Source organism: Phocoena phocoena, chromosome 1, assembly GCF_963924675.1.
Source record: "Phocoena phocoena chromosome 1, mPhoPho1.1, whole genome shotgun sequence".
In the NCBI taxonomy this organism is placed as follows: domain Eukaryota; kingdom Metazoa; phylum Chordata; class Mammalia; order Artiodactyla; family Phocoenidae; genus Phocoena; species Phocoena phocoena.
This window is the reverse complement of record NC_089219.1, coordinates 28,051,021-28,195,199: the sequence shown is the minus strand read 5'-3', so window position 1 is coordinate 28,195,199 and position 144,179 is coordinate 28,051,021. Positions and strand designations below refer to the sequence as shown.

The following is a 144,179-nucleotide window of genomic DNA, read 5'->3' as shown; positions in this document are numbered from 1 at the left end:
CTAACTCAAAAAGATTCATGCACCACAATGTTCACAGTGGCACTATATACAATAGCGAAGACATGGAAACAGCCTAAATGTCCATCAACAGATGAATGCGTAAGAAGATTTTATATATATATACACACACACATATACACACACAAAGGAATATTACTCAGCCATAAAAAAGAATGAAATAATGCCATTTGCAGCAACAGGGATGGAATTTATCATACTAAGTGAAGCAAGTTGGAAAAGAAAACAAATATATCACTTATAGGTGAAATCTTAAAAAATGATACAAATGAACTTATTTACAAAACAGAAATAGACTCACAGACATAGAAAACAAGCTTACAGTTACCAAAAGGCAAGAGGGAGGAGGGATAAATTAGGAATTTGGGAATAACAGATACACACTGCTCTGTATAAAATAAACAACAAGGACTTACTGTATGGCACAGGAGAACTACATTCAATATCTTATAATAACCTACAATGGAAAAGAATCTGAAAAAAATAGGTAAATATATGTATAACTGAATCCCTTTGCTGTACACCTGAAACTAACACAACACTGTAAAGCAACTATACTTCAATAAAAATTTACTTGTTTTGGAAAAAAATAGGAAAAACAAACACACCATGATATATTTTCTCCTGGGTCCTTTGATGTGATCTATGTGCTGATTCCCACAAAATTAAATTTGTGTCTGTGAGTATATTTATCAATCTCAATTTCTGCTCTTTGAAAAACACTTTAAAAAAAATGAAATTGAGCCATAGACTAGGAAAAAATATTTGCAAAACACATATCTAATACAAGATTTGTATCCAAAATACATAAATAACTCTCAAAATGCAATGTAAGGAAACATTATATGACCTAGCAGTCCCACACCTAATTATTTACCTAAAATGAAAACGTATGTGTATACAAAAACCTATAAGCAAAAAATTCAGTTGTTTTCTGTTAAAAAGGAAATGTTATTGTTCCTCATATCTCAGTGTCTCCTACTGAAGATTCACATCTGAAATTACTTTTAGAATCACTGCTAGAAAATACTGTTTTTTTTAAGTGGATCCAGTAATGTTTGCTCCGTTTAATAATGGCACACACTTACATAATCATATTCTCTGATCAATCACAACATTAGAATTATCTGTATTTTCCTACTGCAGTCCTTTTTAAAGTCTGTTTCTACTTTTTTTTTAATTAATTCTTATTGGAGTATAGTTGCTTTACAATGTTGTGTTAGTTTCTACTGTACAGAAAAATAAATCAGCTATACATATACACAGATCCCCTCGTTTTTGGATTTCCTCCTCATGTAGGTCACCACAGTGTATTACACAGAGTTCCCTGTGCTATACAGTATGTTCTCATTAGTTGTCTATTTTATACATAGTATCATTAATGTATATGTGTCAATCCTAACCTCCCAATTCCTCCCACCTCCCCTGTCCTTATTTCTTTTAATTTTTTTTCATATATATTTTTATGAACTGCCCCAAATTCACTGTGGAAAGGGTTAAGTTTGAACAAATATAAAGAAATTATACCCAGGGACTTCCCTGGCGGTCCAGTGGTTAAGACTCCGGGCTTCCACTGTAGAGGGCACAGGTTCAACGTCTGGTTGGGGAACTAAGATTCCACATGCTGCGCGCAGAGTGGCCAAAAAAAAAAACAAATTATACCCAACATAATAAACTTATGAAGAGGTTTTTTTTCCCGTTTGTATACTTTGCTTTAAAAATTTTGAAACAGCAAATTGTTAAAGGTATGTTCTTACTGTATTAAGTACATTCTTAATATAGTATTTTTTTAAAACCTATAGGCAAATATTATGACTTTATTCATAAATACCAAAAACTATAAATAATACAATTGTCTTTCAACTGGCAAGTGGATAAACAAATTGTGCTACATCCATAAAATAGAATGTTAGTCACCAATAAAAAGCAACTGCTGATGCATGCAACAATATGGATGAATCTCAAATACATTATGCTAAGTGAAAGAAGCAAAACTCATACGGCTGCATACTGTATTATGTCATTTATACAACTTTCTGAAAACACAAAATTACAGAAAAGAAAACAGATCGGGGCTAGAGGTAGGGGACAGGCTGGCTGTAAAGGGACATGAAGGAATTTGGGGGTTGATGCAACTGTTCTACATCTTGACTATGTTGGTAGTTACTGAAATATATGTATTTGTGAAAACTTACTGAATTGTACAATAAAAAGGGTAAATTTTACTCTATATAAATTTTACCTCAATAAACCTTAAATATATTTTTCACATGCCTTGAATCAGTAGTTTCACTTCTACAGTTACAGACAAAAATTACACATAATACTGTTTGCTTTAGCCTTTTTCAGTAACAACTTCAATGAGATATAATTCACATGCCATATAATTCACCCATTTAAAGTGCACAATTCAGGGCTTCCCTGGTGGCGCAGTGCTTGAGAGTCCGCCTGCCGATGAAGGGGACACGGGTTCATGCCCCAGTCCAGGAAGATCCCACATGCCGCGGAGCGGCTGGGCCCGTGAGCCATGGCCGCTGAGCCTCCGCGTCCGGAGCCTGTGCTCCTCAACGGGAAAGGCCACAGCAGTGAGAGGCCCGTGTACCACAAAAAAAAAAACAAAACACTAAAGTGCACAATTCAATCAGTGTTAGTATCTTCAGAGTTATACAACCACAACCACAATCAATTTTAGAATATTTTCATTACCCCAGAAAGAAATCTCAAACCCTTTGTCTATCACTCCCTTGTCCCAGCATTTTTCCCTAGTTTAGCCTCATTTTTAATAGGAAATAATTTTAAACAACCTAAGAACTGGAGAATATTCCTATATTATGGTTTATCTGTAGGAAAGAATATTACAATGTCATTAAAATTATGTTAAGTATATTTTTAATAACAGAAGCAGTGCTTAGGACAAAAATTTAGGTTAAAAAAATTCAGGAAACTAAATTATATAAGTAGTAGTTATGCCTGAATGAAATATTATGATTTTTAAAAAGGCACGAAGGTTAAGAAAAATGGCCTGTCAATCAATGTGGCTGTATTATCAGAATTTCTATTAGAGAATGGAATGAGAAGTAGTTGGAACAATTTGGACAGGTCTTTAGGATATATGGTAAAAACATCTAGAGAACTGGTACTCAACCAGGGGCAATTTTGCCCCTCAGGAGACAGCTCGCCGTGCCTGGAGATATTTTTAGTTCTCACAAATGGGGAATGAGGGCTACTGGCATGTAGTTGATAGAGAGCAGGTATGCTGCTAAACATCCACAATGCACAGAACAATTCGCCCTGCCCCAAACAATTACGTGGTCCAAAACATCAATGGTATTGAGACTGAGAAACTCTAACCTACACTTTATAATGAAGTTGTTATATAAAGAAATAATAGTTTCCTCCTTCGTCCCCATTACTATGTATATTCTTTTCCAGTTTTCCCACCTCAGTTTATGGTGCCACCAACTATCTAGTTTAACAAGGTGAAAACCTAGGGGTCAGCAGTCTTCTTTATTTTTCTACATTCATCCATCAACAAGTCCTATTGACTCCATCTCCAAAATGTATCACAACCAATTCTTACCATCTCCACCTACCCCAAACAATGGTTACCTTCACACAAGCATTACACCCAAAGAGCCTCCTAACTGACCCTGTTGCCCACCTTGCTCCCTGAAGTTCATCCTGCACACAGGAGTTAAAGGAATCTCTTTAAGAGCTCATATTTGAATACCACAAACTGCTTCTCAGAGAAATATCTAACATTGTTTCTTCCCACCCCAATCACTAACTATCATATTATCCTGTGCTCTCTGCTGTTCTTCACTACCTGAAATTACTTTATCAATTTCTTGTTTATTTTCTATCTTGCCCCCCCAGTAGCACAAACCTTGACTTTCTTTTTCTTCTGTTCATTATTATTTCTCTAGCACCTAAAACCATGTGTGAAATGTGTCTTAAATATTTGTTGAATGAACCAATCTCTCTTACACTAATGTTGATCTATTCGCTCCACTGGAGTCAAAGACTAATATGACACTACATCTCCGAAGAAAGGAGACTGAATCTCCTGAAGTGCACTGCCATTCTTAATGTTAGACAGCCAAAAAACAAGAAATTATAGTTCAGGATGTTAGCTCCTTAGAAGGAGGGGGGAATGAGTTCTTTCCCCCAGATGTCAAACTGCTTCCAAGTTCCAAAGAAAAGATATCCTCTGCTCACTAGACAAGCTGAAGGCTTAGTAGACAAATGTTGCCCATTTCTCCTAGATCAGCCATATGAGCCAGTTGTATTTGTTTTCTAATTCCCTCCTACTATGCTAAACTTTTAATAGCCTTGTGTAAAAGTCATAGCCTGATCTCAGCTGTGTTGGGTGGAATTAAGCAAAGATTCTGCGCCCAAGCAGAACCCCTACCAAAGCTAACATGACAGTAGCAGAGATAACCAAAAAGAAACTCTCCCATGAAGGAAAAGTAAACTAGGATGAGAGTAAGAGCTGTGAGGCAACCTGCCGCTTGCCACAGGGAGAGAATCCAAAGAGTACCTATCTTGGAGGATTAGAATAGTAGTGAGGGAGCCACTGTGTTACCTTATAGATGAACAGATTTTCATTTCTGAAGATAAATCAGTCTCCAACGTATAAAGTGAATGGGGTAGAGGGAACAGTAGAGGACAGAAAGGGAAAACGAGTCGTGAAGGCAAGGAAAGTAAAAAGACAAAGCACGTAAAACAAGTACCAGAAATAGGGTGGTGGCAGGAGAAATAAAGTTTTAAAAATCATGGGACTTGGGACTTCCAAGACTTTCAACCAAGATTGAAAACTTAGTATTTCTGGATCATTCACCTTATAAAAAAATGAGAGTTGGGACTTCCCTGGTGGCACAGTGGTTTAGAATCCACCTGCCAGTGCAGGGGACACGGGTTCGATGCCTGGTCCAGGAAGATCCCACATGCCACGGAGCAACTAAGCCCATGCACCACAACTACTGAAGCTGTGTGCCACAACTACTGAAGCCTGCGTGCCTAGAGCCCGTGCTCTGCAACAAGAGAAGCCACCACAGTGAGAAGCCTGCGCACCACAACAAAGAGTAGACCCCGCTCACCGCAACTAGAGAAAGCCCCCGCGCAGCAACAAAGACCCAACACAGCCAAAAAAATAAATAAATTTATTAAAAAAAAAAAAAATCATGGGACTTCTCTGGTGGTCCAGTGGTTAAGAATTCACCTTCCAATGCAGGGAACGCGGGTTTGATCCCTGCTCGGGGAACTAAGATCCCACATGCCGCAGGGCAACTAAGCCCGCACACCACAACAAAAGATCCCATGTCCCGCAACTAAGACCCGAAGCAACCAAAATAAATTTTAAAAAATAAATTTAATTTTTATTATTTAATTAATTTAATTAAAATCATATCAGATAATCTCAACAAGACTTATCAATTAAAACTGGATTAATGGACTCCCCGGTGGTGCAGTGATTAAGAATCCGCCTGCCCATGCAAGGGACACGGGTTTGAGCCCTGGTCCAGGAAGATCCCACATGCCGTGGAGCAACTAAGCCTGAGTGCCACAGCTACTGAGCCTGCACTCTAAAACCCGCGAGCCACAACTACTGAAGCCCACACGCCTAGAGCCGGTGCTCCGCAACTAGAGAAGCCACCACAATGAGATGCCCGCGCCCCGCAACCAAGAGTAGCCCCGCTCACTGCAACTAGAGAAAGCTCAAGCGCAGCAATGAAGATGCGACACAGCCATAAATAAATAAACAAAATCAAAAACAAAAACTGGATTAATAAGACAAAGGGAAGAAGCAAGATAACTCAGAGTTTCTAACTTGGGTGAGATAACACAGGAAGAAAAACAGGTTAAGAAGGAACAAAGCACTATTTGGGAGAGTAAATACTTGTCAAGGATATAGAGAGTTCTTCCATTTTAGGCATAATGACTTAGCAATATTTGTAAGACATCAAAATACAAGTCAAAGCTCACATTTGGAAACAATGATTTTGAGTTTTAGAGACAACAGGGAAGCAAAGAAGAAAAGAAATCACATAATGTATTTAATGGGTAGTGGTTAAAATCACTGTAGAAGGGATTACCCAAGAAAAATGCAGGCTGAGGGAACAAGTCCTACTGGGCAAACAAAGAGTCAAAATGACTGAAAAGAAGTAATTCAAGAGAAGAACCATGCGAATGCCTTCTTATAAATAAGGGAGAAGTTTCAAGGAACGAGTGGGCAATAGGGTCAGATGTCTAACAAAGATCAAAAAAAGGAGGGGCTTGCCTGGTGGCGCAGTGGTTAAGAATCCACCTGCCAATGCAGGAGACAAGGGTTCAAGCCCTAGTCCGGGAAGATCCCACATGCCGCAGAGCAACTAAGCCCATGCACCACAACTACTGAGCCCACCCACCACAACTACTGAAGCTTGCCTGCCTAGAGCCCATGCTCCAGAAGGAGAGAAGCCACTGAGATGAGAAGCCCACACACCGCAAGGAAGAGTAGCACCCGCTCACAAATAGAGAAAGCCCATGCGCAGCAACGAAGACCCAGCGCAACCAAAAATAAGATAAAAAAAATAATAAATTTTTTTTAAAAAAAGGAAAGTTCTGAAAAAGCATCAATTAGATTTGGTGATTATTAGATCATTTCAGTGATCTTAAAGAGAATTTCCGGGGGGTGGGATGAATTGGGAGATTGGAATTGGCATATATATACTATTGATACTATGTATAAAATGGATAACTAATGAGAATCTACTGTATAGCACAGGGAACTCTACTAAATGCTCTGCGATGACCTAAATGGGAAGGAAATCCAAAAAAGAGGGGATATATGTATACATACAGCTGATTCACTCTGCTGTACAGCAGAAACTAACACAACATTGTAAAGCAACTGTATACTCCAATAAAAATTTTTTTTAAATAAGAGAATTTCAGTGGTGAAACAGAAGGAAAAGCAGATGTGGTTGAGCAGTGAATGGGAAATATACAGCTGATACCATCTCAAAAAAACTCCAAAGTCAAAGGACTTGCCTGAGTTCAAAACTGTAGTCTATAACTACCATTTCCCACTGAAAGGAAGTTCTTGGAGTTAATTCCAAATCTGAAATGGTAATGTATAGGATGAGCCTAGAAACATCTTTTTGGCCAAAAAGGGAAGACTCTTTCAAGGACTACTGGAGTTAAGTCAAAAGGATACAGGCGCCTAAGTATTTTATTCTTCTTGATGCTAATATAAATGAAATCATTTTCTTGATTTCCTTTCAGGATTGTTCATTACTAGTGTATAGAAATACAACTGATTTTTTTGTGTTGATTTTTTTACCCTGAACTTTTTTGAATTTCCCACAGGGTTTGATTTTGGTGGGGGGTAGATTTTTAGAGGTTTCTACATACATGATCATGTCCTCTGTAAATACAGTTTTACTTCTTTCTTTCCAATTTGGATGTCTTTCATTTCTTTCTTGCCTAACTGCTCAGGCTAAAACTTCATATACATTGAGTAGAAATGCCAAAATAGGGTATCCTTGTCTTATTCCTATTCTGAGGGGAAAAATTTTCAGCCTTTCATCATCAAACATGATGTTAGCTACGATTTTTCATATATGGCCTTTATCATGTTGAGAAAGTTCCCTTCTATTCCTAGTTTCTTCAGCGCTTTTATAAAAGGTGTTGGTTTTTTTTTTTCAAAATTTTTTTTTCCTATATCAACAAATATGATCATGTGTTCCTTTCCTTCATTCTATCAATGTGGTGTATTACACTCACTGATACTTCGAAAAATTTAACCAAGGAGGTGTAAGACTTATACACTGCGAGACTTGTACAAAACATTGCTGAAAGAAATTAAAGAAGACCTAAATAAATTGGAAGACATCCCATTTATTGGGACATTTAATAGTGCTGGGATGAAAAATACTTCCCAAGAGACTGACAGATTCAATGCAATCGCTATCAAAATCCAAATGGCACTTTTCACAGAAACAGAAAAAAATCCTAAATTTCATACGGAATTTTAAAAGACCCCAAGTAGCCAAAACAATCTTAGAAAAAAAACAAAGTTGGAGGACTTACACTTTCCAATTTCAAACTTCCTACAACGCTACAGTAATCAAAAGAGTGTAAACAAGGGACTTCCCTGGCAGTCCAGTGGTTAAGACTCTGTGCTCTCGGGACTTCCCTGGTGGCGCAGTGGTTAAGAATCCACCTGCCAATGCAGGGGATATAGGGTCAATCCCTGGTCTGGGAGGATCCCACATGCTGTGGAGCAACTAAGCCCGTGCGCCACAACTACTGAGCCTGAACTCTAGAGCCCACAAGCCACAGCTACTAAACCCCATGCACCTAGAGTCCATGCTCTGCAACAAGAGAAGCCACCACAATGATAGCACGTGGACCGCAACAAAAAACAGCCCCCGCTCGTCGCAACTAGAGAAAACCCGCGCGCAGCAACCAAGACCCAACACAGCCAAAAATAAATAAATAAATAAAATTTATTTTTAAAAAAAGATTCTGCTCTCACTGCCAAGGGCCCAGCTTCAATCCCTGGTCGGAAAACTAAAACCCCCAAGCCGCTAGGGCAAAACAAACAAACAAACCACAATGAGGGATAAATTAGGAATTTGGGATTAACAGATACATACTACCATATATAAAATAGATAAACAACAAGGGCCTGCTGTAGAGCACAGGGAACTATATTCAATATCTTGTAATAACCTATAATGGAAAAGAATCTGAAAAAGATTATATACATGTATAACTGAATCACTCTACTGTACACCTGAATATTGTAAATCAACTATACTTGAAAAAAAATCAAAACCACAATGAATGTAACATACAACATGATAAATATAATACTGCTGTATGTTACACATGAAAGTTGTTAACAGAGTAAGTCCTAAGAGTTCTCATCACAAGAAAAAAATTTTTTTCTATTTCTTTAATTTTGTATCTATACGAGATAATGGATGCTCACTAAATTTATTGTAATGATCATTTCATGATGTATGTAAGTCAGATCATTATGCTGTACACCTTAAACTTATACAATCCTGTACGCCAATTACATCTCAATAAAACAGGGGAAAAAAACCCGCAATGAGATGCCACTTCACACCCACTAGGATAGCTATTACCAAAAGAAAAGAACAAGCTTTGGAGAGGATGCAGAGAAATCAGAACCCCCATGCATTGCTAGTAAGAATGGAAATCGGTGCAGCCTCTGTGGAAAGCAGTCTGGTGATTCCTCAAAAAGATAGACATAGAATTTCTATATGACCCAGCAAATCCATTTCTTGGTACATACTCAAAACAAATGAAAGCAGGAACTCAGATACTTGTATGGCAATGGTTACAGCAACGTAAAGGTAGAAACAACCCAAGCGTCAATCAACAGAGGAACAGATAAACAAAACGTGTTACATACATACAATGGACTATTATTAGGCCATTAAAAAAATGAAGTTCTGATACATGCTTCAACATGGATAAATCTTGAAAACATTATGCTAAGTGAACTAAGACACCAAAGGTCAAATATTTATGATTTCACTTATATGAAATACCTAGTATAGGCAATTTGATTAGAATAGGCAGAAAACACACCAAGGGCTGGAGGGAAAGGCAATGGAGAGTTATGCCTTAATGTACATACAAAGTTTCTGCTTGGGATGAAACAGTGATGATAGTTGCACAACACTGTTAATGTACTTAATGCCACTGAATTATAAACTTTAAATGATTAAAATGATAAATTTTATGTATATTTTAAGACATAAGAAAATTTTAAGGTAATTGTTTAAATATAAAATAATAACAATTTTTAAAAAGGATGCAGGCACTAATCTTAAAGACCCTGTTGTAGGCTGAATTGTGGCCCCTAAAATATATGTCCACCCAGAATCTAAGAATGTGATCTTTTTGAAATAAACTTCTTTGCAGATGTAATTAATATAAAGATCTTGAGATGAAATCACCCTGGATTAGGGTGGGCCCTAAATCCAATGAAAATCATCCTTAGAAAAGAAGAAACAGAGAGAGGAGGCCATGTGAAGGTGGAGGCAGAAACTGGAGTAATGCTGCCACAAAAATCAAAGAACACCTGGGTCCACCAGAGGTTGGAAGAGACAAAGGATTCTTCCCGAGTCTTCAGAGACAGCATGGTCCTGCTGACACCTTGATTTTGGACTTCTGGCCTCCAAAACCGTGCAAAATAAATTTCTGCTCTTTTAAGCCACCAAGTTTCTGGTGATTTGGTATACCAAATCTAGAAAAATAATACAGATTTTGGTATATAGAGGTGGCGTGCTGCTGTAATAAATACCTAAAAATGTGGAAGTAACTTTAGAATTGGGAAATGGGTAGAAGGTGGATGAATTTTGAGAAGCATGATAGAAAAAGTCTAGATTGCCTTGAAGAGATGGTTGGTACAAATATAGATATCTGTATTCACCAATTCTAATGAAGGTTCAGAAAGAAGTGAGGAGCAAAAAAGAGAAAGCTACTATCACTTTAGAGAATACATATACTATGAACAGGATGTTGGAAAAAAATGTTAAGGGTGCTTCTGGTGAGATCTCAGAGGGAAATGAAGAATATGTTACTGAGAACTAGATGGTGATCCTTGTTAGAAAGGAGCAGAAAACTCAGCTGAATTGTGTTCTACTGTTAGGTAGAAGGCAGAACTTGGATGCAATGAACTTGGAGATTTCTAAGCAAAGTGTTGAGGTGAGCCTGGATACTCCTTGCTGCTTATAGGAAAAAGGGAAAGGAAAGAGGTAAACTGAAGAAGGAACCATTAAGCAAAAAGGAAACAACTCTTAATGATTTGAGCCTATCCAGATTGCAAAGGATGCTAAAATTAGGAAATCCATTATAAGAAAAGTGTGCTCTAGGGAGAGGTGAAGGGTGTAGCTGGGCAACCACTTACTGAAGATACTGTGTGTGACTCATGGATCCAATTAATCATCTCAACTTAAGTAAGGAATAGAGATGGGGTTATCCAGGAAAGATCTATGAAGAACTATCTTTTCTGTGTGGATACCCTTAATATATAGAGGAGACTCACAGGTTTTTGAGCATTATTAAACCAGAAAAAACATGGCCAGACTGTTCTTAAAGGAAGAGAGACTAGACAAAGTGGGAAAAAAAAAAACCTGACTTCTGGAATTCTATGAGCAGGAAAGAGCTAATAAAATTACTCAGCTGCAAACAAGTGCTACTCTTCAAGAAAAAGAAAAATGACTCTAAAGACAGAGCCACAGACACAAAGGCAGAGGCCAGAGAAGCAGGCCCAAAACAGGGGTCTACAGTGCCTTCATGGATCCAGAGGGCAGAAGATCAAGTCACAGAGAATTATTCTCTTGACCTTGTGGGTTCTGAACTTGATTAGGACTAGTGATCCCTTTATTCCTTCCATTTTCTTCCTTTTAGAAAAGCAATGTCCATGTTATGCTTGTCCCACAATTGTATTTTGGAAGTAGAAAATTTGTTTTCTGGTTTCACAGGTCCACAAATAAAGAGAAATTTTATTCCAGATGGATCATACCCAGAGTCACACCTATACCTAATTTAGATGGTTGAGATACTGAGATTTGGGACTTTTTGAGCTGATGATATTAGATGAGTTGGGCTTAAAAATTCATCTTGTAATGAGTTGAGACTTTCGGGGTGTTGAGATGAGGTGAATGTACTTTGCATACAGAATGGACATGAAGTTTGGGGACAAAAGGGAGGACTGTAGGAGGTTGAATTGTGGCCCCTAAAAGACATGTCCACACAGAACCTCAGAATGTGTGCAGAATGGGTTTTGCAGATGTAATTAAGGTAAGGATCTTGAGATGAGAGCATCCTGAATTAGGATGGACCCTAAATCCAATGAAGAGTATCCTTAGAAGACACTGAAAGATATAGAGAGAAGGCGGCAGTGTGAAGATGGAGGCAGAAACTGGAGTTATACTGCCACAAATCAGGGAACACAAATCAATCCACAAGAAGCTGGAAGAGGCAAGGAAGGATTCTTTCCTAGAGCCTTCAGAGAGAACACTGCCTTGCCAACACCTTATTTTCAGACAGTCAGCCTCCAGAACTGTGAGATAACAAATTTCTGTTGTTTTAAGCCAAGTTGGTAGTAATTTGTTATGGCAGCCTTCGGAAACTAATACAGACACCCACTGATCAAAAATATGACAAATTTAAACATCAAAAAGAATACTAGGGCTTTCCTGGTGGCGCAGTGGTTGAGAGTCCACCTGCTGATGCAGGGGACACGGGTTCGTGCCCTGGTCTGTGAAGATCCCACATGCCGCGGAGTGGCGAGGCCCGTGAGCCATGGCCGCTGAGCCTGAGCATCCGGAGCCTGTGCTCCGCAACGGGAGAGGCCACAACAGTGAGAGGCCCGCGTACCGCAAAAAAAAAAAAAAAAGAATACTAACCACAATAAATTTAAATATATAAACTATATTAAAATTCATGAGTTCACAGTGGTATCCCTTCCCAAACCTCAACTTTGGGATTTGCTAAGGTATCAATTCATTCTTCTGAAAACTGGTATATAAAGGGGAAAAAATAAGGATTTATTCTGCTTCTCCTGTATAAATGATTTTACAGGGTAACCAAATAATTGATAAAGGAACTCTTTATGAAAGAATTCCAGTGAATAAATATAGGAGAAATGATAGAAAATCACTCTTCTAATGAAATAGTGGATCTAGGCAACAATCATCAATGGCTGATAAATCCATTAGGTGAAAAGTTAAGAACTATGTTGGATTCTGCTGACAGAACCTAAACTGATCAATTTTAGTATCACTAAGTGTGACACATATAAAACAAATGAAATGGTAAATCTCATTTGGATAGTGATTTAAACAAACCAATTGTAAAAAGACATTTAAAGAATCAGAGAAATCTGAACTGGATTAAGGAACTCTTAATTTTGTTAGGTATAACAGTATTGTGATTGTATTTTTCTTTAATTCTTATGTTAGAAATACATACAGAAGTACTTATAGATTAAATGATGTGATACCTGAGACTTCTTTGAAGTTATTTCATAGAAAGGAAGGAAAGAAGGGAGGGAGGGAGCAAGGAAAGAAAGAAAAGAAAGGAAAGAAAGAAAGAAAAAGAAAGGAAGGAAGAAGTTAGATGAGACAGGAATGGCAAAATATCGATAACTGTTTAGTTGCCTCCTAGAATGATGCAATTAAGAATTTGCAGCATCACCTAATAGAGTGACTATGCGTCCTAATTAGTACAGGACAGTCCCAGTTCATGGCTATTGTCCCACTGTAATTATTAAATAGCACACCCTTTCATTCTTAAAATTGTCTGATGGGAAATAAATTATACAATCACTCTATTTATGAATTTTTCTTTCCAAAGAAACTGAACCTAAATCTCATAAAGCTCTACCAATTCAAGTTCTCAACCTTGGCTGCAGACTGAAATCACTTGGGAAAATTTTTAAAATACTGATGCCTAGAATCCACCCTATGAATTCTGATTTAATTGACCTAGGAATCAGGATATTTAAGAGCTCGCCACGTAATTCTAATGTTTCAGCCAAAATAGAGAACCACTGCTCTATATCTAACTATTTTGTGGAAAATATGAAGGGTAATTGAACACGTTAAACACCACAAGAATTCGATCAGCCAAAACCAGAATGTGGTAAATTCTCCTGGACAAATAAGCTAGTTTTTTAAACAAATAAATAGCATGAGAAAAAGTGCAGGGGCTATAGGGGACAGGGGATGGGGGGGATGGTTAAAGTTAACAGAAACTTAAGAGACATATAAACCAAATGAAATGGTAAATCTCATTTGGATAGCGACTTAAACCGATTGTAAAAAGACATTTAAAGAATCAGAGAAATCTGAACTGGATTCAGAAACTCTTAATTTTGTTAGGTATGATAGTATTGTGGTTGTATTTCTTTTTAATTATGTTAGAAATACATACAGAAGTATTTACAGATTAAATGATGTGATACCTGAGATTTCTTTGAAACTATTTCATCAAAGAAAGAAAGGAAAAGAGAAATGAAGGAAGAAGTTGGATGAGACAGGAATGGCAAAATGTTGATAACTGTTTAGTTGTCAAAACTGGGTATTAAGGACATGGGATTTATTGTACCAATCTATATTTTATATTCTATATTGATATGGAGTTATGAAACAAAGTTTTTTAATTTTGCCTATAAATGTGTAGTATGCATGTGAGTGTATATATATAAATTTGTAAGACATTTTGGGAAATGTAAAGAAAGATGAACACATGTGATCTTTGACCTCAGAGATTAGTGGGTAGCCTATATGTTGGACAAAAAAGGTTTGTTCAGGTACTGTCTTTGGTCAAAGGCAGGAAGGCAGCTAACTCAAGATTCTGGGAGGCCAGAACGATAAGAATGAAATTAAAATAACATTATAAGTATTCCCTAAGCATAAGAAAGTTGAGTGTGGGTATATTATTGCTAAATACCAGAGGATGAACATAACCGGACTTTGAAAAGCCCATGCTCTTACTATTGGGTTGAGCCATATGAAAAGGCATTTCTGTACGTCAAATATTAGCAATTTTGTATAGTAGAGCCCAATACTATGTTAAAATACTTTCTTTTTCTTTCTTTTGCTAAAATAACTACATACTGTTAACTCATAGTAAAATAATCAGAATATTTAAGGGAAATGTCAGTCTTTTTTAAAAAGTAGTAGTCTCCTTTAAAAGTTGGTCTCCTAATACAGAACTCAAAAATATCTTCTAAATATCCAGAGAAATTGCCATTGTACATTTATCTATTTATATTCTCTTTAGTATATAATAAAATCATTCCATTTTCAAAGGAAGCATAAGCTTTATCTTTAAAATGAATCATAGTTTTAAAATATTTGGTATATATTTCTTAAAAATAAACATGTGAGCTGCATATGTTTTAAGGTTATCTCATATATTTCATAGGCAGAAAGTTAATTTGATGCTTCCTGAGAAGTAATTTACATCGATTGGATTTAAATATAATTCAATGTTTTTTGTTTTGTTTCTTCCTGGTTTCTTTGGGGGGAGGCCGCACCACACAGCACGCAGGATCTTAGTTCCCCAACCAGGGATCGAAGCCTGCGCCCTCTGCAGAGGAAGTGCGGAGTCTTAACCACTGGACCACCAGGGAAGTCCCTAATTCAGTATTAACAACCAAAAATTCCAAATAATGAATTCTGAACCTATACTATTATTTACACATATTACTATATATCATATATATTAATAACTAATGTATGTTTTTAATTACTGCATGTTATTATAATGAATTCTAACCTATACTGTTTATCAAACAGTACAGTTTTTCAAACGGTACTTGATCCTGGTTTAGCCTATTATATCATGACGTTGAGCTCTCTCTGTGCTGCAGTTTCTTCATTTATAAAATGGGACAATAAGAGTAACTACTATTTATGGAATTAATGAGGATTAAAAAACATACTACATATAAAATATTTAGAATGACTGGAAATTAAAATGTTTATAAATACCAGGTATTATCATTATTTACAGAAGCCTCTGCTAGTTACAAGAGGGGCACTGTGAAAACAATACAGGATCACTGTCAACACTAGAATGGTCTCTTCGAAATGCTCTCTATACGAAGAGCCAATGCATTCTTAAAGTAGATAACTTACACTATGTACACATGATCTGCAAATATTTTTAATGATATGTACCACCATGTTTTTAAGCAACACATTTAGCCAAAACACAAAAGATATAAAGTTCATTAAGGAATTAAGAGGGATAAATCTTTTGCAATTATTTTATTATAAAATATTAAAATAACAGAAATCCAAAACAAAACTTCTCCATAATTCCATCAGTATAAAGTCAATGTTTTCATTTGTTCATGTTATTTTCTATCCCTGTCTACATGCACGTTCAATTTTTACATACTTACAATAACAAAGTAGATAACATTTTCACTTAATATTATACCCCGAGTATTTTTCCATTTTGCAAAATTCTCCCCCTTAGTCTCACTTTCCTTTCTCATCTCCACCTGCTGAAGGTAATCAATGGTAACAGCCTGACATGTGTCCTCCACAAGTTTCTCCAAGCTCATACATATACAAATATAGACACAGATGTGAGGAAGAAAGATCACTTTGTTTTTACAAAAATGGAAGCATACTACTTATACATATGCTTTCTTTCTATCAAGCATGCCAACACATATACCTCAAATTTAACATACAGAAAAGTTTAAGTATGAAAATGGACACAACTTACTAGACCAGGTAATAACACATACATTTACAAAAGTTATTATTATTTTGTATGTAACCTTTGAAAAGATAAAGGGATTTCACAAAAAAACATGGCCACCAGATTTAGTTAGATCTCATGCTTCTAATAGTTTATTATAATAACCATGCATAAAATAACCCCTCTACTTACAAGCCTACGCAATGAATTTTAAAACTTATTTCAGAAAATAAAAATTTTACAGTCTTTAAAAAGCTCAATAATATCTCAAAAGTATCCTGACTTTAAAGTAAGAGAGTGTGAGTGTGTGTGTATAATACTGGCTTTCAGGGACTTCCCTGGCGGTCCAGTGGTTAAGACTTCGCCTTCCAATGCAGGGGGTGCGGGTTTGATCCCTGGTCAGGGAGCTAAGATCCCACATACCTCAGAGCCAAAAAACCAAAACAACATAAAACAGAAACAATATTGTAACAAAATTCAATAAAGACTTTAAAAATGGTCCACAACAACAAAAAAAAAACCTCAGTGTCTTAAAAAAAAAAAAGAAAATACCGGCCTTCATTTGAACTTGGTTCTTTCTAAGGCAGAGATGATAGATGGATGTAGTGCTCACCCACCCACATATTCAGCTTCCCCGTGTTCACAAACTGAGAGACTGGCATTCAGATATAGTCTGAATACAATCAAATCAATCTTACCTAATTAATACCTATTGTCCTAAGTGCCCACAAACATAAGACACCAGGCAGACCTACAAAGAGTTTAAGGTTGTTAACTCAATGGTTTTAAAACACACTCTCCCATCTAACCGTAATCCAGAACGATCACAAGATCCTTAAATCTGGATTCACAGAAGAGAATTTAGGGTGTAAAGGGTGATATGAAAGATAACTGAAGGTCCCAGAATTACAAACCAGATAACTTGGTACCCAAGCCATAGAGCCTCTAATGCAACAGGTAAACTTTTCTTACCAAAAATCCATTTTTGAGTTCCTATTATGTGAAGGTCATAGGTGTTGGAGATGCAAAAAGCATATAATGGCCCTACCCTTATGGAGTTCACAATATAGCAGAAGAGTCAGAATATATAATTCTAAATTATCATAAATACCATATACCACAGCACAATACCTAGCATATAGTTCATGAACTAGCACAGGTACTCAACAATTTTTTGTGACTTATGATTATAAAAGTCAAAGGCAGTAAGCATCATAAATACAATACCATGTCATCAATGAAATTTCAGATTAAATAATCTAAACTTATTATCTAGGCCTAACTACCTCAAGGCAAACTATTTTATAAGATACTGTACTTTTGTACACAGTCCCCACTAATCTGCTTGGAGTACACATATGGAATCCACGTGGAGTTTAAGCACAGGCACAGACGAAAAATGAAGGGAAAAAAGCACATGCACCATGTGTACCATTTAAGACAACTCTACTGAACATTCTAACCAAACTATCAAAACTAAAATGGATTATGGAGCCTAAAAGACACTGACTATAACCTTCCTCCACAATGAAACTGGTAAAATAATGGGGAAAACCTGTACGAGTGCTCTGTATATTACATACTGTTAAAAAATAATAGAAGTTTACGGCTTCCCTGATGGCACAGTGGTTGGGAGTCCGCCTGCCGATGCAGGGGACACGGGTTCGTGCCCCGGTCCGGGAAGATCCCACATGCCGTGGAGCGGCTGGGCCCGTGAGCCATGGCCGCTGAGCCTGCGCGTCCGGAGCCTGTGCTCTGCAACGGGAGAGGCCACGGCAGTGAAAGGCCCGCGTACCGCAAAAATAAAATAAAATAAAATAAAATAATAATAATAATAAAAGTTTAGACTGCTAGCAGTGTGGCACCTTTTAAGTATATTAGAAGAGAAAGAAGTATTTAATATCTAGTTGAATTTGTTACCAAAGCACACGGATGTTTTCTAAAACATTCTATTTTATACTGTGAATGACAACAGCACTAGTATTAACTGGATTCAGAGACCTCCTTGAATAAACATTACACATCTAAAATAATTTATTCTTTATATTTTAATTGGTGGACCACATGCCATACGTCTTCACTCAAGCATAATGAGGATCCAGTTTAAAACTGGCTCACAGCATGAAGAACAATTTAAAATTTCAAAACACGTGCATTCCATAACCAATATTTATACTAAGTGAACTATTTGGACATACTATCACACAGCTTAATTTGTCCTATGTATGAGGAAGATCTAATTATTGCATGAGGGAGATGTAAAATTTTATAAACCTAAGACTATCAACAATAAATTTTAATTGCTCAATACTACAGTGAAATGCATTAAAATAAGAACTGATGAATAAAGAGATAAATGTGGATAAATATGTGATAAAACAAGTATAGTAAAATGTTAATGGTAGAATCTAGATGGTGGATTCTATGGACACTCCCTGTAAATTTTTTCAGCTATGTAGTTGAAAATATTTTCCTAATCAATTGTGGAAAAAATACTGCTTGACACTTCCCTCGTTATTTACCATTTAAGCTTTTAAGGAGAGAAACACAGATTTTAAAAACTATGTGGCATGCAAAACAAGCACTGTAGTTGGGACAAACATGGATTCAAATCCCAGCTCAACCTCTTAACTATCTGATCTTAACTATTTAACCCCTCTACGCCTACATTTCTTCATCTGCAAAATGTGTTTTACATAGTAAATGTGAGGTTTAATTCTTCCTATAAATCACAGTGCCAGGCACATGGTAAGCACTCAAAATGTTAGTTGTATTATCTATATGAGATTGCTAACTTTATGATAAATCGAAAGGGCATTCTCAATAAAGATTACGCAGTAATTTTTTTAGGCAGTTAGCTTAACACTAACTTTATTTTGATACCATTCACAAAAAGGAAGATTCCTGGTAGTAAACTTACTGCTTAACACGCTAAGCGGGAGGGCAGCGGGGGGTAAAAGAAAAAATCTAAAAATACTGCTCAATCGACAGTACTGTATTATTCTCCATCTGAAAAAAAAATCACTCAGAATTAAATAAGAAAAGTTTCAAGATAAACTTTAAAAGGCACTCAACAACTATGTGGAATTGGCTTCGCCTCTGCAGGTTGTTTGGGTACATCCTTGATATGACAAAACTTGTCACACTCTTCCACGTTCTTAAATGTTGGTAAAGGGGCTAGACTAGAAAATGACATTCATAGTTGCCAAAATCTTTCTCATACATCAGGGCATGCCAACGACCCCACTTCTTCTCAGGTAAGAGCACCACCTCCACCTTGGTCTTGATAACGGTTGGGGGGGGGGGGAGTGGAAAGGAGGCAGGAAAATGAATTCGCGATGCTATCACCGAAGACCCCTCCACCACTCATTCCCGCCACTACCACCCCCACCTGACCTCTCTCCTGTTAAACTTCCAGACTCTGGTTCACCAAAGATGCACTTAAGTATCTGACACCTTCCCTCCCCTGACCCAAATAACCCACCCCCAGTGTTGGAAAAATAAAAAAACCCAAACAACAGCCCCCGCCCCTCCCCCTCCCAACCAGCAGCAAATCTTTGTCCCACCTGCCGAAGGACCACTCTAAGCGCGCTCCAGACCCAAGGTTGCCTCAGTCCTGCCCGCAACCTTTCCCCGACCGGGCCTCGGCGACCCCTCCACGAGCCTACGCATGGCCCATTCCCGGCCCCGGCCCCGGGACGCGGCCCCCGCCCCGCCCCCCGCCGCCCGCCGCCCGAGTTCTGCCTCACCTCACCTACCCTCTTTCGGGGGCTGGACTCCACCTCTCTCTCCGCCATGTTGAGCCCCGCTCGGAACCACTGCGGCTCCCAGCGCTGTGGCGGCGGAACCTCTCGGGCCCCCGGCCCCCGCCCACACTGCAGGCACGGCCGCCTCGCGGCAGCTTCCCCGGACCTGGCCGAGCCTGGCGCTTACAGTGGGGAGGGGGCGGATGCCGCGCGCCGGGTCGGAGATCTTGAGATCCCACGGGTGCGCGCGTAGGCGGTAGGGCCTGCCCGGGAAAGGGTGGGGGGGGCCGGGACTCGGGGGGTTAATGGCCTCCAAGGGGCCCCGTGAGTAGGATTATTTTCTCTCAGAGAAATTCCTCCGCCTGCGGTTTCTTAAAGGGATCACCAAACCAGCCCCTTGCGCGCGCCCTTGATGCGCAGGCGCACCCTAAGCCCCTCCTTCCTTTCCCACCAAGCCCCCGGTCCCGAGCGTGCGCGTTGAGTGGCCCAGGGTAGGCCAAATCCTGCAAGTCTTTTTGCAGCCAGCAGCTGCTCCCACTACTCAACTATGGCCGCTCCCTTAAAGGGACCATGACGCAGTGATGAAGGAGGAATGAAAGAAATTAGTAAAAGGGCTGTCTGGAGTATTGGGTGAAATGTCAGTGAGGGGTCCTGATCACCATCTTACACCTGACTGCAGAGATACCATTGTAAGGGGAAGATGGTGGTGAGCTGAAGTTCACAGTGGACCTCTGAATGTGAAGAATCCCAAGCAATGAGGGAACAAGCCAGTCATCTCAAGAAGATCCAGCTTGCCTGCCTTTAGACAGCCCAATCTGAAGCACAGGACATAGAATATTAAGGGCCAACTTTGATAGCCTAATGTCAAAGCCAAATCCTTTGGTGATTTTGAAGACTGAACAAACAACTGGAGATAATTTCCCCGGTAGTAATTTGTCCTTTGAATATCTAAATCTAGAAGGATCTCAGGAACCATCTACTGTGAAGTTCCCAATGGTAAAATTGCAGCCTGGTCAGGGGAAGTAATTTGCCCCAAAGCATGTAGAGGTTGGTGTGAAATTAGAATCAAGACTTGAGTAACAACCCTCCAGGGTTTTCAATGCACCAAGCTGTCTTCGAAACAAGAAATAAATTCATTTTAATCTAGAAGATTAAAAATGAAAGTTCATGATATTTCAAGAATACTGTAATTATCCTCTGAAGATGTGTGATGGTTTGCAAATATTGTGTGTCCTCATTCACCTCCACCGAAGGAACTTTAAGAATCTGACTCAAAGCATGAGCATCTTATTCTCTAAGCAGAAAATTGGGAAGGAGATTTGGGTCTATCTTGCCCTGAAACCAGAGCTGAAGATGGTTGAAGAAAATGAGGGCTTGATCCATTCCTCTTCATCCATTCCAGTGCCCCACCCTCAGATGGAGAAAAATTGCCCTCATGGAGTTATAATGATAGCTTCGGGGCAATCATATAAGAAAGAAATACAAAGAATTTGCTTCCTGAAAGGCATTCCCCATGATGAGAGATATTCAAATGCAAAGGAGCAACTCATAAAATTACAGGATAATGAGATAATAACTTATGTGTGTCACTTTAACTTTTATATGTTACTTGGTAGCTGTTTTGAAACTAAGAAGTTTCCTAATCCATCACATTTTGCTGAAAACTCTCTGTGAGATTGCTAGAAGTTTCCATGCTGGTCTTTGCTTACTCTTGTTCACCTTTAATTTCACCTTTGGGTAGGAAAGAGGAGAGAAAGCCATAAATAAATAAATAAATAAGTGTTATCTTAGTCAGAATTTAAAAGACGCGTCAGACCCTTCAGTTCCATGTTAAGAACAAGAAGGAATTCAAAAGAGAAGCCAAGAGGGCCTCCCTGGTGGCGCAGTGGTTTAGGGTCCGCCTGCCGATGCAGGGGACACGGGTTCGTGCCCCGGTCCGGGAAGATCCCACATGCCGGGAGTGGCTGGGCTCGTGAGCCATGGCCGCTGAGCCTGTGCGTCCGGAGCCTGTGCTCCACAACGGGAGAGGCCACAACAGTGAGAGGCCCGCGTACCGCAAAAAAAAAAAAAAAAAAAAAAAGAGAGAAGCCAAGAAAAGATAGTTCTAGGGAATTTGGGTACATAAAAGGTCTAGTCATTTCCTTCTAATAAAATCTGGCGGCTTAAAATGGAGTTGCTAAATTTGAAGTGGAAATGGAGAAGCCATACGCCTGTTCACCCAGCTTCCCCCTTGCACTCATTGTTCTCCTTCTTTCATGTCCCCACTGTTAGAGAAATGTTCAGTTTCTCAGAATACAGTTTAAAGCCATTGATTTCCTCCACATTTTAAAGACGGAGCCACTGAGGCCCAGAGATAAGATGTGACCTGCTTGAGATCACACAAAGGATTAAGAACAATATCAGGACTGGAACAGAGCCTAGGGCTGTCTCCTATATCAGACTGTTTCTAGAGGTATTGGGAGTGTGTTGGGTCTTGAACAGTAGGCAGGATTTAGGCATTCCAGATAATATACAAGCATACCATGAACGTTCAGAGCAATCATCCATGTGGGGGGAAGGAGAGAATAGAAAACCACCACTTAGTACTGCAAGGTTAAATGGTTTTTTTAAGTGACAGTCCAATATCATTCAGCAGAGAAGCCAAGTCAGAATTCAAAGCCTTTTTCTTTCTAGCTTATGCAAATATATCATAAACAGGAGGTTGCAGATTGGTGGTTTTGCAGACAAATTTTTCTCACAGTCATGTATTTGGTTTGCACCATGTACAGTTTAGTCAGGTTACTTGCTCTGTGTCTCAGTTTCCTCATCTGTAAAATAGGTTTTTGGGGTAATTAGTTAATACATCTAAGTCTCTTAGAACACTTTTGGTTCCTAACAGCAAAAGAGCATATTATTTTATATATTTTTATAATTTTTAAATTAAGATATTGATTATATGCCAACATTTAAAAAGGGATATTTCACATACTAATCCAATTTTCTGACTTCTCTTTAAAAAATGTAGAATATAATGGTGTAATATTTTGTGAATATCAAACTGATTGATTTTAATTTTCTTCTTTAAATTATGTCCCATTATAGACTATTGTCTGAAGTGTAGCTCTGAGCCTTATTTCCCTAATCAGGAGAGACTAGAATAGGCTTAGTGGAGAGAAAAAGAATTTGCTAAATTTCCTTAATTCTGTTTAACCTATGAAGTTCACATCATAAGAATCTCATATTCTCCCACATTCCAGAGGAGATACTCCTTCCATCTAGGACAGCTCTGCCATGAACCTGTGACATAGGGAAGTAAAAGAAAAGCCTGACTCTTAATTAAAAGGTAGAGGGAAGAAGGAAGAGAGCGATAAGAGAGGCAACGATTGAGAGACACATGCCTCTGTCTTCCCACAGAATTCCATATACAAAATTAGATACAGGGTTTGGGAAGGAGCTCTGCAAATGAGGGGCCCTTAGCTCCAGTGTGATATGGAATGTATCCAGAAGTTCCCAAACACCCTGTGGAGGAATAGGGAAGGTAGCCAAGAGAACTGGCTGGCAAGAATAGGGGGAGGCAGCTTTGAAGATCGGGCTGGGAACAAAAAGTAGTAATAGCCAGATCTCAGGAAGAACTGGTTTGCCCCCATGTTCTCAGCAAGCTTAGTGAGGCCAAGCTACAAGATATACTGCTTGCGATGAACAGGTTGTTGAGCATCCAGACAAGTCAGAGAATAGTACAAGGACACAAAATGGATCCAAGGTCTCAGGCTTCCTCAGCAATATAACGCTTCCTACACACCAACAACGCTATTTTAGGGACATGTGCAGAAGCAGAGAGAAGTTGTAGGAAATACTTGGTGTTTCTTCCCCAAAGAGGTTATTACCTAAAGGAATTTCATCCATCAGATTCAAATATGTCTTAAACAAAATTACACGCTTAGATATATTAGATAAATTCTGAGAATGTTAAGAAGAAAGTAAAACAGGATGCTGGGATAAAAAGTGACTAGAGTAGGACTACCTTAGTTATTTAGTTTCTGAACAACTTCTAAACCTTGGTTGTGGGAACATGAACAAGTACAACAGGAGGGGAGTTGGGCACCCTTCTTGTGGACTGCCACTTGTAGAGGGACACCTTCCTTCTTTCCCTACTACCTGGTGGGACAGTTTCAAGAATTCCATAGTTATAAGGCTTGTAGAAGATCTTAATTTTCCTCCTCTCTATCCCCTGCCCTCACTGGAATATGAGGAGGAACAGTAATGTCTTGCTGTCTGTCTCTGGCTGCTCCCTTGGGTTTCTTGATGCCATAGGAACCTGTCTTCCCAGATAGAAATGATCTACCCTGTATAGACTCTTATGTGCCCTTGCTGGGAACTGGGACATAGTCAATTGATTCAAGGCTCATAAGAGAACAGATTCTTACATTATACAAAATAGGGGTTCTCTGTCAGCCACTGAGTGACCTTGGGCCAGTCACTTTACCTTTATGGGCCTCAATGTTATAATGTAAGGTGATTAGATTAGTTCAGGTAGGGTCTCACTGGCAGCTCCAATTACTTGGTAATGACAGCTGGGGGCATTATGCAGAAAACATCTGTTGGGCCACATTTAGGTTCAGTAATTGATTAGTGATGTCTGCCACAGATGAGACGGGGTGGAGGGGAGCTACATTGCCCATCACATATCTCATCCCTAAGTTAAATGCTCTACTAATTATTCCTAATTCTAGATTTCTTTGATTCTATAAACTCATGTGACTGCTGTTGAGATAAAGCAATTAAATCTCACTGTTTTAAGTATTTGCGGTTGTGTCAGTGGGAATGGAGAGAAGGAATGGAAAAAAAGTTGATCCTCCAATTTGACACTGCCCTTTGCGTAATGAAGACTTAGAAATCTGGTCTATAGCTTTTCTTTGAAACAAAGCCTTTTAATTAGCTGAAGAAGAAAAACAAAACCTGGAGAAGGATACTTTTGTTAAAGGATAGCCCCTGTTTTTCTTGTCCTAAAGTGGAGAAAATACTGCTTATCTCCTTTTCACATACCAGGCCATTGTGCAGAAAATTCTGACTTAAAGAATGACCTTCAAATATTATTTTTTTAAAAATTAAATTAAAAAACAATTTAAAGATTCTCATTCTGAAATGAGGACAATGGAAAAACTACAATTAAGCAAGTAATAAAATATATTTCTGTTCCTTTTTGAAAGAATAAAAAATAATAGTAAAAAGGACCATGGAAACTTTTCAGCTTCAAGGACTTATGTGACTGAGGAGTGTGGTTCAGAGGACTGAATACATAAATATAATTAACATCTATCTAGCAAAAATATAAGGAAAAGGGGTGACTATTCAGTTTAACTGGTAGTTAATATGTATGTTGTGCATGAATTGATTTTCAAAACTTTAGAATATGAGAGTAAAATTCACATAAAAAACTATTCAGACTACAATTTAATCTTGCTTTGGTGGTTTGAAGACATTCCAAGATTTTGCAGTGCTGCTGGGTCATCAGGTCAAACATACTAGCTATCTAACAGAAGGTATGGGGGGCTGGGCTGACTCATTCCTGACTTACATCTTGACATACATTGGAGAAATAAGGGACATTTTGTTTGTCATTTTTCAAAAAAGTAGTATTCAGGAAATAGAGGAAAAATTGTTACTGATTTGAAGTTATTTGGATTCCTTATGACAAGTTTACTGTACCTTTTATTAACAGAATGTCCCCATTTTCAATTCAATTTTTTCAGAAGTGTCCTTTATACGAATCTCCTATCACAGGTATTTAGAAGGGTATAACGCCTAAACAATGAGAGCACATTGTATTGTCTTCATGTGAACAAGATATTTTCCCCATTTCCCTTCACAAAAAGTGACCCAGTAAGGCATGAATGTACTCCAGGTGTGTGAGAGAGGCTCAGAGGAGAGTCAGCTTTACAGGGCCTGGAAGATGGGAAATTTCCCTGGTGGAATTTCATCCACCACATAATTCATTGGCTGCCTCTATTGATATCTTCAGTCCAGACCTTTCTCTGAGCTCTAGAACCTCATATCCACTGCATGATGATTTAACATAATTTACTTATTTGTAAGCCTGGCACATGCCAGAAATTAGGCACGTTATTAGGCACATTATCTTATAAATAAGATAGTGACTGATATGGACATATAATTAGGCAATTAAACTGGGTGGTAAGAGAGAAGTGAGTCCAGTATGGTAGGGAGCACAGAGGAAGGGTACCCAAGCTTTGTAGGCTCCAGTTATTACAAGTATGTTTCAACTTGAGCTCATTAACTTTGTTCCCACCCAAACTTATACTTCAAGAAACTAAAAGCTGATGAAATGCAAACTATGGGGACCTGACATGACTTGTGAGAATCTAAAAATCCCTTCAAGGCAACACTATACTATATGGGGAATTGTGGGTCAAGAGAGTTCTTTTTAAGATGGGATTCATTAAAGCATATTAAAAATAGTAAAGCATCACCAAACATATTAGAAAGGTCAAATGGACCACACAACATCAAAACCTCTGCCTCCAAGATGGCACAAGCTATGGAGACAAGGCTGAAAGAGCGAATAAAGGCCAGGAAGTGGATAATGAGGTGGGTCAAAAAGAGGAAATCATGCATCATGGGGTCAAGCCATCTTTAGAAGCCAATGCTCCATCCAACATTTAATCTTTGGGAAATGCATTCTGTAGAGTTGTCATAGTTACTGGCTTCTTTCAGTGAAAGAAGGTAAATATCACTGTACTGCTGCTGGTATAAACCTTGTTCTTCAGGTCATAGCAGAGGGGGTAAAATTAAAGACTAACAAGGATATATTAAAGGTGAGCATATTTAACGCTGATGAGTTAGGTATTTTGAAGTTTCAGAAAGAAAAGATCAATGGCATAGCCTGGCAAGTGGCAATAACTGTTGTAGGCTAGCTGAATAATTATGAGATATTTTTATTTTCTACCATAACAATAATGATAATAACATTGCTTTCAATAATATGAAAATTATTTTTCAAAAGGAAAGTTCCAAAGGCTTATATTTTATTTTATTTATTTATTTGCGGTACGCGGGCTTCTCACTGCTGTGGCCTCTCCCGTCATGGAGCACAGGCTCCGGACGCACAGGCCCAGCGGCCATGGCTCACGGGCCCAGCTGCTCCGCGGCATGTGGGATCCTCCTGGACTGGGGCATGAACCCGTGTCCCCTGCATTGGCAGGAGAACTCTCAACCACTGCGCCACCAGGGAAGCCCAAAGGCTTATATTTTAAAAATATTTTTTTTTATTTATTTGGCTGCACCGGGTCTTAGTTGTGGCACGTGGAATCTTTATTGCGGCATGCAGGATCTTGAATTGCAGCACGTGGGATCTTTTAGTTGAGGCATGTGGGCTCATAGTTGTGGCATGTGGACTCTTTGTTGCGGCACGCAGACTTCTTAGTTGCGGCACACAGACTCTTAATTGCGGCATGCAGCCTCTTATCTGTGGCTTGCATGCAGGATCTGGTTCCCCAACCAGGGATCGAACCCTGGCCCCCTGCATTAGGAGTGTGGAGTTTTACCCACTGGACCACTAGGGAAGTCCAACTCAATGGGATTTTGTTTTGTTTTGTTTTGTTTTTTTAAAATATGGAACGCTTCACAAATTTGCATGTCATCCTTGCACAGGGGCCATGCTAATCTTCTCTGTATCGTTCCAATTTTAGTATATGTGCCGCCGAAGCGAGCACTCAATGGGTTTTATAAATTGTGATAAAACACACATAATATAAAATTTACCACTTTACCATTTTAAGTGTACAAATGGTATTAAGTACATTCGCATTGTTCTGCAACCATCACAACTGTCCAATTCAGGAATTCTTTTCATCTTGCAAAACTGAAATTCTGTACCTAGTAAACAATAATGCCCAATTGCTTGATGAATTTTTAAAACATCAAACCAGCTCTCAGGTCAATAAATAAAATACTACCAGCCTCCTTAAAGCCCTTCTAACTCTCTCCTTTTAGTAACTAAACTCACAAACAAGGGGGTGATTTTTAGCTGGGTTGCTTCTAACTATGACAATTAGATAAAATAATGGTATCTTACTGTTAACTTAATTCCTTTGAATTAGTTAAGGAGGCTGAACTCTTTAAAATATGACTTTAACCATTTGCATTTCTTCTTTAGAAATTGGTATTACATTATCTTATTTAATCCTCACAAAACATAGTGAGAGAAAAATAAATGAAGCCAAGACTTGTTTCTTTGAAAAGATCAACAAAAGTGACAAAACGTTAGCTAGATTGACTAAGAAAAAAGAGAGACAATTCAAATAACTAAAATGAGAAATGATCGTGGGGACCTTACTACTGACACCACAGAAATAAAAAGTATCATAATGGAGTACAATGAGCAATTATATGCCAACAAATTGGATAACCAGATGAAATGGATAAATTCCCAAACACACATAACCTACCAGGACAAAATAATGAAGAAAAACTGTGAACCAGTTAGGAGATTGAATCAGTAATAATAAGAAAACCCGCAACAAAGAAAAGCCCAGGACCATATGTCACCACTGATGAATTCCACCAAACATTTACAGAATTAACAACAATCCTGCTCAATCTCTTCCAAAAAGTTGAAGAGGAGAGAATACTTCCTAATGCATTCTATTAGGTCAGCATTACCCTAATGACTAAGCCAGACAAAGAGACTATGAGAAAACAAAACTATAGACCAATATCCCTTATGAAAACTAAAGCAAAAATCTTCAACAAAATACTAGCAAACTAAATTCAACGGCATACTAAAAGGATTATACACATGACCGTATAGGATTTAGTCCTAGAATGCAAGGATGGTTCAATGTATGAACATCAATCAATGAACATCAATCAATCAGCACCACATTAACAGAATAAAGAAAATAAACCATGTGATCATCTCAAGCGATGCTGAAAAAGCATTTGACTAAATATAACAAACTTTTATGATAAAAAACATTCAACAAACAAGGAATAGAAGGACAGTATCTCAATATAATAAAGACCACATATGAAAACCCACAACAAACAGCATACTCAATGGTGAAAGACTAAAAGCTTTTTCTCTAAGATCAGAAACAAGACAAGGATGCCCCTTTACCACTTATATACAATAGAGTAGTGGAAATCCTAGTTGGAGCAATTAGATAAGAAAAAGAAATGAAAGGCATCCAAATTGGAAAGGAGTAAGTAAAATTTTCATAGATGATTTTACAGACACATAATCTTAAATGTGGAAAACTCTATAGATTACAAACACACATACATACACACAAACTGTTAGACCTAATAAATGAATTCAGCAAAGTAACAGGATACAAAGTTAACACAAAAATCAGTTACATTTCTGTACACTAACAATGAATAATCTGAAAAGGAAATTACAAAAACAATTCCATTCACAATAGCATTAAAAAGAATACAACACCTAGAAATTAATTTAACCAAAGAAGTAAAAGACTCGTACAATGAAAACTACAAAACATTTCCAAAAGAAATTAAAGAAAACATGAATAAATGAAATCATATCCCACGTTCATGGACTACAAGACTTATTAATTTCAAAATGTCACTACTATCCAAAGAGGTCTACAGATTCAATGCAATCCCTATCAAAATCCCAATGACCTTTATGCAGAACTAAAATAACTCACCCTAAAATTCGTCTCAAATCTCAGGGAAACTGGAATAGCAAAAACAGTCCTGAAAGAGAAGAACAAAGCTGAAGGACTCAGACTTCCTGATTTTATTATTTTTTTATAAATTTCATGTTATTTATTTATTTATTTATTTATTTTTGGCTTCATTGCTGCACGCGGGCTTTCTCTAGTTGGGGTGACGGGGCTAATCTTCATTGCAGTGCGTGGCCTTCTCATTGCAGTGGCTTCTGGCTGTTGTGGAGCATGGGCTCTAGGTGCGCAGGCTTCAGTAGTTCTGGCACATGGGCTTAGTTGCTCCGCGGCACATGGGATCTTCCTGGACCAGGCTCAAACCCGCATTGGCAGGTGGATTCCTAACCACTGCGCCACCAGGGAAGTCCCATACTTCCTGATTTTAAAATTACAAAGCTACAGTGGTGACCTAAATGGGAAGGAAATCCAAAAAAGAGGGGATATATGTATATGTACAGCTGATTCATTTTGCTGAACAGTAGAAACTAACACAACGTTGTAGAGCAACTATACTCCAGTAAAAATTAATTAAAAATAAATAAATAAAATTACAAAGCTACAGTAATTAAAATACTGTGGTACTGACATAAAGACAGACATATAGACCATTGCAGTAGAATAGGGAGCTCAGAAAAAAACTCTCCTATAAATGGGCAAATGATTTTGACATGAGTGGGCCAAGACCATTCAACAGGAAAAGGATAGTCTTTTCAAGAGATGGTATTGGGAAAACTTGATATCCACATGCAAAAGAAAGAAGTTTAAACCCCTACCTTACACTGTATTAAAAATTAACTCAAAGTGGCTCACAGACCTAAACATAAGAGCTAAAACTATAAAACCCTTAGAAGAAAACATAAGGGAAAAACTTCATGACATTGCACTTGGCAACCATTTTTTGGACATGACACCAAAAGCACAGGCAACAAAAGAAAAAATACTAGATAAGTTGGGCTTCATCAAAGTTCAAAACATTTTTTTTTTTTTGCGATACGCAGGCCTCTCACTGTTGTGGCCTCTCCCGTTGCGGAGCACAGGCTCCGGACGCACAGGCTCAGTGGCCACGGCCCACGGGCCCAGCTGCTCCGCAGCATGTGGGATCTTCCCGGACCTGGGCACGAACCCGTGTCCCCTGCATCGGCAGGCAGACTCTCAACCACCGTGCCACCAGGGAAGCCCCCAAAGTTCAAAACTTTTATGCATCAAAGGATACTATCAACAGAGTGAAAAGGCAACCCACACAATGAGATAAAATATTTGCATATCATTTGATATCCAGAATACATAAAGAACTCCTGGGCTTCCCTGACGGTACAGTGGTTAAGAATCCGCCTGCCAATGCGGGGGACACGGGTTTGAGCCCTGGCCCGGGAAGATCCCATATGCCGCGGATCAACTAAGCCCAAGCGCCACAACTACTGAGCCTGCACTCTAGAGCCCGTGAGCCACAACTGTTGAAGCCCACGTGCCTAGAGCCCATGCTCTATTGCCCATGCAGCAAGAGAAGTCACCGCAGTGAGAAGCCCGCGCACCGCAACGAAGAGTATCCCCCACTCGCCGCAACTAGAGAAAGCCTGTGCGCAAAAACAAAGACCCAATGCAGCCAAAAATAAATAAATAAAAATAAAAAAAAAAAACTCCTACAGTTCAACAACAACAACACAAAACAATTTTAAATAATTAGTAAAGGTGGGAGTTCCCTGGTGGCCTAGTGATTAGGATTCCAGGCTTTCACTGCTGAGGCCCAGGTTCAATCCCTGGTCAGGGAACTGAGATCCAGCAAGCCGTGTGGTGTGGCAAAAAAAAAAAAAAAAAAAGGTAAAGGATTTGAATTTCTCCAGAGAAGATATACAAATGGCCAATAAGCATAAGGAAAGGTGCTCAACCATATATACACTACTATGTATAAAATAGATAACTAATGAGAACCTACTGTATAGCACAGGGAACTCTACTCAGTGCTCTGTGGTGACCTAAATGGGAAGGAAATCTAAAAACGAAGGGATATATGTATATGTATAACTGATTCACTTTGCTGTACTGCAGAAACTAACACAACCTTGTAAAGCAACTATACTCCAATAAAAATTAATTAAAAAAAAAGAAAAGGATTGGAAAATGCAAATCAAAACCACAATAAGATACCACTGCATACACATTAGGATGACTATTATAAAAAAAAAAAACAGAAAATAACATGTGCTGATGAGGATGTAGAGAAATTGGAACCCATGTACATTGCTGGTAGGAATGTAAATAGTGCAGCCACTGTGGAAAAGGGTACTGCAGTTCCTCAAAAAATTAAACATAGAATTATTAAATGATCCAACATATCTACTTCTGGATAAATACCCCAAAGAAATGAAAGCAGGGATTTGAACAGATATTTGCATACCCATGTCCATTGCTGCATTATTCATAATAACCAAAAGGTAGAAGCAACCCAAGTGTCTATCAACAGATGAATGGGTAAACAAAATGTGGTATATCCATATAATAGAATATTATTCAGCCTTTAAAAGGACAGAAGGGCTTCCCTGGTGGCACAGTGGTTAAGAATCCGCCTGCCAATGCAGGGGACGTGGGTTTGAGCCCTGGTCCGGGAAGATCCCACATGCCATGGAGCAACTAAGCCTGTGCACCACAACTACTGAGCCGGTGCTCTAGAGCCCGCAAGCCACAGTTACTGAGCCTGCACACCACAACTTCTGAAGCCTGCGTGCCTAGAGCCCATGTTCTGCAACAAGAGAAGCCCCTGCTCACCACAACTAGAGAAAGCCCGCACGTAGCAACGAAGACCCAACACAACCAAAAATAAATAAATAAAATAAATGAATTATTTTTTTAAAAATGGACAGAAATTTTGACATACAGTACATGGATGAACCTTGAAGAATTATGATATATGAAAAAAGCCATTCACAAAAGGACAAATATTGTACAATTCCACTTGTATGAAGTATCTAGCGTAGCCCAAATCATAGAAACAGAAAGTAGAAAGGGGACTGACAGGGGTTGGGGGAAGAGGAGAATGCAGATTTAGTGTTTAATGGGTACAAAGTTTCAGCTGGGGAAGATGAGAATGTTCTGGAGATGGATGATGGTAATGGTTGCACAGTGATATAAGTATACTTAATGCTATAAAACTGTACACTTTAAAATGGTTAAAATGGGGATTTCCCTGGTGATCCAGTGGGTAAGACTCCACGCTCCCCATGCAGGGGGCCTGGGTTCGATTCCTGGTCAGGGAACCAGATCCCACATGCATGCCACAACAAAGATCCTGTGTGCCATGACTAAGACCCGGAGCAGCCAAAATAAATAAATAAATATTTTAAAAACAAAGAAGAAGAAATTGGGACTGGGATATGGTTATTAAAAAAGTGGTTAACATGGTAAATTTATGTTATATACACTTGACCACAATAAAAAAAATGAAGTAAACAAATTTCCTATTTTATAGATTAAAAAAATAAAGTCTATCAAGATTAAGTGACTTTACACAGCTAGGAATTGGAAATGGTATTCAAATACAAGGCTTTTTAACACCAAAGCTTATGTTCTTACTATTATATTACTACATCAGTGTTTGTTTAAGGTAAAATTTTGATACAGTGAAATGCATAGATCTAAAGTGTACAATTTAATGAATTTTGATAAATTAATATACCCTTCTAACCAGCGCCCCAATCAAGATAAAGCACATTTCCATGAACCCAGAGAATGCCCTTATGCCCCCTTCCACTCAAACTCCATTCTCTATGTCTGCATCTTCATTCCTGTCCTGCAGCTAGGTTCATCGGTACCATTTTTTTTTAGATTCCATATATATGTGTTAGCATATGGTATTTGTGTTTCTCTTTCTGACTTACTTCACTCTGTATGACAGACTCTAGGTCCATAGGTCTATCCACCTCAGTACAAATAACTCAATTCTGTTTCTTTTTATGGCTGAGTAATATTCCATTGTATATATGTGCCACATCTTCTTTATCCATTCATCTGTTGATGGACACTTAGGTTGCTTCCATGTCCTGGCTATTGGAAATAGAGCTGCAATGAACATTGTGGTACATGTCTCGTTTTGAATTATTTTCTCAGGGTATATGCCCAGTAGTGGGATTGCTGGGTCATATGGTAGGTCTATATTTAGTTTTATAAGGAACCTCAATACTATTCTCCATAGCAGCTGTATCGATTTACTTTCCCACCAACAGAGCAGGAGGGTTCCCTTTTCACTACCCCCTCTCCAGTATTTTTTTTTAATCTTAAAGCAAGACAATCCTTTTATTTCTCCAGCATTTATTGTTTCTAGATTTTTTTGATGATGGCCATTCTGACTGGTGTTTGGTGATAACTCATTGCAGTTTTTTTTGTTTTGTTTTGTTTTTGCGTTACGCGGGCCTCTCACTGTTGTGGCCTCTCCCGTTGCGGAGCACAGGCTCCGGAAGCGCAGGCTCAGCGGCCATGGCCCGTGGGCCCAGCCGCTCCGCGGCATGTGGGATCTTCCCGGATCGGGGCACAAACCCGTGTCCCCTGCATCAGCAGGCGGCCTCCCAACCACTACGCCACCAGGGAAGCCCCTCATTGTAGTTTTGATTTGCATTTCTCTAATAATTAGTGATGTTGAGCATCTTTTCATGTGCCTCTTGGCCATCTGTATGTCTTCTTTGGTGAAATTTCTGTTTAGGTCTTCCACCCATTTTTTAATTAGGTTGTTTGTTATTCTTTCTCTTACTGATGGACATTTGGATTGTTTCCTGTTGTTGGCTCTTATGAATAAATCTACTCTAAACATTTTTTCACAACTCTTTGTATGGATATATTTTCATTTCTTTTCTCATGTGACTTGCTTTCATTACAGGGGCAATAGCAAACTTGATACAAACAACTGAAAATTTGCTTTTGTAATTTTAATTCTTCTCTAACCTTGTTACTACCATGGGAACAAACACAGGCTAGCCTGCTGAAAGATGAGAGACCATGTGGAGTGAAGCCAAGTCATCCCACCTGAGGCCTCTCTAGACTAGCCAACCCCCAGGCAATTTGACAGGTGTTATGGATTCATGAACAACTCCAACTGAGATTGGCTTAGCCCAGCCCTGGTCAGAAGAGCTGCCCGGGTGACCCCTAGAGTCATGACAAATAATAGATGGTAGTTCCTTTAAGCTGCTGAGTTTTGGGATGATTTGTTATACAGAATTATTGTGGCAATAGATAATTTATACACATCTGTACCAGTTTTCTAGCACTGCATAACAAATTATCAGAAACTTGGTGGATTAAAATAATACATTCATTATCTCAGTTTCTATGGGTCAGAAATCTGGGCATGGGTAAGCTAGGTCCTCTGCTCTGTTCTTATCAAGCTGAAATCAATATGTCAGCCAGGACTTTGATGTCATCTGAGGCTAAGGGTCCTCTTCCAAGCTTGCTGCTTGTTGGCTGAATTCAATTTCTTCTAGTCATAGGATTGAGGCCCTCAGCTCTTAGAGGCCAACCACCATGTCCTGCTACACAGACCTCTCTATAGCATAGCAACTTGCCTCTTTAAAGCGAACAGATGAGCATCTCTGGTGCTTCAAATCTTTCTGACTTCTCTTTCTGAGCTCTAGGCCCCTTTTCAAAGAGCCCAGCTGATTAGGTCAGGCCCACCCAGGATAATCTCCCTTTTGATTACCTTAAAGTCAACTGATTGGAAACCTTATTACATCTCCAAAATCCCTTCACTTTTGCTATATAAAATAACCTAATGACAAAATTATATCCCATCATATTTACAGGTCCCACCCATCCTTAAGGGTAGGGATTTTATAGAATGTGTACACAAAGGGATGGAAATTTGGGGAGCCAATTTGGAACCCAAGATATGCAAACGATTTTTAAAGATAAAGAAATATATCAGTTAAGCAATGAAAATAGGTTTATATAATATTATATACTGTAGGACTTCCCTGGTGGCACAGTGGTTAAGAATCCACCTGCCAATGCAGGGGATACATGTTCAAGCCCTGGTCCGGGAAGATCCCACATGCCGCAAAGCAACTAAGCCTGTGGGCCACAACCACTAAGCCTGAGTGCCACAACTACTGAAGCCCCCTTGCCTAGAGCCAGTGCTCCACAAGAGAAGCCACTGCAATGAGAAGCCCGTGCACTGCAATGAAGAGTAGCTCCTGCTCACCGCAACTAGAGAGAAAGCCCATGTGCAGCAACGAAGACCCAACTCAGCCAATAAATAAATAAATAAATATATGCTATAATGGTGTATATTATAATATATAATAACATATATTAATTATATCACATATAAATTATATATATATTATATTGTATAATCTATTATGCAATAGATTATACAATATACATACAATTATATAATGGTATATATATTATAATTATAATATGATTTATAGCATATATAATTATTTTCACTTAAAAATCATAGTTATATGTTATACCATATTATATATATAATGGTACACAATTGTAATATAATATATAATTGTAAATATATACCATTATATGGTATATTACATGATATACATTACATACTATAATATATAACATATAATTACAATATAATATATACCATTGCCTAATATAATATGAAGTGTACCATGTAATATACCATATTAATCTTCAAATAAACAGCTATTTGCAAGTTAGTATCTTTTGTACATAAAATATAATTCAATTAATTTTTAAACTTATCAAAGGAAGAAGAGAAGACTTGACTGTGAGAGGTGGTTGGTGGAGGAGTGGTACAAGGAAGTTATTCTTTAGAAGATGTACTCTTTTTTTGCCCATTTTCACCAATTTTTCAATCTTTTAGGAGCTCATGGTTTTTTTGTTTTTTGTTTTATTTGGCTGTGTTGGGTCTTTCTTGCTGCACGCGGGCTTTCTCTAGTTGCAGCCAGCGGGGGCTACTCTTCGTTGCCGTGCGTGGGCTTCTCATTGCGGCGGCTTTTCTTGCTGTGCAGCACGGGCTGTAGGCGCGCGGGCTTCAGTAGTTGCAGCACATGGGCTCAGTAGTTGTGGCTTGTGGGCTCTAGAGCACAGACTCAGTAGTTGTGGTGCATGGCATGTGGGATCTTCCCAGACCAGGGCTCAAACCCGTGTCCCCTGCACTGGCAGGCAGATTCTTAACCACTGTGCCACCAGGGAAGTCCCTAGGAGCTCATGGTTTTCTTGCACTTAAACTGCATTTAAAAATAAATTTATAACAAGAAAAACTACCTCTAGAACAAAATAAAGGCTAAATCCAAAAGCGCTTTGAAAAATGGAAATGACATAAACACATCTGACTGATCATAGGAGATGCTTCATTTTTCTCACTTGGCGTACATATGCAAAACAAAACAAAACATTTGTGTTCATCTAAATCTAGAGCACAATTCAAATTTGTTCATATGATATTCTCTAAATCTGTTGTGCCAAATAAAGTGGTGAGTATATCTTTACCTAAAACCATAGCATTGAAATATTATATGATAAAAAGAGAGGATACTGCTTTTTAAGTGAAAAAAATTGTAGCACCGGGGAAAATGAGTCATTGACTGAAAAATGGAATAATTTTTTAAGAGCCATTGTGGCAAAAACTCGTTATCTGAACGATCTTTATGTGAAGTAAATCTATATTCCTCCCTCCTTAACTCCAGATGTAAAGTTCTTACTGTCAATTTACTGAACTGATAGCTCCCATATCTAATCAATACGACAGTTGAGCTGCCATATACTAATTTAAATCTCATTACTAGATACTGAGGATGAAAGTGAGGTTTAGAAAGTTGAAGTAACTTGTTCAAGGTCATACAGGTTGTAATTAGCAGAGTTGGGTTTTGAATCCAAGTCTGTTCAAGTCCACAGCCTTTTCTCTTAGCCTCTTCTGCCAGTCTAAAGCTTGGCATTTGGTATATGGGAAAACATTTCTGGAATATAAGAACAGCTTACATTCAAGGCCACCTCTCCCAGTTAATAGATGTTCAGCCTTAGGCAAGTTTCTTAACATTGAAGAGGCTATTTTGTCCCTATCAAACAGGGAGAGTAATTCCTACCTTGTACAGTTATTTTATTTGTTGGTTTGAATTCAAGAGACGATGTTTGTGAAAAACATATTTAGTAAATTATAGGTGCATCCTCCTTAAATGATAGAAGCATCTGAGCCTGAAACTCATGATTTCTCATCCCCTCTCTACCACCCCCATAAACCTGCTCCTTATTTTTTGTTTCTTTCAAGGTTATGGCAACCATCAGTCACTCTGTCTGGAAAACTAAATCATCTTTAATGCCTCTTTGTCTTTGCTTTCAGCCCCATCACCACCCATACCTTCAAAGTCAAACCAGTTATCAGAACCAATCAATTCCACTTTTACCATGTCTGTCCTGTCTCCACCTCTCCATTTCATTGCATCAATCATAGATAAGACCCTCACCAACTGTCACTGAAACTATCTTCTCTTTCTTAATTATTTAAGTAAAATTTTGAATAATAATACAGATATATCTGATGGGAAATGTTTTAAGATATAAAAGGTTATATAGTGAAAAGTAAATCTCCCTTCCACTATTGTCTCCCAGCCATCTATCTCCACGTCAGAGGCAGCCACTCTTACAAGTTTCTTGTATACCTTTCCAGAAGCTACAAATCTGCCACACACACACATATTTTTCACACGTGATAGCACACTATGCCCATTGCTCTCAACCTTTTTTTTTTTACTAACAATATATTTTGGAGATAGCTCTATATTTGTACCCATAAAACTGATTCATTCTTTTCAATGGCTTCATACTTTGCCATTGTATGGATAGCTTAACTTATTTAACCATTCTCTACAGACGTTTAGAGTCTTTCCATACATAAGTATGCAATGTGTGTGTGTGTGATTTTGAATAAATGTGCATATATTTGTAGTATAAATTCTTTTTTTAAAGAAAAGAGTTGCTGCAAGCAGGGGCTACTCTCTAGTTGCTGCGAGCAGGGGCTACTCTTAGTTGTGGTGCGCGGGCTTCTCATTGCGGTGGCTTCTCTTGTTGCAGAGCGTGGGCTCTAGGTGCTAGGGCTTTAGTAGTTGTGGCACGAGGGCTCAGTAGTTGTGGCTCACAGGCTTATTTGCTCTGCGGCATGTGGGATCTTTCCGGACCAGGGCTCAAACCCGTGTCCCCTGCATTGGCAGGCGGATTCTTTTTTTTTTTTTTTTTTTTGCGGTACGCGGGCCTCTCACTGTTGTGGCCTCTCCCGTTGCGGAGCACAGGCTCCGGACGCGCAGGCTCAGCGGCCATGGCTCACGGGCCCAGCCGCTCCGCGGCATGTGGGATCTTCTCGGACCGGGGCAGGAACCCGTGTCCCCTGTATCGGCAGGAGGACTCTCAACCGCTACGCCACCAGGGAGGTCCTGGCAGGCGGATTCTTAACCACTGTGCCACCAGGGAAGCCCCATAAATTCTTATCAATTTCTGGGTCAACATGCAGGGATACTTTAAATATTGATAGATACTAATGTTTTGTGAAGATCTGTCCATCCACCAGCTGTGTATAAAAGTGACTGTTTCTCTGTACCTTCACCTACTCAGTCTATCACCAGACTTCTTGAGCACTGCCAATCAGTTAGATGAAAAAATGGCATCTTCCTGTAGTTTTGAGTATTCTTAAAGTTTCTACTGGGTTGAAACCTTTTCCATGTACTTTTTGTTACTTTGCATTCGGATTGTAGGATGTTCATCACAACTATTTTAACAGCTTCCTCACTGACCTCCCTCTCTTCAATTTTTAACCTTTTCAGACTTTCCAGATAATATCTTGAGAATTACACTCTTAATAACAGTCCTAATCATGTTGCACTCAGCCCCTAAATCACCAGTTCTGAAGTTCTTTGTTTCAGGACCCCTTTACACTCTTAAAAATTACTGGGCTTTTGTTTATGTATATTTACCATATTTGAAATTAAAACTGAGAAAGTTTTAAAATATATTTTAGTTTCCTTAAAATGATAGCAATAAACCAACTGTGTGTTAATATAAGTGACATATTTTATGAAAAATAACTATATTTTCCAAAATAAAAAAACTAGAGAGAAAAGTGAAATGCTTTACATTTTTGCAAACCTCGTTCAAGTCTGGCTTAATAGAAACAGTTGGATACTCATATCTTCTGCATTCAATCTATTGCAATATGCTATTTTGGTTGAAGTCTATGAAGAAAGTCTGGCCTCACACAGATATATTATTGGAAAAGGGAAAGTATTTTAAAAGCCTTTGGGGATGTGGGTATTCTTCTTTGGTATTACATACACATAGTAGTTTATGAAAGGTTAGTTTCAGTGTGGAATCTGAAGCCATATCAATGAATTCTGTATTCTGTTACATTAAAATTTATTGGTCTTTCTTATACCTTGAATAGATGCTCCACCCAAGAATAATTTTATAACACCATGCATTGGTCATATGGAAAATATTGATTCATTATGTTATGCTAATCTTCCAAATGCTGACACATTTCATTATGAAATATCAAAAATCTCATTCATTAATGTCACCATAAATCTTATCATAAAAGTCTTCAAGTATTGCAAACCTGTCAAGGTCATGATAGTAGATACAAGTTTTCCAAAATTATAATTTCACATGAAAACTTGAAACAAATACTGTCAGTTGTTTTCCTTGAGGTAATAGTCTCATTTCGTTCCATTTTGAGGACATGTCTGCCAATTATGCAAGTCTGTATAACCATCATTTGTCAATCATTCTTTCAAGTAAAAATGGTGTTACGTGAAAAAAGCCAGATCTGCTCCCAACTCAAACAATCTCACAAGAGCTTTTCCTTGAAATAAACCTCATACTTTGATACGCAGCTCAATTGCTTTATGCCTTCATCACATTTTGCCACAAAGAATATTAAAAAGATATGTCCTCGAGAGTCGAAATTTAATAAAATTAAAATTAATCATTTTTACTGCTTCATAAAGAACACTTGTTTTACTGGGATTATGTGACAGTAAAGAATATGGATTCAGGGACTTCCCTGGTGGTGCAGTGGCTAAGACTTCGTGCTCCCAATGCAGGGGGCCCAGGTTGGATCCCTGGTGAGGGAACTAGATCCCACATGCCACAACTAAAAGATCCCGCACGTCGCAACTAAAAGATCCCGCACGCAGCAACTAAAAGATCCCGCACGCAGCAACTAAGACCTGGCCAGCCAAATAAATAAACAATTAAAAAAAGAATACAGATTCAAAAAATAAATAAATAAATAATACAGATTCAGTTTGGGGCCACTGTGTTATGCTGACCCACTTTTTTTGTTGTTGTTGTTTTTTTATGAATACATAAAAGAGTTGGTTCTTTTTGTGTGTGTGTGAGATAAGTGGTTTTTGTTTGTTTGTTTTGCATCTTTATTGGAGTATAATTGCTTGACAATGGTGTGTTAGTTTCTGCTTTATAACAAAGTGAATCAGTTATACATATACATATATCCCCATATCTCTTCCCTCTTGTGTCTCCCTCCCTCCCACCCTCCCTATCCCACCCCTCTAGGTGGTCACAAAGCACCGAGCTGACCTCCCTGTGCTATATGGCTGCTTCCCACTAGCTATCTATTTTATGTTTGGTAGTGTGTATATGTCCATGCCACTCTCTCACTTTGTCCCAGCTTACCCTTCCCCCTCCTCATATCCTCAAGTCCATTCTCTAGTAGGTCTGTGTCTTTATTCCTGTCTTACCCCTAGGTTCTTCATGACATTTTTTTTTTCTTAAATTCCATATATAAGTGTTAGCATACGGTATTTGTCTTTCTCTTTCTGACTTACTTCACTCTGTATGACAGACTCTAGGACAATCCACCTCATCACAAATAGCTCAATTTCATTTCTTTTTATGGCTGAGTAACATTCCATTGTATATATGTGCCACATCTTCTTTATCCATTCATCCGATGATGGACACTTAGGTTGTTTCCACTTCCTGGCTATTGTAAATAGAGCTGCAATGAACATTTTGGTACATGACTCTTTTTGAATTATGGTTTTCTCAGGGTATATGCCCAGTAGGGGGATTGCTGGGTCATATGGTAGTTCTATTTGTAGTTTTTTAAGGAACCTCCATACTGTTCTCCATAGTGGCTGTACCAATTCACATTCCCACCAGGAGTGCAAGAGTGTTCCCTTTTCTCCACACCCTCTCCAGCATTTATTGTTTCTAGATTTTTTGATGATGGCCATTCTGACTGGTATGAGATGATATCTCATTGTAGTTTTGATTTGCATTTCTCCAATGATTAATTTTGTTGAGCATTCTTTCATGTGTTTGTTGGCAGTCTGTATATCTTCTTTGGAGAAATGTCTATTTAGGTCTTCTGCCCATTTTTGGATTGGGTTGTTTGTTTTTTTTGTTATTGAGCTGCATGAGCTGCTTGTAAATTTTGGAGATTAATCCTTTGTCAGTTGCTTCATTTGCAAATATTTTCTCCCATTCTGAGAGTTGTCTTTTTTTTTTTTTTTTTTTTTTGGCGGTATGCGGGCCTCTCACTGTTGTGGCCTCTCCGGTTGTTGAGCACAGGCTCTGGACACGCAGGCTCAGCAGCCATGGTTCATGGGCCCAGCCGCTCTGCGGCACATGGGATCCTCCCGGACCAGGGCACGAACCCGCGTCCCCCGCATGGGCAGGCGGACTCTCCACCACTGCGCCACCAGGGAAGCTCTAGTGTGCTTTTTACCACCATTTTTTTTTTTTTTTTGGCTGCACCATGTGGCACGCAGGATCTTACTTCCCAACTAGGGATCGAACCTGTGTCCCCTGCAGTGGAAGCACAGGGTCTTAACCACTACCACCATTTTTAAAGGCAAAATATTTATTATTATTAAAATAGTTTTAACCTCATGGACACTCTGAAAAGGTCTCAGGGACTCTCATGGACCACATCTTAAGAACTGTTGCTATAAATCGTCTGTGGGCTCCCGATTACCTTCAGAATGAAGTCCACACTCCACAACATGGCCTTCAGGACAATTCGTGATCTGGCCTCATTTCCTTTCTCTGCATCTACTTCTCTGTGCTTCAACCACACAGACAGTTGCTATTCCCCAAACACAAAATGCACTTTCACACTTCTCTGGCTTTGCTCAAGCAACATTCTAGGGACTACCTTTTTTTTTTTTTTTAATTTAATTAATTTTGTGGGGAGGCTGCGTTGGATCTTCGTTGCTGTGCGCGGGCTTTCTCTAGTCACAACGAGTAGGGGCTACTCTTTGCTGCGGTGCGTGGGCTTCTCATTGCGGTGGCTTCTCTTGCTTCGGAGTGCGGGCTCTAGCTTCAGTAGTTGTGGCACGCGGGCTCAGTAGTTGTGGTGCACAGGCTTAGTTGCTCCACGGCATGTGGGGTCTTCCCGGACCAGGGCTTGAACCCGTGTCCCCTACATTGGCAGGCAGATTCTTAACCACTGAGCCACCAGGGAAGCCCCCTACCTTGTTATTTTATTAAAAATCCTACTCATGCTTTAGAGTCCAGCCCGAATACCTGTCCCCACCAAGTCAGGAAAAATTGCCCTTCCTGTGTGCTCTCTGGATATTTTGCTTGTATCTTTACCTTCTCATTTATTTCCTTTGTTTTATATTATAGTCTTTTGTATATCTGTCTTGCCAGTAGATTGTAGAACTTCCAGAGTAAGAGCCTGTTTCCCTCACAGCATATTCAGCAAAGCGCCTTCTTGGGTGAACTTGGGCAAATTAGCTACCATCCTAACTTCGGTTTCCTCATTTGTAAAGAGGGAATAATGACACCCATCTTGCAAGTTCCTGGGAAAATTCAATAAGGTCATGTCTACGGATACCTAGCCTAGTGCCAGGTACATTGTAGGCCCTCAATAAACGAGAAGGCCTTTGCTTCCCTCAGTATGTGTTGAATGAACAGATGAATCAACAGATTTGATAGGAAGCATTGTAAAATTCACAACAAGGGGATTTAGAGAAATGTTTGTGATCTTGGTATTGGTTATTAATAAATAATACTAGGATTATGAAGGCCTAACATTTGCTGTTAGAACACTTGGAGAAAATTTCTTTGTTTCAAGGGAAATCTAGTCTTCTCTCCATGGTCCCCTGACTTTCCTCATGCAGATTTGGTTTCATGATTCTTTTTAGGCTTCCCTGGAGAACCCTGGGCACTCAAAATTCGGTAGAATGATGTTTTCAGCTGTTGCTGCAAGTCTCACAAAATCTATGAGATATTCAAAATTAAATGAGATATTTTAAATATTCAAAATGAATAATTGTCTCATTCTAGGAATATGTGAGAATGCAAGATTCTAAGATTCCTTCAAGTTCCAAAGTATTTAAAACTCAAAAATTTAAGTGGAAGACAACATATCCTTGGATCCCCTCAAATTCAGTAGTTTTAAGAATTAGGAAGAAATGACGTATACATATTCAAGAACCAAAGAAATGCAAAATTCAATCAATTAATTAATATGAGTAGAAGGTGAGAAGAAGGAAAAATTAGGAAATGTGTATATTTAACATGGGCTTGTTATCATACTCCACTTGAAGTTAATGAGTATTGATTTAACAATTTTAAGGAAGGTTCAGTATTTCTGTGGTCATTCATAACTTCAGTAAATGTCTCCCTTTCTGGTCTGCATTGTTTCTATTTTTTTTTTTTTTTTTGGCCGTGCAGCATGAGGGATCCTATTACCCTGACCAGGGACTGAAACTGCGTCCCCTGAAGTAGAAGCACGGAGTCTTAACCATTGGATCACCAGGGAAGTCCCCTGCATCTTCTAAGACTGGGAAGTGTTAGAATTTAATACAGAAAAGTGTAAGAGAATCAAACTATGTGTGTGTTAAGAAAGCATATATACACAATTGATATTTTATATACCTTTATGTTAAGAGAAATTGCCTTTAGATTGAAAGAGCCTACCAAATGAACGAAAAGAGGCTCACTTTAAGGCACACATTCTTGAAATCTCAGGTTACAGGGACTTCCCTGACGATCCAGTGGTTAAGACTCCATGCTCCCAATGCAGGGGGCATGGGTTCGATCCCTGGTTGGGGAACTAAGATCCCACATGACGCATGGAGCAGCCTTAAAAAAAAGAAAAAAAAAATAGTTGTATGAGCATATGATTAAGAGACATGAAAGTAGATACCAGAAAAAAATATAGGTAACACGGTTGAGAGTATGGGAAGTGGAATTAGTGGGTGGGGACTGGTATGCAAAAGATGACTAGGTTTCATAAGCCAGCTCACACTGATATTTTAATTACATGTACATTAAAACCTTTATATTAATTTTTTAAAATTATAAATGATGCTGCAATATATATATATATCTTTATACTCACTTCTGATTATGCCCTTACCATCAATTCTAAGAAATAAAATTTCAAAGTTGGGGGCATGCATATGTTCAAGGTTTTTTGTTTTCTGGGTTTTGTTTTTTTTTTTATTTTTTGGCTGCATTGGGTCTTCCTTGCTGTGCGTGGCCTTTCTCTAGTTGTGGCAAGCAGGGCCTATTCTTCGTTGCAGTGTGCGGGCTTCTCACTGTGGTGGCTTCTTTTGTTGTGGAGCATGGGCTCTAGCCACTCGGGCTTCAGTAGTTGTGGCGCTTGGACTTAGTTGCTCCACGGCATGTGGGATCTTCCTGGACCAGGGATCAAACCCACGTCCCCTGCATTAGCAGGCGGATTCTTTTTCTTTGTAATCAATTTTTAAAAATTAGTTAATTGGGGCTTCCCTGGTGACGCAGTGGTTGAGAGTCCGCCTGCCGATGCAGGGGACACGGGTTCGTGTCCCGGTCCGGCAAGATCCCACATGCCACGGAGCGGCTGGGCCCGTGAGCCATGGCCGCTGGGCCTGCGCGTCCGGAGCCTTTGCTCCGCAGCGGGAGGGGCCGCAACAGTGAGAGGCCCGCATACCGCAAAAAAAAAAAAATTGTTAATTAATGTATTTATTTTTGGCTGTGTGGGTCTTCATTGCTGCACGCAGGCTTTCTCTAGTTGCGGTGAGCGAGGGTTAGTCTTCCTTGCAGTGTGTGGACTTCTCATTGCGTTGGCTTCTCTTGTTGCAGAGCAAGGGTTCTAGGCGTGCAGGCTTCAGTAGTGGCGCACGGGGGTTTGTTGCTCTGCGGCATGTGGGATCTTCCCAGACCAGGGATAGAACCCGTGTCCTCTGCATTGACAGGTGGATTCTTAACTACTGTCAGGCAGATTCTTAACCACTGCGCCACCCAGGAAATTCCTGTTCAAGGTTTTTGATGCTAGCTGCCAAATAACTCTCTAGCAGGGCTAGGCTGATTTGCCTTCCCATAAACAGAGGGCTAGCCTGGCCCATCACCTCCACACCAGGTTGTCAGCAGCTCCAAATCCAATTTAACAGGTTATTCTTATTTGCCTCCAGGGTCATTCCTGTGCCTTCTATTAGAAGCCAAGATTTTGAGCTGGGAAGTTTATTTGGTGAAAGAGAAGCCTGGACCAGCAATTCTGTTCTGGCTCTGCTACTGCCTGACTACATGGTTTTGAAAACATTTCTTCCTTTCTCTGACCTCAGTTTTAGCATCTGTAAAATGAGGTGCTTGGACCAGTACTCCTCAAAATTTTTCCACTAAGGCCCTTACTTTGAACATCATGTTTTTATCTACAGAACAAATTGCATTTACTAAGAAATTATTTATTCTCATTCCTGGTGTGTATTACTCAGAGAAGGGGTGACAGTCAATGAGAATTTCTGAATAGCAGGGTAGAGATACCTCTTGCAGCCTAAGTTAATTAGTAAATTCAAGCCAAAAGAATTTTATTACCCAGCTTGCACAGCCTAGCTGAAGCAAATATATAAACTATGTTGGAATCCTCACAGACCCCCTTTGCCATTTTCAGATTCCTCAGGGTGGGCTAACTCTCTGACATCCAATAATTCATTTTTCCCTCCCTATACCCCCACCATCATCAGACGTTACTCAGTGAAGATTGCTCCCCCAGCTAAATCAGTTTAACAACTGGCCTTGTGCATATTTGCTGGAGCTAGCCCACAAGCAAAGGCCACTGGAGCAAAAATTAGCACTTTGCCCTATAAGGAAAGAAGGAAGGAAATAAGATTTATTGTAAAGTTAATGAAGCTTAAGTTTCAGGACCCCTCACTTGCAGGGGACCCCATGAGAGGTGGGAGTCGCTGGGAGTTGTAGTCTGGGAGTTGAGGAGAGGAATTAGTTTGCAATCAAGAAGCATTTCTGGAAAATTGCCTAAAGATCTCAGAAAAGAGTATCTGAAACTTAGTCTTCAATAATTTGATCTCTTTTCTTATTCTAAAGAAATATTCACGTTCATACTTAATATTGTACTCATAATTTTGTATTCTTTTTCTTGGAGAGGGCCTTCAGAACTGTAGAAGCTCAGGTCCTACAAAACCCGGATCCACTGCATATATAAAAACACATCCCTCCCAAGCTAGATATTAGCTAGTGATCTGGCTTCTTCACGGGAAGCAGAAGAGAAATGGTTCTCTTGTTTCCTTATCTTTGACCAGCAAATCCAGGCAGGTAAGGTCCAATACCATAACATGGAGCACACGGGTAAACAGAGACGCCTATATAGTCCCAGATTATTCCAGCTACCTCACTGGGGACACTGAGAGTCTGTGTGAGTGACTGACCATTCAAATAACTTTTCAATTTCTTCTTGACCTTTGCTTTCAAATCTTCCTCCCCCCTGTTGTTTTTCCTTCCCTTCTAATACATTTCAGAAGCAATGTGTTGGCTTTCCTATGCGTGGCACATTTGAAGGCATGCAATAAATAATTGTTAAATGAATAATTTAGGAGAACAAATCCTAGCCTTTCTGGTTCTCAGTCTCTGACAAGAGTGCAAACAAACTATAAAATTACAAAAATATGAGCAGGCGTAGGAAAGAGGAGTGTTTATTCACTGAACCAGTGATTTGCAAACTGAGTTTGCTTTTGAGAGTCTTATTGAAATGCAGATTCCAGGGCTGTGTCCCTGGAGGTTGGAATCAGTAGTTTGGGAAGGGATTCAGGAGGCCACATTTTGATTAATGGCCCCTGGTGATTCTGATGTAGGCCACTTCTCTTTTTTTTTTAATGTTTAAAACAGTGCCTGCAGTTTTATTTATTCATTTATTTATTTATTTGGCTGCGTCGGGTCTTAGCTGTGGCATGTGCATGGGCTCCATAGTTTGCAGCACGGGGGCTTAGTTGCCCCACTGGCATGTGGGATCTTAGTTCCCCCACCAGGGAAAGAACCTGTGTCCCCTGCATTGGAAGGTAGATTCTTAACCACTGGACCACCAGGGAAGTCCCTGGGCCACTTCTTGAGAAATACCATGAAAGGGACTGGGCCTGGCTGGGTAAAGAATTTAGTTATCTCTTGCAACCACTCCCTATGTTGCCAATTCTGCTCCAAGATCTATCTGGAGGTAGTTCCAGGGAAGATTTGGTCCCTTGGGATTGTGGTAATCCTTAATTTCTTTTCTTCAGGCAAATATTCACAGCTTCTATAGTGATAACAATGCAGATTTGGAAACTCAGACAGATCTGGCTTCCAGTTGTGACATCTCTCTGAGCCTCAATTTATCCATAAAATAGGGATACTATTGCTACTCATAATTAATGTGAGGATTAAATACACTGACTTATGTGAAAGTGTTGTACGCAATGCCTAGTATGGACTAGTTTTTCAGTAAAAGTTTGTTTTTACCTCATTTTTTTTACCTGAATACCATCAAGGATCAAGTTTCTCCTGAGAGCTGAGATACCTGAAATTCTCCCATTTAGATATTTACCTCTTCAGCCTTTAGTCCCTGTTGAAATGTAAATGACCCTGAAATTAGTAACTAGATGCCCCACTGTTATTTATGACTTAGTCAAAAGCGGTTCATGAATTGTTTTGAGAAAGCAGAGGCAGGAGAACTGCTTGGGAGTGCCATAAAGGAAAAAGAAGGAGGGGAGAGGATGAGGGACAGGGGACAAGTACAGGAAAAAACTGAAGGTACATGGGGCCAGGGAGCCTGCAAAGGACAATAGTTTTCAGCTAATACTCCTGGTTGTCATGTGAAGAAATGTTCAAGGAGTGCTAGACACTAGGGAATTTTACCTCATCTGTTGATGAAAAGGATGTTCTTAGTGTAAAGGTGCAAAATTTTTAACAGCTTTGCTAAGGGAAAGTTTTTCTTTGAGAAAATATCTTGATAATCCTCTTAAAGTAGAAGGTGAAACCCTAGGGGAATGACTGTGGCTGGATAAACCACTTCAAGCAAATTGGGGACTTTGGGTTTGCCCCTGAGAGGGAGAGGAAAGAAGAACGGGATGGGACAGAGAAATGTGGAAAGGGCATGAGGGTGGAGACTATGTAGAGTGAAAATGGCTGGTATGAATTCCTTAACAGTGGGGTAGCCAAATAACATTAGAAAAAGGAATGCCTGGTGTTCACACTGCAGTTTTTGGTGGTAAAGTAATGAAGGCAATGATGAATAGCTACTAAAGTGTTGGATTTTCCCATATCCATCTTTTTAAAAAAATATTTATTTATTTTTGGCTGCGTTGGGTCTTCGTTGCTGCACGCAGGTTCTCTCTCTAGCTGCAGTGAGTGGCAGCTACTCTTCGTTGCGGTGCGCGGGGTTCTCATTGTGGTGGCTTCTCTTGTTGAAGAGCACGGGCTCTAGGCGCACAGGCTTCAGTAGTTGTGGCACGTGGGCTCAGTAGCTGTGGCTCGCGGGCTCTAGAGCGCAGGCTAAGTAGTTGTAGCTCGCGGGCTGTAGAGCGCAGGCTCAGTAGTTGTGGTGCACGGGCTTAGTTGCTCCGTGGCATGTGGGATCTCCCCGGACCAGGGCTCGAACCCGTGTCCCCTGCACTGGCAGGCGGATTCTTAACCACTGCGCCACCAGGGAAGCCCGGCAACTAATTTTTTTTTTTTTTTTATAAATTTACTTATTTATTTTTGGCTGCGTTGGGTCTTCGTTGCTGCGCGTGGGCTTTCTCTAGTTGCAGCAAGCAGGGGCTACTCTTCATTGTGCTGTGTGGGCTTATCATTGCGGTGGCTTCTCTTGTTGCAGAGCCTGAGCTCTAGGTGCCCGGGTTTCAGTAGTTGCAGCACATGGGCTCAGTAGTTGTGGCTCATGGGCTCTAGAGCGCAGGCTCAGGAGTTGTGGTGTGTGGACTTAGTTGCTCCGTGGCACGTGGGATCTTCCTGGAGCAGGGCTTGAACCTGTGTCCCCTGTATTGGCAGGTGGATTCTTAACCACTGCACCACCAGGGAAGCCCTCCCATATCACCCTTAGGATGCTTGCACTCCAACTTTGGCAGAGACTGCTGATGATCTCCCCAAAATCCAGCCTCCCCTTCTTTAATCTTTATAGAAGCTTTAGCTGAGCATAGAGCTGCTATGAGACTATAGTTCCCAGCTTCCATTGCAGCTAGGTATGGCCATGTGACTAGGTTCATGGCCAATGGAATATGAGCAGAATGAATGAAATGTGCAACTTCCAGGTGTGTCTTTAAAAACAAAGAGTATATTGTCCCTTTTCTACTGAATGTGGATGCAATGGCAGGCTCTACAGCACCAACCTTAGCCATGCAACAACCAAAACTTCCATTGTAGCCACAGCAGCTACTTGTTAAACAGAGCTATTAGATACAAGAAACCTGGGTCTTTTATCAACCTTGTGAAGCAAATTGCCTTATCAGCTCTGGCCTGTGCTGTCTATACCTTTTTGATAGAAAGAAATTAATTTCTATCATGTTTTAATATTTTCTTTTTGTTATAGCAACCAAACTTACCTCCTTAACTAATACACAAAAATGCATTATGTTTGTTCTTAGGCAGAACTTTTTAAAGCGCATTTATTTTTTCATTATAAAAATAACATACCGGGCTTCCCTGGTGGCATAGTGGTTGAGAGTCCGCCTGCCAATGCAGGGGATACGGGTTCATGCCCCGGTCCGGGAGGATCCCACGTCCCGCGGAGCTGCTAGGCCCGTGAGCCGTGGCCGCTGAGCCTGCGCGTCCGGAGCCTGTGCTCCGCAACGGGAGAGGCCACAACAGTGAGACGCCCACGTACCGCAAAAAAAAAAAAAAAAAAAATTACATACCAACAAGTGAAATAATTACGCTTGATATGATGAGAATGGTACTCTATTTCCGTGGTCTTCTTCCCCTAAACCTATAACTCCAGTCCAATTGGCAGAAAAACATCATACAAATCTTACAAAACAACTGACTATCCCCCGAACTATCAAGGTCATCAAAAACAAGGAAAGGCTGAGAAACTGTCACAACCAAGAGGAGCCTGAGGAGACATAATGACTAAAACTGTTGTCAGCCCTCCACATCCATGGGTTCCACATCCACAGATTCAACCAACTGTGGATCAAATATATTTTTGAAAAATTCCAGAAGGTTCCGTAAAGCAAAACTTGAATTTGCTGTGCACTGGCAACTGTTTACATAACATTTACATTGTATTAGGTATTATGAGTAATCTAGAGATGATTTAAAGTATACAGGAGGATGTGTGTAGGTTACACACAAATACTATGCTATTTTATATAAAGGACTTCAGCATTTTCGGATTTTGGTATCTGTGGGAGTCCTGGAAACAAGGGACAACTGTATGTGGTATCCTGGATAGGATCCTGGAACAGGAAAACGACATTAGGTAAAAACTAATGTCCTGGGCTTCCCTGGTGGCACAGTGGTTGGGAGTCCGCCTGCTGATGCAGGGGACACGGGTTCGTGCCCCGGTCTGGGAAGATCCCACATGCCGCGGAGCGGCTGGGCCCGTGAGCCATGGCCGCTGAGCCTGCGCATCCGGAGCCTGTGCGCCGCAATGGAAAAGGCCACAGCAGTGAGAGGCCCGCGTACCGCAAAAAAAAAAAAAAAAAAAAAAAAAAAAAAAAAAACTAATGTCCTTTTAGTACGGAGTTAAAGAATAAATGATCCTTTAAGTAAAGCATGAATAACACTTCACTTAAAGAATGTATGGACTTTAATTCATAATAATGATCAATATTGGTTCATTAATTGTGACAAAATATGTTAATAATGGGGCAAATTGAGGGTGGCGTATAAGAGAACTCTCTCTTCTATGTTTGCAACTTCTCTGTAATCTAAGTCTACTCTAAAATAAAAAGTTTATTGAAAAAGTAATTAAAAAATAACATGCATCAAAATGCAGTTTTACGACGGGAGAGGGAGAGGCCACAGCAGTGAGAGGCCCGCGTACCGCAAAAAAAAAATAAAATAAAATAACATGCAGCGTTTCAGAAAATTTGGAGTACAAATTGAAATTTTAAAAATCTTCCCAAATCCCTTGGTAGCCCAGTGGTTAGGACTCCGTGCTGTCACTGCGGAGGGCCTGGGTTCAATCCTTGGTCAGGGAACTAAAATCCCACAAGCACGCACGCATGACGCGGCCAAAAAAAAAAGCAAAAACATCATTCCAAACAACAACAAGGTCCTACTGTATAGCACAGGGAACTCTATTCAGTATCCTCTGAGGAACCAAAATGGAAAAGAATATAAAAAAGAATGTATATATATGTATAACTGAATCACTTTGCTGTACTGCAGAAATTAACACAAAATTGTAAATCAACTATACTTTAAACAAAAACTTACCCCCCAAATTTTGCTCTATCTGTCTGTGTGTTTTGAATGAAAACTACCATACCGTGTACACAATTTTCTGTCTCGATTATTTTACTTAATATTTATCATTGAGCATTTTTTTTTGAATGGTTTAGCCAACTGTGGTACATTTATTTATTTTTTAAGTTATTTATTTATTTATTTATGGCTGCGTTGGGTCTTCGTTGCTGGGCGTGGGCTTTCTCTAGTTGCAGTGGGTGGGGGCTACTCTTCGTTGTGCTCGGGCTTCTCACTGTGGTGGCTTCTCTTGTTGCGGAGCACGGACTCTAGGCACCCGGGCTTCAGTAGTTGTGGCTCGGGGCTCTAGAGAACAGGCTCAGTAGTTGTGATGCATAGGCTTGGTTGCTCCGCGGCATGTGGGATCTTCCTGGACCAGGGCTTGAATCCGTGTCGCCTGCATTGGCAGGAGGATTTTTAACCACTGAGCCCCAGGGAAGGCCCCATTAAGCATTTTTTTTTAAGTATTTATTTGGGCTGCACCAGGTCTTAGTTGCAGTACATGGGATCTTTTAGTTGCGGCATGTGGGATCTAATTCCCTGACCAGGGATCGAACCCAGGTCCCCTGCATTGAGAGCGCAGTCTTAGCCGCTGAACCACCAGGGAAGTCCCATCATTAAGCATTTTTATGCACATTCATTTTCTAGCCCTTCAAGAGGACTAGAAGCAATGACCCTACAATAACATTGAATACCCTTGGAACAAGGAACACTTAGATAAATGACTGATTACAGGACTGGGACAGAATGAGCCTGCAAATATTTTGTTGTGCCAGAAAGTAAGTAGTGCTCAAAGAATGATGGGACATGTCAAAAGTACACATGGGCCAGCTTGAAGAGGCTACCACTGGTCAAATCTAGAACAATTTGAAAGTCAACACTCATTGATTAGTCAGTCATTAGTGACAGTAATGACAAATAACCCAGTGAATAAAGTAAGAAAGCAGTTTTAACAGTTTACTCTGTTTCCCCATACCCTTGACAATACTGGATATTAGCACTATTTTACGTTTTGCCAATCAAAGGATAAAAAGTAGTAGCTCACTATTATTATAGGTTTTGAAATCACTGCTTACTAATGAGGAATATTTACTGACCATATGTGTTTATTTCTTCAGGGAATTTTTGATTCATATTCTTTGCCAATATTTCAACTGGATTATCTATGTTTTTCTTTTTGAGTTTTAGAAACTCTTATATGTTATGAATATTAAGCCTTTGTCTGCTACATATGTTGCAAAATTTTTCTCCCAGTCTTTTGCCTAATTTTAAAATTTTGCCGTAGTATTTTTCAAGGGTAACTGTAACATAATAGTTGAGAGCATGGACCCTGGATCTAGGCTGCGTGAGTTCTAGTCCGGAGCTCCACAGTATTAGCTGGTCTTGGGCAAAGTATTTAATCTTGTTGTGCCTCCGTTTCCTTATAGTAAAAGGGAAATAATAATAGTGCCTGTATGATAAGATTATGAGGATGCTTAAATGAGTTAAGAGATGTAAAGTGCTTAGAACAGAAACTGTCACATATAAAGTGACAAATAATTGCTGGTTATTATACTTCAGGTGGAAAGATTTTTGTGTGCGTGTGTGTGTAGTCAGTCATGACTTCTCGATTTTCCCTCTTGTGCAGGAAGGTTTTATGTACCCCAAGAATTTAAAATTAATGTCTTCCAATATTTCCTCGTAGTATTTTAATAGCTTGTTTTCTATGTCAAAATCTATAACAATATGCCAGGCATTGTGTTGGTTGCTAGGGATACAAGGATAAGCAAGACTGAAGGTCTGTTCCTTGCCCTCCTGGATCTTACAGTGTAGTGGAGTAATGGACAAAAACCAAGAAACCAATTAATAAAAAGATAAATTAGATAAGCATCATGAAACAAAAACATGATTAACTTTTCTACATACTTATAATCTCTTACCTCCTCCCCAGAAAGGTCTCTTCTCCTTGTAATGTAGTTTATACTTAGCATGAATAAAGCAAATAGATAAACAACAAGGACCTACTGTATAACACAGGGAACTCTATTCAGTATCCGGCGGTAAACCATAATAGAAAAGACTATGAAAAAAAAAAAAATATATATATATATATAAAACCGATTCACTTTGCTTTACAGCAGAAATTAACACAACATTGTATACTTCAATAAAATTTTAAAGAAAGAGCAAGTAGAAAGAAAAGGGGGGAAAAGGAAATAAGTCTAAACCAGCAGCTTTTGGTAGAGTTCATCCCTTTTCCTCCATCTTTTCTGTCCTATATATCATCTCCACTGTTCTACGTTGTAGTGGAGTTTCCTTGTAACCTTTAAAAAATTTTTTTTCATCAAGATGTAATTGACATATAACATTATATTAATTTCATGTGTACATAATGATTTGATTTTTGTATATATTGTAAAATGATCACCACAATAAGTCTAGTTAATATGCATCACCACACTTAGTTAGAATTTTTTTTCTGGTGACAACTTTTACTTTGTAAACTTTCTTCTTTTTTTCTTTTGGCCACACAGTGCGGCTAGCCACCGCAGTGAAAGTGCTGAGTCCTAATCACTGGACTGCCAGGGAACGAACTCCCCCTACCTTGTAACCTTTCAACAGTGCCTTTGCCACTGTCCCCTGAACAAGCTCTTAGGAGCTTGAAGGCTTTGGTGCAGAGCCAAGAAGAAATTACAAATATTGAAGGATAAGGGCTAAAGAAAGGTGTGGACTGGCTCAAAAAGGACATCAGTGACCTTTCAAAGCACAAGAAGCTGAATTTCAAGGCATTGAAATCCATCATTTGTTTCTATGATTATGGATTCTGCTCACCCTTCTAACTCACAGATCAGTCCTTGGTCTCTGGTTTGAGGGCTGCTCTCCCTTCATTCAACTTTGCAAACAATCTCATTTCCATGAATTGAAATCTCTTCATACCTAGAAATTGAGCCACTACAGTTTCATCAAAGCAGAAATTCTGACCAGATGGGTTCATTCCTCTTCTTTCAAGGATGGGAGGTACTTTATTCTTTTAAGAACAAGCATTCAGGTGGCCAAGTAGGAGAATGGTATAAGGTTTGAATGAATGGGAATGGTGGTTTGTCACAATGTATCAGGGTGGCTGAGCTATTAAAGATCTAGGCTGGGCTTCCCTGGTGGCGCAGTGGTTAAGAATCCGCCTGCCAATGCAGGGAACATGGGTTCAAGCCCTGGTCCGGGAAAATCCCACATGCTGCGGGGCAACTAAGCCCGTGCACCACAACTACTGAGCTTGCGCTCTGGAGCCCACGAGCCACAACTACTGAGCCTGCGTGCCACAACTACTGAAGCCTGCGCGCCTAGAGCCCGTGCTCCGCAACAAGAGAAGCCACTGCAATGAGAAGCCTGCACACTGCAATGAAGAGTAGCCCGGCTTGCCGCAATTAGAGAAAGCCCGCGTGCAACAATGAAGACCCAACGCAGCCAAAAATAAGTTAATTAATAAAAAAAAAAAAAGATCTAGGCTATAAGTTCCAGTTGTCATCTATATAATGGAGTTCAAATCTACATTCTAGTAAAATCATAGAATACGTCTTTACAGCAGGTCTCATGTGCTGTTCTGTGTGTTTTAAATACTCACTTAATTCTCCTAATTCTAAAAGTAAGTACTATTATTATCATCCCCATATTACAAGTAAGGAAACATTCCTTAAGGCCCAGAGAGGTTAAGAGACTTGACAAAGCCATATAACTAGAAAACTGGCAGACCCAGTATTCAAACAGACAGTCTGGTTCTAGAATTCTATATACTGCTTAAAAGCTATGCTTACCTCCCAGGAGTGAGTTTTTTCTGTCCTGAAACATTTTTGGTTTTGTCGTTGTTTTTCTTTTATTAAAAAGGAACTGTTTTCCTTTAAATGACATATAAAAAAAGACATCTAGGGTACACCATTCTTTGAGAATTTTGAGAGGATGAGAAACAAGGGATAGATCGATTTTCTTATGGAGTTGGATAAAGCATCCCAAGAAAAGGTGCTAATGTTTCAGAATTAAGAGTTTTGATCTTTTTCAAAATCATGTTTTCAGACTTGTGAGGCTGAGGTAATTTTCTGAAAATTTTTTTAACCCGGTAAAGGCAATGGGGTTGAAGAGGCCATTCTCCCCTGAGTGGGCCACAGTGGGAAAGAGAAAGGAGGCAGTGGACAGTGGTGGATGAGTGCCAAAATAACTCACAGGGGTTGGGGGCGGGTGACAGATTTAATCCAGTTTTGTGAATACGCTGTTCAGAATTTTAGCCCATTGCCTCCTGGTGTCATCTCTTGCGTGACTGCCTCGTTTCCTCCCAAATAATTGGAGCCAACTGTAGAAAAGAGAAGAAGCAGGCTGTTTGTGCGGTGGATCACCTGGCTGCTTCGGAAGCATCAGATTCTCACCCCCCGGGAGGGCTCTGAAGAGGCAGCCGGCACGGCACGTGGTTCAGGGTCTAAATTCAGCAGCAGTGAAAAGGCAGTGGGGGAGGGGTGGCAGGTGGGTAATGCAGGACTTGGGGAGGAGCTACTGAGCAACCCCGGGATCTGGCTTCCATCGGCATTCCTAGGAAAATCTCTCCATTTGCCCCTTTGGTTTACCTCTTTTCCCCTCAGCTTTTATCCGCTGTCCAATCGGATTTGTGTTTATCTAAAGCCAACCCCCGCTGTCAGACTCGGCCCCTGTTGTCAGCCATCCACCAGGCCAGATGAATCCTGAGTCGTATTTCCAGCCTTGGTCTGGTTGGGGTGGTTCACAAAGAAGCCCCAGGGGAGGAGGAGGATGCACTTAGCAGGGTCTATTACTGTCTGTGAAGAGGGCTGAGAAGAAACGCTGCAGCCTGAAGCGCGGGGTGGAGCTTCTGCCCCAGGCTTTCCCTCTTGTGAGTAGTGTTCCTTGAATTAACCCCAAGGAGAGCGTCTTTTCATCCATTATGGTAGAATATCAGAGAAGACTTAATTAAGCTCAGTAAATAACACCTTCAGCTAACACAGCCATTGTTTAGCCAAAGACATCATGTACTTAACCTTTATCTCATATCTTCTTACTCCAAGAGAATTTTGCAAATGAAGGAGACTCAGTCCAGGAGATTTGCATTTTCATTTCTTTCATTTATTGGTGTAAGTTCCTACAGGGGGAAGGAAACTCATTTACTGAGCACCTAAAATTGGCTAGATCTGGGGGCTATATTCTTTCTTACACTATTCTATTTAATCTATTTAACCCTTACAACAATGTTAGGAGGGAGTTATATAGGTCTCCCATGTTTTGGGGTGAGCAAACGGAAACACTGAGTGAAGTAACTTGCTAGGGATACACAGCTTTAATGCCGAGGTTGGGATTCAAATCCAGATCTATAAAAATTCCACAATGCATACTTTTCTCAACATACTTTGCTTTATTTAACAGTCATGAAACATTCATTAAGCATCTAAGATATGATTTCACAGGTTGAATTCACAGATGAAAGATGCAGTCCCTGACTTCAAAGAACTCACAGCCTTGTGGAGGAAATCTGCAAGTCAGCAGACAATAGAACTGCAATGTAGCGTGATTAAGTACAATGACAGACTAAGAACAAAGTGTTTAGGAACAAAAAATGAGCAAGTGACAGGTCCTGCCTGAGGAAGTCCAGGGAAGATGACCTTTAATTAACCAATGTCCATTGCATTCCAGGTCATGTGGAGCATGGGGGTGCACAGGAATAAGCCAAAATTTTGTGGTGGGCACTGCACTAAATATGCATCATCTATTTCATTTAATCCTTACAGCCTTGATCCTGAGTTGAACTTTGAAAGATGGCAAAAGGAAATGGAGGCACACAGTCTCTTCCAGCCCTCCTCTGCCCATGGTACTACCTCTAGGCTGTTAGGAGAAGATAATGAAAGCCTTGAATAGTGAGACTTAACCTGGAGCAAAGGCCTCATTCTGGGCCTGAGGGCAGGCAGATGAGACAAAGGCTCTTTTGCTACTCATGCTGCAGTCCTAGCGACTAGCAAGGGAGGGCCAGTGTCCAAAGTGGCTTTCACTATAGTGTCAAAAGTCCAGGAAGCCTATCCCCTTTGTGGTCTGAAGGATATTAAAATTCACTCCAGCTTGCCCCAGATACACCCCTGCCGTGCCTAGCCTGCCTGCCAAAAACCAACCAGCCTTGATGATCTTGCCTGCTTTGCCCTACCCTTCTAGATTGTTCCCTTGTGTTCTCTCGGGAAATGTCACCTCAAGCTGTGCTTCCATTGTGTCCTTTACTCAATGAAGTACTCAAAGCAGGGAGGTTATTTTCAAAACTGTCCCCGTCCAACCAGAGTCACCACATAAGAGCCCTAGTTGGGTTCCCAGAACTTGGATGTCACATTGATAATAATAACTAAATTCAATTGAGAACTTACCAGAAGCCAGACTCTATGTCAGGAGTATGACCCACTTCACTTAATCCTTAAGCCAACACCAGGTGGCATTATTACCCTTAGCATTTTACAAATGAAGAAATTGAAGCTCAGAGAGGTTCAGAAACTTGCCCAAGGACAAATGACCTGAGATGGAGATGGAATGGGAACCTGGAATCTGTTTCATTCCATAGCTGACCTATGCTGTTTTCAGTGTCTGAGATGAAACTAGGAAATGTCAACACATAATGCATGAGGCATCTACAGCCAACCTTCAACATGGTCTGTAAATCTATAGTCGAGGAGACGTAGGAACACTCAAGCCCATGAAAGAAATTTAATTGATTAATACCAACATAGTATTATTCAGACAGGTAAGGTGATACTTCAGTATACCGGAGTCCCTTTTAAGGAGATACTTTAAAATTTGGGGGCTTCCCTGGGGGTGCAGTGGTTAAGAATCCGCCTGCCAGGGCTTCCCTGGTGGCGCAGTAGTTGAGAGTCCGCCTGCTGATGCAGGGGACACGGGTTCGTGCCCCGGTCCGGGAAGATCCCACGTGCTGTGGAGCGGCCGGGCCCGTGAGCCATGGCCGCTGAGCCTGCGCGTCCGGACCCTGTGCTCCGCAACGGGACAGGCCACAGCAGTGAGAGGCCCGCGTACCGCTAAAAAAAAAGAATCCGCCTGCCAATGCAGGGGACACAGGTTCAGGCCCTGGTCCGGGAAGATCCCACATGCTGGGGAGCCACTAAGCCTGTGCGCTGTAACTACTGAGCCTGCACTCTAGAGCCCGTGAGCCACAACTACTGAGCCTGCGTGCTGCAACTACTGAAGCCTGAATGCCTAGAGCCTGTGCTCCAAAACAAACAAGAGAAGACAGCACAATGAGAAGCCCGCACACCACAACGAGGAGTAGCCCCCACTTGCTGCAACTAGGGAAAACCTGCATGCAGCACATAGCCAAAAATAAAATAAAAATTAAATTAATCATGTAAGAAAAATATTATTTGTCCACCAACACTTTTTTTTTTTTTTTTTTTTGGCTGAGAGGCATGCGGGATCTTAGTTCCCCGACTATGGATCGAGCCCATGTCCCCTGCAGTGGAAGCACAGAGTCCTAACCAATGGACTGCCAGGGAAGTCCCTCCACCAACACATTTACAACATTTAAAATGTTATTAACGGTAAATACACACGGTTAAATGTATTTTAACCGTGTGTATTTAAGGTGTGTTGAAATTTAAATGGAAATATAATCGTATGTCAAAAAGGACACCTGTAACTTGATGCTTGGGATTCTTAACAGTTTACTTGTTTATGAATTTTTGCATCTTATATTTCTAAGAAAATCAACTATTTATATTGTGTTTCTAATTAGTCATCTTAAGAGAAAATATTACGTTTCTAAGAGACAAAGAGTGACCTTTTTGGGCTATTATTTGTAAGCACCTTTCAAATAACATTTATGAATATAGGTAGTCTTTTTTAATTTATTTTTTGTTGTTGTTGCTGTACGCGGGCCTCTCACTGTTGTGGCCTCTTCCGTTGCAAATCACAGGCTCTGGACACGCAGGCTCAGCGGCCACGGCTCATGGGCCCAGCCGCTCCGCAGCATGTGGGGTCTTCCCGGACCAGGGCACGAACCGGTGTCCCCTGCATCGGCAAGCGGACTCTCAACCACTGCGCCACCAGGGAAGCCCAATATAGGTAGTCTTTATTCCCCCATAAATGAATAACAAGCCCAATTGGATATAGTTGTCCCTAGGGGCAGGATACCATAGTGTTTAAGGGTATGGAGATAGACTGCCTAGGTATAAATCTTGGTTCCACCACTTAATAAATGTGTGACTCTAAATAAGTAATCTCTCAGTACTTCAATTTCCTCATCTTTAAAAAAGCAGTGAAATAAGAAAAAAAATTACAGGCATACCTGGGAGATACTGTGGGCTTGGTTCCAGACCACTGCAATAAACCCAATACTGCAATAAAGCGAGTCACATGACTTTTTGGTTTCCCAGTGCATATAAAAGTTATATTCACACTAGTCTGTAGTCTATTAAGTGTGCAATAGCATTATGTCTAAAAAAATGTACATACCTTAATTTAAAAATGCTGAAAACGCTAACCATCATCTGACAAGGCAGGGTTGCCACAAACCTTCAATTTGTAAAAAGCATAATAAAGAGAAGCACAATAAAACGAGGTATGCCTTATAAGGTTGTGAAAATGAAATGAGTTAATGCATGTAAAGCCCATATGCATATAAAGTCCATTTTAGAAAATCCAGAAATTATAGAAAAATAGAGACAAAACCAGAAATCACCCAATCTCAGTAACTTGATGGGCAGTGGCTAATCCTAGTGGTGCTTCTGTACAAATTAGAAAAGTTGGCCCTTCCTCAAGATACTTGACTGCCATTAGCCAGGCAGTTATCTAAATGGGGGCACTGTTTAATAATTACACTGGGACATCAGGCATAAACCAAGTGTCCTGAGCAAAACAGGACATTTGGTTACCGTGTCTGTGGATGAAAATGTAGGATGTTTTCAATTTGAGGCTATTACGGGTTGTGTTGAGATGAACAAATTTGTACATAAAGTTTTTTCTGTATTTAGAATTTAGGCTAGATTCCAGCACCTAGCAGGCACACAAAGGGTATTTGTTGAATAAAAATGAATGAATGAAAGGGGGGAAAGGACTGGAGGGATAGGCAGACTGAGATGGAAGGAACAGAAAGGAGAGGATGAATTTGCTAAATAGTATGCTACATTATTTTCCAAAAGGGTTATATCAGTAGTGGCTGTTTCAATTTGTGTTAACATATTTTTTTTTATTTTAAAATTTTATTTATTTATTTATTTAATTTTGGCTGCACTGCGCAGCTTGTGGGATCTTAGTTCCCTGACTAGGATTGAACCCAGGCCCCTGGCAGTGAAAGCACAGAGTCCTAACCACTGGACCACCAGGGAAGTCCCCAATTTGTGTTAACTTAGATGAAAGATGGCATCTCATTATTATTTGCATTTCTGTAATTATCAGTGAAGATGAATATTTTCCATATGCTTATTCATTTATTTTGGCTGTTTTTTATTGCGATTTTATGAAATTATGTAAATTCTTTATAAAGATATTAACCACTTATAATTTTTCTTTGCAATTATTTTTTCAGTTTAACTTTTAATTTTTGTCTTTTTTTTTCACATGGTGATTTCCAACCTTCATGCAGGAAAAGTTATTGATATTTTGTTTTGTAATTTATTTTTATCATATTAAATCTTAGAAATTTCTCTTCCTGACAAAGATCTGATATTCACTTCTATTTTTTTCTCATTATTTCTTTCAGGATTTGATTTTAAAATATATTTACCTCTTTAATGCATCTACCTGGAATTAGTTTGGTAACTTTCTTTTTGTAAGCTAGTTATTTTAATATCATTTGCTGACTATTCGTTTCTCATTGATTTCTGATGTCCCCTTATGGTAAAAATTCATATATATGGGATCTGTCTCTGTGCTATCTTCCTCCATTTGGTAATTCTTTAAATTCTAACTTTTTTTTCATGTTTAAAATCAATCCAGGAAAAGAATATGAAAAAGAATATATGTATATATATAACTGAATCACTTTGCTGTACACCATAAAGTAACACAACATTGTAAATCGACTATACTTCAATTAAAAAAGGAATCAATCCAAGTGGTCAATTTAGCTTCAGTCAGAGTGATAACTGCCTTCAAAACTATAGTACCTGTGTGGAGAAAGCCTGGAAGGACACTTAGTTGATGGTGGGGGTGAGAGGTGATCAAGATCAGGTAGAACATCATAATCACTTGAAGCCAAGACTCCCCACCCTCCCCCCATAAACAGATAGAGAAATAAATAAATAAATGTTCTACAAAACACAGCATGTTTTCCCTTAACAAAGGAAAGCCATAACAGAGTGAGACACTTCAGTTAATCCAATATTTGTTATTGAGAGAGGTGATCTAGATTCTGATTAGATCTGCTGGAAGATTTACCCAGGTATTGAGACCAAGCCTTCCGATAGGTTATTTGCTTGGGGGCTCAATAACAATAGAGTGACGGAGTGTGCACAGCTAGCTGCTTTCCAAGGAGATGGAGGAAGGGGCATGGCCACTGAGACACCTAGTGGTGAGGATCTTTACTGCATCGTTAGAGTTTGCCAGCTGGGCCCATCTAGGAACCCCTTATTACCCGGGAGGGTGGGTTTGGGGAGCTTAGGTGCCCTCTTTTCTGCTCCAAAATAACTTGAGACCTCTATTGTTTACGTGAAGCTACAGAGATAAGTGCTGATAGATCCGGAAACTGAATGGCCTCTGCAAAGTTGGATCTGTGAAGCTAAATTAACAGAAATTAAGCTGACCAACATGGTAACTCAGGTCCTGGGATAGAGTTGAAGACATAAATTTAGCCAATTCAATTAATATTCATTAGGGAGCAGCAATGTGTTTCATCAAGCATATTATCTCCATCCCCTACCTTCTACGCCTCATGAAAAGTCAAACCAGAGGATAATTATACTTTCTATTTATTGAAATTATAGTTTTTTTTTTTTTTTTTTTTTTTTTTTTTTGCGTTACGCGGGCCTCCCACTGTTGTGGCCTCTCCCGTTGCGGAGCACAGGCTCCGGACGCGCAGGCTCAGCGGCCATGGCTCACAGTCCTAGCCGCTCCGCGGCATGTGGGATCTTCCCGGACCGGGGCACGAACCCGTGTCCCCTGCATCGGCAGGCGGACTCTCAACCACTGCGCCACCAGGGAAGCCCCTGAAATTATAGTTTGAATTGTAAGTTCACCCATATTCAGAATATTACAGGCTGAAGACTGTTCTACATGCGATTCAGCATAATTTTCCACACATTTGAACTAGGGAGTTATGTTTAATATCTAAAATTAGTCATTTATGACTAGGGGCATTCTTCAGTGGTTCAGAAAAGGGAGATTAATGGATTTGTTAATTCACTCATTCATTCATTCATTCAAAAATATATTGAGTATCCACCACCAGGTTGCAGGGATTTGGTGGTTAAGAGAATCTCAGTCATTGCCCTCATGAGCTTACAGACTAGAGGGTACAATTTAGAAACTCTATACAATACAGTGGGATGAGTGTTATGAGAGTACAAGTACAGGGTGCCAATCAAATGAAGCAACTTTGTCTTTCTTTGGGGTCACAGATGGCCTTCAGAGAAGGGTAGGTATAAGTCAAGTCCTAAAAGATGGATAGGAGCTAACCAAAAAGTGGTAAGAAGGTAGCTAGGGAAAGATTATTTCAGGTGAGAGCAAGTTAAAAGAACTAAAAGGCAGCCTGTGTGACTGCGACAAAGAATGCAAGAGGGAGAGATGACTGGAGAGAAATGTGATGGCCGGGAAATGGAGGTTCACCTTAGGAACTTAAGAGTTTGTATTTTTCTCCTATGCGCAATACAAAGACAACAAGGAGTTTTAAAGAGAAGAGTAGGAAGCATCAGATTTGCTTTTTTAAAAGATAATTTTGATTGCTGCCTGGAAAATAGAAAGAGGGCAATTGTGACACCGTTTTTTTTTTGTTTTTTTTTTGCGGTACGCGGGCCTCTTACTGTTGTGGCCTCTCCCGTTGCGGAGCACAGGCTACGGACGCGCAGGCTCAGCGGGCATGGCTCACGGGTCCAGCCACTGCGCGGCATGTGGGATCTTCCCGGACCAGGGCACGAACCCGTGTCCCCTGCATCGGCAGGCGGACTCTCAACCACTGCGCCACCAGGGAAGCCCTGTGACACCATTTTTAGGAAGCTTTTGCAAAGGTCTAGGTGTGAAATCATGTTACCATGATAGCTTGGATTACAGTGGTGGTGGTTTTTCAATCTGTAAAATGGGTAAAACAATACTACCAATCTCAGCATTGTAATGAGGATTCAATATAAAGTACTTGCTACAGTATCTAGCATATAGTAAATGATCAATTAATTTTGGTTATTGTGGGACTTCCCTGGTGGTCCAATGGGTAAGACTCCACGCTTCCAATGCAAGGGGTCCATGTTCAATCCCTGGTCGGCGAACTAGATCCCGCATGCATGCTGCAACTAAGAGTTCGCATGCCACCACTAAGAAGCCCACATGCCACAACTAAGACCTGGTGCAGCCAAAATAAATAAATAAATATTTAAAAAATTTTTGGCTATTGTTATAATGTTGGCTATTATTTGAGGCAGATATTTCTTATCATACTAAAGAATTTTCCGGGCTTCCCTGGTGGCGCAGTGGTTGGGAGTCCGCCTGCCGATGCAGGGGACACGGGTTCGTGCCCCGTTCCGGGAGGATCCCACGTGCTGCGGAGCGGCTGGGCCCGTGGGCCGTGGCCGCCGGGCCTGTGTGTCCGGAGCCTGTGCTCCGCAGCGGGAGAGGCTGCAGCAGTGAGAGGCCCGCGTACCGCAAAAAAAAAAAAAACCCAAAAAAAAAAAAAAAAGAATTTTCCTTCTGGTACACACACTAAACTTTTTTTTTTTTCCACACACTAAACTTTTAACAATAGGGTGTGAGTGAGTGAATGAGGATTGGATTTTACACTAGAAACATATTCATTACTTGAATCCTTTATAGTTAATGTGTGTAATGTACTACTCATGTAATTTTTAAAAATTAATAACTAAGCATGTAATTGAACCTAAGAGTCAATATCCAGAATGAAAGAGGAAAAGGTATAGCAGAATGGCTAAGAGCCTGAAATTTAGTCAGAGAGATCTAGATTTAAATCCCAGCTCTATCATTAGCTGTGTAACTCTGGGAAAGTTACTTAGCTCTGTAAACCCCAGTTTTCTCACCTGTAAAGTGGGAATAATTATAGTATCTAGATCATAGCATTGTTTTGAAGATTGAGATAATGGAGTGCCTGGTGCAAAGTAAATGGTCACTAAGTGGCAGCTATTCCATTATGTGAAATGGAGGAAATAAGCACATTTCCACTTCCAGAGGTGACTGGTATAATCTGAACACTTCTTCACCCAATAAAATAATAAAGATTTTTTTATAAGAATTATCCTCCTGTTCCAAATTTAAAAAAAATTAAAAAGTCAGTGAGTGTTGAATTTTATCAAATGCCTTTTTCTCATCCAAATGCTTTTTCTTATTTGATTTATTGATGGGATGTATTAGCTTAATACTTTTCCTCTAATATCTTAATCACTTTCCTCATATTAAGACATTCCAGGACTTCCCTGGTGGTGCAGTGGTTAAGAATCTGCCTGCCAATGCAGGGGACGCGGGTTCAAGCCCTGGTCCAGGAAGATCCCACGTGCCACGGAGAAACTAAGCCTGTGCACCACAGCTACTGAGCCTGCGCTCTAGAGCCTGCGTGCCACAACTACTGAGCCCAAGTGCCTAGAGACCGTGCTCTGCAAGAACAGAAGCCACCGCAACAAGAAACCCGTGCAACACAACGAAGAGTAGCCCCTGCTCCCTGCAACTAGAGAAAGCCCATACACAGCAATGAAGACCCAACACAGCCAAAAATAAATAAGTAAAATTTTTAAAAAAGAATAAAATACAGTACAAATCAACATATCTATGAAACAAAAACAGACTCACAGATATAGGGAACAGACTTGTGGTTGCCAAGGCGGGGTGGGTAGGGGAGGGAAGGAATGGGAGTTTGGGATTAGCAGAGGCAAAGTATTATATATAGGATGGATAAACAACAAGGTCCTGCTGTGTAGCACGGGGAACTATATTCAGTATACTGTGACAAACCACAAAAGAATATGAAAAATAATATATATACATGTATATAACTGAGTCACTTTGTTGTACACCAGAAATTAATACAACATTGTAAATCGACTATACTTCAATAAGCTTTATATATAAAAAAAATAAAAGTCATTACAAACCTTGCCTCTTCGAGAAGAATACACTATCCAGACTTTTTTTTTTTTTTCTGGCGGTACGCGGGCCTCTCACTGTTGTGGCTTCTCCCGTTGCGGAGCACAGGCTCCGGACGCGCAGGCTCAGCGGCCATGGCTCACGGGCCCAGCCGCTCCGTAGCACGTGGGATCTTCCCGGACTGGGGCACGAACCCGTGTCCCCTGCATCGGCAGGCGGACTCTCAACCACTGCACCACCAGGGAAGCCCTATCCAGACTTTCATTACTGAACTCAATTTGTCTTCTGGGCTATAACATTCAAGAGCCTCTGATTTTTTTCATAACAATAGCTAGTATTTATTGAGCACTTAGCAAGTATACTAAACACTTCACATAATCCTCACAACTTCCCTAAAACACTTCACATAATCCTCACAACTTCTCTAAGGAGTGTGGGAGAAAAGTGAAGGACCTTGGGACAAGGCCCTGGAGATGAAATCAGAGCCTGAAAACTGTTACGTTTTCTTTCATTCATTCAGCATATTTATTAAGCATCACTGTCCTCATGTCTGTTAGGTACCAAAGGTACAGCCTTAAAGAACTCTGACAGAGGGACTTCCCTGGTGTCGCAGTGGTTAAGATTCCGAGCTCCCAATGTAAGGGGCCAGGATTCAATCCCTGGTCAGGGAACTAGATCCCACATGCATGCCGCAATTAAGAGTTTGCATGCCACAACTAAGGAGGCCTCCTGCCGCAACTAAGACCCAGTGCAACCAAATACATAAATTAAAAAAAAAAAGTTGACAGAATCCCAGCCTAACAGAGAAGACAGACAATAAACAAGTGAAGAAATAAACAAGATAAATACTACAAATTGTGAAGAGAGCTCTCATATACATCACATATAGGATGGTGTAACAGAGGCAGGGAGGGCTTTTCTGTGTGACATTCAAGCTGAAATAGAAGAATGAAGAAGCCATAACTCTGCAGAAAGTTGGGGGAAGAGCACTTTGGGCTGAGCAAACAGCAAGACCAAATAGCTTGAGGCAAAAAGCATGCAGACAAAGTAACTTGATAAATCCTAAGAAAAGATTAGGGCTCCCTGTGGATGGGGTCTGAGAACTAGAGAGATAAGACTGGGAAAGCAGGGACTTCCCTGGTGGCACAGTGGTTAAGAATCCATCTGCCAATGCAGGGGACACGGGTTCGATCCGTGGTCTAGGAAGATTCCACATGCCACAGAGCAACTAAGCCCGTGTGCCACAACTACTGAGCCCACGTACCGCAAAGACTGAAGCCCACACGCTCTAGGGCCCGTGTGTCACAACTACCGAGCCCGCGTGCTGCAACTACGGAAGCCCATGCACCTAGAGCCTGTGGTCTGCAACAAGAGAAGGCACTGCAATGAGAATCCCGTGCAATGCAATGAAGACCCAACACAGCCAAAAAACAGAAAGATATACTTTGGAGGTAGAACTGATTTTTTGATTTCGTGCAGAGGATAAATCCTTGTTGCTGTTAACTATATGATGCTATTTATCATGCTGGGGAACACTGGAAGGAACAGGGTAGGTTGATAAAATCATGAGCATGAGCTGATATGCCAGCTAGACCTACAAATGTAGGTGTCTAATAAGTAGTTGGATAAGTTGGGAGCTCAGAGGAGAGCTCTATCCTACCATGGTAATAAAATGTAAAAATTATTAACATTTAGGGCTTTCCCTGGTGGCCCAGTGGCTAAGACTTCGTGCTCCCAATGCAGGGGCTCGATCCCTGGTCGGGGAACTAGACCCCAAATGCTGCAACTAAGACCTGGTGCAGCCACATATATAAATAAATAAATATTTTAAAAAAAAGATTATTAACATTTAGATGGTGTTTGAAGTCTTGAAGGGACTAGATAAGAGAACCTAGTTGTTAAAGTGGGCCCAGAATTGAGCTCTGAAATATCTCATCATTTAGGGGTCATAAGATGGAGAAGTCAGCAAAGGAGACAGGACACTTAGGCAAGAGGAAAATCACAAGGGCGTGGTGTCACAGAGGCCAGTAAGAAAAGTGTTTCATGAAAGACAGAGTACCACCTATGTCGAATGCTGCTAACAGGTAAAAAGAGATAGTATAGAGAACTGTTTATTGGATTTGGCAACATGTGGCTTATTGGTATCCTTGAGTTGGGTTGAAGAGGAAACAGGTGAGGATATGGAGACCTCTAGTGTGGGCAATTTGTTTTAGTATTGTTAGTATTGTTGCAAAGAGGAGTGAAGAAATGAGATGACTGGGTAAAAGGGAGGGTTTGTTTATTTTTAAGACGGAAGTGATTCAGTAGAAGTAACTGATGCTACAGCAAGGAAAAATCCTTGAGAAGGTATGGGGGTGGTGGTGTGGGATCCACAGCACTGGGGGTGGGGGTTTGCCCTTTGGTAGGGGCAGAGACACATCTTTCATGGTACCAGGAAGTCAGAGATGATGGGTGCAGTTGCAAGTAGGCTTGTAGCTCCTAGTTGGATGAGAATGTTCCTGATTTTTGTTTTCTCAAAGAACTATGAGAAGTCATTATTTATGGTAGAGTGAGAGAAGAGGGTGTAGGAGTTTGAACAGAGAAAGCATGAAATACATGAAATACACTATCTCTGGAAGTGGGAAAGTGAACTTACTAGAGAAATTCAGTAAGATTGCCAGGGAAAGTCTAATGCCCTTTTCTGGTCCGTGGTCAAAATTTAAAGTGAAAGCCTCAGCCCTTGTTAAAGAAGGTGAATTCTTTGGTCCAACCAGAATTGGGGTTTTACCAGGTGAGTATATGGGGAAAGAGAAAAACAAGAGTTGTGGCAATCGTAACATCTAAACTGGGTTAACACAAGTTATGAATATAAAAATGTGAGAGAGAGTGAAAAAGTCATACATTTAATGGTTTGGCGTTTTGTTTGTTGTTTTTTGTTTTTGGCCACGCAGCCTGTGGGATCTTAATTCCTCGACCAGGGATCTAACCCATGCCCCCTAAAGTGGGAGCATGGAGTCTTAACCACTGGACCTCTAGGTGAGTCCCCGTTTGGAGGTTTTGACGAAGCCAAAGAATCAAAGTTACTATGTTAGTTGGGATGCCTGAAATAGAGATTTTTTAGGGATGTTATTCCTGGCAATAACAAACAGGAATAACTATATATGATGTGGGTGGGGTGGCTGACATAGGATGGAGGAAAAGATTGTTGGAGGTGAGCAGGTAAAGGATTAACAGAGTATTGGGTGGTCATCCACACAGATGTTAAATGATGTACAGAAGTAGAAAGACAGACAATGAGCCATGAGCTAGTATTAACTGAGGGAGGAATGATCCACCCAAAGGTCCATAGATGACACTAACTAGGAGAGGTATTAAGGGAAATGGCTCATGCACTTCAAAGTAGTTGGAGATTTTGAAGTAAGAAGGATGCTGTCCATTTGTTGATTCCATATATATATATATTTAAAATAAATTTATTAATTATATTTATTTTTGGCTGCGTTGGGTCTTCGGTGCTGCACGCAGGCTTTCTCTAGTTGTGGTGAGTGGGGTCTACTCTTTGTTGTGGTGTGCGGGCTTCTCACTGCGGTGGCTTCTCTTGTTGTGGAGCACAGGCGCTAGGCGGGCAGGCTTCAGTAGTCGCACGCGGGCTCAGTAGTTGTGGCACAGAGGCTTAGCTGCCCCGCGGCATGTGGGATCTTCCCGGACCAGGGCTCGAACCTGTGTCCCCTGCATTGGCAGGCGGATTCTTAACCACTACGCCACCAGGGAAGCCCCATATATATATATTTTTGAATTTTATTATTTTTTTTATTCAGCAGGTTCTTATTAGTTATCCATTTTATACATATTAGTGTATATATGTCAATCCCAATCTCCCAATTCTAGATATTTTAATATTGTAGTTTTAAAGTATCTTAATCTGTTCATAAAGTGTTTTGAGGTAGCAGAATTAAGAAAAATGTTAAATTCTTTCTGATTCGTGTTTGTAAATTACTAGTCTATATACACACACACAAAATCAAGGCCTTTCTCTTTTAACAAAGAGGGCACTGAAGCTTATTGAGACATTTATACTGCTAGACCAAACCAGTACTCCAATGAGGTTCCAAAATGAAATCAGTAAGATGGTGTGTGTGAAATCGGTTAAGATTTTATTTCTCTAATTTTATTGGCCCAGCACGAGGCGGAAGAGATAGCAGGCACTTACTTCATTTATGCTTTTGAACCAGAGACTGCTGTTCTTTCTGGGGAAGGATACCAGCAGGCTGCTCCTAAGAGCAATCAAGAAAGAAAGGAGCCTTCTAACATCTCTCCCTAGGAGCTGCTGATAGGGCCCTGGCTATTTGCTTTCACGGGAAAATTGCTCTGGCGAACCCATTCAAATATCTCCCAGCAAATCACTGTGGCCTACAGCCAACTCCTTTTCGGCTCATTGGCCGACTGGAAACTTCAACCACTCCACGCCTCCCGCCTCTCATCGGGAGCCAATAGGAAAGATTAGTTTTTCGTAACTCAGCGTCATCAAGTACAGTACTTGCAACTGGCTTTTGGAGCTACAGATCGAGAAGTAGGCGGGGCCGTGCCAGCCGGCCTATATAAGAAGAGGACAAAGGCGGCGCGCCGCCTGTGTCATCCGCCATCTTGTGCGAAGCAAGGTGGCCTCCACGTTCCCTGAACGTCTTCTTCGCTTCTGCCTCGACCGCCCCTTGATCACAGACATGTCTCGGGACCGGTTCCGAAGTCGGGGCGGTGGCGGTGGCGGTTTCCACCGACGCGGAGGGGGAGGCGGCCGCGGCGGCCTCCACGATTTCCGCTCCCCGCCACCCGGCATGGGCCTCAATCAGAACCGCGGACCTTTGGGGCCCGGCCCGGGCCAGGGTGGCCCCAAGCCTCCGATCCCGCCACCGCCTCCACACCAGCAACAGCAGCAGCCACCTCCGCAGCAGCCGCCACCACAGCAGCCGCCGCCGCTTCAGCCGCCGCCGCACCAGCCGCCGCATCCGCAGCCGCCGCATCAGCCGCCGCCGCCGCCACAGGACTCATCTAAGCCTGCCGTCCCTCAGGGACCCGGCCCGGCTCCCGGAGTAGGCAGCGCTCCCCCGGCCCCCGGCCCGGCGCCGCCCGCCACACCCCCGACTTCGGGGGCCCCCACGGGGCCAGGCCCCACCCCGACCCCGCCGCCCGCTGTCACCTCGGCGCCCCCCGGGGCTCCCCCGCCCGCGCCGCCGAGCAGCGGGGTCCCCACCACCCCCCCTCAGGCTGGCGGCCCGCCGCCTCCACCCGCGGGGGGCCCGGGCCCCGGGCCTAAGCAGGGCCCAGGAGTCGGCGGCCCCAAAGGCGGCAAAATGCCAGGCGGGCCGAAGCCCGGCGGCGGCCCGGGCCTAAGCACTCCTGGCGGCCACCCCAAGCCGCCGCACCGAGGCGGCGGGGAGCCCCGCGGGGGCCGGCAACACCACCCGCCCTACCACCAGCAGCACCACCAAGGGCCGCCGCCCGGCGGGCCCGGGGGCCGCAGCGAGGAGAAGATCTCTGACTCCGAGGTGAGTGTCTCCCTGCGTTACGGGTCGGTTTCCCTAAGATGGCGGCGGCCCCCCCTTCCGCCCTCCATTTTGTTGGAGACCGGAAAAGGCGCCTGCGCGCGGGGGTGGGGGGGGTGGGGCCGGCTGCTGGAGTGAGGGGCGGACGGCTCGGGTTTGCCAACTGCCCCCGCCCCCCGGGTTAGGCCTCCCGGCTGGCGGAGAACTGACGGAAGGAGGCGCTGAGAAGCTATGATGGGTCTTGTTAAAGCTAGTGGATCCTGGGAGCCAGAATAGGGTGGAGTACAGCGTGAAATGTAGGATTGGAGAGATCGAGGTAGTCCTGGTCTTACACGCGCAGGCCCAGGGCTTGTCGACAACGGAATTTTGGTCGTTTTCTTTGTTTAATATCCCACCACCATTTTACCTTTGCCTACTATGATTTTGATTTTGACACTAAACCGCTGACGAGGTTCCTGATATAGAGTCTACTCTATAGAGAGGTTTGTGGCTGTTCTCGAGAGTGTTCTGGATGGTTTAGGCTCTTTGATGTTCGGACTAATTACATTGGAAATCCCGTAAATGTAGTAGCATCTTTGACTTTAAATGGAACAGGAGAGCAACTTGACTGTAACATACCCAGTTTGGGAAAAACGAAAATTATTATTGGGTCTTCCTATTTGCAGAGGTAACTGGTATCTGAAAATTCCTTTCCTTTTTCACTAGGGGTTTAAAGCCAACTTGTCTCTCTTGAGGAGGCCTGGAGAGAAAACTTACACGCAGCGTTGTCGGTTGTTTGTTGGTAATCTACCTGCTGATATCACGGAGGATGAATTCAAAAGATTATTTGCTAAATATGGAGAACCAGGAGAAGTTTTTATCAACAAAGGCAAAGGATTTGGATTTATTAAGCTTGTGAGTTCTTTTGTTTTTGTTTGTTTTTGGTGGAATTAAAAGGGTCTTTTTTTCCTACAACAAACATAGTGTTTTTTAAAACAACAAGAATAAATTAGTTTTTAAATTTTTCATCACTCACACAAAAGTTGCAGCTGCTGTACAGTGCATAATTGTTGGTATCTAAGAAAGGAAGTGAGTGGGTGAGTAAGGTATTTACATCCCTCCCCTGAATGGTGTCAGGGTGGGCTGCCTGGAGATAGTTGAGCTGAGAGCTGTCAGAAGAATAGGATCAGGAGTTAGGCTTATGGCAATTTTAGGGTGGGCAGTAGCCAGTTTTGAGGTCATTAACGTGACTGTATGTCTTGATGATTTCAGGAATCTAGAGCATTAGCTGAAATTGCTAAAGCTGAACTTGATGATACACCCATGAGAGGTAGACAGCTTCGGGTTCGATTTGCCACACATGCTGCTGCCCTTTCTGTTCGAAATCTTTCACCTTATGTTTCCAATGAACTGTTGGAAGAAGCCTTTAGTCAGTTTGGTCCTATTGAAAGGGCTGTTGTAATTGTGGATGATCGTGGAAGATCTACAGGGAAAGGCATTGTTGAATTTGCTTCTAAACCAGCAGCAAGAAAAGCATTTGAAAGATGCAGTGAAGGTGTTTTCTTACTAACAACGTAAGTTTTTATGTTTATTCGAATAACTTTTATTTATTAACTTGTATGAAGAAAATGCAATGAAACTGGAACAAAATTAAGATGGAACCATTTTTGTTGTTAGAACTCCTCGTCCAGTCATTGTGGAACCCCTTGAACAGTTAGATGATGAAGATGGTCTTCCTGAAAAACTTGCACAGAAGAATCCAATGTATCAAAAGTAAGATCTGTTGAACTTTTGGGCAGTTCTTAATTTAAGTGTAAACGAGAACTTGCTAGAGTAATTTTTCAGTTTTGCTTAAAATATGCAAAGTTCTTTGAAATGGATGGGGATAATGAAAACCTCAGGCTCAGAAAGCTAGAGGTTTTGAAGCAGTTACTCAAATACCTAGTGTTGTTTCTGAGGTAGGTATATTTCACATGCATTCTTGTTTTGTTCTTAATGGTTGTTAGGATGTGTTGTAGGGATCCCCCCTTTTTTTTTTAATTAATTTATTTTTGTCTGCGTTGGGTCTTCGTTGCTGCATGCAGGTTTTCTCCAGTTGCGGCAAGTGGGGGCTGCTCTTTGTTGCGGTGCGTGGGCTTCACATTGTGGTGGCTTCTCTTGTTGTGGAGCAGAGGCTCTAGGTGCACAGGCTTCAGTAGTTGTGGCACACGGGTGCTAGAGCGCAGGCTCAGTAGTTGAGGTGCATGGGCTTAGTTGCTCCGCGGCATGTGGGATCTTCCCGGACCAGGACTTGAACCTGTTTCCCCTGCGTTAGCAGGTAGGTTCTTAACCAGTGTGCCACCAGGGAAGCCCGGTATCCTCATTTTTAAGGGTTGAAAAAATATTCCTTGAATCAGAATTTGGCTAGGGAAATGAGTTAGAAAGTGAGGAAGGTAGGATTTATCTTCAGTGCCCATGTTACTGTTGACTGTGTCGTTCTGGAACATGTATTGTTTTTGCTGTAAAAATGCCTTATTAAGAATCAAGGTGATCTGTACCTTTCAGTATTTCTTAGCAGTAACAGGCCAGTGAAGTGACCAGTGTTTTTAGGGGAAATCAGATATATTTCTTGTGTGCATCTGTAAATTGGTTCATATTTAAATATTGTCAGGGAGAGAGAAACCCCTCCTCGTTTTGCCCAGCATGGCACATTTGAGTATGAGTATTCTCAGAGGTGGAAGTCCCTGGATGAAATGGAAAAACAGCAGCGGGAACAAGTTGAAAAAAACATGAAAGATGCAAAGGACAAATTGGAAAGTGAAATGGAAGATGCCTATCATGAGCATCAGGCAAATCTTTTGCGTCAAGGTAAAGGACTCTCTGTGAAATATTACCGTTAGGGTCGTTTGCCTTTTGAACTTACTAGAATTTCATTAATGTGAATGTATGACAAAATTTTCCAATGTTCAGATCTGATGAGACGCCAGGAAGAATTAAGACGCATGGAAGAACTTCACAATCAAGAAATGCAGAAACGTAAAGAGATGCAATTAAGGTAAAATCTTGTTAAATTAAGTCTTTGCTTCTGCATTAAATGTACCTAAATTTTGCAGGTGAATCAGATGAAATACAGAGGTGTTAAATACTATGGCAGCTTTGGTTTAATGCTTAAATTGAAATAGAGTGTAAGATTTTTGTTATAAGGCTCACTTAACTTTGCTGAAATACCTTTAGGGCTCTTCTTAGTCACTGTCCCAGCCTTTGTGTGTATTTGCTCTAACCTAGACTTTGTAATGCTCTTAAGTAAACTACTAGTTTTTTTCAAATTGAATTTTTAAAATGTGGATAAAACTTTAGTTTTTATGTTTGATGAATGTTTCTAGGCAAGAGGAGGAACGACGTAGGAGGGAAGAAGAGATGATGATTCGTCAACGTGAGATGGAAGAACAAATGAGACGCCAAAGAGAGGAAAGTTATAGCCGGATGGGCTACATGGATCCGGTAAGTAAACTTCTTTTGCAGTATAATTGGAGTTTTCTACAAAGTTTGTAGACATCTAGGATGAAATTTTATTCAGTTAAATATAACCTTTCATATTATAGCTATTCTGCCATTTTTTTCTTTTTAACCCAGGTGGTGTATTATGATTGATATGCCTTTTCCTTTGAGTTTTATCTTTTCGTTGGGTGGGCCAAAAGATTTCATTCGTTGGGAAGAAGCTTGCTTTATAGGTCTTTTGATGATGGAGTCTCACCTGGTTTCAGAATACTGATTTTTAAAATTACCTTATTGTTGTTTTCCCTTAAGTTGAAAAACAATTTTTTTTTTAAGCTTTGGAAATTCTTTTGTATTCAAGAATGCTTGGTATGGGTTTAGTACAGGTGTATGAATGGGTTTTTTTTCTTTCAGAGAGAAAGAGACATGAGAATGGGTGGTGGAGGAGCAATGAACATGGGAGGTAAGAATGAAAATTAAATTAGTAATACCACTGAAGAGCAGTATTCTGGTTGAGTTGTAACCAGCATTTTTGTTTCCTAGATCCCTATGGTTCAGGAGGCCAGAAATTTCCACCTCTAGGTGGTGGTGGTGGCATAGGTTATGAAGCTAATCCTGGAGTTCCACCGGCAACAATGAGTGGTTCCATGATGGGAAGCGACATGGTAATGTATCCCGTGGGACATAGTTCAAAAGGAAATTCTCGTTTTCACAACTTACGTGTGTGTGTTTTTTTGTTTTTGTTTTTGTTTTTAAGTAGGTGACTGGACCTCTTTTAGTTCCCCTATCATGTAAATCGTAGTATTAAGGAATACTTTGGCAACATAGAAGAACTCAATGTGGTAACCTAAACAGATAAGGTTGCCAGCAAAAAATCAATGCATTTAGTAGTATGTTGGAATTATCTTTGGCAATAAGTAGACTTAGGTGCTTTCCATTATATTGCTTGTGTACTTTTGCACTATAGCTCATGGCAAATCCAAATTCTAAATGTTAGATAATGTAACATTATTCTACATCCACGTGAGAGTAATCAAATGGCAAGCTGTCATTCGTTAAGCTGGTATTTGCCAAAAGTGTGAATCAGACTTGTTTGTAGCTTTAGGCATGTTTTAGCAATGTGTAGGACTTTGACCTATATTTGGTGTGACTTCTACCCATGAAAAAGGAATTGTTTAGTCTTCGGACTCGTCGTTTCCCACCTGTTGGGCCTGTCTATAGGTGTACCTTCTGAAATAAACTGACATCTCTGTTTCGCTACAGGGTAGCAAAAGTCAATGATAATTTTAAGCATACTAGTTGTGTGCATTTGATCTGAACCTTCTTGATGCTGTCATATTTTAGCTGTACAGGTAGTCTGTCAGGATACTTTAGAACAACCAAGTGAGTTGGTCTGAGTGGCTGTATTAGGACTTTACAATCCTTAGAAGAACTGAGTATTGGCTGTAGAGGTGGGTTTGGAGAAAAGTACATTGTCACAACTGAATTGAATCTGATTAGTTCACCTACAGGCTTTTGGCAAAGGAGGGAAGCTGCAGCATATAGCTCACTAGATTCATTTTACAAATAAGAACATAAGGATTTAGAATGGGGCCTCATCTATTTAAACTCTACTTAAGGCTTTTGAGAATTAGAATCATAAGTAGCCGGTTGGGTTAAACGTAGTGCTGTTAGCTTTCTTCAAATTGAATTTTAAAAATAATGTGGGTAACATTTTGGTTTATATCCTTCTTAATAGGCAGGTGTAGGTATGTATCAAATTTGTAACTGTAATTTGACATGATGTTCCCACAGTTCAGATTCTGTAGTCCATGTGACATGTAGCTCCTGGGTTCTAGGATACTGTAATAACATAATTGTAAAACCCCCAAATTTCCTCTTTACCTTTTTGAGATAAAACATACAATACAACGCGCTGAAAACCTAAGAATTTTAGGATTTTGAAATAGTTTGAAGGATTAGGATTTAGTATTTTTATAGTAACTTTAGTATTTTGTAGGAAGCATGTTGAAATCATTTATAGGAACAGTTAAACCCTGATGCCGTTTTAGTTTCTGGGGGGTTTTTGTTCTGGTTTTCGGGTTTTGTTTTGTTTTTTTCCTAGCAATACTCAGAATAACTGGTCTGTTTTAAATAGAATTTGAAAGATAGTTCAGGCTGCTGTGCTTTTGCATATCTGTAGGGTTTTTCTGTTTGGGAACATAGGTTTCTAGGACTAGAAGTACCTAAAACTAGATGGAATAATGAAGTCCTGCTTTATTGCAGTCACTTAAGCTTGGTGTTAAAGCTGTTTGGGAGACACCCAAAACAGGGAATCATAACTGTCAGTGGACTTTTTACAGACCTAAGGGGAAAGTTGGGCTGTTATGAGGGTGGGCTGTATATTCAGTCAATTTGCAACTGTAGAGAACAGTACTGTGAACATAATTGTCTCTGGTTATACAGTGATGGCTCTGAAGGTGGTATACCTGTGAGAATATGGCAACACACTTTTAAATCAAGTTACTGTGCCGGTTAAGTGACTAAATCTGTTAGTCTTTTATTCTTTTTCTTTTTGTAGTCTGGTAGCATTTTATTAAAACTTTGAACCTTTTAAGATTTCTGCAACTTAGCAGATGTGTCTTAAGATCTTGAAAAGCACAAGGTTTCTTATGCAGCACATACCACTAACTGGTGAGTAGGTCTTTGTCACTTCATTGAGTGAATTGAATCTGTCTGGTTGGGCTTGTTAGGCTTACTTGGAAATTAAATTTCCTGTTCAGACCTTGAAAGTGAGAAGTGTGTAAGCTTTTCAGTGGGTTAATCTGATGTGAAATTTCTTAAAACTCATTTTGGAATGGGTTTTCACATCTGCACTAATTCTTAAATTTTTTAGCACTACAGGGAAGATCTATTCTTTGAAACAGGTGTATGAGAATGGCTCAAGTGGGAACATACCACAAGGCATGTATTATCGTAAACTAATTTTCAAATTACCCTTTTTTCCTTTCTATGTTCCCGGTACCTGTGGATCGACTCATTGGTGATTGTATCGACGAACGTTGACTACGGAACCTTCTAAAATATTTACTTAACACACATGGACATCAACTACATATAATGAACTGTTACTTAACTGTTCCAATAGCGTACTGAGCGCTTTGGGCAGGGAGGTGCGGGACCTGTGGGTGGACAGGGTCCTAGAGGAATGGGGCCTGGAACTCCGGCAGGATATGGTAGAGGGAGAGAAGAGTATGAAGGCCCAAACAAAAAACCCCGATTTTAGATGTGATATCTAGGCTTTCATTCCAGTTTGTTTTTGTCTTTTCTTGTTTAGATAGCAATCTTTTAAATTCTTGCATTTTAGTAAGAAAGCTACCTTTTTATGGATGTTAGCAGTTTATTGACCTAATATTTGTAAATGGTCTGTTTGGGCAGGTAAAATTATGTAATGCAGTGTTTGAAACAGGGGAATTTTTTTTTCCTTTTTTTCCTTTTTTTTTTTTAACTGTATAATGTCCCTCAATTTATGGCAGTGTACCTTGTGCCACTGATTTCCAAAGTGTACCAATTTTTTTTTTTTTTTTTACTGTGCTTCAAATAAATAGAAAAAATAGTTAAGATTTTGATCTTCAACTTTGCCATTCATGCTTCTATGCACATTAGGCTAGGTGTTCCACTTGGAAAGCATAAGAGTGTCTAGGCCTTTGAATGGCATATGCCATTTCTGGGAAATGTATTTGTAGGCTAAGTATTGCTTTCTACATTTAAGTACCCCCTTGTTTTAAAAAGAAGAAATGCATATTGAATAGTTTCATGATTTGATTTGTTTGGCATTATAGGAAGCAAGCCGGTGCTAAGTATTTTCAAATGGCTATGTAAGCAAAGCTGAACTGTAAATCTTCATTCAGGAATGTGTATTAAGATTATGGAATGGGTGTAAGACTATTGGTAGGGGGAGAAAGTGGGTATGACTTAAATGGATCTTTTATGGCCCTATGATCTATCCTTTCCTTGAAAGTTTCTGAAGAACAAGTGGAAAGATCATTTTGTTGCATTCCTCCATTCTTGTTTTTTAAAGAACGAGTCCCAAGCCCTATGAACGGCTTGTATTGAACATTCACATCTGAATTAAAGATTGTTAAACATGAAGTCTTTTCATGTATTACTTCAAGTGATTTATAAAGATGGGGTTTAGTCTGAATAATTAAACTCGAAAGTAAGGTATAGTCATCATAAAGTAGGTTTGGCTATGTATACATTTGTACTCTAACTTTTACATCTCCTTGTGGTGCTTCTGTTGGGCAAAAATCTGTAGGACTATAAAAAAAACTCATTTTCTTTTCTAAGAGCTGGTAGTGACTTAATAACAAATAGGGTTGCAGAGAACTATACTTACTGTGAAATATTTTTAACCTGTTTTTCCATAGTTTCCTTTTGATGTAGCACTAAATCTGGAGAGTTGCTTGTGCTACACAGTACAAATATCCCTTCCTCCCACCATAAAGCTTTGGAGCTTTTCGATGGTGTTGTCAGTTTATTGTCAACTTCATTGAATCTCCTTTCATTAGAGACATTTTGACTTATTAATAAAATAGATTGTTACTGTTGTCTGTTAGTACAATGGGAACCTGCTTTCCCATGTTTATATTGTTAGCAGAGGAATAACTTCCTAAAAGTAGTAGGTAGGTAACTGAATGGTTTGGCTTTGTTCTTAGTTATGTTTCCATTCAAATTTGTACATTATAGAACTCTTACTATGGAATGTGTCTTCCTCCTTTTCACCTCTGTTGGTGTTAATTGGCAAAAGTAAAATTCTAAACCAAATCTTTGTTTAAATACTGAAGGCTTAGTATTGTGCCTGAGTACAAAGGGAAACCTGTTGTTGAAACAATTGAGCACTCGTGCATAGGAAACCTGTTAGAACTAAAAGTAAAACACTAGTGGAGTATAAAGGCATGCCACCGAATTCTGGTTGTGTGACTGACAGGTACCTGGTGTGCTAATTAAGGGAGAGAATCTCATTAGAAAATGTTCATTATTTCTGTTCATCAAGACACTTGGAAATGAGTAGTTCTACCAGAATTATATCAATGAGGAAGTTTTGTCCCAAGTCAAGTTATTAATTGGTGATAATGTATGAGATTTTCTGTACCGGAAACAAGGGTCTTGATTTGAAAGGAGTCTATTACAATTTGATTGAATTGTATGGTAGGGACTCCACTAATGATAAGAAAATAAGGGGTGTTCATGGGACACCCACAAGAGGGTGAACTTGAATGTGTGGGCGGGGGCTGGTGGGGAAATGGAAAAATCTGCCTATAAAATTAATGTTTCAGTTTATTTTTCAGATTACATGCCTTTCTTTATAAGGGATGCTGGCACAGACCCCTAAAATAAGCTTTTGGTAGTACTGTACCTTTGAAGAGTGGTGAAGGATGCTAATGGATAATCTCCTGAAAGTTGTGGTTTTGATAGCCTTATTGTGTAGAATTGCTAAACGTTGTTTAGCAAGTAATGTTGCTTAGTTTCAACTAAGTTTTGACTTTAATCACTGAAACAGCAGCGTACCAAGGGTCGTAAGCTACTCAAATAGACTTTCAACAAGTCTTGGAATGTATATGATAGTTTTTAGCCTAATGGGAATTTGAATCATCTTTAAAAGTAGATTCCTAAAAGCTGATTTATGAAACTTGGGGTGGGAAAGGGAAAGTAGTACTTTTGAAGTATTTTAGCCATTTTTCTCATTTAAAGAAACCACCTGCCCCCGTTTCCTCTTCTCCACTTTCTCTCATAATTTTGTTTTAAGAGGAACACTGATTGTTTTTAAACTTATTACTCCTCTTATAATTCCTAATCTTTAAAACCTGCATTCTCTAAGAGATCCCAGTGTATTTAATAGGTGTTTTAGAACCTTAACCCATTGGCTCAACGTTTAGTGAAACCATAATCCTCTTTGCTTAGATAAACTTCTAAGAAATACTATAAGCCCCACCACTCTTTATTAGATGTATTATACCACTAATATGAACATAATCATTTGGGAAATTGTAATGTTACGCCTGTGCATATTATAAGTGGCATATTATGGCAGATAAAAATTTAGATACTTGGCTTTTCTTGGGCAAGCCACCAAGTTGTGGCGGAATATTTTCTGGTGTTCTTGGACTGCAATTATGCACTATTAAAGTAGTCGCCTGCTACATAACTGCATTTAGCCAGCATTTCTGCAGTGCGTAACTGTGAGGAACGTAGTACCGCAAATGGCAATGGACATTAGGACCCGGATGTAGTATTCCTGCTTGCTCCGAGATTCTCATTGCCGACTGCATACAGGTAGGTAACAAGCAATATAATCTAACTTGGTGACTTGCTATGTACTTTTATTCCGTGGGCATTCTGACATCATACTTCTGACGATGAAATTACGGTGCAGCACCTAACACCTGTATGATAAAGCTAGCTTATATCAAAACTGCCTGGGCTTGGGTTTAGAGCTGTAATTCGTCAGGCAGAATTCAGTGCTGTTGCAGTTCTCAGATAAAAAGTGCAAACTTGATTATTTGGTATATCTGATTCAGTTGTGTGGTTTTTAGTTGCATTGTAACTGAAGATAACATGAAACACATCAGTGGTGTGGGGGAGGGGACCATACCATACTTCGGAAGTAAGAGTGCTTTTTAAGCATCTTGACACAGACTGCATAGCATGTGATAATTAGTTTCTGTTGTAGCAAACTGACCTGCTCATAGGTCAGCAATATCAGTTTGAGTGTAATCTTGGTAATTACTCTGCAGGTGGAGTGAATTAAGACTAAAAGTACAGTTTTTTTTTGTAATGTGATTTAAACATTTTTTAAAATGGGCTCCATCGGAACACCTCTGTTACTAACTTGGGGCATAGATGGGAATCTAACATGAATAGTTCAAGTTCTGTGATTTGTCTAAATATGTTTATACTCTAAACCTGGGGGAAAGTGGTGTGGCATGTTGACTTGCCTATTGAATACAAGTTGGGAATCATTTCCCAATCATAAGACTTCGTCGTATTCTGTAGGATAACTGCAAATGTTCAGAGTAGCTTTTTGAATTTGGTTCCCTTAGCCTTAGGGATGTGATGTTACAATCCAAACTGTTCGACTACCAAAACAGTAAGTCTTCAAAAGCACCTTCCTTTGTTGCTTAGGATTTAAGCTTTGCATCGACTGTTGTTCCAGACCTCAATTCAACTGAACTTTGGTCTATGAACTGGTTTTTAGCTAGCATGCATGAGAAACAGCTTTCGTGTATAATGTTTTCTGCTCTGTAACTGGAAAGTTTGGTTTATTTTGCATAAATGTTGGTAAAACTCTTCATGACTACGAGAATTTTCTTTCATTGTATCAAGACAAATGGCTTGTTCTTTGGCAAGCGATTCACAAGGTGGGGACAAATTTGTACTTTAATACGTAGTCCATTCAACCAAATGACTTGACTCTCCTGCTAGATGAAAGAGCAAATGGTGACTAGTTTAGCTCTCTATATTAGTAACACAGTGCACATTAAACGTCATGCTCAGTATTAGTGACAAGAGTGTCACTAAATTGGCACGCATCCCTGATGGGGTTTTCCTGTGGCATAATCCATTAAGTCGGTGGCCAGCACTTGCTACCGTGGTTCAGTGATTGTTTAGAAATAAAAGCGCAGGTTTGTTTCTTAACAGTCAATAACAATTTTGAGAGAATGTACTTGTTACAATATATGGACATCATTGGGGTGGGGTGGGGTAATTTTGCTTCATTCTGCTTACCTCGATGAATAGGCTTTTGCACTTTCGATGAGAAACCTGTGACTTTAGTCAATTCTTACTAGTTTTGATTTGTATGTAGCTGTAATTCGTGAATCTTAGTGCAGAGGGTCTTAAAAAAAATCACTCAGTCAAAAAGCTGGGGATAAATGGGTTTCAGTAATAACTCTATATACCGAGGTGCTCGCATTGTATTTCATAGTCTTTTCTTGCAACAAACCAAAATTATTTTTAATGAGAATGGTCGGAAGTTCAGAGGTGTGATGCCAGAATGCATTTTCGTACTGTTAGGCCCTTGGAACAGGTACCGGTGCTTTATGAAAGATGAAAGAAATGCAATGGGTGCTCTTCACATAAGGTTGCAAAACCTACAAAGAATGCATAATAGTTTCACTTTTCCCCAATAAAGAGATGCGTGTGACTAGTTTTGGACTTTTAACCTTAATGGGGGTTGCATGTTTCCTATTGTTAATCATTGTCAGCTGCAGTGACATGATACACAGTCCTGCATTTACTGCCTTTCCCTTAATGATTTTGGACAGGTTTTAGAGAGCCAGGATGTTTGTTCTGGGCCTTTATTTGGTTTTGGCTTTAGCTGATAATGTTTCAGTGCTCTGTCAGCTAGTGCAGTTCTCAAATGGCTGCCTATTAGGGAAAGAATTCAGAGGATTTGGCTGCTCCCAATCATCTGTCATTGCTGCTAGATAATGATTGGCAATTTTTAAGACTCAACTGTGGAAAGCTCACAGTTGGTAAACCATCAAACATAAAAATGTTGCTTTTGAACACCAGTGCTGAAAAGATTTATTTGGAGGGTGAAAAAGGGGCTGGATGCAGCATAGGATAATCTGGAGAATGGAGGAAGAATGCAAAACGATATAGTATCCCTTATGGATGGTACATGTGCAACAGGGAACTATTTCATATACCCTTGGCAGTCGCTGATAATCAGGGAGGAAGAAAAACCTGGAATTTGAATTAAGGCTGATCTTTCTGGTTTTTGTGCACTGTGGCCCTGCCAGGCATATATAGTGAAGGTGAATGTCTTCTCCCTCAGAAAAACTCAGGTTCCTTGCTGTCCCGATAAGGCATAGCTTCCCTGCCCTAACTTAAAACTCAGTGAGGACTTAAGAGGGAAAGAATGAGGCAAATATATAGGATTGCAGGATAACAACTGCATTGTTGTGTACTGTGGAAGGGGGGGAGGGCTCTCTTGGTGGACTCCTGCTGAAGGTGGTCAGTCCACCTGAGAATGGAAGACATGCTTGGTGGGGAGCAGGGTACGTGCTTTTATATGAAAAGAGCCGATGTTAAAACTCATTTGGTAAGGTAAACGTTGTCACATACCTTCACATAAGGGATAGTATATTTTGGATTGCAGTCAAACTTCATTGTGGTCAGACTGGTGAAAATGCAGTTAGGCTTTTGTATTTTAAAGAGGATACAGTTCTCATTCGAATTCAGGTGTCTACTGCTACCTTACGTCAGAATGATTTTAGATTTTTTCCCCCCATGAAGTCTCTTCCTATTTTTTATGCTGTAACTTGCCCCCAATCTTTGTCTCTGGAATTTACTCTTTAAATTTTGAAATTAACTAGCATTTTCAAATCTTTATGCCCTTGTCTTTTATATTAACTTTTTCTTATTATTCTTTAGGTAAGAATGATTGATGTTGGCTGATATTGGAGTGTTCATTCCGTTGAAGTAAGTTTCCTTGGAAGTTTTAACCTGTAGAGGATTTTGGGTTTGACTTCTATTTAATGGTTAAATAATTTGATTTAGCTATGTGGGGTGAAAACTGTTTGACTTTTTTTTAAGGTGTTCACCTCTCCTAAGATAATACCCTTATTATTTTTCTTTAATGTGTGTGCATGCGTGTGGGTGAATGTGAGTTGGAAAGAGAAAAGACTGGGATTATTTATTACAAAGATGTCAAACACTAGAAGAAAAAGATGAAAGATTTAGATCAGAAAAGAAGGCTTGAATTAGTAGAGACATGTATTTTCAGTACTCTTAAAATGAACTTTGGACCAATTCAAAATCCCATTCCTTTTTACATAATAAATTGTGAGGAACAGTTGTCTAGTCATTGGTAGGAGGGAAAACCTGTTTTCAACAGGTTCATTCAACCTGTTGATGTCAGAATAAAATGTACATGTTAAAAATTAGTAAAAATGTAATATATGCTGAATGTTATTTTAACACAGTTAATATTTTAATGATAGGTGGATAAGATATTTGTTCTCAAGACATCACACAGCATGAGCTGATCAAGGAGGAAAGCTACAACTTGTTAGACTGATGAAATATCTAGGTGAGTTGAGTGCTTCTTACTCTGTAAACTGCCTTCAGGAGGACTCTCGGGTGGTATAAAAATAACTACTCGTGTGGATATCTCAGTTTATTCTACGTTAAAACTTTCTTACAGGAAAGATGTTTTTATAGCACACACTTAAATATTTAAACATTTTTACAGCCTTCTGAGGTGTGGTAGACCTTGTCTGTTTGGCTAAAGCCTCACAAAAACAGGACTTAAGTTTTAAATAAAAATATATATCTGTATTCACCTCTGGGTCCATAAGACCATGTAGAAGAAGGTTCAGAAGATTTGAAGTTCCCTGTTTTTCATCAGATAGTTAAATGGTGGGATTACCTATAGTTGAGAATAGATGGAAGATAAAATAAATATAGATGATGATCTAGAAGGGTTGGCAACTCAACTCTGCTGTTCTAGCTGGAAAGCAGTCGTAGACAGACGGACATGACTGTGTTCCAATAAAACTTTTTTACAAAAAGGTGACTTGTAGATGGTACCTTACTGTCCCTTCATCTTACAGAAATTGCATTCGTTCAAGGTATCACTTAGGTATAAAGGGCTGTCATAATCAGTTTGAAATTAACAAAAATGGAAGAATTGAGGCTATATCTTATAGCTAGAAAGAGGGTGCCAATTAATGGAGTGTCTTGAATGGTAGAGATCTGCCTTGTAAGAAAGTTCTTGTAGAAAATGGAAGTAAAATTTAATAAACTCATTGGGTGAGTCTGATATTAAAATCATTTCTGCTTCTTTAATCCTTAGTTATCTAAAGATCATTAAATACTATTACTACCACATTCCTTGATTAATGTTACTTTGCTGTTAGGAAGTTTACTTGGTTGATGCTGATAAATATTTGAGACCTTGATACGTGATTCTTAGGTCTTTTGGAGTAATTGTTTCCTTTAATTGACAGGATCAGGTGAACTATGTCCCGAAAACCAGTGAGGAAGAGAGCAAAGAGAAATAAACAACCTGTTGTTTAATAAAGACATTTTAAAATCAGATTGTCCTTCCATTTGTTTTGGTTTTGTTTTTAAGTAGAGGACTCTTCCGTTTTCCAGAATTTTCTGTATATGTCAGCAACTTGTTTCTAGGTGACATTAAAAAAGTCATTCCATGTTGTAAGTATAAAACTACATAAAAAAAAAAACTACATAATTTAGGACTCTACTTCTTGAGGCCTTTTTGGCAGAGCTGCTTCAGCCTCTTAATTACTAATCAACCTGATGGCCCTACACTATCGAACTCACCTGATTTAGCCATCAGTATTTTAAAATTGCCTTCAGTCTTAGTAAGTTTTATTCCTGAGATTACCATGTGATTAGCAGTTAAAAAGCATTTTGTATATTACAAAAGGATTATCAGATTATGGTTATGGGTAGTCAGACATTACTTCACTAATGAGTAGAGACTGAATTGCGTCTTGCCAAATAACCATATTTTGGTTACCCTGAGTAGCAATTTCTTTAAAGTGGAGTTGAATTTTATACACAGTGTAAAATTCTGGAATTTGCTATTAAAATCTGCTTGCCCCCTCCATTCTTGAAGCTCTCATTAAAACTTGACAAACTGTTAAAGGGATCTTTCACACCAAATTCATATGAGGTGCGTATTAAAAGTAATTCGGGGTTTGCTTTTTGGTGTTTTTTTTTGGTTTTGTGTTTTTGGGAGCCGTGCCACATGGCCTGCAGGATCTTAGTTTCCCTGACCAGGGATCATACCTGTGCCCCCTGCAGTGGAAGCACAGAGTCCTAATCACTGGATCACTGGGGAATTCCCTTGTAACTGCAAAGGGAGAGAGTTGAAAGCCACAGCAGTCACTGGTCCCATGGAATTTGCTTTGAAAAGCTGTGTGTAGTCAGTACCAGGGACAAGACCCAAGATCCTGCTCTAAGTGTTCATAATCATTCTGATCATCTGTGATTGGCATATCTTCAGAGAGGCAAATAAGAGATCCCAAATCAAGAATCATCTGAGTCCATGTCTTGGTTCAACTGTTACTCCTTTCTGATTGCCAGCTTGCTTAGCATCTTTATGGGTCTCAAGGCAAAAATCTACAGTGTAATATATTGGTTAGGAGTTACGGGGTCTTGCTACTGGAGTTCAAGTATTCTGAAATGTGCCCAGTTGCGTTATCTGGCAAGTTGCCTGAATTGCAGTTTGCTCATCAGTAGGATGAACATACTACTTTTTCTTCATTGGGGTAAAAGGTGGGTGTACATAAATGAAGTTGCACGGAGACAAAAACAAAAGGAGCATGTGGCATTTTCAAATAAATTTACTAGTCATCAGGGTTCACAGGCAACAGGTCCAGGATTTTTATATTTTATAGAGAATAGGAAATTGTTAATTTTGGTAAGCTTTTAGACCGTGGAGTCCACAAGGGGAAATTAGTAATAGATCCTTAGGACTGAGGATTGGGATTCGTGGGAGAGACCATTTAACTTGGACAAGTTGTATATTGGTTTGGCCAAAAAGTTTGAGTTTTTCCATAACCTCTTAACATGATGTTATAATAGGATTAAGAATCCCTGCCTAGGGGCTTACCTGGTGGTCCAGTGGCTAAGACTCCGCACCCTAAATGCAGGGGGCCCAGCTTCCATCCCTGTTCGGGGAACTAGATCCCACGTGCCACAACCAAGAGCTTGCATGCCATAACTAAGACCCAGTGCAGCCAAAAAAAAAAAAAAAAAATTCCCTGCCTAGCAGGGTTGTATGTTGATTAGTTGGTGTTTTAGGGGCTCTCAACCACTGCGCCACCAGGGAAGCCCCAGTCCTCAAGATTTTTAACAAGTGGTTTATCAGGCATGTAATGTTTTGCATCTAAAGTGGGTTGGGTTCTAAACGTGCTTGAGGTTAAGAGGGAATGAGGGGAAAAAGACAAAGATCCAAATAGAAATACATTCCGTGTTCATTGACATAGCATTCCCCAAAATAATTTACTCATTTACCATGTTCCAGCTGACTTCTTGAAATTGATAACGCTGATTCTAAGTTTCATATGGACCCTTACTTCACACCTATACAAAAGTTAACTAAAAAAGAGTGAAATGCCTAAATGTAAGAATGAAATTATAAAACTTAGATTATTAAATGACACCAAAAACATGAACAACAAAAAAGGCAAATTGGATTTACCAAATTAATCACTGCTTCAAAGGACATCATCAAGAAAGTGAAAACTCATGGAATGGAAGAAAATATTTGTAAATCATAACTGGTTAGGGACTTGTATCCAGAATATGTAAAAAACCCAATTGAGAAATAGGCAAAGGATTTAAATAGAAATTTCTGCAAGGAAGGTATACAAAAATGCCAATTAAGTACATGAAACGTTGCTTGGCATCATTAGTCAATAAGAAAGTGCAGGGAATTCCCTGGTGGTCCAGTGGTTAGGACTCTGAGCTTCCACTGCAGGGGTCCTGGGTTTGATTCCTGGTCGTGGAACTAAGATCCCAAAAGCTGCTCGGTCTGGCCAAAAACAAACAAAGCAAATCGAAACCCTGAAATACCACTTCAAACTTTCAGCTATAAGATGAATGTCTGAGGATCTCATGTATAACATGGTGACTCTAGTTACCCACACTGCTTTATAGAATTGCTTCGGTCACTTGATAATCAAAATTGCCTTCACTAGTTCAGCTGTCTTCATCATATACTAGATTTCTTTATATATCTGGCCCAGTGAACTATCCATTCCTACATAGATGTCATATTTTAAATTTCATTGCTTTATATGAGTTCCAGTCGTTTTTTTTTTTTTTTCTAAAGAGATTTTCTTTGGTTTTCTATGGACTCATTTTATTTAGTGGAATAAGTATATACATCTTAGGGTTCTTCAGAGAAACAGAAGCAATAGGTTATACACACACATATATATATTTTGGGGGGCATTTAATTAAAAAGCAAAATATACCTTCCACATATTTGGAGGAAAACCAACTAACATTATAACTAGCATTAAGGAAGAACTGAGCAGATACTAATAAAGGTAATAAAACAAGATGGGTGTAAAAGCAAATGTCTCTGGGGCGTCAAAGTGGGTAGTCCATGGAACTGGTATAGACTTCTACCAAGAGACATACTGGTGGACACTCAGGTGGAGTCAAACGAGAAAAAGAAGAGAGGGCTTTTGGTTTTGTATGCATATATAAATTTAAACATGCGTGTTGGAGAACTTTCAGGATATTGGAGCTGTGCTGCTTCTCCTGAGGACTCAAGTAATGTCATTGTAATTAATAAAGCACATAATTGTATACCCACCTTGTTTTGACTGTTTGCTATTTTGTAAGTATCACTGCATGAAGAAAACCTTGAACTAAAGGAAAGGGGCAAGGAGGCTCACAGGGAGGCTCACTACCACTGTCCCATGTGAGCTGGCCTGGGATTGTAGTAATCTAGAAACATTTTTCAGCGTGCTTATTGCCCTTGCCATCCCCCTAGAAGATTTTGCCTGCCTAAAGAGGGAGCAGAATGAAGAGTTAACACCATTTCCTAGATATAAGAATGGATTGAGATAAGAAGTTTACTTTCAATACTTTGCTACTTTTTAATGTTCCTAGTAGATGGTAAGCACTCGGGAAGCTGGTAGATACTTAATACTGATAAGTTTAATTTGGCATTGCATACATTCTAACTCCTCTGCCTTCCTTCTGCTTAACTGAACTCATCTGGCAAAAATCAAAGTCATGATAAAATCCAATTCTCTGTCTAATCCATATACATTGACTGTCTTTAAAGTCTGCTTACTGATCTCTAGGGATCCCTTTTTGCTGCCCAGCAATCACACGATTTTCATCTTTATTAAATTCTATTTCATGCCATATCCTCTTTCTTCAAAGCTCCAATGCCTCTTCTTTCATCTTCATTTTCAGAAGATGACCTTTTCTGTTTCACTGAGAAAATAGAAACACTTAGAACTTTCACAAGCTTCTACAGTCATATCTCCCCACCTACCTACATCTGTACCTACATATTCCTTTAAAAAAAAAAATTTACTTATTCATTTTGGCTGTGCCGGGTCCCAGTTGCATCATGTGGGATCTTCGTTGTGGCATGCAGGATCTTTAGTTGTGGCATCTGGGCTCATAGTTGCAGCATGCAGACTCTTAGTCGCGGCATGCATGTGGGATCCAGTTCCCTGACCAGGGATCGAACCCCAGCCCCCTGCATGAGGAGTGCAGAGTCTTACCCACTGGACCACCAGGGAAGTCCCTGTACCTACATATTCTTTTTCTTCTGTTATAATGGATGAACTGTCCATATTTCTAGCTGAGGCCAACTTCTCCACCAAAGAGGATGGCAAATAACCACATGGAAATATTCCCAACATCATTACCTTAAGAGAAATGCAAATTAATGGGGGTATATCTATCTATCTATCATCATCTATCATCTAATCTCCAGTGGGATATAACTACACACCTATCAGAATGGCTAAAATAAAAAGTAGTGACAACATCAAATGTTGCAAGGGATGCAGAGAATCTGGATCACTCATACATTGCGGGTGGAATGTAAAATGGTACAGCCACTTTGGAAAATAGTTTGGCATTTTTTTTGGTTGGTTTTTTTTTTATACCAGCAATTTTTTTTTGTTTGTGCCAGCAATGGTACTCCTGGGCATTTAGAGTAGAAAAATGAAAATTTATGTTTACACAAAAATCATGTATACAAATGTTCATAGCAGCTTTATTTGTAATAGTCTAAAACTGGAAACAATCCAAATGTCCTTCAAAGCGTGAACTGTAAAAAAAAAAAATAGTGAACTGTTAAACATCAATAACATTATTCAGGGACAAACAGGAGTGGACTACTTAGACACGTTAACAACTTGGGTAGATTTTAAGGGTATTATGCTGAGTGAAAAAAGCAGTCCCAAAAGGCTATATGCTCTGATTCCATTCATTCTTGAAAAGACAAAATTATAGAGATGGAGTATAGATTAGTAGTTGCCAATGGTTAGGGATAGAAGGGAGAGAGGAAGGTTGGTGTACTTATAAAAGTATCATAGGGAGCACTGTGTTGGTGGAATTGTTTCGTATCTTGACTATAGTGGTGATTACATAAATCCATACATGATAAAACTGCATAAAAGTAAACACAAGTACACGAGTACATGTAAAACTGGTGAATCTGAATATCAGTGGATGGTATCAATGTTTAAATTCCTGTTGTGATACTGTATTATAGTTATGCAAGATGTTACCATAGGGGGAAGCTGGGTGAACGATATATGAGATCTTTCTGTATTATTTCTTGCTACTTTATCTAAAAATATCTTATTAAAAGTGTTACATAAGATGGTTGATAGTATCTATGGCTTGTTTCTGATACTTTTGTGGTAGTGCTCCTAATATTTCACCTTTAAGCATGATGTTATACATACTATTGTCTAGGTCTATACATACACATTAATAAATATATTACCAACATTTTATTGTTAACAGAAAAAACCTTTAATTCTAATTTTACCAAGGTTTTAAAAATCAGGCACAAAAGTTAAAGCTTTATCAATGCTTTTATTGTATATATTGATATCATTTTCTTAATTTGATATATTTTGTTGCATTTCATAAATAAATTTCCTAATATTGAAACACCTTTACATTCTTGACATGAACTGCAATGGGTAATAGTGCATCACTTATAAATTTTTTTATAATAGAAAACTTCACATGTAAAAGCTGAGTAACAGGGACTTCCCTGGTGGCGCAGTGGTTTAGAATCCGCCTGCCAATGAAGGGGACACGGGTTCGAGCCTTGGTCCGGGAAGATCCCACGTGCCGCGTAGTAGCCAAGCCTGTGCGCCACAACTACTGAGCCTGTGCTCTAGAGCCTGTGAGCCACAACTACTGAGGCCCGTGCACCAAAACCCCATGCTCCGCAATAAAGGAAGCCACTTCAGGGAGAAGCCCGCTCACCGCAATGAAGAGTAGCCCCCGCTCACCACAATTAGAGAAAGTCCGTGTGCAGCAATGAAGACCCAATGCAGCCAAAAATAAAAGCTGAGTAACAATATATTGAATCCCTATGTACCTATCACCTAGATTCAACAACTATGAAATCACGGACAATCTTGTTTCATCTTGACCCTCAAGTACTCCCCCTCTCCCGTTATTTTGAAGCCCTAGATTTCATGTAATTTCATCCACTAATTCCTGAAGTATTTTTGTCTAAAAGTGACTTTTTATTTATTGGCTGCGTCGGGTCTTCGTTGCTGCACCCGGGATTTCTCTAGTGTGGCAAGGGGGCTACTCTTCGTTGTGGTGTGTGGGCTTCTCATTGCAGTGGTTTCTCTTTGGTGCAGAGCATGGGATCTAGGCACGCGGGCTTCAGTAGCTGTGGCACGCAGGCTCAGTAGTTGTGGTGCACGGGCTTAGTTGCTCCGCGGCATGTGGGATCGTCCTGGACCAGGACTCGAACCTGTGTCCCCTGCATCGGCAGGCAGATTCTTAACCACTGCACCACCAGGGAAGTCCCTAAAAGTGACTTAAAAAAAAAAAAAAATAACCACAACATCATTACAAATATCCATTGTTCACAGTTGCTTAAAGATCTAAACATGGTTTACACACTGCAATTCATTGACATGACTCCTACTTCTTTAATCTATAGGATGCTCTGCCATCTTATTTTTTCCTTGTAAGTTTTTGTTAAAGTTTTTTGTTTATCCTGTGCAGTCTCCTAGGATTTGGATTTTGCTGGTTAATCCCATTGATGTTGTTTAATATGTTCCTCTGACCCACTGTATTTCCAGTAAACATGCAGCTAGATCTAGGGTCTTGATAAGATTCAAGATCAAATTATTTGGCAAGATTACTTCATAGGTAGTGCTGTATCAGTCAAAGTCCAGCCAGGAGACTGGAACCACATGTTATTTGAACTATAGAACCAGAAGGCTAGAGCACTAAGGTATTACAGCAGCAGCAACTGTAGGAAGCTGCTAGGACTGGGAGAAAAAAGAGAAGTTGGAATTATTAATACTTAGAAGCCTGGAAGAAGAGTCCTTAAATTCAGACCTCTGAGAAGGATGCGTATCTCAGCTGGTGAATATGTCCATTAGAAGTACACAATGTCTGGCTGTATTAGTGATGTTAGCAGCCATTGATGATCATTGCCTAGATGCATTAATTAAACAAGGTACTATTTTAATTTTATTCGTCATTTAATACTTGCAAAACTTTACCATGCTTTACATCAATGCCTCTCAGTCAATCTGGTTATCTGAACCTTATTCTAATACATTCCTCAGGTAGGGGTCATGGAAACAATGTTCCATGAATTTGCATACTGATGATAGCCTGTGACTCTTACGCTTTAAAGTCCATTTGGTTGGATATAAAATCCTGAGTAAGTTCATATTACTTCATTGTCTTTTGGCATAGAGTGGCATTATGGAAAAGTGTGAAAATAATCGGATTTACCTTCCCTATACCTGCTTTTTTTTTTTTTTTTTTTTTTTTGCATGGACTCTCAAAGGACTTTTTCTTCAAAAAACCCTTTATAAATTTTTTCATTCTTTTTTTAGGCCATTACTCAGCACTGACCATCCTGGGTCAGTGTTCCTAGGTGCACAGTGTGTCTTTTCAATACATAAAGTCTTTCTACTTTCAAGCAAGTTCTCTTGAATTCAGTGCATCAGCCAGGGTTCAGTCAGGAAGCAGAAGCCATACTAGTTATCTGAACAGAGAGAATGTAAAAACACATTAAGTATAAAGTTAACTAAGTTACTGAAAGGATAAAGAGAACATCAAGATGTTATGGAGGTAGCAGCTAATATCCTGAGATGAGAGAACAAAGAAAGGAGATAGGAATTTAAATTTAGAGGGGCCTCATGGAGCTGGAAGTTACAGCTCTGAGGAGGGATGATGCTGGTGCTGGTCTCTGAGCTTGGGCCTAAGACCTAGATCGCTGAAGAGGGGCTGCGGGTGTCTCTGACAGAAGGAAGCATGACGATAAGGCTTCTGCAAGTGTAATAGAAACTGCAACCAGATTTAGCTGCTGCTAGGGAAGGAAGTGCTGGATGAAAACAGCATTGCTGGCATAATGCTCACAAGAACCACAAGCAGACATAAAGCTCACAGAAAGTAGACAGGATGGAACAAATCCTTTCCTTCAGACTTGCAGTCTCCCTCTAGTGACTCCTATTGGCAGAGGCTAACATAAATCCTGCTAAAGCAGAAATGATCACCACAAAGCCGAGTATAGAGGGGTGGGTGCATAGACAATAGCATAATAACTGGCACATAGTTTTTAGTATTTGCTCTTTTCCATTGCTTTGGATTTCTTTGCAGACTCTATTTATATGGATATCAGGTTTTCAATATGTGATATCACTCTTCTCTTGATTTAAAACATTTTCCTTCTTTCCATTTCCACCCTCTACTTCTCTTAGGGATTATCAATTGTTTATTCACTTTTGAGTTCCTTCTAGATTAGTTTTCACTTTTACAGTGACTTTTATTTCTTTTAATTTCTAATGCTTTCCTGAATTCTTGTCATTTATCTTTTTAAACCTTTCTTTTATCCACTCATCTGAGTTTTTCTAATTCTTGTTTATAGTTCTTTTATAGCTTTTATCATTTAATTTCTTTTAGCTTGGTTTGAAACAGATTTTTGTTTTGTAAGGATTTACTGTTCTTTATTCTTATAATTTTGTATATTTCACAATTCTTTTCTGTTGCTAAGTTTTAAGTGAAACATTTACCTGTACTTTTGAGACAGAATTAACTTTTCCGTCTTCAAGGTTCATGAAATACTATTATTTTCACAAAGTGACTAAAATAAATGACCTAGTTCTGAGACCTGCTTCCTTTGCCTCTCTCCCTCACTTCACACTATACATTGTCTTTCCTTTGACCCTATTGTCCCTGTCCTGCAGAATTTGGTGTATACAGCCAGCAGTTTCTCCTTGAAAGGGTTTTGTTTTGGAATGAAGCTTACATTTGTTAGTTTCAAGAGCTCATAAGGACCTAGATTACTCCAACAAATTTGGAATTTAGCACAGTCCCCTTAACTCACCTGCAAATTGGCATCTCCAGGTCACTTTTTGGCTGCAGTTTTCAAATTGGCCAGCCATGCTTTCCAGTGGAAACCTGTTGATTTGGGAGATCTATTCTCAAGGCCATGAGACATCCCACTGATTTTCATCCATGACCTTCCATACAGATAAATGGCACTACTCAGGTTTTACAGTTGCTTTTGAGTTTGTCACTATCTAATTTTATTTTGGGATTGTGGGGATACCTTGTCACCAAGACTTGCTATAGATGCCATGCATGGGTTTTTGCTTTTATGAAGGGATTTGGGAGATTAAAAAAATACACTGCTATTTCTGTCACCTTCTATTCTTCAATGTACTTCTGGTAGTTAATTTTTTATTTAGGAATATCTGTGATAACAGTTCATATAAAAGGTAGTATAGCACAGTGATTAGAAGCATGAGCTATGGAGTCACACTGCCCGGGTACAAATCCTAGATTCACTGTTTACTAATTATGTGATCTTTAACCTCTGTGTCTTAGTTTCTCCCATAAAATAATAGGTTGTGAGAAGTGAAATAACATAAAGCACTGAGAAAAGTACTAGGTTACATAGTAGGTATTCAACAAAGAAAGGTGGTGTTTTTTTTTTTTTTTTGGCCACACTTGCAGGATCTTAGTTCCCCGACCAGGGATTGAACCCAGGCCCCCAGCAGTGGAAGCACTGAATGCTAACCACCGGACCACCAGGGAATTCCCAGGAAAGCTGTTTTAATTACTGTAGTTATCCTTTTTTACTTTTTCAGGTCTAGCTCTTATTTTACTGGCTTTATAGTAGACTATTAAAAAAGTAAAAAAAAAAAAAGGGAAAAAACCACCCTACCTCTTGAAATTAACTCTTGCTTCCACAGTAAGATAGAAATCACAAATGCGAATAGCTAGAAAATAATGAAAATGAGAAGAACACATGGTAGGCAAATGTCACTTCAGAGGAAAGTTCATAGTGTTGTAAAAGCAGTAAGCACTGAATACTAAAGATTAACTGCCTTCTATTAAAGTAGAAATCAATGAATTTTTAAAAAAGAGTAAAATGACCATATTAAATGTTGGCAAGGATGTGGAACAACAGACACAGATATTGTGGGTGGGAGTAGAAAAATGGTATAGCTGAGAAGTCTAATTAAAGTGGAAGATGCACATAGCCTTGGCCCATCAAGTCCACCTCTAAGTAAGTACCTTAGAACAGACCTTCCCAACTTGTGGGCCAGTAGGGTAAAGCCTCAGATGGCCACAGCTCTCAAAGCCTCATCTTTTATGCTATGAAGCATACAAATATTCTTTTCTGTATTATCATCTATCTATCTACATGAAGAGTTGGTAAGCAACCTCTTCTAATATCTTTCTTGGATTTCCACACTAGAAAGCCAAGTTTCATCGGAGTCAAGGCCTTATTTATTCTCTGCTGGATATCCAGCAGCTAGAATAGCATCTAGTATATTGTACTTGCTCAATAAATATTTGTTCAATGTGCATACTATATAAAAAAAAGGATCACTGGAATATTATAAAAATGCAAAATCAGACATATAAAATATCCATTTAAATAAAGGATGTCCACCCTCGAGGAGTGGGATAAAGGGTGGGAGGGAGACACAAGAGGGAGGAGATACGGGGATATATGTATATGTATAGATGATTTACTTTGTTATACAAAAGAAACACACCACTGTAAAGCAATTATACTCCAATAAAGATGTTAAAAAAAAAATTTCAGCACACACACAAAATAAATAAATAAATAAATAAATAAAGGATGAACTTGTATACTCATATAATGGAATGGTATTCAGCAATTAGAATAAACAAACTAGAAATCCACATATAAATCTCAACACCGAGTGAAAGAAAGCAAATTGCAGAAAGATAAGCACAATGCAACTTAAAGTTTTATATAAAGTTTACAATCATGTGCAACAAGGCTATGTATTAAGTATAAAATTATATAAGCATGGAATGATGCACACCAAATAATCATTGCCTCTGCGGAAAAACAGAAATATTATCAGGAAAAGATTTACAAGGGAGCTTTAACCCAATCTATAATATTTTATTTCTGAAATAAAAATCTGGAGCATGGCAAAATGTTAGGATTTAATAGAACTAAATGTTAATTGTTACGTTCTTTTATTTTTATGTTAAAAATCAACCATAATTAAAAAGTAGAGTAGGATTGATAAATAAACCTAAGAATGTGTATGGAAAACAACTAAATAAAATAAATCACTAGTTTTGGCCTAATCAAGAAAGAAAATGTGTATAGAAGATCAATGAAGAAAGCAAGTATAGGTATATAGAAGAAATTATGAGAATACTTTCTACAACTCTATGCGAATTTATTTGAAAGAAGGACTCAATGAAATAGATGCTCTTTCTAGAAAAATTACAAGTTATAAAAGAAAACCAGCCTCAGATATACCTACCACTAAATTCTTTCAAATCTCTGAGGAACACATTTCCCTTGTTATCTAAACTTTTCTAAAGTGTTAAGACAGAAAGAGTTCTTTCTTTCAGAATTATTTGAAAATTACTCATATTTTCATAAAGTAGATTAGGAATTCCTATTGTGTCACCCAGCTAAGTCAACCAAAACCACAGCAATATTTAGCGTTTTAATGTTTAATATATGAGGTTTCACAGAAAAGGAAATACAAATGGCTCAAGCAGATACGCAACCTTATTTTTAAGTGAAAATAAAAAATTCTATTGAGATTTAATCTCCACAGAGATTAACATATCATTATTCAACTAACAGACTGGCAAAGATCAAAATGTTTGTTAATACTTTATAAAGATTCGAGGAAATAGGAACTCTCACACGTTGGTGGGAGTATAAAACGATACAATCCTTACAGAAAGCAATTGGCCAATATCTATGAAAAATAAAAATGTACAAATCTTCTGACCTAATAACTTGAGTTTAAAATTTTATCTCACAGCAACTCACTAATGTGCAACATGACCTATGTACACGGTTATTAAATGCAGCATTATTTGCAAGAGTAAGAGACTGGAAAGAACACGTTTGTCAGTAGGGACTGCTCCAATATATTATGGTACATCCATACAATTAAATCTTACGCAATTATTAAAAAAAGAATCAAGAAACTCTATGTACTGATATGGGACAATCTCAAAAAATCATGTTAAGTGAAAACGGCAAGCTGAAGAACAATGTGCACTGCCCAGCACATTTATGATTAAGTATCTCCAGAAGGATATTTAAAAAACAGTTAATACTTCTGGGAGGGGAAACTGGGTACTAAAAAAGGGAAGGAGACTTTTCACTGTATATCATTCTGTGTCATGAATTTTGAACCAAGTGAATGTTACATGTTCTGATGAAAAAACTTTTTTTCTTAAAAGACAAAAATTTGAAATAAAAACTGATAGCCAACAGAAATACAAAATTCTTTCAGGTAAATTCAAGTTAGCAAGTTTTATATTTCTTTCACCTGTAGGATAAACTTTTCCACAGTTCCATTGAGTCTTTCAGGTTCCATCAGTTTATTTACCAATTCCTGCTCAACAGCCATTAGGGCTAAGCCACTAAGCTTTTCTTGTCCCCTGGTATGACATAAATATGTTTTAAGACGAGACAGTGTAGAAAATGAATTTTCAACACTTGCTGAAGTAACTGGCCAAGACAAAGCAATATATAATAGCACTGATATGCAAGGAATATTATTGTGAAGACCATGCTGAATAAACAAATGGCCAAGATTGCTGAAGCTGATGCAATCATAATCTAGGACAAAGTTGAGCTTTGCATATTGCCGATAAAATCTAAGTTCTGGGATGATGTCTGCATCAAGTTTATAAAATTCTTGGACATCTTTAGCTGTTGCTTCATTTAACGGTTCATTCCATTTAAGTAACAGTTCTGAAATCTGCTTCATTTTACAATAATCAAACTCTGAAAAACACAATTTTAAATTTTGTAATATAGTATCCAAGCCTTGGTAATAAATATTAATTTTATATTGTTCTTCTGTTGAGGTAGGAAAAAACATACTGTCTGAATTGCTAGGATCTATTGTTTTCTGAATTTTTCTTCTTTTCTGAAATGAAGGCCTTTCAACTTCAAAACCTTTACAGGTTATTTTTTGACATACTTCCTCTGCTCCATCCCAGATAGTTTTGAAATAAGTATCATTTCTTTCAGATGATAAACATTCCAAAATTGCTTCTATTTTTGAAGACAAAGAAAAAATGTCTATGGTTTCACTTTGAAGCTCTTTGGAAAGAATTCCTGTAACACTTAGTACTCGATAAAGAAATTTCAAACAAAAGATAAATTCAAATTTGGAAACCAATGCCAACAAATCACTCAATTCATCAGCTAAACTTGTGTTTGAAGAATGGCTTGATAGAACTTCCAGTGTTTCAATAACCTCTGGAAGACCCTCAATCACAGATAGTAACGTACGATCATGGACTGTCCAACATGATTGTGATGTATGTTTTTTGCATGTTTTGTTTTGACTTAGCTTATAAATGTTTTGAAAATTTACAGACATTTCCCCATGAATAGTGTTGAACAAAGAACTGAGAGTATTTAGAGCACTTCGGAGCTCTTTTACTTCTTTGCAAAACCTAATCACCGCTAAATCCAAAAAATGTGCATAACAATGCAGGTATAAAGCTCTTGGCTCTTCCTTCTTGAATTCTGCTGCAATTTTATTAAATTTTCCCCTCCAGTTACTGGTGCTATCATAGGCCTGGCCTCGTATTTTATCCAAATCAACTCCAATTTGCTGCAGGTAAGTTTTAATACTCCTGTGTAAGTTGGTCCCAGTCATCTCTTCAACATCTATGAAACCCAAAAATCTTTCTTTAATTAATATAGCCTTTGATGTTTTCTGTGGGTATCTTACACAAATTGAGAATTGCCCTTTAGTGGTACTATCAGTTGTTTCATCACATATTATTGAAAAAGCTGAGGAGACATTGATCTCATTTACAATATCTTGTAACATTTCAGTCTTTATTATTTCAATAATATCATTTTGAATTTGTGTACTATTGTAGAAGTCAACTTGTGAATTCGTAAGTCGAAATATTTCTTCTCCTTTATCTTTTGCTCGGATTTCTAACAATTCTAAAAAATTGCCTTTATTCACAGATGAAACAGACTGGTCATTTCCTCTTAAGAGTAAACACTGCTTTCCAAGAAATAAAATATTTTCAATTATAAGCTTTAGGTACTTTTTATTTCCCTCAATCTGTTTTGAATGATTAGATAAACTGTCATTAACGGTTTCATCACAAAACTGGTATTCCCTCCAAAATTGCAATGACTTTGAATGCATTTCACTTTTTTCATGCTTTCTGAATTTTTCCAGAGTTTTTTTCCAATTGGAAATTCCTTGGGCTGCAAATGACTCTCCTCCATAGCTAAATTTTTTTTGGCAGAACAACTGACACGAATAACAGAATATCACATCCTTTTTAATACTGTTTTCTAATTGCTGAAAATTTGAACACCAAGATTTTTTAATACTTCGTGATTTACCTTTAACTTTTTGTACTTTGGATGTAAATTTTGGGTGACGTAGTCCATCTCTTATTTTCATGGATTTCATACTGTTTGTAGCATCTTGGTGTGACACATGATCTTTTTGTACTTCTATACTGGAGCCAGTTGTATGCTGACTGAGTACTGATGAAGATGGTGCAAGGCTTGGCTGTTCCACATTACTATTAGCAACACCATTACTTGATTCACTGGGTGAAGTCTTAGAAATCTTGGGAGAAAATGACAAAATAACATTTCTTTGAACAGTTTTCAAATAATCAATTAAAATATCGAACATATCCATTCTAATAACAAAAAAATCAATGGGTGAGTAACAGTATGAGCTCCACTAGGGGCAAACATTAACAATTATTTATAACTTAGTATTCTTATTAATAATTTCAAGTCAAACTTGAGATTTGGGAAACTGAACGTGAAGGTGTTTATTGCTCTACATTTTTGAGCTCTATGATCAAATCAGGAATGAATATGCTCAAATACACACATGCACAATATGTTTAAAAAAGAAAGCTTAAAAAAGACAGTAGCAAAAACAATTAAGAATAAAACTTACATCCTCAACATTTGCTGTTACTGAAGAAACTGTACCTGTTAAAATAAAGCATAAATTCTAGATCTTATACCATAATCTATAAAATAGCATCATTAACTATATAATTGCTTATTTCATATTAGGCAACCAAAAGAAAACTTAAAGACAGATTCTATATTCTAATCAAGTATGGCAAAACAGTGTATATGTCAAAGAACGTCACATCAATTTTTACCTTGTAATACGTCAGAGTTCATGACGGGCAGGGCTTCATGAGTATCTGCCAATGACACTATATTGCTTATAACTGGAGTTGTATCTTTCTTCGGAGAAAGGAGATCTGTTGAAGCATCATGCACCATGGAAACATTTACTGATAAAAATTAAAAGATATCTTATAAACCAGGCAGAATCAATCAATCAGAAAGCACTGTTTAATTACAAGTGTTTCAACGAATAACGCAAATATCTATCAATAATTGCTTTAAGTATTAGTGGGTACTGGAGTAATTTTTATTAGGGCTTAGGAATATCCAGGTTCTTTAGGATAAGATTAATATCAACATTAAACAGATAATTTACATTTCCCATCATTTTATATCTTTTACCTTTGCATGCAGTTTATCAGTCCTTTTATACTATTTGCTTGAACTGTCAAGCAAATCTTTACTGTGAAATTACCCATGAAGAACATTGCTAGAGAATCTCCTAATGGCTATCATTTCTAACCATTCCAGGATTCATAAACTCAATATGAATGGAGCTGAGTTGGTGTCTAAGCTAGTATTAAAGAGCTTTCTATAATAAGCCAGTCTGCATGATGCACAAGCCCTAGGGGAATCATTCATTCCACCGTCTATGAAATTAGCACCACTGGTCCTATATGAGGCTCTTTGATAGAATACACAGTTGGCTCTGGATTCTCTGTCCCTTTCTATTAGTGAACATCAAAGTATTTCCGACTAGCTCTACTCCATGTGAAAAATGTAACTAATAGCCTTGTTTTTACAAAGCAGGGCTAACTAGAAGATTCTATATTCTAATATGACAATCTTTACAAATAAATATTAAATCTCTGGTGATGAAGTAGCCTTCCTTTTATGCAAAAATACTGGAAACTGTTCTTTGAAACAAGTTTTAGATTGTTTTGACTTTTAAGTCAGTTTAATTTAGAAATGAATCAAGGTTATAAATTAAAGGAAAGTAGTAATATTCTTCAACAGTTACTAAATCTCTGGTAACTGCTAAAAGAAAAATAGTACCTGTAGAAGATTCCATCTTAGCTTTACTGTAAGCAGAGAAACAATGAACAGAGCAGAAAAGCTCTGTCTTCCCCGAGTCATTGGTAGTCTCAATCATTTCGTCTGAGGGTTTCAATGATTTGCAAAGAACAGATGTAAGTGTTTTGGCTGGTTTCTGTTAGAGAGTAAAATAATATTCATATTCCTGGTACATGACATATGCTCACAACCATTGCTTAGTTGAAACATTATAATAACAATGAAGTCATATTTTTGCACTTTCTTAAAAACAGAAAAAAGGCACTTACAGATTGTAATGACTAAAATAAAGGAAACTGATCAATCTATTAGGTAACTATTTGTATTATTTGTCAGGTATATTAATAGCTATAACAATACATATGCAAGCAATGAAGAAAGTGGTCATAAAAGATGTTCATCATCCCAGGCAACTAAAGCCAACTGGACAAATCAACAAAAGTCTTATAATTACAGGTCTGTCTTTAATGCCAACTTGGGCATCAACTAAGGAAAGCCTTTTATTGGTGCTAAGGAGGAGCCAAAAAAGGGTGCCTAACACACATTACAAGATGCTGTGGGAAACACTGTTTTGCTAGCCTAACTTCATGGTGAAAATTCAAGCACGTTGTAAGAAAGCAGCACACAAGCAGTAAGAGGTACAGAACATAGTGCATTCTGTAAGCAGTAAGGTTGCAAAGGAAAAGGATAGAAAACGGGGAGGTTCACCACCTACTCTTTCGGGTGAAACAGGAGCCATCATTCCTGGACTTAATACTAAGTTAACACTAACGACGATGAAATGGAACAGCTTTTAGGGGTACACGAAGTGCAAAGACAAATGAAAATACATTACATAGATTTTCTTTTTCTGGGAAAGAATGGGATATTGGCAAAGGAACAATGAAACAAAAAGTAGAGTGTAATTTTGAAAATTACTATTTTTGTCCCTTATTAGTAGGAATTTTCATATTTTACGAAATATAACAACTCACCAATGTTTACATTAACCAACAATAGTGGTATAATTTATAACTAATTTATTACTCATGTGGGAAAGCTAATACTTAACTAATGTACTCTAGTAAGAAGATATGGCCAGGGACTTCCCTGGTGGCACAGTGGTTGAGAAGATTCACAAAACATTAATATCTATCAATATTTAAGGTATCCCTGTATGTTGACCCAGAAATTTATACTTTTAAGAATTTTGGGGGCTTCCCTGGTGGTGCAGTGGTTAAGAATCCGCCTGCCAATGCAGGGGACACAGTTTGAGTCGTGGTCTGGGAAGATCCCACATGCTGCAGAGCAACTAAGCCCATGCGCCACAACTACTGAGCCTGCGTGCCACACCTACTGAAGCCCACGTGCCTAGAGCCCATGCTCTGCAACAAGAGAAGCCACCGCAATGAGAAGCCCGCACACCACAACGTGCAGTGAGTAGCCCCCGCTCACTGTAACTAGAGAAAGCCCACACGTGGCAGTGAAGACCCAATGCAACAATAAATAAATAAATAATTAATTTTTAAAAAGATGTAGCCAAAATAATTACAATTATACCAATCAACTTTTTCAAATAAAAAGCCACCCCATTTTTGCATTTTTGGATTCATAAGTTGGAGTGCTTTACTAATTTTTTTTTTTTTTTGGCCACGCTGTGCGGCTTGCAGGATCCTAGTTCCCTGACCAGGCATTGAACCCAAGCCCTTGTCAGTAAAAGCGCAGAGTCCCAACCACTGGACCGCCGAGGAATCTAATTCTTGATTACAGTTCACTAACAATATGGATTTTCTACATTATCACAATCACACAACATCTTAAATGCAGCAGGGCATAGTGTTAGGTGGTGCTTCTTAACTCATCTAGCCAAATAAGCCGTGCCCCATCACGTATGCTGAATAACTGAGTACTCAAATACAGGCTCTTAAAAACAGGAGAAGGTCTATTTATTGAGTGTGAGGGGTAAAGAAAGAAAAGAAGGAATGGCATTAACTGCTTTCAGACAAAGGGTTCTATGCTCTCTGTTCTCCCATTTCTGGTCCCAAGGCAGGGTACTCTCGTGGTGTGGGCATTCTGTCATAGAAAAGCTGTGGTTCACAAATGACCTATTTGAACTGTGGCTTGTTAAGACTCCCATCTTCAGTTGCTTGTTTTTAAGGAAGAATTTATAGGGATACCATTGGGTCTCAAAGTGTCACCTGAACGAGCAAGACATGGGACAGTCCACCTCATGTAAGGGGCTCAGACCACTATTGTGTTCAGCTCACTTAGTCCTGCAAAGCAGGGCCAGCTTCTCTGCTCTCAGAGCCACCCATCCAAGGCTCTCCTATCAGAAATAGGGGATTATTTCTCATTGGTTTATTGCCTACTAGGACTCCTGATTCAGAAAAAAGCATGCGACATTCTTGATTTATCTTAACCTTGCTTAGGTGTAAGAAATACATGGAATTAAAAATAAAAAACATTTCTGTGGTTGAGTCCTACTGACCAATAGACTATTGTTATGCTTGCTATCTAACTTATAAATAAGCTTCCTTCTGATTGCCTTTTCTTCAAGACAAGATCATCACCCTGAGATTCTTTAGGAAAATCTCCATGCAGCATTTATCATGAATTGTTATGTGAAAAACAATTGTCAGAAGTCTTTTATATCATCTCCTTCATCATCTTACCAACGAAAAATATTCCCAATGGTACTAAAATCTATACTGCCAGTTTCCTAAAGTGGAAACATTCACAAGCCAACTAATGGAAGGAACTCAACCTTCCATTTTTCATTTGAGTCTTATGCAATCAAATTCAAATGGAGTGGTCCTCACTTTATGCAATAGATCTTTATTCATACCTGCTTATATGCTGTAATACGCTTTGAACTATTAAAGTAATGAGACTGTGCTTCCATGTGAAGTATATGGAACAGACTAGAGCTAGTGGAACAGTAAGCTCCACAGTTCTCACAACAGTTCATGATGAGGTTGTTAGCAGAGTGAAACTTTGAAAAACAGGCATTACTGCAAAGACTACGTTTCATGTTCTGGTATTTTACTTCATACTGAATCTAGGATTTAAAAAAAAGACTTAGTAAAAACTCTGATATTTAAGCAGAATAATCAGAGTCCCTCAAGGTTAAGAAATACTGCAACTTACAACAGTAGTCTTCTGACACATGCTGCACTTGGCTGGAATGCTATTAGTACATATGGTATCAAATGGTTTTCTTTTTTCTTCATATGATGAAAGACAAGATTGGCTGCAAAAAGTTTTGCTAGTGGTAGTATCTTCCAGCTGCATACTGATCACATCCTTTAGATTTACAATGTCTCTAAAAATAAATAACAAGGGCACCATTAAACAATTATTTCTTTCTTTTCATGAGCTAAATCACTCCCTTAAATAACCCTCTCCCCTGTTGTTTCATTTACCTGAAGAACTGTGAAATAGTAGGAACATCAGCCTTGAAATAAGAAAACCTGAATTTGGTATCTAGTTCTATCACTTACATTAAGTAACAGTGATTAAGTCATTTATATTCCCTAAATGTTAATTTCTTCATCTATAACGTTAAGGATTAAAAACACATCTGATAGTACAGTTTGAGGATTACCTTGCCTGTATTAGTTGGTGCTAGTGATTATAGAGTGATGATGAGAAATCACATATTCATACCCGACAAACTTTGGAATCTACAAGACAGAGGATTTAGAAGTTTGATCTACAAATTCCTGGGGATTCTCCAGATACTTTCAGGAGGTCCACAGGATCAAAACTATTTTCATAATATTAACATGTTATTTGCCTTTTTCACTGTGTTGACATTTGAACGGATGGTGCAAAAGCAACGTGGGCCCCTGCAATTCCACTCCTAGGTATATACGCCAAAGAACTGAAAAAAAGTACTCAAAAAAGTACATATACACAAGGGTTCCTAACAGTTACAACAGACAGCAACAGCCTAAATGTTCATCAACAAATGAATGAATAAACAAATTGTGGTATATTATTCGGCTATAAAAAAAAAGAATGAAGTACTGATACACATGCCACAACATGAATGAATCTTGAAAACACTATGCTAAGGGAAAGAAGCCAGACATAAAAGGTCACAAGTTGTGATTCCGTTTATATAAAATATTCATAATAGATAAATTCATAGATAGAATGCAGACTGGTGGTTGCCAGGGGTTGAGGGGAGTGAAGATAGGGGAATGGGGAGAAACTCCTTAACAGATAAGGCATTTTACTTTGGGATGATAGAAATGTTTTGGAACTAGGTAGAGGTGGTAGTTGTACAATACTGTGAATGTACTAAAAGGTACTGAAATGGTTTTTGTTATATGAATTTCACCTCAATAAATTGGGAGGAAGAAAAGAAGCGATGGTGGGTAAAACTGCCAGAGCCTTATTTAGCATAAATCAAGGCAGTGACGCCAAAAGGTACCAGTATTCGCACTATTCACAACCATGAATTTGTTGTAAGTTATTTACTTTATTAAAACTCAATCCTTCAGTACATCTTTTTAATATTCTGTGAGATGAAATGGGACGTAGGCATAAATTATTTCTCCTGCACACCAAAGTATGATGGTTGTTTCAAGGAAAATCTCATGTAGGAATGTTAAGAGTTAAAACCTGAGTTAGGGGACCTCCCTGGTGGCATAGTGGTTAAGAATCTGACTGCCAAAGTAGGGGACATGGGTTCGAGCCCTGGTCCGGGAAGATCACACATGCTGCGGAGCAACTAAGTCTGTGCGCCACAACTACTGAGCCTGTGTTCTAGAACCCACATGCCACAGCTACTGAAGCCCAAGTGCCTAAAGCCCATGCTCCGCAACAAGAGAAGCCACAGCAAAGAGAAGCCCCCGAGTAGACCCTGCTCGCCACAACTAGAGAAAGCCCACGCGCAGCAACAAAGACCCAACGCAGCCATAAACAAACAAACAAACAAATAACTGAGTTAGCTACTTTTTTCATGGAATACCTATTTATTTCAAAGAATGACTATCAGGGAAACTATTAACCAGAAGTAGGTATCTGGCAAATATTTTCTCAAAAATGAATAAAGTAAGACTGTTACCTCAAGGAAAACAACTGGCAGTAGTTATTGCCAATGATAAAATATGAGCTTTCACTGAAAATTAGAATTTTGGAAAACCTCCAGCTTGATAGCTTCCTAATATGTAGACTTTCTTAGTGAGATTAGTGATTTTTTTTAAAATGTGATTTTTAAAATATTGCATAATGAAACACGACAACATTTAGATCTGCATACCTCAGGGAATCAATATTTTCCAAATGATGATAGCATGAAGCAAAAATCAGTTGTGGGTAGAAGAACAATTCAAAGTACAAATAGACCAATACATTTTTTTTTTTTTTTTTTGCGGTACACGGGCCTCTCACTTTTGTGGCCTCTCCCGTTGCGGAGCACAGCCTCCGGACGCGCAGGCTCAGCGGCCATGGCTCACGGGCCTAGCCGCTCCGTGGCATGTGGGATCTTCCCAGACCGGGGCACAAACCCGTGTCCCCTGCATCAGCAGGTGGACTCTCAAACACTGCGCCACCAGGGAAGCCCTAGACCAATAAATTTTAACGTGACAGTACAAAAAATTCATTGATATGGCTTCAGATTCCACATTGTAACTAACCGTTAAGAAACTGTAGTATCCTTTAAGAAAATTGTAGTATCAAAGAACTTCCACAATTATATGAAATGCTATTAAAACACTCCTCCCTTTTCCAAATACTTATTTGTAAGGTCAGCTTTTCTTCAGACTTCAACCAAAACAACAATTTATAACCAAGTGAATGCAGAAGCAGATATGAGAACCCAGCCAGACAGTAAAGCAGTTTGCAAAACTAATAAAACAGTGCTCACTAAATTTTTCTTAAAATTTCTCCTAAATTTTAAAAAACGCTATTATTCAAAAAAAAAAATTAGGTCAACATGCAGAGTTTATTACTTTTAAATGAGTTAATAGTTAAAAATTCCTCAGTTTTAATTTCTAACACAATATATGTATAGGTAGATGTAAGCTACATAAACTAAAGCTCTTCGGGTCTTCAAAAATTTTTAAGATTGTAAAGGGGTCCAGAAACCAGAAAATGTGAGAACTGCTACTACAGGAAATACCAAGATATCTGGCTACCTAGATCCCTCAGAATATCAATCTTTCAGGATAATAGTTTTCCAGATGAAATACTCCTGAAATCAACACTATTTTAAACCTCAATATTTACAAATTTTTAGTGTACAAATCTTCCTTGACCTACATTGGGGTTATGTCCAGATAAACCCATCTTAAATTGAAAATATCATAAGTCAAAGATGCATTTAATACACCTAACCTACAGAACACCATAGCTTAGCCTAGTCTACCTTAAAGGTGCTCAGAACACTTACCTTAGCTTACACTTGGGTAAAATCATCTAGCACAAAGCCTATTTTATAATAAAGTGATGAACATATCATGTGGTTTATTGAATATGGTACTGAACATGAAAAACAGAATGGTTGTACAGAATGACTTTAAGTGTATGGGTTGTTTACCCTTGTGATCACATGGCTGACTGGGAGGTGGGGCTCACTGCTGCTGCCCGGCATCATGAGAATATCATACTACATACTATCACACTAGCCCAGCAAAAGAACAAAATTCAAAATTCGAAGTAGGTTTCTACTGAATGTGTATCGCTTTAGCACCGCTGTAAAGTCGAAAAATCATTATGTAGAACAATTGTAAGTTAGGGACTATCTGTACTATAATCTTTCTGCCTCCTTAAACAGCACCAAAATTACAGGTTAATTTTCATTATCACAACACCAGTCATTTTACTGGCTTAAGATGTAGCTCTACATGCAGTATCTGAGTTGTGACAATTTTTTTTCTAGGATTCACTGTGTGCCAAGCAGTGTTTAGGCCTTGGGGACATAAAAATGAGTATAATCTGGTCCCTAATGTCAAGAGGTTCATAGTCTAACTGTAGCATTATCAATTCTTTAATAACATTAATTTTACAATCAATGTTTTGGGAGTTATGAACACTATGGAAACACAGACCATGGAACAATTATCTGGGTGGCTGGGGGGAATAAGAGGAAGTAATGGTATGGGAATAGACAAAGGGTACAGATATTTGAGGCAGACCTTTAAGATAGTAAGAAATTAGCCAGATGGGAAGGAAGGCAGAAGAAACAGCACTGGCAGAAGCACTGAAGTCTGAAAATGCTTATTGGCTTTTACTGCTATTAGCATATTAGATTGCTAGCTTCTAATCTACTAAGGCCTTATTTAAAGAAAAAAAAAATCAAAAATGAATTTTGTTAAAAGTGCCTAAAATTAGCTTAACCAAAGGCTGAGCATAGGTCTGAACAACTTTCCTACAAATAAGTGTTACATCATTAGTGCATAGGCCTATTTTAAACTCCACTAATTTCTTTCAGGACCTCTGGTTAGCTTCCATTGGGATACAGAAGTACAGAAATACACTTAAATACATAGCTCTCAAAAGAACAGTCTTATCTTTCTAACATGACTTAAAATGTCATTTTCAAAGTTATCTTTCATTTGGTTCATGAAACATAATAAAAACTACATTGACTCTAACACAACATTGTAAATCAACTATACTTCAATTTAAAAAAAAACCTATAGCGACTCAGAACAGATTTAAAATCACTGCTATTAAAAAAAAACCTCGTCAAAAACCTCAACTGATAATTAGCTAAAATCTTGAGAACTACATAACTAATACAAGAGGCTAATGAATGTACAGTAAAAAGTTCTGAAAACAGTAAAGGTTACTCTGAACAATGGACAGCCTCTCGCAGCCTACGCATCACTGTACCACATTTCCACCAACCTATAAAATAGTATTTTCTATCAAAACATTTTTATTCCAAAGGAAGTAAAACTTATTTCATGTTTTGTTCATATTGGATTTCTTTGCCTTAGAGAACAACTTACACACTAAATCTTTCCTGCTTCAGCCTTTTCAATCTGTCATCTGTCTGGGAGCTCCGCTGAAGATGTATAATGGGTAAACGCCAAACACAGCAACATGATACTTTAACTTCTCAGAGCCTCAGTTTCCTCAAAACCAAAAGAAAATATTTGGACTGGATGATCTCTAAGGTCCCTTCCAGTTTTATGGCTCTGCAGAGAAAGAAAGCATGCTGAAGAGAGTGCCATACAGCGCACAGCAAAAAAGAAAAAGGACAAAGTATAGTGTTAAAGGGTTTACAAAGCACAAAAGAAAGGTAAGTAGAGTTCTGGGGAGGAAGACTTGAAGCAAAGGTTAACTCCTGAAGCAGCAGCCAAATGAGGAGCTGAAGCAACCAGTATAAAGGGTATGTGAGTTTGTTAAGAGAATAATAGTGACAGCCAACATTTACTGGGTTCTTATTACATGCAAATATTATTCTGATCACTTAAATATATTATTTAATGATCAAAATTCTTACGTACATTTAACAAAATAGATGGGAATACTAAAAAAGAAGTTCTCAATGCTTTTCGAACTTTAGCACGTATATGAATCATTTGGGGATAAATGTAGTTCTGATTCAATAGGCCTGGGTGACACCTGAGATTCTGCATTTTTAACAAGCTCCCAAATGATGATGCTGTATAGCTGCTCAGGGATCACATAGAGTAGCAAAATGTAAATTGAGGAAGCAAGATTCAAATTGTGGCAATCTGATTGCAAAACAAGATATTATCTGAAAGGAATTTATATTTACTGGCAAAATTGGTAGCCTATGCGTTTTCTTGTTCTGAAACAAAGACATTTAAACTTAACACTAGCATTTAATGAGTGCTAACAAACCAGAATTATAATACTATGGGACTCTCAAAGCACTGATCCTTTAGACATCTTAGTGTAGTGTTCAAAGTTCTGGACATTATGAAATCACTACTACCTCCCTTCTTCTCATCTAAGTTGCTTTACATATGTAAAAACATTAGCAAAAAAGACCCCAATAATAGTTCACAGAAAACGTAAAAAGATTACATACATACATCTATGTTTACCTAAGGCTATTCAATTTTCAAAACAATTACACTTCACTTGCCATTACAAGAGAAACATTAAATAACTTTACACCTTGGAAGGTCAAAAAAATAACTGTTATATGATTAAATTTTTAGTAGGTTGCTCACTATACAGTTAAATGATAAAATATAAAGGGCACGCAATAACCCCACTTACAGAGAATTTCAAATGAAAAGAATAGGAAAATAAGTTTCAGAAGTCATTATTTAAAGGTGAAGAGAAACACAGCTCCTATCATTTTAATTTCTGGAAATCGCTTGATAAAAAAAACTATTTCTGAAGAATCTATTAGAGGAACTAAAAGCAGAAGTAGCTTCTTTTACCTAAACCAAGGTGATTACTTCTTCAGAAAAAAAAAAAAAAAAACCACGCAGAAAATTACAACCAAGATTCTGATCAAGATCTATGTAGGGAAGTAAAAGGGGCCATAATTTAAAATTATATACTTTGAGCAGTTTGAACAAGTTCTCTTCGGAAGAGCTGGTGAATTGAGAGATGAAATGTATTCAGTGATGCATGGTGTGGAGCAGAAAAGCTGAGTAGACCCTTTCCTCTGATAAGCAGTTTGCCCCTTTTGAAGAATTTTTTTACAGCCAGAACAGGAAACCTGAATAGCTGTGGTTGAAACTGAGGGAAGCATCTTATTCATGCCAGATGATGCCAGAGAAAGCTGAATGCCTGTAGTCATCGGAGAAGCTATAAACACAAAACAGGAAGGAAAAAAATTAGTATTTACATAAAATTAAGCATGCATTCTTCCATTATCTCATAGAGGTTACTTCTCTTGGACTTGAAACCCAAAACAATCAATGCACTATTCAAAGGCATTCTAAAAAAGCAGAATAAACTGGCTATCACATTGGTCAGAATAAATATGATTAACTTAAGTAATTCTATTACCATTGTCTGAAAACGTAGTGTTTATTTTCAGGTCATTCTCCTGAGTTTTGGGCTGTTGGGCTTGACAATACTCCTAAAAAAGAGTTGAAAAATAATGAAAATGACCAATCAATAGAAAATGATATATTATGCTCAAGTCTGTTCAGTGAATTGCATAATTGAATTGAACCATGGTACGTAAGTAAGCACTACCCTTTTGGTGACCTTTGGCTGATAACACCCATCAATTACTACAATATTTCCTACTGTACCTAGATATGACTTTATAAGTTTTGTTAACACAGTCCCTCACTAGCTACTACAAAAAGAGAGTAGACATACTCAATGATACCTATTTTCCCTTCTTGTTCTGATCACCAATAGCTAATTGTCTTCATAAAGTCCTTAAACACAAAAATTGTTAGGTTAGGCTGAATGAGTCTAACGAGGGGGGAGGATTTTTTTCAGAGCAGCAGGCAATCTACCTAAACTTGATCTATGTCTTTGAATGTCCACGGGCTGAAGGAGCAACGAGTACTTCCTAGATGGACAATATTCCCATTGTCACCAACTCAATGGGAGTCATATCCTTACTTGGTATTGATTTACTTTAGCTATTTCTAAACAGAATACTAGAAATTAATTAAAAATGAAATTACTTTTCATTTCACTATAAATTTCAGCTGGTTCATATATAAACATTCTAAGGAAATTTGGCCCTACTTACAAAACACTCACAGCTTGATTCAGTTTTTCCTTTATAGGTTCTTTAGCATTTGACATGTTTAAAGAAGTTTAAGGATAAATATGAAACTAATTTGGATAAACAAATAATAAAGAAAAATTCTAAGAATTTAAAATGTACTAAATAATTCTACTACTTAATAGAGACAGCAGCATAAAAACATATAAGTAATTATTTGTATTGTTTCAAGTTAAGAAAAATGAAAACAAAAATGTGTTAATCTCAGTTAGGCCCATAATACCCTAAGCAATCCTTTTATCAACCCCCAAAAACCCACTTCCAAACAGTCCAACCTTCTCTCATATTCTTGCATATGCTCACTACAGCACTTACTGCACACCCTGTTGTTACTTGGTCAACTGCTTTGGGGAAGGAATTAAGATTTTCAACTGATAAACCAGCACCTGCATAACTAAAATTTATAATTAAATGCTACTCTAGAAAATAGAAAATAAGGTAAAATATTTACCTGAGCATTGTCAGGTTCTGCCTTAATTTCATCTAGCCTCTTCAGTTGTGGTGCCACTGCCTTGTCACATTCACCATCTGTTGTTGATTCTTTCATCTTACTATCTGATGCAAAGAAATCCTCCAGTTCCAAACTAATGGGTTTTTTCTTGGAGAACAGTATCCAGATTCCTAAAATAAAATATGAACTGATAAAGAGTCTGATTTTAATTTTATTTTGGCTGCATTGGGTCTTTGCTGCTGCACGCAGGCTTTCTCTCTAGTTGCGGCGAGCGGGGGCTACTCTTCGTTGTGGTGTGCGGGCTTCTCGTTGTGGTGGCTTCTCTTGTTGCACATCACGGGCTCTAGGTGTGCGGGCTTCAGTAGTTGTGGTGTGCGAGCTCAGTAGTTGTGGCTTGAGGGCTCTAGAGAGCAGGCTCTGTAGTTGTGGCGCACTGGCTTAGTTGGCTCTGCAGCATGTGGTATCTTTCTGGACCAGGGCTTGAACCCGTGTCCCCTGCATTGGCAGGTGGATTCTTAACCACTGCACCACCAGGGAAATCTCAAGAATCTGATTTTTAAACATTAGTCCCTTCAAATATAGTAATTTTCTGGAAGCACAAAATGTTCTTTCACAACACTAGCTTCCTTCCCTCATCCATTACTCCCCAATATAGCTTTGCTTTCTGCCTTCTCCAGTAGATAAACCTTTATGCTTTTTTCTTGCATAGAAACTAGTCTCTATTTCTATTCCCTCAGGTCGCCTCTTCCCCTCCTTATTGGTTTCTCTCATAGAATCATTTAAATACATTCAAAAATTTCTAAAGCTACTGCCCTCCCTCTGACTGTTCCTTCACTTATCTTTGAAATTCTCTCCTTCCTTGACTTTTCTTTTTTTTTAAAAGGCGAAGGATTTCTTTTATTTATTTTCTTTATTTGTTTGGCTGCGTCGGGTCTTAGTTGCAGCATGCAGGGGTCTTTGTTGAGGCTGCAGGATCTTTCATTGCGGTGTGGGCTCTTTGTTGTGGCGCACAGGCTCCAGAGCACATGGGCTCTGTAGTTTGTGGCACGCGGTCTCTCTCCTTGAGGTGCACAAGCTCAGTACTTGTGGTGCATGAGCTTAATTGCCCCGCAGCACGTGGTATCTTAGTTCCCCAACCAGGGATCCAACCCATGTCTCGTGCATTGGAAGGCGACCAATGGACCACCAGGGAAGTCCCTCTCCTTCCTTGACTCTTAAGACTCCAAGACCTATCTCTCCTCCTACCTCTTTGCCAGTCTTTTTCTCAAACATTTATTTCACCTGCTTCTGAATATCTGTGTTCCTCCAAAGCACAATTCCTCAGGACTCTTCTTGCTTGCTCTATGGGCACAACCTGGGATTCAACTATCATCTATAGGCTATTTTTCCCCTACATACCTGAGCTCTAGCCCATATACCCAATTGCCTATTAAATATCTCCACTTGTATGTTCTACAGGTCCCTCAAGTCCAGGAGATTTAAAATCATATTCTTATATTATCCACATAAACCTGCTTTACATATGTTCCCTTTCTTGGGAAATGACACTATGGTATATACTCAATTTCCCAAGCCAGAAATCTAGGGACAGTCCTAAATGCCTCTTCTCCCACATCTAATCACCAAATTAGATCAAATATACCTTCTAATTATGTCTTGAAGCTATTTCCCCATTATACTTAATGCCCCCCCCCATCAACGGATTCCTTTTTGGTAAATAGTGTTAAGAAGAAACAACAAGCCCAAGCTGGCCTTAACTGTGCTAAGCCCCGCCAAGACTTATTGATAATTCCTAACAGAACTGTAGTTTCAGCCTCTCCAAGGAGTGGAATTTTAAGCCAATCAGTTTAATTTCCTGGTCAGCATTAGTGAGGTAATCTGCCCAAGACCCCCTGCTTTCCCCTAAGGGAAGGTGACCCTGTCTAAACTAGTCCGCTCTTTTAGCTTTCTTGTCCTACCCTCTTTCTGCCTATAAAAACGTTCCATCTTGTACAGTTCCTTGAGTGCCCTGCTATTTACTAGATGGGATACTGCCAGATTCATGAATGAGGTCAGTTAGATCTTCAAATTTACTGGGTTGAATTTTGTTTTTTTTCTTTTTAAACAACAGCTAAGGACTTCCCTGGTGGCTCAGTGGTTAAGAATCCACCTGCCAATGCAGGGGACACGGGTTCGAGCCCTGGTCTGGGAAGATACCACATGCTGCAGAGCAACTAAGCCCGTGCGCCACAACTACTGAGCTCATGTGCCACAACTACCGAAACGTGTGTGCCTAGAGCCCGTGCTCCGCAACAAAGAGAAGCCACCACAATGAGAAGCCCACGCACCACAACGAAGAGTAAACCCCGCCTCAACTAGAGAAAGCCTGCGTGCAATGAAGACCCAATACAGCCAAACAAAAAAAAAAAACCTGCAGAAAACCCCCCCAAACAATAGCTAAAATCCAAAATCAATATAAAAGATTGCTGTGCATTCAAGCTTAAAAAAGAATTCCATTTTATAACTTTTGAGGAACTACAGGAGCCTTGGATTGTGTAAGCAGATAGCTCAGGGGGTCCCTGGAGAAAGAGAACCAGGAATGGCTTTCCTGACATAAGAGAACCCATTTTGGCCTAAGCCATTTTGTGATCTAAGCCTGGCCTCAATGCTTGGCCTTGAACAGGTCTCAGTAATTAATGATCTTGAGGGAATGCAGAAACAAGGGAGGAGCAGTCAAGAAACAACAGTGCAGCCTTGGGGCAAGGGTCCTGGTTCCTCAAGGGAATAACAATATATCTTTCAGTTCTGCAAGAGCTAAGGCTCCCACCCAGGTGGAGGATGGAAAGATGATGCTGAGCCTCCAGACTTCATTCAACTAAAGCTTGGACTCTGTCGACCTTTCCCCCAATTCTATGCTGAATTCTCCTCTGCTCAAGTCCCTTCGTGAACAGGCATGTACCCTTAGCTTAAAACTTCCCCAATTTTGCTGTTGGGGAGATACTGTTTTGGTAAAGATCCCCAGTGTTCTCCTTATTTGCTGCAAGTAATAATAAATAAATCCTTCCTTCTCCAGATCTTTGGCTTGGTTGCATCTACTGGCTTGACGCCCACCAAGGGGCAAACCCAGTTTTCAGGTAACAACTGTTCAGCTCCAAGGTCTCTTCTCTCAAGGACAGACTGGTTCCTTGTGTTCTTCTTTTTCCTTAACTGAAGTCTATTTTCCATTTTTCTTGTAGCTGCCACCTCCAATTCTAAATCCTTTGGAACTCTTTCCCTTCCTGCAATCCTAACTTGGCTGCAGAGGACAAGTCTCCTGGATTCCTCTTACATCACCTCCAAGAGAAAAGGATACTCTTTAAAAAAAAGGGCTTTACAACTAATGATTATGGAGGGTAGGAGATAAGTAAAACAGATATGGTTAAGATAAAGTTCTTACTGGAGTAACTCCAGGTCTGTGGTTTTATTCTGAGTTAGTACATTGAAAACCCTGAAGTTCTGTAATTGTCTTTTATTTTTGAGGTTGGGACTCCGCCACTCAACTCACTGATCTTTAACTCAGCTCTTACTGAAAGCTCCTGTAGACTTAAAAAATGCACAACGTAAGAGTTGCGAGTTAAGTTTTATTTGGGGCAAAATGAGGACAGGGAGACAGCATTTCAGATAGCTCTGAGAAACTGCTCCAAAGAGGTAGGGGGGAAGGTCAGTATATATGTGACTTTGCTGAAGGGGGAGTATATTTCTGCTGGTCAGAGGAGCAGTCATCACCATGAAGGATTTTGGTGCTTTTCTAGATATGAGGAGATAACAAGAATTGGGCTCATAAAATCGGCTCCTGAAAATATCTAACTATCTGAAGACCTGTTCTGCCAGTTTTTCCCAGAGCGCAGAGTGCCTCATTTCTGCTCTCCACCCTGAACTCCTTTCAGGGGGTGTTGAAAGTCAGCAGCTGCAGCAGCACATGATTTAATCCTTGTAGAGGTAGTTGGCAAGTGCCAACAGCAAGTGCTAATTTGTAGTTGATACTTCTATCCCAAGGCAGAAAATTAAATAAGGCCTAACTGTGAAGTGCAATAAAAGCTCATAGAGTCTCTGCTCAACCCATCTGAGTGTTACATACAACCAGCAAAGCAAAACTCACTGGAAATTAACTACTAGATTGTATATTCCCTTCATCTGAAAGTAAATATGCTATGTTAAGTCTAAAGATCAATTAAAAATAAAACATCTAGGAATCCCTTCATACATGTCAGTCAACACATAGGCAAAGAATAGAAAGTACCCTGAAAGTGTAATTAATCTAAAATACATTTCTGGGACTTCCCTGGTGGTCCAGTGGCTAAGACTGCACTCCCAATGCAAGGGGCTGGGCTGGATCCCTGGTCAGGGAACTAGATCCCACATGCCACAACTAAGAGTTCACATGCTGCAACTAAGAGTTCGCATGCTGCAACTAAACATCCCAAGTGCCACAACTAAAAGATCCCGCAGGCCACACAATGAAGATCCTGCACCCGGCAATGAAGATCCTGCGTGCTGCAACTAACACTTGGCACAGCCAAATAAATAAATAAATAAATAAATAAATAAAGTATAAAAAAAGGCAGAGCAGTTAAATATTAAAAAATATATATATACTTCTGAGGTAGAGGAAAATGGTATATAACATTTCTTTAGCTACTAAAAAACCAAAAAGAGCAAAAGACATATACGAATAACAAATTCATTACTTCCTTTTTCAATACAATGAACAAAGGGGTAAAATAAATCCTAGAGACCTCTTTTTAACATAGTCGCACCCATCTGCCCCAACTGGGGCTAAACTATATATGTTGGAGACTATTAGCCGTCATAGGATAAATATCTTTCTGCTAGTTAGTACTACTTGGTAATAAGTAATTTAAAACATTTTAATTTAAACCAAAGAGGGATATATCATGGAGCAGAAAACAAAATTCACATGTTTTTAAAGGAAAACATGATTATCAGAAAGAGAAAGTTAAAAAAAAAAATCTCATTCAAAATCATGTTAGAAACTCCCATAAAACCTTAAGGAATAAATTTATACTAGGAAATAAAAGACCAATACACTGAAAACGACATAACATTGATAAAAGAAACTGAACATGATTCAAAGAAATGGAAAGATATCCCATACTCTTAGATTGGAAGAATTAATATTGTTAAAATGGCCATACAACCTAAAGCAATCTACAGATTTAATGTAATCCCTATCAAAACACCCATGACACTTTTCACAGAAGTAGAACAAATAATCCTAAAATTTATAGGGAACCATAAAAGACAAAGAACAAAGCCAGAGGCATAAATGCTTCCAGATTTCAGACTATACTACAAATCTATAGTTATCAAAACAGCATGGTATTGGCACAAAAACAGACATACAGATCAACGGAACATAATAGAGAGCCCAGAAATAAACCCACACACCTATGGTCAATTAATTTATGACGAAGGAGGCAAGAAAATACAATGGAGAAAAGACAGTCTTTTCAGCAACTGGTGTTGGGAAAGCTGGACAGTTACACGTAAATCAATGAAATTAGAACACTCCCTCACACCACATACAAAAATAAACTCAAAATGGTTTAAAGACCTAAATATAAGATGCCATAAAACTCCTAGAAAGGAACAAAGGCAAAACATTTTCTGACATGAATCGTAACAGTATTTTCTTAGATCAGTCTCCCAAGGCAAAACAAATAAAAGCAAAAATAAACGGGACCTCATCAAAAGCTTTGGCACAGCAGAGGAAACAATCAACAAAACAAAGACAACCTACAGAATGGGAGAAAATATTTGCAAATGACGTGACCGACAAGGCCTTAACTTACAACATATAAAATCAGGTCATACAACTCAATATCAAAAACCCCAAACAACCCAATCAAAGAATGGGCAGAAGACCTAAATAGACATTTCTCCAAAGAAGACATACAGATAGCCAACAGGCATATGAAAAGATGCTCAACGTTATTAGAGAAATGCAAATCAAAACTATAATAAGGTATAACCTCACACCAGTCAGAATGGCTATCATCAAAAAGTCTACAAATAATAAATGCAGGACAGGGTGTGGAGAAAAGGGAACTCTCCTACACTTTAGTGGGAATGTAAATTGGTGCAGGCACTATGGAGAACAGTATGGAAGTTCCTTAAAAAACTAAAAATAGGGCTTCCCTGGTGGTGCAGTGGTTAAGAATCCGCTTGCCAATGCAGGGGACACAGGTTTGAGGCATGGTCCGGGAAGATCCCACATGCCACGGAGCAATTAAGCCCATGCACCACAACTACTGAGTCTGCACTCGTAGAGCCCACGAACCACAACTACTGAACCTGTGAGCCACAACTACTGAAGCTCGCGCGCCTAGAGCCTGTGCTCCTCAACAAGAGGAGCCACCACAACGAGAAGCCTGCGCACTCAACGAAAAGTAGCCCCTGCTTGCTGCCACTAGAGAAAGCCGGCGCACAGCAACAAAGACCCAACACAGTGAAAAATAAATTAAATAAATAAATAAATAAATTTTAAAAAAACGCTAAAAATAGAGCTACCATGTGATCCAGCAATTCCACTTCCAGGCATATATCAGGAAAAGATGAAAACTCTGATTCAAAAACATACATGCACCCCAATGTTCATAGCAGCACTATTTACAATAGCCAAGATATAGAAACAACCCAAGTGCCCATTAACAGATGGCTGGGTTAAGAAGATTGGTATATATATACAATGGAATATTATTAAGCCATAAAAGAGAATGAAACATTGCCATTTGCAGCAACAAGGATGGACCCAGAGAACATCATACTAAGTGAAGTAAGTCACTCAAAGACAAATATTGTATGATATCACTTATATGTGGAATCTAAAAAATAATACAAATAAGTCTATACACAAAATAGAAACAAACAGACACAGAAAACAAACTTACAGTTACCAAAAGGAAAGGGAAGGGGGAGGGATAAATTAGGGGTATGGGATTAAGTAATACAAACCTCTATACATAAAATAGCTAAGCAACAAGGATTTACTGTATAGCACAGTAAATATATATATATTCAATATGTTGTAATAACCTATAATGGAAAATAATCTGAAGAAATATATATATAAGTGAATCACTCTGCTGTACACCTGAAACTAACACAATATTTTAAATCAACTATACTTCAATAAAACAAACAAAAACCCTTGAGACTGCAAAGAAATGGCAAGCTATTAGCAGTTACTTCTAGACACACAGACAGACCTCCAGACGGAATGTATACACTTTCCTCCTGGAAAATTAGTACAATATTGCATACATAAACCTGTGGATGAAAGATTAATTAATTGTCAATCTAAGAAAGAGAGAATTTCCCTCCCCACTACACTTGTGCTCTTACTGTTCTACTTGCAAAGTCATTTCTGCCTATTCAAATTCTACTCAGCTTCTAAACCAACTCAGCTCTAGATTTTATCAAATTGGCAAGAATTAAAAATAAGATATGCCTAGATAAGATAAATCTAGGTATAACAGAATAGCTTTTAGTATGCTAAATTCTTCCACTGGAAACAATTATAAAATTAACAGGCTTGGGCTTCCCTGGTGGCGCAGTGGTTGGGGGTCCGCCTGCCGATGCAGGGGACGCGGGTTCGTGCCCTGGTCCAGCAGGATCCCACATGCCGCGGAGCGGCTGGGCCCGTGAGCCATGGCCGCTGGGCCTGGCGTCCGGAGCCTGTGCTCCGCAACGGAAGAGGCCGCAACAATGAGAGGCCCGCTTACCGCAAAAAAAAAAAAAAATTAACAGGCTTTACCTCTGAGGGCACCTTCCAGGATAAAGGAAAATGCCCAAGCAGAGAATAGCAGCATAGTGAGCTACGGAGATAGGAGTTCTGGGTGCCTAAGTAGCTGAAACTCAAGAGGCACAATCTGGGAGGAAAGAACCTCAGAGAAATAAGCCCCCAAATTTGCACACAAATATTCCCCATCTCCACTTATTAGCTAACCCTTAAACTGCACATCTACAGAGCAAGACTCCAAAAAACCTAGCAGAAAACAGCAGTTGGGAGGCTAAAAGAGATTACAGTAGCTTTGCAAAGCTAAGAACAGTTGAAATTTAAGCCCAGATAAGGAAGAGGGGACTTGGTAAAGATGTGGACTTTCAGTTGAGACTCCAGGAGGCCAAGCCCTAAGAGTAAGGGCCACAACCCAGGAGAAAAGACTACTTCCTAGAAGAAAGGGCAAACCTAAATAGATCAGCCCTAATTAATGCCTAACAGAATCCCTCAACAAGATCAATGTAATCTGCTAGTACTATTTGCACACCTAAATGAACTGCAGTCCTCTCTGGAGGAGTCTTTCAAAATTTTCACCCACAATGTCCAGAATAAAAATGTATGAGCAAACTCCCCCCAACCCCCCAACAAACAAAACTGGAGGGACTTCCCTGGTGGCGCAGTGGTTAAGACTCCGTGCTCCTAATGCAGGGGGCCCAGATTCAATCCCTGGTCAGGGAACTAGATCACACATGCATGTCACAACTAAGAGTTCGCATACTGAAACCAAGAGTTTGCATGCCCCAACTAGGGAGCCCGCCTGCCACAACTAAGACCCAGCGCAACCAAATAAATAATCAAACAAAACAAAACTAAAAACCAAGGGGAAAAAAGACAACAGAAACAGACCCACAGTGTGGCTCATACTGATGTTAGTAGGCAAGAACTTTGATGTGTTTAAGAAAATACAGAAAAAGATGGAAAAGTTCAGCAGAATCCTGGAATTCAATTTTTTTAAAAATCGTGGGAATTTGAGAATTGGAAAGTAAAATAGGGAAATTAAGAATTCAACAGATGAATTTAATATCAAATTAGTGAACTAGAAGACAGGTTAGTAGAAAGTAGTCAGACTGATACATAAAAGGATACAAATAATGTAAGCAACATGTGGGAAATAGCAAAATCGTCTGACACACATGTAAACTGAGCCTGAGAATAAGAGAAAACAGGCAATCAAACAGGAGCAACATTTAAAGAAATACTGGCTGGACAATTTCCCGAAAATGAACAAAAATTTCAAACCACACGAATTCAAGAAGTTCTGTGAATAAAAATAAGATAAACATAAGGAAAAGACAACTCTGCACATCATAGTCACACTGGTGAAAACCAAAGATAAAAAGAAAATCTTAAAGGCAGCTAGAAAAAAAGGACGTTAACATACAGGGTAACAAAAATAAGAATGAAGGCTGTCTTGTCAGAAACAATGAAGGCCAGAGGCCAATGGAATAACTTTAAAATGCTGGGGGGAAAAAATCTATCTAAAATTCTATAGTCAGTAAAAACATCCTTCAAAAATAAAAGTGAGGGCTTCCCTGGTGGTACAGTGGTTGAGAGTCTGCCTGCCGATGCAGGGGACACGGGTTCGTGCCCTGGTCCGGGAAGATCCCACATGCCGCGGAGTGGCTAGGCCCATGAGCCATGGCCGCTGAGCCTGCGCGTCCAGAACTTGTGCTCCGCAACGGGAGAGGCCACAACAGTGAGAAGCCCGTGTACCGCAAGAAAAAAAAAAAAAATTAAAATCATCATTACTTATAGATGACGTATTGTGTACATAGAAAATCAAAGGATTTCCAAATAACTACTGAAATTATTAAGTAAATTTAGCAAGGTCAATATTAAAAAAAATCAATTATATTTCTTTGTAGTAGAACAATTAGAAATTTAAAAATTTTAAATAACTATTTTCTATAGTGTCATAAAACATCAAATATTGGAATAAATCTAAAGAAATACGTCAAGATCTCTAGACTGAAAACAAAACAATGCTGAGAGAAATAAAGTAAGATCTAAATAAATGGAGAGAGACAGCGATTGACTCAATATTAAGTCAGTTTTCCACAAACTGAGCTACAGATCAAAATCCCAGTTTTTGTTGAACCTGCAAGATGACCATAATGTACATAAAATGTATACACAACCTTGAATAGGCACTACAATCTCAAAAAAGAAAAAAATTTGAGGACTTACTAAAAAGCTACAGTAGTTAAGATGGTATGGTATGGACACAAGCAAAAATGAGTAATGTAAGAGTCCAGAAAGAAGCAGGTATACTCTTATTTCTTTGCATTACAGCTACTTCTTTACGCATTACACTTTCCAAAGATTTGTTTTATTCGTTGAGTTCTGCAAGCTCTTTTACTGGAATGATAGGAAGACTGGAGGCAGAAGGCTAAACGCTTCTCAAACCAAACTAAAATGTCCACTTTTAGTTCTGTAGGCAATGGGGAACCACTACTGATGAAGTGCATAGGTGCTGGGGTTATAGAGATAATTACCATGTGCAGACTCTCATAACACTCTGCCTAGCACAATGTAAGCATACATGAGGTACAAAGCAGAAATGAGGTAGGAGAAGATGGTCAAAGAAGTCTTAGAAGGTTATATTTGAGCTAGGTTTTCAAGTAGGTGTCTATGAAGCAATCACGGGGGATATTCCAGATATAGGGACAGTATGTGGAAAAACACAAATATATGGGAACTATAAGAAGTGGAGTTATTGATGAAGATAAAATGCAAGAGTGCTAGTGGAAGGAAATGAAGTTGGAAAAGCAGATGTGGTTCATATCCGGAAAGTCCTTAAATACCCAAAACCTTGAACTTAAGTCTTGTACATCAGTAGCTTTTGGGGTTCAGCAAACACTTCATATTTCTTTAAGTAAAAATTTACTTTAAAAAAACTAATAAAATTATGAGATACACTTAACTGTGTTACATACCAAATGTGAAGTATTTTGGTGACCTTCAAAGCATTAATTTGTGCTAGATTAACAGAGATCTTCAGAAAATAGCTTTTCCTGCCATCAGGGTGAATATAATTCAATGCCTTGTAGCTGTGTCATTGATGAGGAAGTTTACAGCTTTGAACTTACACTTTTTGGGTTCTGAACTGTATATGTCCACTCACAGAAAATCCTAGAAGTGAATTTACTGTTTTAGCAAGGGCATCTACTCCTTTAACTAATACTCTTGCCTCAACCTAAGAGTTAAATGTGCAAAGTGTTAGGACTAAATGTAGTTCTTGTTATAAATTTCAGGGGCTTCTTGTCTTATATATTTGTGATGAGGAATACAAGCTATCGTCAGATGTTATCAGTGATTCAACACTTAAAGAGAAAATTCTCCACTTACCTACTTTCCAGTCAGTCTAATTTAAAAGTATGATGAGATTGCAACCTGAGAAAGTTAAAAAAGTCACCGTTTGTAAACATTAGTCCATGCAATCAAGATACTTTCGATTCAATCTTGTACACAAAAGCAAAATACTAACATAAAATGACAAAGACTGTACCTTCATCTAATCAAAATTTCAAGTCCCATTTCATGACGAGCCAAACATTTATAATAATTTAAAAATACCTTTTATTTAAGATCCCATGTACAACTCTATTTGCAAAAGGAGTTCCATGATTTTTTTTTCAGTTTGAAAAAAAATCACTGCTTAACGAGGGAGAGCCACAGGTGGGATCAAAATAATGTTTTAGAAACGGAGGCCATGGAGAAAGACCGAAGGCTGAAGGCAGTTACGGCGCAGGAGCAGAGTAGGCGGTGAGAAACGCAGGAAGCTGGCGGGGGGGGGTCGGAGGGGGGGCAAAACGCCCCGACTCTCTGCGGACTAGGTTAAAGGAGACGACAAACACTATCCAGGGGCCTGACCCCGAATTCCCGGCCCCCACATGGCGGCATCCGCACGCAGGGCTGAGTCCCTAGAACCCCGGCCCTCCCAGACATTTCATCCTTCCTCCGACTGGCCAAACTCGCCGCCCGTCTCTGGTAAAGCACAGAAATAAAGACCGACACTACAAGCGCTTAAGGAGGCTTACTAATTTCTCTCACCGACGGTCGCCGCGCTACGTTTCTCAAAAGAACTTCAACGGGAAACGGTCGCGCAGGCCCCACCCCTTCCCCGTCGTTCTCTGCGGCCGAGCATGCGCAGTGCATCCGCCGCCCACCCCCGCCTACCCAGGCTCTGGGCCACTTTTCCGTCAATAGGAAAAGGCAACCTTGGGGGTGGGTGAGGGGGCTGTTCAGATCCCTGACTAGGGACTAGGAGTTTAGCCCTGAAGCCCTATCTATTATAGGTGGCAGCCAGATTTGGACATTTCTTTTTTTATTTTTTAAAATAAATTAATTTATTTGCTGTGTTTTTGGCTGTGTTGGGTCTTCGTTGCTGCGCACAGGATTTCTCTAGTTGCAGCGAGCAGGCTTCTCATTGTGGTGGCTTCTCTTTGTTGGGGCACACGGGCTTTAGTAGTTGTGGCTTGGGGGGCTCTAGAGTGCAGGCTCAGTAGTTGTGCACACGGGCTAAGTTGCTCCGAGGCATGTGGGATCTTCCGGACCAGGGCTCGAACCCCTGTCCCCTGCGTTGGCAGGCGGATTCTTAACCACTGCGCCACCAGGGACGCCCCAGATGTCCAACTCTTGAACTTTCAAATTATGTGAGACATTAGGTTTTTGTTTTTTTTTTTTGCTGTACGCGGGCCTCTCGCTGTTGTGGCCTCTCCCATTGCGGAGCACAGGCTCTGGACGCGCAGGCTCAGTGGCCATGGCTCACAGGCCCAGCCGCTCCGCGGCATGTGGGATCTTCCCGGACCGCGGCGCGAACCCGTGTCGCCTGCACCGGCAGGCGGACTCTCAACCACTGTGCCACCAGGGAAGCCCTAGGTTTTCTTTTGTACTTAACCTATGTTGACTTGGTTTTCTGTCACTTGCAGTACAAAGTCCTGTCTTTTTTTAAAATAAATTTATTTATTTATTTTTGGCTGCGTTGGGTCTTCATTGCTGCGCATGGGCGTTCTCCAGTTGCGGCGAGCAGAGGCTACTCGCGGGCTTCTCGTGATGGCTTCTCTTGTTGCGGAGCACGGGCTCTAGGTGCATGGGCTTCAGTAGTTATGGAGCGCGGGCGTCAGTAGTTGTGGCTTGCGGGCTCTAGAACGCAGGCTTAGTAGTTGTGGTGCATGGGCTTAGTTGTTCTGTGGCATGTGGGATCCTCCCAGACCAGGGATGGGACCCCTATCCCCTGCATTGGCAGGCAGATTCTTAACCACTGTGCCACCAGGGAAGTCCACAAAATCCTGTCTTTTAATAAATGTACTCATGAGCAATTCCTAACAATAAATGTGTTTTACTTTCTAGGTTCATAAAGTTTGTCTCACTCAGCAAGATAAAGCAGTTGAGCCTATAAGATGTATAGGCTCCTGTTTCTAATGAATGACTCTTACGAGTAAAAAATATCCATGAGACAAGCCTTACCTTTTGTGTAGAAACTTTAAGAGAACTGGAGCAGTGAGTGCATACCCCTGATTCTGATAACAGGACTGAGGAAAAAGAAAAGAAACACTATAAAAAAAATTGAATCCTCGTTCTGGGTGAGGACTTCCATCGGGTGTGCAAACTGCTTGTTCATGGGGCAGTTATCTAATTTTTTTTTTTTTTTTTTTTGCAGTACGTGGGCCTCTCAGTGTTGTGGCCTCTCCCATTGCAGCTCACAGGCTCCAGACGTGCAGGCTCAGCGGCCGTGGCTCACGGACCTAGCCGCTCCAAGGCATGTGGGATCTTCCCGGACCGGGGCACAAACCCGTGTCCCCTGCATCTGCAGGCAGACTCTCAACCACTGCGCCACCAGGGAAGCCCCAGTTATCTAATTTTTGAGATATTAATTTGTGTTATTTGTTGTACACTTTTCCTCCCTTGCATCATTATCTCAGGGATTTTAGTAGGACCAAAAGCAGAAGCTGTTGGAAGTCAAGAGCTGGTCTCGTGTTTTGTGAAAATTCAGTCTGACTGAAAAGAGTAAGAAATTATCCAGGGAGGGAGGGAGAGAGAGAGAGAGTTGTTTGGGGAGACAGGAGGCGGAGACATGCCTTAGAGGAAACCAAGGAAGAAAAGATTTCAGAATTACAGGAAGAGGATGAAGGTCTATAGTTCTGTGATTTTAGGGGACCTGCAACATGTTCTTCAACCGCATTATGGGGAGAGTGCTGGACCCTGAGAATAAGGAGTTACATCCTTGCCGAAGATACTCATGATCAAGCCACTGGTCTGATGAGAACCTGCAGACTGGGGCAATGGTTATCTCTGATGTAACCAGTCTGGACTACTGAGCTAATAGCTGCAGAGATTCCATGATGCTTTGGTGGCGAGTAAGACCCACCATGGGACCTATACATACCTCTGGTGGCATTCTTCTTGGGAACACCAATAATGACTGAGATTAAATTTTCTGCCAGCGTAAGCATGAGGTCTCAGATTTAGATTTAAGCTGATTATGAGAAAACAAGTAAGTTATTTCCTCCATACTTGCATATGCCCTAAAATTCATACCTGTTACTTTTGGATGAAGCATGGGAACCTAACTTGTTTCCTTGACTTACCTCTTTTAAATAAGTATCTAAAGAGAGAAGCCCAGTAGGAGTCAAGCCATAGTCCAAGAAAAGCCCTCAGGATCTCATCCATAATCAATGACATTCATACCGTTAGGAAAACACCCAGATATTAAGAGTATCCTGCTTTTGGCCCAAGAGTAGGAGTTCAGAAAGAATGGGAATTAATACCACAACTTTATTCTTTGTATTCTATGCCCTCCCCCCAAAAAACAGGCTTCATTTATTTTTTCAAAGTCTAGTGCTAAAATTGCTTCATTTGATTATCCCATTTGGGTAGTATATCCATTTAGCCTGCTTGTTTGCAAGAATTATATAACTCAACTTTAACAGGTTTAAACAATAAAAGGAATGCATTGAGTCATAAAATTGAACAGTATAGAAAGAAGATAAACTCCATACTTGTCTGGGCTAGGTTGTATTTTTCTGTAATTCTCTCAGCTCTACCCTCTTTTTTTTTAGTTGAAATATAGTTGACTTATGTACGTTAGTTTCGGGTGTATTACATAATGAAGCTCTGCCTTTTTAAAAGATTTTTAAACATCTTTATTGAAGTATAATTGCTTTACATTGTTGTGTTAGTTTCTGCTGTATAACAAAGTGAATCAACTATACATATACATGTATCCCTATATCCCCTCCCTCTTGTGTCTCCCTCCCACCCCTTGCGGAGCACAGGCTCCGGACGCGCAAGCTCAGCGTCCATGGCTCACGGGCCCAGCCGCTCCGCGGCATGTGGGATCTTCCCGGACTGGGGCACGAACCCACGTCCCCTGCATCGGCAGGCGGACTCTCAACCACTGTGCCACCAGGGAAGCCCCAGCTCTGCCTTCTTTGATTGACTTTATTTTCAAGCTGGCCTCCTTCATGGTAGCAAGCTCATTACCATGGAGTATACTTTCTCATTCACAACCAGCTGGCCTATCTGGGATCTTGTGCTGATTTTGAACTAATTAGCGTGGTAAGGAGTCTAGGATACTGTTACTGAATTATATCAGGGACAACCCTTGGAATTGAGTGGTAGTATCAGTCCTCTTTGAAGCACATGGCTACCACACAGTGAGGACAGTTGGAATGGAGGATTGCATAAGTAGCATCATTTCAAATACATTTTAAAAAATAACTCACGGAAAGAAGATAAGGGAAAATATGCTAAATGTAAAGAATTGCTGTCTTTGAGACAATGAGACTGAGGGTAGATTTCTTTTTCCCTTACAACTTAAAATATTTATTTCTTTATTTATCTCCCCCACCACCTCAACCATAACCTTGTATCACTTTTATAATGGGGAAAAATCCTCATAAATTTGCTGGGAAAAAAAAATCAAGAGTCAAAGAACGATGCAAAACTGTAGTGTGAGATTTCACCAGCTTGTGAGTACGTAGCTAACTGGCAATATGTGGAACAATGTGCCACAGGGAGAGTAAGAATGTGTCAATTCTGTTTGTCTCCTTGAAGAGCCCTTCTCCCTCCTCAAAGTTCTTTATGCTAAAAAAAAAATTTTTTTTAAAGCACCTTAATTATGTGTCTCAGGACAATTCTTTGAAATACATTTTAGATTTTATTTGCTGGTTATCACACAAACAAACTCAGACGAAATTCTTTGTGTGAGTCTTGCTCTGCATCTCTGCCTCACGTGCACTTTCTCTGTTTCCGAAACTGGGTGTCTTTGCCTCTTACATCTTATTTCCTAGCACTTAACACAATAGTGGACAAGGAGTCACTGGATAAATGTTTGTTTAATGAATGGATCAGTGAATGTATCATTTCTGCCTCAGGATGTCTTTGTTTCTATTTCTCATTGTTACTGTCTCTGGACTATGAATACAAATGACCAAATACTAAATAAATTCACCTTGAAATTGGCTTATTTTTTTCAGCTGATATTAAATCTTACAGGGGCCTGGCATTTGGCACTGTTCCGCAGTGTTTCCATCATGACCTCAATGGAACTCTTGGAGTCACTTAATCTGGGCCAACCTAGTTGGTAATATCTGAAATAATAGTATTCTTTTCCTGCTAGCTCATCTTCCCATTTTAAAGATCAGCATATAACAATACTATCTTTGGAGTCAGACAGCCCATGTGTAAATTCTGGCTCTCTCATTTACTAGTTGAATGACCTTGGGCATTAACCTGTGTGAGCCTCAGTTTCCTCATGTGTAAAATGGAAATGACAATAATACTTTATGGGGCTGCTGAGAAGATCAAACAGGACAATGTATATAAAGCATAATATCTGCCCAAAAGTAAGTGCTGAATATCAGTAATTATTAATTAACAGATATCTGTTGAGTGTTGTTTATGTGACAGGCACTATACTAGATGGTGGGGATTAAAAAAAGCACCAAGATAGACACAAATTCCTGCCTTCATAGAGCTGGTCTAGTGGGGGATTTTGACATGTAACTAGGTATTACCAACATGACCCTATGAGAGTGGAAGTATGGGATGCTGGGAGGCCCATAAAAGTTCCCATCTAGCTCAGGCTTGGAGGTCAAGGAAGGCTTCCAGGAGAAAATAACATAAAAGTTGATATAAGAAGTCTGAGTAGGACTTAGCCAGGCAAAGAGAAGGGGGAAGAGTATTCTAGGAACAGCCTGTTCAAAGGCTGAGGCAAGAAAGAGCTTGAAGCATTTGAGGAATTGAAATAAATTCAGTATTATTGAAGCCTATTATACAAAGTGGAAGGAGTAGCTAGAATTGAGGCTGGAAGTAGATGGGGGTCACATCATGTTGGGCCTTATAAACTAGGTTAGGGAGTGGGAAGGGTAGTGGGAAGACAAAAGAATTTTAATCAAGGAAGTTACTTGATCGGATTTACACTTTAGAAAAATTGCTTTGGCTGGTTGGGGGTAAGGGTAGGAAGGGCAGAATAGCTGTAGGTACAGAGACCACTTCTGAAGACCAGTTCAGAGAGTGCTGTAGTAATCCAAATCAGAGATGATGGTGGTCTGACCCAGGAGTAGAAGTGGGGATGGAGAAAAAAGGACCTATTAAAGAGATGTTTAAGAGAAAATCACTGTGGATTCGTATGAGATGAAGGAGTTAAGCATGATGATCAGAAAACCTGGTAGGGAATTCCCTGGCAGTCCAGTGGTTAGGACTTCGCACTTCCACTGCCAATTGGGGGGGGGCGGTGGTGGTGAAAAGAAAACCTGGTGGATGGTTGTATCATTCCATGAAATAGGGAACACAGGAGAAGGAGAAGTAGTTGAGGGGGTGGGGCACTGGGGCAAATAATGGGTGCAATATTAAATTTGTTGAGTTTCAGGTCCTATGGAATATCCAAAGGAAAATATTTAATAGGCAGCTGGAACAGTTCAGAAGAAATATCTGGGAAAGAGTTATAGCATTGGGTCACCACAGTGTTGATGATTATAGCCACAGAAGTGGGTGATGAGAGTACACCTATTGTGGGTACAATGAGGTGAAAAGAAGACCAAAGAGAGAGGTCTTGAGGAGCACTGATAATTTAAAAATCAGTACAGATATGGGAACATAGGAAAGAGATTAAAAAGAAATGACCAAGGCGTACGAGAATATGGTATCACAAAGCAGTGAATATGGTATCATAGCAGTGGATTGAAGAGTGGGTGTGATATGAAGAAATGAAAACAGTGAGTATAATCAGCTCTTCCAAGAGGTGTGTTGTTATGACAAAGAAGATAAAGTGGTAGCTGGTGAGACACTCCCTCCTTTGTAATTGGAGGAAAGAAAGAATGGTTGGTATAATTGCAGAAAACCTTGTGAGTCTGGTGCCAGGAACTGAAGAAGTTCTTACTTAATGGCTTCTATGGTATTTTGTCTATGGACTAAGAGGTCAGGTCATCTGCCATGAGTGAGATGAAAGGGTCACAGATTTGAAGAGAAGGGAGAAACTCTGAATAGTCATTGTGAAGAATGAAAGAGAGAACTGACAAAAAAGGCATGGGAAGATTTCTGGACAATACCATTAGCACAGTTGAGGTTGAGGAACTTGAATGTATATTCATGCCAGCCTGGTAGGCTGTATGATTTTTTACCAACAATAGTAAGCAGCCCAGGTGTAGGCATGGAGAAGTTGATTCAGGGTTGTTTTTTCCAGGTAGGTACAACAGAAGGGCCACAGGAGAAAGGTGAGTGTATTGGCAAGTGACTAGTACAAAAATCTAAAAGGAAGAGAAGAGAGTGGAAGGTTAATAGGATGAAAATAGATTGATTAAGGAACCAGATGTCTTCATAAGATAGAAGTATAGCTTTAGAGAGAGAAATTGAGTGAGAAAATAGAAAAGATAGAAGGCTGTAGTCAGAAAGTGGGATACCTTAATATATTATTTCACAGGTGGAGCAAATTTAGGTGGTCGAAGGATTCAGATTGTGGCCATTGGATGTGAGGTTTCCATGATTTTGGTTACAAACATCTGGCCAATTGCATAGTATTTTATTATGTCTGGTATGTAAAGGGTATACAGGTTGAGTTAACTTCTTTTTTTTTTTTTTTTTTGAGTTAACTTCTCTTTCCTTATGCTCCCAGAGTATCTCTTCTGTAATACTCACCACACTGTAGACTAATTATCTGTTTGGTTGTCTGTCCTTCTCAGAAAGTGTATGTGGCACAGTTTCCCTCATTCTTTCAACCAACCCTTTATTCCAGTCCCCCATTTATTACATTCCCTTCTTCCTAAGGAGTAGTAAAAGCATATTATCTACTTTGTGACTTATGATTCAGTATTTGCAGCCTCAGCGGCCATGGCTCACGGGCCCAGCCGCTCCGCGGCATGTGGGATCTTCCCGGACCGGGGCTCGAACCCGCGTCCCCTGCATCGGCAGGCGGACTCTCACCCACTGCGCCACCAGGGAAGCCCATGATTCAGTGTATTTGATGGATTCTTTTACATCCAGGGGACTTTCGTGCCGGGGGAAGAATACTCAACAGCTACTTGTTTGTTGCTTAACACCCAATTTACTAAAGTCATATTTCTAATAAACAATATGTTGAAATCATTTTTTTCTTGAGCATTAAACATGGAATACACGTTTGATTAATTTCCTTAAACAATTTAAACTGCAGTTACAAATTTAATATGGCTGATACTTTATTTATTTATTTTTGGCTGCTTTGGGTCTTCCTTGCTGCGAGCGGGGGCTACTCTTCGTTGTGGTGCGCGAGCTTCTCATTGCGGTGGCTTCTCCTTTTTTTTTTTTTTTTTTTTGCGGTACGCGGGCCTCTCACTGTCGTGGCCTCTCCCGTTGCGGATAGCACAGGCTCCGGACGCGCAGGCTCAGTGGCCATGGCTCACGGGCCCAGCCGCTCCGCGGCATGTAGGATCTTCCCGGACCGGGACACGAACCCGCGTCCCCTGAATCGGCAGGCGGTCTCTCAACCACTGCGCCACCAGGGAAGCCACCGTGGTGGCTTCTTTTGTTGCAGAGCATGGGCTCTAGGCATGCGGGCTTCAGTAGTTGTGGCACACAGGCTCAGTAGTTGTGGCTTGCGGGCTCTAGAGCACAGGCTCTGTAGTTGTGGTGTACAGGCTTAGTTGCTCCATGGCATGTGGGATCTTCCCGGACCAGGGCTCGAACCCATGTCCCCTGCATTGGCAGGCGGATTCTTAACCCCTGCGCCACCAGGGAAGTCCCTGGCTGATACTTTTGAATATCTCATATGCCTTAAAAATCAGCAAAGCATGTACAAATGCAAAGATTACACAATTGACTACACATATTTAACCTATTCAATGCCATAGGTTAAATATTACTGCATTATTTTTGCACTGTTTTTATACCTCTTAAGTTTATACCTATATTATACCTATACTTTGTTATCTTCTTAAGGTTTCGGTAATATTATTTTAAATATTTCTGGGATTTCAGAAATATTACCAAATTCAATAGAAAAAAAATTGCAATTTTAGACCAGTTGAGGTTCTGGGATCTGCGATATCAACTAATTCTTTCTTAGTTGGGATTTAAGACCTAGTTTTGCTGTTCAAGGTAATTTAGACTAATTTAAAAGCCTTTTTTTAAGTAATAAAAATTTAAAAAATATCATAAGACATAACTCTCTGTCGTCCTTATGGTTTTTAATTTTCGAAGCTTAGTGTCTATACTGGAAACTTTGTAAGCCCTAAGTTTTGCATGATCAATAGTCCCTAATCAATCATCCTGCCATTACATAACATCATTCTGCTTGAAAACTTAGGTATTTCTAACCAGTATTTTATTATAAGTAGTAGGGCCATTTAGTTGTTTTATCACCTGAGAGATGAAAGTTTGATTCACTTTTCTCATCTTTAGAGTATCTGTTGAACTCTATTTTTACTTGCTTACTGTTAATCTGGTGCTGAGTAACTGCTGGACTGTCTTTTATCTGGTCATGATAATTTTATGAAATCACTAGTGCTGATGGCTCCTTCCTATACTTGGTACTTTTAATTTTTTTTATTTAAAAAAAAATTTATTTATTTGGTTGCACTGGGTCTTAGTTGTGGCAGGTGGGCTCCTTAGTTGTGGCTTGCCAGCTCCTTAGTTGCAGCAGGCGGGCTCCTTAGTTACAGCTCAAGGGCTCCTTAGTTGTGACGTGCAAACTCTTTTTTTTTTAATCTTTATTGGAGTATAATTGCTTTACAATAGTGTGTTAGTTTCTGCTTTATAACAAAGTGAATCAGTTATACATATACATATGTTCCCATATCTCTTCCCTCTTGTGTCACCCTTCCTCCCACCCTCCCTATCCCACCCCTCTAGGTGGTCACAAAGCACCAAGCTACCTCCCTGTGCTATGCGGCTGCTTCCCACTAGCTACCTATTTTACGTTTGGTAGTGTATATATGTCCATGCCACTCTCTCACTTTGTCCCAGCTTACCCTTCCCCCTCCCCATATCCTCAAGTCCATTCTCTAGTAGGTCTGTGTCTTTATTCCTGTCTTTTTTCTTAGATTTCATACATATGTGTTAGCATATGGTATTTGTCTTTCTCTTTCTGACTTACTTCACTCTGTATGATGGACTCTAGGTCCATCCCCCTCACTACAGATAACTCAATTTCGTTTCTTTTTATGGCTGAGTAATATTCCATTGTATATATGTGCCACATCTTCTTTATCCATTCATCTGTTGATGGACACTTAGGTTGCTTCCATGTCCTGGCTATTGTAAATAGAGCTGCAATGAACATTGTGGTACATGACTCTTTTTGAATTATGGTTTTCTCAGGGTATATGCCCAGTAGTGGGATTGCTGGGTCATATGGTAGTTCTATTTGTAGTTTTTTAAGGAACCTCCATACTGTTCTCCATAGTGGCTGTACCAATTCACATTCCCACCAGCAGTGCAGCATGCATGTCCCCCTGACCAGGGATTGAACCCGGGCCCCCTGCATTGGGAGCATGGAGTTTTATCCACTGTGTCACCAGGGAAGTCCCCTACTCAGTACTTTTTAAAGGTGCTTTGGCTTATTCATAAATTTTTGGTTCAAAAAAAAATATATATATATACACACACACACATACATACATACATAGAACATAAACATAAGTAAATTATATGTAGGTATATTTAAATCAACATACCCTTTACAGAAGAAAAAATACATGTGCATTCACACCTCTACTTGCAGATACACATGTAACTCATTATTAAATGTATCATATTGTATTCATCCTTTTATTGTATTAAAGCTATTTTTCTCTTTTCAGTCTTAGTATGGATGTATAACCTTTATAGATTTGAATTATTCCAATTAACCCAAATTATGATGTTTTACAATCAAATTATTACAAGTTGGTCAGAAGAAAACATAGGTATAAATCATAGCAATATTTTTTGGATGCCTCCTAAGGCAAAAGAAACAAGAGCAAAGATAAACAAATGAGACCAAATTAAACTTAAAAACTTTTGCACAGCAAAGGAATCCATCAACAGTGAGAAGACAACATACTGAATGGGAGAAAATATTTGCAAATGATATGACTGATAGGGGTTAATATTGAAAATATACAAACAGCTCATATAACTCAGTAACAAAAAAGACCAAAAAACAAACCAACAACCTGATTAAAAAATAGGCAGAAGACCTGAATAGACATTTTTCTGAAAAATATATATCAGATGGCTGAAAGGCACATGAAAAGATACTCAACATTGCTAACAGTCAGAGAAATGCAAACCAAAACCACAATGAGATATTACCTCACACCTCTCAGAATGACTATCATCAAAAAGTCTACAAATAACAGATACTGGTGAGGATGTGAAGAAAAGGGAACCTTAGCACACTCTTGGTGGGAATGTAAATTGGTGCACCCACTATGGAAAACAGTGTGGAGGTTCCTCAACTAAAAACGGAACTACTATATGATCCAGCAATTCCAATCCTTTGGTTATATATATGAAGAAAACGAAAACACTAATTCAAAAACATATATGCACCTCAAAGTCTATAGCAGCATTATTTACAATTACCTAAGTGTCCATCAACAGATGAATGGATAAATAAAATGTGGTATATATATACAATGGATTATTACTCAGCCATAAAAAAAGAATGAAATTCTTGGGAATTCCCTGGTGGTCCGTGGTTAGGACTCAGTGCTTTCACTGCTGGGGCCCAGTTTCGATCACTGGTGGGGGACTAAGATCCCATAAGCTGTGTGGCATGGCAAAACAAAAACAAAAACAAAAATACCTAACCAGTAGGGAAATTGAATCAGTAATAAGAAGAAAATCCTCAACAAAGAAAAGCCTAGGACCATATGTCATCACTGATGATGAAAAAAAGAATGGAATTCTACCATTTGCAATGACATAGACCTAGAGGATATGATGCTTAGTGAAATAAGTCAAAGAAAGACAAATACTTTGTGTTATCACTCACATGTGGAATCTGAAAAATAAAACAAACAAATGAATACAAGAAAAGAAAAACAGACTCACAGTTATAGACAACAAACTAGTGGCTACCAGTGGGGAGAGGGAATGGGGGAGATTCAAGATAGGGGTAGGGAATTAAGAGACACAAACTGAAAAGTAAATAATTTAAAATAAAATAAAATAATTGCAAGTTGGTCAGTGAGCACATCTTTAAGCTTTGGCCTTTTAGCTCTGCCCCTGACATCCTTGAAACACTCTTGACACAACAGAATGTTCCAAAGCCATACTGATTTTTCTCCTGCCCCATAGAATCATCTACTCTGCAATGAGTTCCAGATTCTTTTGGTGGGAAAAAACCACCAGAGACCAAATTTAGGTTTCAAGGGTGTACACAAGAGTAAATGTTGGGCAAAAATATTAGAGCTGCTACTGGCCTCTTTTAGTATTGAAAAACCTGGAAAAATATATGTATTTTAAGCTTATGGCAAATCTGTAGTCATCAAAACAACATGGTACTGACATAAGTATTGACATATAGGTCAATGGAAAAAAATTGTGAGACCAGAAATAAACCTTCACGTCAATTCATTTCCACAAGCATTCCAACATAATTCAGTGGGGGAAAGAACAGTCTTTGTAACAAATGGGGATGGGACAACTGGTATCCACATACAAAAGAGTGAAGTTGGACCCCCTACCTCACACTATATACAAAATTAACTCAAAATAGATCAAGACCTAAATGTAAGAGCTAAAACTATAAAATCCTTGAAGAAGACATAGACATAAATCTCTGTGACATTGGATTAGGCAATGGTTTCTTAGATATGACACTGAAAAGCACAAGCAACAGAAGAAAATAAATTGGACATCAGTAAAATTAAAGATTCCATCAAGAGAGTAAAAATGCAACCCACAGAATGGGATAAAATCTTTGCAAATCACATATCTGATAGGGGCATTGCAATAAGAATATATAAAGAACTTTTATATCTCAATAACAAAAAGACAAGCCAGTTAATGGACAAATGATCTGAATAGACATTTCTCCAAAGAAGATCAACAATTGGCCAATAAGCACATGAAAATATGCTCAACATCATTAGTCATCAGGGAAATGCAAATTAAAACCACAATGAAATACAACTCCACACCCACTAAGACAGCTATCAGCAAAAAGAGAGATAATAATAAATGTTTAGAGGATGAGAAGAAAATGAAACTCTCATACACTGCTAGAGGGAATGCAAAAAAGGTACACCACTTTGGAAAACAATCTCAAGTGGTTAAACACAGACCTACTATATAATTTAGCAATGCCATTCTTAGGTATATACCCAAGAGAAATAAAAACCTATGTCCACATATGAACTTGCACCTGATTGTACATAGCAGCATTATTCATTATAATCAAAAGTCCATTAAATGATAAATGGATAAATAAAATATGGTAATCCATCCATATTAATTGACAATAAGAATAAAATACTGATACATGCTGAAATGTGGATGAACCTTGAAAACATGCTAAGTGAAAGAAGTCAGTCACAAAAGTCCACATGTTGTATGATTCTATTTATAAAAAATGTTTAGAATAGGCAAATCTATAGAGAAATAAAGTAGACTGGTAGTTGCCTAGGAGTTGGGAGGAAATGAGGAGTGATGGCTAATAGATACAGAGTTTCTTTTTGGGGTGATGAAAATGTTCTGATGTTGATTGTGGTAATGGTCGCACAATTTTGTGAATACACAAAATCCATCGAATTGTACATTTTATTTTTATTTATTTATTTATTTGGCTGTGCCATGTGGCATGTGGGATCTTACTTCCCTGACCAGGGATCGAACTTGTGCCCCCTGTAGTGGAAGCGCAAAGTCTTAACCACTGGACTTCCAGGGAAGTCCCGAATTGTACACTTTAAATGGGTATATTGTATGGTATGTGAATTATATCTTAATAAAGCTATTAAAAATTTTTAAAAAAGAAACCCATTCTGTGAGAGCCACTTACAAGATACGTCCAATCTATTTATTTATTTATTTATGGCTGTGTTGGGTCTTCGTTTCTGTGCGAGGGCTTTCTCTAGTTGTGGCGAGTGGGGGCCACTCTTCATCGTGGTGCACGGGCCTCTCACTGTCGCGGCCTCTCTTGTTGAGGAGCACAGGCTCCAGACGTGCAGGCTCAGTAGTTGTGGCTCATGGGCCCAGTTGCCCCGCGGCATGTGGGATCTTCCCAGACCAGGGCTCGAACCCATGTCCCCTGCATTGGCAGGTGGATTCTTAACCACTGCACCACCAGGGAAGCCCACGCCAACTCTTAGTTGCAGCATGTGGGATCTAGTTCCCTGACCTGGGATTGAACCCAGGCCCCCTACATTGGGAGCACAGAGTCTTAGCCACTGGACCACCAGGGAAGTCCCCCGCCATTTCTTATTTTGATGATATTGTGCTAGCTGGAGAGACTGTCCTGGACCCTTTATATTTTGTCTAATTTCTGCTTGAAAACAAAATCGTTCCTTCTTTAGCTTATTTCTCTTTTACAATAGCTTATCACAGATGGTTAAAATAAATCAATAGGCACTTTTAGTATTCTTTCTGGAAATCCCCTAATCTAGGTCCACAAGTTCATTAAGTACATTTTCTATCTTCTAAGTTAGTACAGGTGGCAGCACTGCCAAACATTTTGTCACTACATAACACTGGTTAGTCTTTTTCTAGCCTCCAATAACAATTTCTTGACTGCTCTTCCAAACTCCACTAAGAGTTTCCTTGCTGTCTTTCCAGACCCTGCCTGCTGCCTGGTCCCAAAGCCAATGTTGTCTGTTTTAGGTTTTAGGATTGGCAGTACTCCACTTCTAGATATTAAATCTGGAACAGATACCTATTGCTAAATAACAAAGCACCCCAGAAGTTACTTACTTAAAACAAAAACCATTTACTTACTTGTGATTCTACAATTTGGGCTTAGTTAGGCAATTCTTCTGCCTGAGCTTGCTCATGAAGCTGCAGTCAGCTAGCAACCTGGGGAATCTAAGATGGTTCCACTCACAGGTATGGGGCCTTGGTGCTGGCCATGGGGCCACTCTTTGCATGACTTTTCATCATTCAGTAGTTTAACCCATCTAACTTTGATATGTTGTAGGAATGTTCCAAGAAAGTAATAGCAGAAGATGTGGGACTTCCCTGGTGGCACAATGGTTAAGAATCTGCCTGCCAATGCAGGGGACACAGGTTTGAGCCCTGGTCTGGGAAGATCCCACATGCCATGGAGCAACTAAACCTGTGTGCCACAACTACTGAGCCTGCATTCTAGAGCCCACGAGCCACGACTACTGAGGCTGTGTGCCACAACTACTGAAGCCCGTGGGCCTAGAGCCTGTGCTCCACAACAAGAGAAGCCACCTCAGTGAGAAGTCCGCACACTGCAACAAAGAGTAGCTCCCACTTGCTACAACTAGAGAAAGCTCATGTGCAGCAACAAAGACCCAATGCAGCCAAAAGAAAAACCAGAAGCTGCAAGGACTATAAGGCCTATGCTTGAGAGTTCACATGACATCGGTTCTGCAATACTCTATAAGTCAAGATAATTCACAAGGCCCAGCCCAGAAACAAGGGGTAGGGAAATAGACTCCCTTTCTTGATGGGAGGAGTTGCAAACAATACAACATATTTAACCCCCCACAGGTGACTGCAAAAATTCTAAAGCAAATATAGTATTTAATGATTTTATGTTGAAAGCAACATAGCAGGAAGAAGATACAGATGCCCAATGTCACTATTTCCATTTAACACATTGCTAGAGGTTTTAGCCAGCACAATAAGGCAAGAAAATTAAATAAATAAAAGTTATCTGCTTGGAAAGGAAGAGATGATTTGTCATTATTCTATACATAGTCGGAAAACTAAAAAAAATTTAAAAAATATATAGATAAACTGTTAGAATTAATAAATGAATTTAGCAATTGTGCTGGCTTCAAGACCAACATACAAAAGTCAATTGTAGTTCTACAATTGAAATGAACTATTAGAAAATGAAATTTTACCATTTAAAATGACATAAAATATCAAAGATCCAGAAAAACATCTTAAAAGGATGTTAGCTCTCTATACTTAAAAACTACAAAACATTATTAAATTACAGGCATTTAAATAAATGGAGAGATATACCATTTTCATGGATTGGAGGAGTCAACACTATATAATGCTATCTTAGTTTCCTGGGCCTGCTGTCATAAAGTGTTACTAATAAAAATTTATTGTCTCATAGTTCAGGAGGCTTGAAGGCTAAAATCAAGGTTTCAGTAGGGCCATTCTCTCTTTGAAATCTGTATGGGAGAATCTTTCCTTACCTCTTCTAGTTTCTTGTGTTTAACACCAATCCTTGACATTCCTTGGCTTGCAGTTGCAGCACTTCAATCTCTGCCCCAATTGTCAACTGGTATTCTCCCTTCATGTGTCCATCTCTACATCTCTTCTTATAAGGACACCAGTCATACTTGATTAAGGCCAACCCTACTCCAATATAACCTTGTCTTAAATAATTACATCTGCAACAACTGTATTCCCAAATGAGGTCACATTCTGAGGGTTAGTACTTCAACATATTTTTTTGGGGGAAACAATTCAACACAGTGAATAACAAATGGCAATTTTCCAAAACAGGTCTACAGCCTTAGTGTAATACTAAACAAAATCCTTGCTGATTCTAAAATTTATAAGGAAAATTTTGTCACATTTGGCAAGATGATTCTAAAATGTATATAAATATGCAAAGGACCAAGAAAAGCCAAGACAGTCTTGGAGAACATAATGGGACAAAGGACTTTTTCTACCAGATATCAAGTTTTATTATAAAGCTACTACAGAAATAAAGACAGTGTGATATTTCCACAAAAAGAGACAAAAGGAATAGATTACATAGTCTTCAAACAAACCTGCATTTATGACAACTTATACATATACAGGTGATGATAAAGAACAGTGGGGGAAAGCACAGACTTTTAAACAACAGCACTTAATCAGTTTAACATTCACATGGAAAAATGAAACCTGACTTACTTCACAGCATACAGAAGATACAATTTTAGATGGATTGTAGATCTAAATGAGAAAGACAAAGTAATAACAATTCCATAAGTCAATCAGAACCTTTGGTAGGAAAATATTTCTTGACAGGACACAAGAAACACTAAGCATAAAGGTCTTTTATGTTCATCAAAGGACACCAGAATTTATATCCATAAGAAAATGGCAGACAGTCCAATACAAAAATGAGTAAGAGACTTGAACAGGCACTTCATAAAATAGGCTATCCATATATCAAAAAGCATGAAAATGGGTTCAACCTCATTAGAAATCTGGGAAATCCAAAGTAAAATCACAACGAGATACCACTATACCCCCACCAGAATGGTTAAAATTAAAAAGATGTACAGAGTAATTACTGGCAAGGATGTGGGGCAAATGGAATTCTTATAAATGGCTGGTGGAAGTACAAACTGAAACAACCACTTTCTAAAGTTGTTTGAAATTACCCACTTAAGTTTCATATATACACAACAAGCAATTTCACTGCTAGGTATAGACCTTAAATATGTGTCACAAGAGGCAGGAATGTTCACAGCACTATTATTCCTAATGGCCAAACATTGGAAATAACTCAAATGTCCATCAGAAGTAGACAGTTAAACTGTAGCACATTCATAAAGTGGAACACTATACAGCAGTCAAAACAAATAAACGACAGCCTCACAGATCATAGATGTATCTCCAAAACAATGTTGAGTGAAAACACATCAAATTTTGACTTTGAACAAGTTGATGTCTTCATTTACAGCTCCCAGACAAAAATTGTACCTCTTGTAGTTGTGGTGAGCATTAAGTGTAAAGATTCATATCAAGTGTTTACCAAACACACGGCTTAATAAATATCAGCTATTATTTATTCATGTTCTCTTGGCAGGTCACCTTTCCAGACATGGGCAATAAAGAATGGTGCAGGGCACTTAACAGCGTCATCTTACGCCCCTTAGTTTCCTCCCAACCTCTTTCTCTATCTTCTCACCATTGGGTTTTGGTCTCTTTAAGAAGTCAACCATAACTGAGGAAAGAGGAATGCTGGGAAATCCACTCAGCTCAGGTCTGGAGCATAATGGGAAAGGGGGCGGAGACTAGGGTTGCGCACGCGCAGTTGTCCGGGTGTTGCGTTGCGATGGATTAGGCGGAAAAATTCCCGTAAGAGAAAATAATCTTCGTCCCAGGGTGGGGGCCTTGGGTTCTACTCCCCCTTCCCCGGTCGGTGCTCCCCGGGAGCAGGGAAGGTGAGCGCGGCCGGTAGCAGCGGGAGGGGCCGCGTGGGGCGGGGCGGCGGCCGCGCCACGTGACGAGGCGGGCGCTGGGCGGAAGCGGCGCAGTCGGGCGTTGCGGTTTCGCTGCAGGAACACGCTGACAGGCATTTGCGGGTCGCGTTTTCTCCAAAAGATACAACGTTGCAGCGTTTGTACCCTGTGACAGGCGTGGGAATTATTGGTGGGGACGAGATTTTGGGAGCGATTACGACACGAGAGCCCATAGATTGTTGTAACTGTGGCAGGTAGTCCTAAATTCTCATCTCTCGCACTGGTTATTAAGCCAGTTGCCCATTTCCATGTCTGGCTTGCCTGTTTGGGTAAAGACAAGTTTGGAGAGTTTCCTTTTTGCTTCAGGTGTACTACGTCCTGTTTAGGGGAAGGGAAGTCCGCTG

The 144,179-nt window shown here is 39.4% G+C and overlaps 2 protein-coding genes and 1 non-coding gene across 4 annotated transcripts; 1 reads left to right on the top strand and 2 right to left on the bottom strand.

Moving 5' to 3' along the window:
- Window positions 1-27,620: 27,620 nt before the first annotated feature.
- Window positions 27,621-27,727, bottom strand: LOC136141245 (U6 spliceosomal RNA). Its single transcript, XR_010657721.1, has one exon. It is a non-coding gene; the product is annotated as a U6 spliceosomal RNA (small nuclear RNA).
- Window positions 27,728-71,202: 43,475 nt separating this feature from the next.
- Window positions 71,203-79,695, top strand: SFPQ (splicing factor proline and glutamine rich). The gene is made up of 10 exons (XM_065877195.1): window positions 71,203-72,114; window positions 72,817-73,005; window positions 73,363-73,664; window positions 73,768-73,863; window positions 74,741-74,937; window positions 75,040-75,124; window positions 75,453-75,570; window positions 75,979-76,027; window positions 76,108-76,229; window positions 78,692-79,695. Exons 1-10 carry the CDS (start codon window positions 71,293-71,295, stop codon window positions 78,827-78,829), a joined length of 2,118 nt encoding a protein of 705 aa, XP_065733267.1. The 5' UTR covers window positions 71,203-71,292; the 3' UTR covers window positions 78,830-79,695.
- A 19,433-nt stretch (window positions 79,696-99,128) lies between these two features.
- Window positions 99,129-114,261, bottom strand: ZMYM1 (zinc finger MYM-type containing 1). Of its 2 annotated transcripts, none has more exons than XM_065888881.1 (9): window positions 114,166-114,261; window positions 112,973-113,045; window positions 112,519-112,768; window positions 106,166-106,340; window positions 105,864-106,076; window positions 103,022-103,175; window positions 101,995-102,132; window positions 101,781-101,815; window positions 99,129-101,435 (listed from the first exon to the last, which is right to left on the bottom strand). In XM_065888881.1, exons 1-9 carry the CDS (start codon window positions 114,259-114,261, stop codon window positions 99,129-99,131), a joined length of 3,441 nt encoding a protein of 1,146 aa, XP_065744953.1. The 2 variants fall into 2 exon arrangements, with proteins under 2 accessions (XP_065744953.1, XP_065744963.1); XM_065888891.1 differs by having other exon boundaries at window positions 101,995-102,078.
- Window positions 114,262-144,179: the final 29,918 nt, after the last annotated feature.

Bases quoted from the DNA above. Each gene is read 5' to 3' on its own strand.
- SFPQ (XM_065877195.1), top strand. From the start codon at position 71,293: ATGTCTCGGGACCGGTTCCGAAGTCGGGGCGGTGGCGGTGGCGGTTTC. The intron at 73,665-73,767 runs GTAAGTTTTTAT...TTTTGTTGTTAG, and splicing joins GGTGTTTTCTTACTAACAAC to AACTCCTCGTCCAGTCATTG. The intron at 75,571-75,978 runs GTAAGTAAACTT...TTTTTCTTTCAG, and splicing joins GGATGGGCTACATGGATCCG to AGAGAAAGAGACATGAGAAT.
- ZMYM1 (XM_065888881.1), bottom strand. From the start codon at position 114,261: ATGAAAGAATCAACAACAGATGGTGAATGTGACAAGGCAGTGGCACCA. The intron at 106,077-106,165 runs GTAAGTTGCAGT...TTTAAATCCTAG, and splicing joins TGTGTCAGAAGACTACTGTT to ATTCAGTATGAAGTAAAATA. The intron at 101,436-101,780 runs GTAAGTTTTATT...TTTTCTCCCAAG, and splicing joins TAACAGCAAATGTTGAGGAT to ATTTCTAAGACTTCACCCAG.